The sequence below is a fragment of the Chiloscyllium plagiosum genome, unplaced genomic scaffold (assembly GCF_037043375.1).
Source record: "Chiloscyllium plagiosum isolate Xiang-an unplaced genomic scaffold, Cpla_swu_hap1 HiC_scaffold_19, whole genome shotgun sequence".
Classification (NCBI taxonomy): Eukaryota; Metazoa; Chordata; class Chondrichthyes; order Orectolobiformes; family Hemiscylliidae; genus Chiloscyllium; species Chiloscyllium plagiosum.
The window spans coordinates 64,120,131-64,264,309 of NW_028270157.1; the positions used below are offsets into that span (position 1 = coordinate 64,120,131).

The 144,179-nt window shown below is 41.8% G+C and overlaps 1 protein-coding gene, 1 long non-coding RNA gene and 2 pseudogenes across 6 annotated transcripts; 2 read left to right on the top strand and 2 right to left on the bottom strand.

The window, feature by feature from the left end:
* Positions 1-7,668: 7,668 nt before the first annotated feature.
* LOC148146798 (uncharacterized) lies at positions 7,669-13,386 on the bottom strand. Of its 2 annotated transcripts, XR_015760351.1 has the most exons (4): positions 13,246-13,386; positions 13,018-13,105; positions 12,267-12,341; positions 7,669-7,802 (listed from the first exon to the last, which is right to left on the bottom strand). It is a non-coding gene; the product is annotated as an uncharacterized LOC148146798 (long non-coding RNA). The 2 variants fall into 2 exon arrangements; XR_015760350.1 differs by lacking the exon at positions 13,246-13,386 and having other exon boundaries at positions 13,018-13,225.
* Positions 13,387-17,736: 4,350 nt separating this feature from the next.
* pnpla8 (patatin-like phospholipase domain containing 8) lies at positions 17,737-92,309 on the bottom strand. Of its 3 annotated transcripts, none has more exons than XM_043709010.2 (10): positions 92,199-92,308; positions 84,101-85,291; positions 78,760-78,909; positions 72,880-73,031; positions 68,438-68,532; positions 62,368-62,539; positions 59,118-59,175; positions 47,051-47,245; positions 22,077-22,272; positions 17,737-18,708 (listed from the first exon to the last, which is right to left on the bottom strand). In XM_043709010.2, exons 2-10 carry the CDS (start codon positions 84,929-84,931, stop codon positions 18,434-18,436), a joined length of 2,124 nt encoding a protein of 707 aa, XP_043564945.2. In that variant the 5' UTR covers positions 84,932-85,291; positions 92,199-92,308; the 3' UTR covers positions 17,737-18,433. The 3 variants fall into 3 exon arrangements, with proteins under 3 accessions (XP_043564945.2, XP_087853610.1, XP_087853611.1); XM_087997484.1 differs by having other exon boundaries at positions 92,203-92,270; XM_087997485.1 differs by lacking the exon at positions 47,051-47,245 and having other exon boundaries at positions 92,199-92,309.
* Positions 92,310-100,259: 7,950 nt separating this feature from the next.
* LOC148146799 (uncharacterized) lies at positions 100,260-100,978 on the top strand (annotated as a pseudogene).
* A 13,049-nt stretch (positions 100,979-114,027) lies between these two features.
* On the top strand, positions 114,028-118,020 carry LOC122559418 (oxytocin receptor A pseudogene; annotated as a pseudogene). The gene is made up of 2 exons (XR_015760359.1): positions 114,028-114,931; positions 117,500-118,020. The product of XR_015760359.1 is annotated as an oxytocin receptor A pseudogene (transcript).
* Positions 118,021-144,179: the final 26,159 nt, after the last annotated feature.

A 144,179-nucleotide genomic window follows, 5' to 3' on the forward strand; every position in this document is an offset into this window, starting at 1 on the left:
AAATTTATCCTGATTCTTTATTTCATGTCTATTACACAAATTATCTATCCGTGCTAATATATCATCTCCAGCTTCATGAACCTTTATCTTGTCTGCTAACATTTTGTGTGGCAATTTATCAAATGTTTTCTGAAAATTCCAGCGTACTACCTTTTACTGCTAAGGTCCCATGATGCAGTGGATTATATCCCTGCCTCCAAGCCAGGAGCTCTGGGTTATAGTCCCTTTCCAAGACTTGATGATTATGGTGGGGATATTCATAGTACAGCCAGTAGAACTGAGTGCCAACCCTACAAGTCCTTCCAATACATAACAATGCCAGAGGCAAAGAGCGGAAGAGGTTCAGAGTTAAGCATGTGATGATGCTGTTCCTTTAAAAAGCTTATGGTGCCCTTGGCCCTTTTTTTCCAGAGGGGTCATAAAAGACACAGATTCTGAAAAGTTTAAAGGGTTTTAGAGCCAATTTTTTTATAGCTAACAGATACTGCCTCAGGAAAAAAGCATTCAAGTTTTAAAAAACCACTTGTAGAATGCAAGGGGAGTGGCCAGTTCTCCCAGCTCAGTTTTTCTCTGGTTTGATTTGGTTTTTGGCACTCTGGCTATTCACTGAGAGCAGTCAGGCGGTTGTGAAGATGCTGGACCCAAAGAAGTAGGTCCATGCTGACCCTCCCTCTCTCTGACTTCTCTCCTGCAAGACCCTGTGTTTGGTTTTAACTTTTGAGCCAAGGGGTGTTTCTGGGGATTGTTGCAAGTACTTGGAACAGCATCATTAAGTTGGGTTAATCCATTGGGTTTTCAGATCGGTTACGCTATTCGGTATTCTGCTCTCTTTTGTTTGTGTTTCATTTGGTAATATTGCAAATAATTTCTGTTTTGTTTAAAACTAAGTGGTTGGGCCAGCTGCCTCACTGCTGGAATATCCATTTTACACCTGCTCAAAACAACTAGAAAAGTTAAGGTCCGGGCTACTTTCTTGAAATGTTTTGAGAGGTTCTGGCCTAGTCCATAACAAGCAATACAATGAAAAGAAAGAAGAAGCCTACGCCATCAGTATCCAAAACTCCAGACAACACCAAACAAGAGTATGGTTCTGCAGCAAGTCAGAATCAATGAACTGTCACACACTGCTATACCCTCTACTGGTTCTCCTTTATCAACTCTACAAGGTACATTGCCAAAAAATGCCGAAAGATTTGTCAAAACACTGTTTATCAAAGATCTCTTTGCAGATCTCTTAGGGCGGCACAGTGGCTTAGTAGTTAGCACTGTTGCCTCACAATGCCAGGGACCAGGTTCGATTCCAACCTCATGCGACTACCTGTGTGGAGTTTGCACATTCTCCCCCTGTCTGCGTGGGTTTCCTCTGGGTGCTCCGGATTCCTCCCACATCCAAAGATGTACAAGTTAGGTGAATTGGCCAAGCTAAATTGTCCCATAGTGTCAGGGATGTGAATGAGTCAGGGGAATGGGTTTGGTGGGATACTCTTCGGAGAGGTGGTGTGGACTTGTTGGGCCAAAGGGGCCTGTTTCCACACTGTAGGGAATCTAATTCTAAAACCATGCTGATATTGTCTGATCATACTATGACTTTGTATCGCATTCCTTACTAATGGATGCCAGCACTTTTTCAACAACTGGTGTCAAGCTAATTGGCCTGTGGTTCCCTGTTTATTTCTCTCTCCTTGCTTTCTTAAATAATGGCGCTACATTTGCTCACTTCCAATCAACTTGGTCTGTTCCAGAACCAAAGCAAATTTGGTAATCTTAATCAGTGCACCCATTATCTTTGAAGCTGTCTCTTTGAAACCCCTAAAAAAAATATGGTAGCCATGATGTGGAGATGCTGGTGTTGGACTGGGGTGGACAAAGTCATAAGACACCTGACGAAGGAGCAGCGCTCCGAAACCTTGTGATTTTAAATAAACTTGTTGGACTATAACCTGGTGTTGTGTTACTTCTGACTAAAAACAGTCGTCCATCAAGTCTGGGGATTTGTTGGATTTTATAATCCCTCCAGCTTTTCCCATTGTTTTCTCTACTGATACTAATTACACTAATTTCCTGATTCTTTTTAGGCCCTGGTTTACCCTCTCATGTATTGTATGCATACAGTGAGGATAGACACAGAGCAATTCATCTATATCCCCACCATTTCTTCATTTTCCACAATAATTTCATACCCATTTATACTTCTCAAGGGCCAGCGTTTTTTGTAGCTGAGCACTAATACAATATCCAAGTTACAAACTCCTAGCTTGCAAACCAAAGACAAATGCTAACCACTAAAGATTGAAAAAAAACACAACAGGAGCCTACCTCCTTCCCTCTCTGCACTGAACTTTCACCTTCATCAAAGACTCCTTCACTGTTCAATTAGCTGTCACTTATCCTGCAAGCCTTCAGCAATGGTTCTTCTTTCTGCAAGTTCAATGTTCATCCATTATTTCTCAAATGAATCCAATAATGTGTTAGATTAGTTCACACTTACTTTCTTTCGACATTCTCATTAGATTTATTCTGCCATATTTCCCAGCTACATGGACATAGATTTAGGACATCTTACTTGACTTAGGATATTACTTGATTTCAGAGAGTATCACAGTCTGATCCACTCCTATTCCTCAGCCAACATCCACAAACCTTTCACTGGGGATCAGTGCCTGCCAGCGGGGTGGAGGACGGTTCAATTGAGGCATTCAAAATGAATGAGATGGTCATTTGAAAAGGGACAATGTGCAGCATTTTTGTGGACGAGGTAGAAGAATGCCACTCGGTGAGACAGTCATTTTGAAGGATAGCGCAGACACAATGGGTCGAATGGTCTCCTTCTGCTCTGTAACTGCTGTGTGATCTGGTTAACAGGATCCAAGCCAAATGGTGAAGTTTGAACCAGGATGTAGAGATTCTCCCCACTCCCCCAGACGCTAGGTTTGTTCACAGAATGTGGTCTTACTAGTGAAAGAAAATTGATGAGTCAAAACACTGTTGCAAGAGTCAAATTGTGAAAGGGACCTGAGCAAATTTGAACTACAATGAGGTTTTGGGGCAGTGGCGATGCATTCCAGCCCCTGCAGTGCTGACCAATTGCAGAATGATTTCTGTACCAGCTGACACTGTGGACACCCTCTCCTGGGACATCCAGGCACTGACGTAACCATGGAAGAGAAGTGAGGAGTCAGATCTAATGTTTCCCCTCCATGGTCCACTGTCTCGACTATTAATGACCACTTCGTGGAAACTTGTCACTAGCTCCCCCGAAAAGGGAGTTTGGCTCCATGCCAACTCCTGGACAGTAAAGGGTAGGACTCCCACGTGAAGAGTTTCGCACTGGTGACCCCTGCCACCTTGCAATGGCAGAATGGGTTGTTGGGTCTGGACAGTGGACAAGTACCATATACCGGAAGGTGTGCAACGGCAGCCCCTACAGAGGACTGCTCTGTGCGGGGTTGAATGTCATAGGGGGAATTGCTACAAGGTGGCTCAATTTCTAGGGTTAAGGTTCCTGAGCAAAGTTTTGGGCCCATGGCACAGTGTGGAATTCTGTCTCTACAGGGATCAGCTCACACAAAATGCTCCTACTTTTTAAAAAGCAAATCTCCTAGTTTATAAAATTAGGAGAGGTATAGATAAGAGTTGATGGTCAAAATCTTTTCGCCCAGAATTGAAATGTCCACTACTGGGGGGCATGCACTTAAGGTGAGATGGGGAAAGTTCAAAGGTGACATGACAGGCACGTTATTTTTACACAGAGTAATAGATGCCTAGAATATGCAGCCAAGGGTGATGTTAAAGGCAGATACAAAGAGGGGCGTTTAATGGGCTTTTAGATAAGCAAGGAGTGGAGAGATAGGGGCAATGAGCAGGCAGAAGGGACTAGTTTAATTTGGCATCACGTTCAGCACAACATCATGGCCTGTTCCTGTGCTGTATTGTTCTCTGTTCAAAATCATCAACATCTCCGTGGCCATCACATCCTGAGGTGCAACTTGAAAAACCTGACCTCATGACTCAGAGGTGGGAGCAATACCACTGCATCACATAAGCCCTCCTTCAATTAATCAATCGCTGCCTTCCCCTTAACTTTAACCATACAACTGATGTGACATTAACAAACAGTGGGCCATTTGTTAATGTCACATCAGTGAGCAGCTACTTTGGCTTCACTCATTCTTTGCCCCAGAAACCCTGAAACCAGGGTCAGCGATCAATTATTGCCATCGTTTGGCTTTGGACAACTGACAACAAGCTGGAACTAAACGTGTGGAATCTCCAATAAATGCCAATATTCTTTATTCGAGACAACCTACGGTTTCTTACCTTCCAAAATGCCAACAGACTTAAGTAAAGTTTAATGCAATAACTGTCTTCCAGTCTTTTGCTTCAATGAATTGCAAAATACTTTCCCCAGAGTTTGTCAGGATCCACCCTCATTTCCATCTCTACTCTTTGAGTCTATTTCATTTACACTTACGGTTTAATGAATTTACTAGTCTGCACCTTTTAAAAGGACAGTATTATTAGTTACTTTCATTTTCTTCTTGTGCTTAAATAAATCCCCGAATTGAAATATGGAAAAGCAAAAGTGCTAATGTTTTATTGCATTATACCTTTCCATTATTTATCTTGCTCTACTGCAGCCTGCATTCACCCTGTCAGTTTTATTTAGCACTGACTAATGTATTTGAATCTCATCACAGGAAGAGATTAATATCTCACCACCAACCTTACTCCCCACAAGACCTTTTCTGACATTTAAGAACTAACTGGAATGTTTCACAGATGCACATATAAACTTAGAAAAATAAGAATCAGAGGTTTGCAAGAATGAATATTTAAGAATAAATTTTCTCTGTTGAACAGAAACAGCTAACCTGCATTGATATAATGCATTTCATTGCCCCAGGATGTCACATTGCTCAACAGCCAATTAAATATTTCTGAATGGTACTCACTGTAAGAAACACAGCAGCCAGTTAATGGATAAAAGTGACCCATTAAACTCACTTAATTCAACAGTTTCATGTAGAAATGCTTCAAAAACCAGTGCTTGCCTTTGTGCCAACAACCTTGATCACATCAATCCTATCATTCTGCCTTCCACACAGGTGCCTCCTGCGGATTTTCTCACACGTTTAAAGATCACCATTACTTACCCTCATTGCCACCCTTCTTTTCCAATCATTTATTAACCTGAAGTCCCATTTATGAGGTTCCCATGGGTCTCCTCACCACCTCAAGGGTCACACACAAGTCTCAGTGGGAACAAAGGCTGTTGTGAAGGACCCAGAATCTATTTAGAATCAATGGTACCTCAAAGTTACACGGCTGACAGGAAATCTGTTATTCGCAACTGGAGGCTTTTTAAACAAGACTGGGATAAATCAGCATGCAACACAGCCACCGGTGCTGGTCTTCAAAGTTAGTGCCCATTTATCACAGTCAGTTACTAGATCTGAATGTTGCTCTAAGACCTGCCTATAGCAACTGGAGTGAGTTACGGCTCGGACGGGGAGGAGAAATTAGGCTCCATCATTGGAGCAAACAGAACGACGAGAGCCATAAATTCATCACCGTGCATAGGGTGACCATTCGGGCCATTTAATCGATGGGCTGGATTGTACAGGTGGGGCTGGAGGGTTGGGGAGTGGGAGGTGCAAGGGTCTGGCTCAGGTTTTCAATTCCTCTGCTTCTGAAATGGCAGGTAGCCCCCACCCCCCCATGAAGTATTCCCTTGGAGCCAGAGACAGATTACAGGCTTTTTAGGCAGCCAGAGATTGGGCATCATGGGTAGTAGAGGGGTGGGTTTCAGAGGATGAGAGAGGAGGCACAAAGGCTGGGAAAATACTTGTGGGGGGGAGGGGATGACTCACTCATAAATGTGGTAAAAGCCTTCCACTCACCAGCTTATTACAGCAAAGAGGCAGACAAGGAACAGTAAAGATTGACCATTTCAGGACTTGAATATGCTCAGAGAAGGTGAGCTAGAGGGTTTTGTCGTCTGGGGACTGGCTCGGAATGTGCAGGAAAGCTGACAAACACGTCATTTTGTTACACCAGCGTCTGCTGACACCCGGTGTCACATGCAACCATACAGACTCATCATTCAAGAAATGGTTCATCACCACGTTGATAACTGATAGCACCATACGCCAAGGAACTGCACTTGTGCCAAAGAGAAGCACACAATTGGAATGGAGTCGTGTGTGTGTGCGCGCATGCTGAGGGGATTGGGAGGGGAGTGAATCAGGATGGTCATGGGGGTGGGGTGAGGACACAAGTGAGGGGGGACTGAGGACAGGGGTGGGGGCAAATGGTGAAGAGGAAGTGGGGGGAAAGGTGAGGGGGACTGGGGACAGGGTGATGGGGACTGAGGACAGGGGTGATGGGGACTGAGGACAGGGGTGAGGGGGACTGAGGACAGGAGTGAAGGAGACTGAGGACAAGAGTGAAGGGGACTGAGGACAGGTGTGAGGGGCACTGAGGACAGGAGTGAGGGCAGGGCTGAGGGGTAGGAGTGAGGGCAGGAGTGAGTTTGGGAAGGAGAGTGAGGGGGAGATGAAGATTGGGGAAGCAGTCAGAGGGAGTGAAGATGGGGAAGTAAGAATGGGAATGAAGGGAGGGGGTGAGGGAAGGCGGTTGAACGGTTTGTTGCCTACAAAGATCAATGCCATGAAAACTGTAGGCCCCTCTGTCCCCGTGCATTTTTTAGAAATGTGACCTTACATCTCCTTTGCCTCCCATTATCCTTTCTGCCAAACCTTTTAATATGAAGTTGTATTTGCCACTTTCTGCCCATTCTCCCAACATACCTGTATCCTGCAGTCAACAAGTATCACCCTCCATGCATTAGCCACAGCTTCGGGTTTGTCAAATTCTGAATGGTAGAAAATAAACAGCAATAATGACAGCAAAAGGGGTACAACCTGGCTAAAACATGGGACAGAAACATTCTTACTTTGCAATAAAATATCCTTGATGTTTCCAGAAGTTTTTTAAGAAAGCGTCTCCCATTTCTCCACCATGCTTTATGCCCTCTCCCTGACTCACGTCACCCCTTCCCCAGCCATTGTCTTTCAGATAAACAATGAAGCGTAATTAGATTTGATTCCCTACAGTATGGAAACAGGCTATTCGGCCCAACAAGCCCATACCGGCCCTCCAAAGAGTAACCCACCGGACCCATTCCCCTTCCCTATATTAACCCCTGACTAATGCACCTATCGCTAGGGCAATTTAGCATAGCCAAATCACCTAACCTGCACATCTTTGGATTGTGGGAGGAAACGGGAGCACCTGGAGGAAACCCACGCAGATACAGGGAGAATGTGCAAACTCCACACAGTTGCCCAAGGTAGGTTCCTGGCACTGTGAGGCAGCAGTAAATGTATCAGTAAATGCTATGCCCCTCCACAGTAATGAGGGACCTACCATATATGCAATATATAGGTTTGCATAGGTGTAATATGCACAATGCTAAAGAACCATATTAACTTGGAACACTGGGATGCAACTAATGCTGTGTGAGGTACACACAGTAAACGTGCCTGAATTTAAAAATAGATCATTCAGACACAAAGACATGCATGGCTACAGCAGTGTGTGGAGAGCTAAAGAAGTGAAGAAATTGAAAACTAGCTGAGTGGAAATACTTTGAATTTTATTGCAAAAATAAAGGTCAAGAGAACCAGGCGACTCAACCGTTCTGAAATTCAATCATTGTGTGTCTGGATCACAGTTAATACACTATACTTGGATGATGGCTGACTGATCCTCTTAGACATCGTTCACAGCGAGTCTGGGGTCTGAAAAAAACATTGAAATGTTATTGCTGCAAAGAATGAACAACGTAAAACTGTCCTACCTCTTTAAGACTGCTATTCAGGGGTTTGCTGAGCAGTGAGATGTAGGAATCGATGACAGCGCTAACCAAGCCTGGAGTCATTGCTGACAATTGATTGTTAAATTGATGGGAGCGTGCAAAGTCTATAGCTCCCTTTTCAAGGTCAGAAAGAAATCGCCAATTCCTTTGAAAAAAAAAATACCCATTGTTTCACGGTGTGACAGCCAGTTGCCTGAAATGTACACCAATAGAATTCTGCTGGCATTGCTCAGGGCAAGTTAGAAAACGTAAGAGAACACTTGACTCACTCCACTGGACATCTCAAAACTCACAGAAGACAATGAAGTGTAGTCCCAGCTGTGTTGTAGCAAAACCAATCTGTATACAGCAAGCTCCCACAAACAGCAAATTGAGTGGAAAAGAGAAGAAAACAGGGCAGTTTTAAAGGAGGCTTAGGGACAACACAGTCCATCAGTGGACGGCTGATAAGAGTCACAGCAGTCTAAGAAGGGACACTTGTGACAGTAATCAAGCAGTAAAAAAAACACATAAGAGGCTGCATAATCAGCATGTCTAGAATCATGAGTTGCAAAATGTTGAATATTTATGTATTCTATTTACTACATACGCTTGGCAACTTAACTGTGAAAACACTAGTAAATAATAGTCAGAATAATACAGCTAATATAAATGATTGTTTAAAAACAACAGGAAGCAAAACAAATGCAAAGAGAATCGAAAAAGTAGTGTCACAGAGTACGCTAGAGTACGTCTGATGAGTAAATAGAAAGTAATGTGCTTCTAAATTCGACAAAAGTGATCAACCAAACGTTAAATCAAATCGCCAATGAACGTGGAAATAAACAGACTAGAAAGGCAAGGTGAACTTGGTGTCAGTGCCGTATCATTTGAGATTTTGTGGGCAGTGAGAATGTTGTAGCTCAGATTCCAGCCTCTCCAGATGATGTCTCTGCCTTCAGTTTCCTCAGCTCAGAGTCAACTGAGCTGGCGTGAGAATTAAAGACATAGAGACAAGTCAGGAGTAAGAATTCCTGGCTGAAAACCAAAAATGCTGGAATTCACAGCAGATCAGGCAGCATCTATGGAGAGGGCAAGTTAACATTTCGACTCTAGATGCCTCTTTGAAGAGTCAGCTAGACTCGAAACGCTAGTTTGCTCTCTCTCTCTCCATGGATGCTGTCTGACCCGCAGTGATTTCCGACATTTTTTTGCTTTCAGCACAGAATCCAGCATCTGCAGTCATTCGTTCCTACATTCCTGAACAGTTTTAAAAGCACAAGTTCCAAACATGAAGGATGAGACTGTCTGGGAGCTAGTCAGAGGGAACTTAGCAGAAGTGAGAAGGAAGTCCTGCAAGCACTAGTCCTGTCCAATATATACAAGGTATACTCTAATTACGAAGATAAGCATGGAGATAGCCACAATGCAAAGCAAGACACTATTCGGTTGGCCAAGGTGTGGGTTAGGGGGTAGAAGTGTACAATAAAAATGTGGTAGTGACAGAGATTCTAAGTTCAAATATCTTGAAGGTTGGTTATCGGATGCAAGAGTAAGGATATTTCAGAGTATCAGGAGGGGAAATGTTGTTGTGGAACAAGTAACACAGGTAGCAAAAGGGAGGAGGTCCTTTTGCGTGAATACAGGAAGTTAAGAACTACAATTAAAAAAGCAGAACTTTGACGATAGTAATCTCTGGATTCAGTCTCGAGACAAGTGCAATTGAAACAAAGGGTCTCAGTGAGCTAACATCTGGCTGAAAGGCTAGACTGTTAAAAGGAATTTCTTTTCATTGGTACCAGGGTCATTTACCCAACAGGTTTGGCTTGGCACCTCCAGGAATTGATGATCAAATTGCAAGTATTGCTCAGAGCGACCCACGAGAACATTTTAAAAAGACTGATCACTTTGCCACCTTCTCCGAACATGTCTCTTTACCAGATATAAAAACATTGAGACTGGGGGATAAAACGAATGGTGGCTGATGGTCACGTATCATTCATTTGGGGAGTGTGCCTTTTTGTTTTCTATTTAAGGTGCGAAGGCACAAAGACGAATGCGCTGACTGACCTAACGGCTGGAGCAAGGGAGCAGGTTACGTGATAAACTCACTGGGAATAGAATTGATGACAGTTCACAAGCTGGTGAAACACTGGCAGCAGTGCTGGGATAGCAAGGAGCTGTATCAATGGGATAAGCCCCATCTGAACTGCTTCACACCCCAAAGTCCCAAAGGAGATGGGGAGGAGATTGTCGATTCATTGATGGTGATCTTTCAGGATTCACTAGAGTCAGGGAGGAATGGCAGAGGACTGGAAAATGGCAAAGGTAACACCCCTTTTAAGAAGGGAGGGAGGCAGAAGTCAGCAAACTGTCGACTGGTCAGTCTGACCTCAGTCCTAGGTAAGGTTATTGAGGACGAGATGTGGAGTATGTGAGAGTGCATGGTAAAATAGGGCTGATTCATTTGGCTTTCTAGAAGGCCTTTGATAAGGTGCTGTACAGGAGGCTGCTAGGCAGGGGCAAAGTGCTGGCATGGGGAAGAGGATTGGCTGACTAGCAGAAGGCAGCGGGCAGGGATGAAGTGCTTTTGTTCAGGATGGCCGCTGGACTAGTGGAATTCTGCAGGGATCCGTGTTGGGATGACCACTAATCATCCTATACACTAATGATCTGACAAAGGAACTGAGGGCATTGTTGTTAAGATTGCTGATGACACAAAGATAGGTAGTGTTGAGGAAGTGAGGAAGCTGCAGAAGCACTTGGACAGGCTAGGGAGGGAGCAAAGAAGTGGCAGATGGAATACAACATGGAGAAGTGTGAGATTATATACTTTGGTAGGAATTACAGAGATATGGACATTTCCTAAATGGGGAAAGGCTTTGGAAAGCTAGTGTACAAAAGGACTTTTGTGTTCTAGTTTCAGGATTCTCTTAAGGTTAACCTGTTGGCAGTTAGGAAGGCAAATACAATGTTCGCACTCATTTCAAGAGGGCAAGAGTACAAGAGCAGAGTTATATTACTGAGGCTGTATAAGGCTCTGTCAGACCGCATTTGAATATTGTGAGCAGTTTTGGGTCTGTATCTAAGGAAGGATATGCTGGTGTTGGAAGAAATCCAGTGAAAGTCCATAAGAAGTTTCCCAGGGATGAAGGGCTTGTCATAAGAGGAGTGGTTGAAGTCTGTACTCGATGGAGTTTAGAAGGACGAGATGGAATCTGATTGAAACTTGGAATACTGAGAGGCCTGGAGAGAGTGGACATGGAAAAGGAGACATTTCCACTAGTCAGAGAGACTAGGACCCGAGGGCACAGTTTCAGAGTGAAGGGTCAACCCTTTAGAACTGAGATGAGGAAGGATTTTTTTAACCAGAGGGTGGTGAATCTGTGGGACTCATTGCCACCGAGGGCTGAGGAGGCCAAGTCAATGGGTGTAGTTAAGACAGAAAAATGTAGGTTCTTGATTGGTAGTTATAAGCAGAAGGCAGGAAAATGAGGTTAAGAAATATATAGTTTCATAGTAATAGAAGCAGGAGTAGGCCATTTGGCCCATCGAGCCTTCTCCGCCATTCATGAAGATCATAACTGATCTTCATCTTAGCTCCTCCTACCTGCATTATCCCCATAACCTTTAATTCTCCAACCATGCAAAAACCCATCCAACTGTGTCTTGAATATATTTAATGAAGCTGCCTCTACTGCTTCCTTGGGCAGAGAATTCCATAGATTCACTACTCTCTGGGAAAAACCGTTCCTCCTCATCTCTGTCCTAAATCTATTCCCCCCTAATCTTGAGGCCGTGTCCCCTAGTCCTAGTCTCACCCATCATCAGAAACAACTTGTCTACCTCTATCTTATATATCACTTACATAAATGTATATGTTTCTATAAGATCCCCTCTCATTCATTCTAAATTCTAGCGAGTACAGTCCCAGGCAGCTCAACCTCTCCTCATAGGGTAACACCTTCACTCTGGAATCAACCTGGTGAACTCCACTGCACAGCCTTCGACGCCAGTATATCCTTCCTCAAGTAAGGGGACCAAAACAGCACTGGGAAATATTCAGCACAGCATCCAGAGTGCAGGAAAACTATATTCTGCTAACATACAAGAGCAAACCAAACACAGATGCATCACCCTGGATGAACAACGACAAAGGAATAATTGACGGTGAGGAAAGGGACATATTCTCCTCTACAGTCAATGCACTAAATGGAAGGCAAGAGGGAATATGAAGAGGTAAGTTAAACAAATAATTAGGAAAGCAAAGATAAACAGTTTAATTAAATTGCAAATGACAACAAAACATTCTTTCAAAGCCTAAGTAGAAAAGGGGAATTCAGGAATGGCAATGGGACCACTGAAGGGGAGAGTGGATACAATCATAGACAAGAATACAAGTACTTACTTTGTTTCTGTACATACCAGGGAGACAACCAAGCAAGCATGGAATTGGAAGTTGATTGGAAATGATTTAACCATACTAAAACAAATTAAAGAGGAAGATAAATAATTCATATTCAAAGTGGATAAAAACTTGGCAGGTTACTTCTTTGCATTTTAAAAAGATCAAGATGAAAAGAGAACTGAGACACTAATACACATACTTAATAATTCATATAAAAAAAGCGAAGTGTGTCTAAGGACTGCCAGATGGCTAAGGTTGTATCAATAGGAAAGGTCCAGGAACTACATACTAGTCAGTTTAATGAAGACAGGCCAGGATCGGAATCCCTAAAAAATGGCAAACAGTAAAACATCTAGAAATCAAAAATATTACAAATGAATGTTAAGCACAGATTCCAAAAAGACAAGTCTGATCAACGTTATTGAATTTTACAAGGAACTAACAGAGACAGAGACAAAGAAAATTCAGTATAATTAAGAAATCAGGATATCCGAAAGGTCTTCAATAAGACACCACAAATGACAAATTAACAAAGTCTAATTTTTGGGAGGAGGTGGGGGTGTAGGAGAGACAGAAGCTATTTGGCAGAGTCCAGTATTAAAAGGAGTTGCTGGCAAATTCTTTGAATTACTCTCTTCCTGAATTGTGAGAACAGTGGTTCGGGATAGATCTTTGGTGGGATGGGGACAGAGAGAGGTTACATTCTGACTAAGCAGTTTTGCGGGTGGAAACTTTTGTTAATTTAACTTACCATCCATTGTTAGCTTTCTGCTAGACAGCTGTCGATGACAGTAATCCCTATCGACTTTCAACATCATTGAACTATCCATGTTCAGCGTCTATGATTACATTGGTGAGGGGATGGTACAAACAGGATAATTCGCAGAAGATAAAATTAAAAAGTTTTAATTCAACCTTCCCATCCATGGCAGAGCCATCAAAATTCTGCTCTTGCTGTCTTTTCATCAACTAGATTTACCTTTCAATACTGACAGTCAGAAAACAGCTTTTTTTTTATTCCTAATGAAGGGCTTTTGCCCGAAACGTCGATTTTACTGCTCCTCGGATGCTGCCTGAACTGCTGTGCTCTTCCAGCACCACGAATCCAGAATCTGATTTCCAGCATCTGCAGTCATTGTTTTTACCTAGAAAACAGCTGTTTAGTCTACCTAGCTTGTTCTGCAGAACTGCAATGCATTGCTTATGATAATAAACATCCCCCTCTCATCTGTAAATCATTTGATCAGCTGGAAGAGGCAAAATGCCAGATACAAACTTGGGCCAACTTATTTCAGGACAAAAAAAAAAATCACTGACAAAAACACATTCCATCAAAACTTTTTACCTTGAACTCTTCAGAACATTTCACAAGACAATCAATGGAAACTAACATCTATATTGCATTACAGAACAGTGCTGATCGATTAGCAAGTGGACTCAGTTGGGCTTACACACTTGCATGTACCAGAAGTTATATATATTATTATACAGCACCTTATGGAAGGAGGTCAGCAAGGAAGATTTGTTTACTGAGTCATCATGGGTGGAAGTCAGCAACAGGAAGGGAGTAGTCACGTTATTGGGAATTTTCTATCGACTTTCTAAAAGCAACAGAGACATGGAAGAGCAGATTGGGTGGCAGATTTTGGAAAGGTGAGAGGTAACAGGGTTGTTGTCATGGGTGACTTCAACTTTCCTAATATTGATTGGAATCTCCTTATTTCAAATAGTTTGGATGGAGCACAGTTTGTCAGGTGTGTCCAGGAATGATTCCGGACTCAATATATAGATCAGCTGACTAGAGAGGAGGCCATATTGGATTTGGTGCTTGGCAATGAACCAGGTCAAGTGTCAGATCTCTCGGTGGGAGAGCATTTTAGTGATAGTGATCACAACTCCCTGACCTTTACTAGAGTCATGGAGAGGGGTAAAGGCAGATGATATGAATAAGTATCTAATTGGTGGAGGGGGAATTATAATTGCTATTAGGCAGGAACTGTGGAGCATAAAGTGGGAATAGATATTCTCAGGGAAATGCATGACAGAAATGTGTAGGTTGTTTAGGGAGCATATGCAGCGAGTGCTGGACAGGTTTTTTCCCCACAGAGGCAAGGAATGGATGGTAGAGTGAAGGAACCTTGGATGACAAGAGACGTGGAACATCTTGTCAAGAGGAAGAAGGAAGCAAGGATCAGACAGGGCTCCAGAAAGTCACAAGGCAGCCAGGAAGGAACTGAAGAATGGACTTAGAAAAGGGCATGAAAAAGCCTTGGCGGGTAGGATTAAGGAAAACCCCAAGGTGTTCAACACTTACGTGAGGAACAAGAGGATGACCAGAGTGAAGGAATGGCTGATCAAGGCTAGTGGATGGAAGTTGTGCCTGTAGTCAGAGGTAGGGGAAGTCCTTAATGAATACTTTGCTTCAGTATTCACTAGTAAAATGGACCTTGTCGTTTGTGAGGACAGTGTGAAACAGACCGATACGTTCGAACAGATTGATGTTAAGAAGGAGCATGTGCTGGAAAGTTTAAATATGAGGATACATAAGTCCCCTGGGTCAGACAGAATATACTTAAAGTTACTACAGGAAGCAAGGGAATAGATTGCTGCACCTTTGGTGATGATCTTTGCGCCCTCACAGTGTACTGGAGTACTACCAGATGATTGGATGGTGGCAAATATTATTCGTTTGCTCAAGAAAGGGAATAGGGATAACGCTGGGAACTACAAACCAGTCAGTCTTACATTGGTGGTGGGCAAATTATTGGAGGGGATTTTGAGAGAGAGCATTTATAATTATTTGGAAAAGCAACATTTGATTAGAACTAGTCATCATGGCTTTAAGAGGGTCAGGTCATGCCTCACAATCCTTACTTAATTCTTTGAGGACATGACAAAATATTGATGAAGGTAGAGCAGTGGTTGTGGTGTACATGAATTTTAGCAAGGTGCTTGATAAGGTTCCCCATGGTAGGGTCATTCAGAAAGTAAAGGTGCATGGGAAACAGTGACATTTGGTTGACTGGATACAGAATTGTCCGGCCCATAGATTACAGAAGGTGGTAGTTGATATGAGGTATTCAGCCTGGAGTTCGGTGACCAGTGGCTTTCCATAGGAATCTATTCTGGGACCTCTGTTCTTTGCAATTTTTATAAATGACTTGGATGAGAAAGTGAAAGTTTGGGTTAGTAAATTTGCTGCTGACACAAAGGTTGGTGGACTTATGGGTAGTGTGGAACGCTGTTGAAGATTGCAACTGGACATTGACAGGATGTGAAGTGGCAGATGGAGTTCAACCAGGAAAAGTGTGATATGATTCATTTTGGAAGGTCAAATTTGAATACAGATTCCAGGGTTAAAGGCTGGATTCTTGGCAGTGTGGAGGAACAGAGGGATCTTAGGATTCCTCAAAGTTGCCACTCAAATTGATAGGGTTGTTAAGAAGGCATATCATGTGTTGGCTTTCGTTAACGGGGGATTGAGTTTAAAAGGCATAACATTATGCTGCAGTTCTATAAAGACCTGCTTAGAACATACTTGGAATATTGTGTTCAGTTCTGGGCACCTAATTATAGGAAGGATGTGGAAGCTTTAGAGAAGGTGCAAAGGAGATTTATCAGGATGCTGCCCGGACTGGAGGGCAGATCTTATGAAGAAAAGTTGAGGGAGCAAGGGTTTTCTCATTGGAGTGAAGGAGGATGAGAGGTGACTTTATGGAGGTGTACAAGATGATGAGAGGCATAGAAAGATTGGATAGCCAGAAACTTTTCCCAGGGCGGAAATGGATGTCACAAGGAAGCACAATTTTAAGGTGATTGAATGAAGGTTTACAGGAAATGTCAGAGATAGGTTCTTTACACAGAGTGGTTGGTGCATGGTAGTGGTGGTAATAGAGTCAGATACATTAAGGACATTTTAGCAACACTTTGATAGGCATATGGATGCTAATAAAATGCAGGGTATGTAGGTTGCCTGACCTTAGAATACAAGGACTGAAGGGCCTGTACAATGCTGTACTGTTCTACGTTCTTTCCAACAGAAAGAACATGTACTTACAACTACACCACTTTCAATTCAAAAAAGTTGGTCACAACCATTTGTTAATTCATTTCTCATGGCAAACCCTGACCAATGACAGTCAAGCTATTTTCTAATCAACCTTTACAGAATTTATAATAGACACTTTTGGCGGATGTGGGATTTTAATACAGGCTTTCTGCCTTGGAGGTAAGAATACTATTGCTTTGCCATGTCCACTCTGAGCCAACCGGCAGGGTTTAAAATTTTGAAAAAGCTTGACAGTTAACTGTCAATCAGTTTTAATGGGTGCAGAGTTTATGGGCACAGGACTGTATGTTTCCTGAATCCTTGACAGCTCTCATGTTCCAACTATTTTCTTAGTGCAGGTGCTTGAGACAATTCCTGCCTGACTGTGGATCATGACTCAGTTATACGACTCCATGACGGAGGCAGAACGTAGACCCAACATAGCCCATTCTTTAACCAGAGCTGAGAGACCATGACCCTGTCTTCTAGATTCTAACGTCAAAATAATATTTTCTCAGCACCTATCCTGGTGAGCTCCTTAAGAATTTTATATATTTCAATAAGAATTAATTCCATCCTTCCAGACAATCTTGGCTGACTCGATTTATCCTCTTGGATCAGTGAATGCTCACTTAACAATTTATTTTCAATTTACTCCATATAAAGCAAGCGTGTACTTCAGGTCACTGCAAATGATTTAAACTTAAAAATAATAGAAACCTATATGTAATTGATAAAAAATAATTATGTTAGCCTTCTCGATCAATGTTCTGACCAAAACTGAGAGGTGCAGACCTGGAATATCCCGGCACATGTTTGCTGATGTGTTAGCGGATTTCCATTCTGAATCTAACTGGCTCAAACATTCCAGAAAACAAAGATAGAAACCAACCAGAATTCCAATTCTGAATCGCAATCTGGTGGCCTCTCAACGACAATTAAGAATTGGCAATAAAGATTTTGAATTAATTACAGAAAATGCTGGAGAAACTGAACAGGTCTGCTATCACGTGCAGGTTCTGAAGGAGGATCATGTCAATCCTGAAACATTTACACTGTTTCTCCACAGACTCTTCCAGACCTGCTGAATGTCTCCAGCATTTCATTTTCATTTTGGGTCTCTAGAATCCATATTTTGCTTTCAATAAGATTTCTGATCTTGCCAGCAACTTGCACAAGTCAAGTACAAAATTTAAAAATCACATGGACGACTGCAAAAATGGGTCAAATTCTGATAGCTCCTTCAGTTAAGTATCTGCAGATAAGGTCAAGGCTAACTATTGTGACTAAAGAAAAGGTGGGTGATGTACAGAAGACTGCAGAATCTTTGACAACAGGAAGGCACCAGTATCAGGACAGGCAAACAAAAAAACACTGGGAAGGGTGCAACTACTATCGAAGAAAGAAATAAACATTATGCACTAGTGTTAAACCACAAGGTTTATTGATATACAAGAGAAAATGGAAACGCAGAAGCATGTTACAGTTATCAGGAAATAGGATAAACAGTATATGTAAACAACAGACACATATCTACATTATTCATTGTATAAACATAGCATGTTCAGGTGCCTTTATTAGTATCACTAAGCAGCTTTCAAACAGTCCTGATCTCAGAAATATTTTGAAGTGCTTGAGTGAAAATTACATGGGACGACAAAAGTAATTTATTTGGGGAGGGAGGGCTAAGTTAACTAATTCCATCTTCAACTCGCATGATCACGTAAATGTTTAAAACGATGTTGATATTTTCACATCAATAAAAATCATGTTTTGCACAAAGAAAATCAGATTTTTGGCAAAATAAATAATTCAAACCAAAACTCAGCACAAAACAGACATGTTGTACCCGTGGAAATGTATTTAGCATCACCCGATTTCAGCTGAAGCCAAAAGAAAGCAGCAATTTACAAGCATGATGATATTGGAACTTGAGTACATCTGTAAAATAAGCAGCATTGGTACTTCTTTTAAAAAGAACATTTTTGTGGTTCAAATATTAACTCAAATTTAGTATCGCTTCTCAAATTTTGCAGCAGTTACAGATCAATTCAATCAGCCTGATGAAATTACACAGATATAGTTACCAAGTAGATTCTGAGAAATAGACATTTTCATTTTACAATTTAGAAATAAGAGGGAGGCCATCATACATGTCTATTTTTAACTTACACCAATCAGATATTTTCTGAAACATGCCCTTTTCCTGACCAAGTATCTGAGCAGCCCTTTTAAGTTTCGGTTCATTCCGTTCCAGGTACCGGCTTCCATCCATTTGCAATTGATTCAGCTTCTCCTTCCGGTTTTCATCCAAGACTATATCCTCACTCATGAAAGGATTGAACCTGAAGTAGGTGTCAGGGGGCAGAAGTGCATCAAGCATGGTATGAACTTCTGAAATAAAATGTTTCCAAGAAGAAAAACTGCTTAGGAGAGTTCAAGAATTCTTTAACAAGATACACTAAACCGATGTATAAATGGGAAAACTGAAGGCAGATGTCAACATTGTACAGTCAGTTCTGATATAATGTGACAGTTCCGTTCTCGTGCGATCTTGCGTTGTAAGAAAATCGCGCAATAGCCTCACCATTTAAACTAATGGGGCCGGAATCACATATAGCTAATACAGGTAAGGAATGTTTGAGTGCTATAAATGACAATCTAAATTTTTCAATCGCGTTAAAGCCAATTTGCACTGAAGAAGCACGCATTACAACAGGACCGATTATGTTATTTTTGTGTATTGCCTCCAAGTGTTTGAGTTTTAGATTCAAACTAAGGGATACAACTTGATGATAGAACCTCCATACTGGATGAATGAGTTTGATGAGCAAACTACCTTTTCTGCAGGCTTTATGCAAACATGTTTTACATTGCAAGCATTGTTAGAATAAATGTCTCCCAGGCCATGCCTACCACAACATCAAAGTTTCAACAATACTTTCAACAATATAGTGACCTCAGCATTACAAGCTGTGATAGTTCAGCAATCATATTTCTAACAGTTGTCTTGACATTCAAGTTATACAGCATTTTGAGCTGTGAACCTGCATCCATCATCAACTGGTGTGAAACACTAAATGCTAAGTGCACATAAACCTTTTGCAATTTTCAGGATCTCTTAGTGCCTCAGTCTAGATCAAAGCTTGCAGAGGTAAAAGAGAATTTTAACCCACTGTAGTACCATTTCCTGTTCATATCACTTAAAACATACTGTTAAAATATCTGAATCCATGGGCAAGCAGATGTATTGACTTATTGAATATTGTAATGTCAGCTGATCTAGTCTGCAGGAGTTAAAGGTGAGTGATGCCACAGAGGCAGGTGGATATAGAGAGACACAGCATTTCTAGGCATTGATTATAGCAGATGGGAGGCTGTATTCAATTAAAAATTGATTACACATGTCAAAGTACATGTGAAAGTACTGTTCTTGGTACAGATGCAAAATAATGAAAGCCAATTACTGTCCTAAAGTCCAGAATTTACAAGTAGTTACAATTGTGCCGAGTTATAGCAGCAGATTATCAGCAGTGACATTCACTTCATCTTGGCTTTTTAAAGGTCTGATCTTAAGGCAGTCAGGCCAAGTAAATAGCTCAATTTCTCAACATTACTATAGATACCAAACTAATAATGAGCAATGGAAAACAGATTTGTGAAAATAAATGAAAAATTGTAAGTGTGCCTTAAACCCATTATTAAGGTATATTCAATTCTTATGTCAGAAAAGGAGTTTATATTGCTTATTCATAAGTGTGCCAGATCAATGCAGCACTCAGTCAACAGATGAGCCTCACAGATTTTAATGGACTCATCCCAATTTCAATCATCAGGTGTTAGACGCAAGACTCACATTTTACAATGACCTACAAGTAATCACAGCAATTCTAAATTGTGGAAGATATATTTCTCGATTGTAAAGGATATTTTTTCATCTGAAACATGTTATCAAGAGCAATAGAAGTGATTTAGCACAGGTCATTAGGACTCTGCTTTGATGAGGTATGACTCAATGCATGATCTCAACGAAACTGCATTAGGCTTTTACTAAAGTATATAGGACTAGATTATCTTGTTACAAATGGATGGCGCTACTATAAATGCTGATGCCGGATCACAATTGGAAAGTCAACTGTTGCTGAGGAAACTAGAAACTTCAGTGATCATCAGAGCACCATGAACTGCAGTTAGTAGCACAACCACTAAACTCCTGTCACCCCTGCAAGCAGCTAATATCTCTATCGCTTTAGCACTCAATTATCAATATTGAGTTATTACTTATCAATATTTGTCACATAGGGAGCAATTTATAATATAATCTGTATTTTATTGGAAACTTGAGACAATTGTCTTTAAAATATCACAAATAGCTCTCACTGGACAGGTATTAAAATCAAGCTATGGTTATATTCACCTCCTTTAGTCACTGATTTACAGGAGATCTTTATTCTATAATGTTGTGTTAAATAGAAACTGTGTGTAAACTAACAGCACCAGTTTTAGAATGCTGATCAGATGTAATAGAGGTTTTGTAGAAGATAAAAGTGGTACTCAGGTCTCAAAGTAAAAGTCAAAATAAATGAAGGCAGGTACAAGTATAAGGGAAAGCCAGCAATTAGCTTTCCATGGCTGGACACAAATTTCAGTGATTCAGAATAATGCTCTGTGCAGGTGAGATTGGTGTTTCAATGGAGGTAGACTTATGAACTGCCCGTGGGAATGGAAGGCAATGGCTAACCAGAGGAAAAATAAACTGCCAAGAGAAAATGGTCCAGGATGAAGCATCAACAGACAATGAGTCAAGGAATTCCCTTCAGGTAGGGTGCATGTGACTTTGATTTAAAGTGGAGTATTTAACCTGTTGCATTGTCAAACTGGCCCCTATTTATCCTTACACTTCTCATTGGCTGATTTGCTCTATTTAAATTTTTGCAGACTGCAGGTTTCAAAAGGGCTTTTTTTGCTGCTGCCACCTTATTAGTGGATTAATCCCAAATTAGAACGTTACTGTCAGGATCTTCTGACTTATATAAGTTAACAAGAACAGTGAGTCAATATTTGTGTGCAGCTTTTGATTTATAAAGACAAATACATGAATTACACTTGGTTTATGCTCCATCATATGGTAGTTAAAAATGAATGTCTTTAGAAAATGTGCCTCATACAAAAATGCATACAGGGATCCAAAGTATATTCTCATAAGGAGTAGGTGTACACTGCACTTGAAAGGACTTTTAAAATTTAATTTATTCCATTGAAGACGTCAAGCTTTATTCATGAAAGAAACACTGAACGTAAAAAAGTGTTCAATATTAAATGTCAATTAATGCTAAGTCTTTCATCCCTTCAACAGGGATGGCTGTGTGCATCATTCAACACATCTTTACCACGTTTAGTCAATAATTTTCTCATTAATCATCTCTGGCTGTGTCATGTGTAGAACAGTCCAAGTGAAGTTTGCAGTTCGGAAAGCCACAAGATTGATTTAAATCATGGCAACATGTTCACAGCTAGGGCATTCATTTTAGTATCTTTCAATTTTCAGTTCTTGCCCTGACAACTGCTGAATTCATTATTTTGTTTTTACCAGTTTCAGAACTGATCCCGTTTATTTTTAATTTGATCTTTCGCAGCAATATCCTTAATATTATTTCTAAATCAGGACAGTGTAAATTCAGAATTTGGAAGCTGAATTGAATTCTAAAAACCTGTTGCAGAAATCATAAAAACTTTAAAATGCTCATCTTACAATGACTAACCTTCTGTATCTGTGGCGCTGCTGATAACATTAGTCAATTTTGCTTTGAGGCTTGTGTAGGTCACATTATTTTTCCCTAGTGCTTCATAGCGGCCTGTTCCGAGAGAGATTACGCACTGAAATGGTGTGTTTGGCCACAGACGTTTGCACTCATGTATGGCCAATGCACAAGGGTTGTTAATAAGCAAGCCACCATCCTATAGGAGAGAAAAACAAACAGAACAGTTAATGGTATTGGCAATTTATCAATTTCTCCTATTCTGAAGGCATCAACCACGTAGAGTTAGAATTCCATTGGTATATAGGATCTTGTGCAGTAGTATTATCTCTGCTTCTAGCCTGGGAGGTCAGATTTCAAGTTCAACCTGCCACAAAGGTGTTGGATTAGGCTGAAGAAAACAGGAACTGGTAAGAAGCTTTACAATTGGCTGTTAAATGAGTGGAATTATGCTGAACCATTCAAGTCTGCTCAGATTGCAGAAAATCAGTGACTGCAGTCTCTACCAAATAAGGATGGAACATTCGGGATTGGTTACGTGCAAGGATAATTCCAAATAAGGCATGCACGTGGCACAGAGACTTGAGCATAAAGTCGCCTGAGAAAACCCTTTATTCAGCAAGAACTTTGAAGACTAATGCTGCAGGACATACCCTACATCAAGGGAAGGCACTGAGTAGAGTTCCAAGCTGGCAATCTGCCAACTCTCTGGGGTAACAGCATTTGGGATTAGTTACAGAACCCAGGGTAGCAAAAGACAATGATTGAGAGACAGTGATTTTAAGTGTAGTCCTTAAAAGCACCTGCTATTCATTTAAGTACTTAATAAATTTATTAAGTTTTACAGCACTCCAAGTGTCTCCACTCTATCTTCATCTAGGTACATACTATTGCCTCTCAGAGGCAGGCAGTCGAGGTCTGAATAATTTGGACAAAATAATTGAAAATCTGGTGGTACCAGTTATCCTCTTGTAACTGGCAAAATGGCTACTCTTTTACTTCCCAGTGAGTCTTAGGGCATTGTGACGCAACTTCTAATAACAGAAAATCACCTCACCCGTGTTGCATGGGACCAAGATGAAGAAAAACGTTACATCAGGTAACAATAATGTTAAATTTGGATTCTAAATTACCACCAACGTATGTTACTGGCTGCAGCGTAAAACTTTAATTTGAAACAGGAGTAGTAAAGGGTGTTGATTGAACAGCTTTTTCTCAGAATTGAACACTAGATTAACACAGCTTTCGACTTGTAATCACACAAGACACATTGCTAATTGGCAAAGCACAACACCAGCTTGCATTTACAGAGCGTCTTTAACACAAATAAACAACCAAAGATGGCTCAAAGGAGCAACATCAAACAAAATTTTAAACAAAGTCACACAAGGAGACAGTAGGTCAGCTGAAGTGAGGTACATTTTACAGAGCATTTTAAAAGTGCAAAGAGGGGTTAAAGAGGCTGAGAGACTAAAAGAGGACATTCGAGAGTTGTGGACAGCTGAAAACCAAATTCAATTGAGGTTCACATGAGGCCAGAAGTGGAGCAATGTTGGACTCAAGGAAGTTAGAGATAGACAAGGCCATCGGCAGGGGGGGGTGGGGGGGGGGGGGGGGATCTGTAAACAATTGATGATAATATTAATAGGTGTTGTGGTTCTGTTCGCCGAGCTGGAGGTTTTTGTTGCAAACGTTTCGTCCCCTGGCTAGGCAACATCATCAGTGCTTGGGAGCCTCCTGCGAAGTGCTTCTTTGATGTTTCTTCCGGTGTTTATAGTGGTCTGTCCCTACCGCTTCCGGTTGTCAGTTTCAGCTGTCCGCTGTAGTGGTTGGTATATTGGGTCCAGGTCGATGTGTTTGTTGATGGAGTTTGTGGATGAATGCCATGCCTCTAGGAATTTCCTGGCTGTTCTCTGTCTGGCTTGCCCTATGATAGTAGTGTTGTCCCAGTCGAATTCATGTTGCTTATTGTCTGCGTGTGTGGCTACTAAGGATAGCTGTCGTGTCGTTTCGTGGCGAGTTGATGTTCATGTATGCGGATTGTTAGCTGTCTTCCTGTTTGTCCTATATAGTGTTTTGTGCAGTCCTTGCATTGTATTTTGTACACTACATTAGTTTTGCTCATGTTGGGTATCGGGTCCTTCGTTCTGGTGAGTTGTTGTCTGAGTGTGGCTGTTGCTTTGTGTGCCGTTATGAGTCCTAGGGGTCGCAGTAGTCTGGCTGTCAGTTCCGAGATGCTCCTGATGTATGGTAGTGTGGCTAGTCCTTTTGGTTGTGGTATGTCCTCGTTCCGTGGTCTTTCTCTTAGGCATCTGTTGATGAAGTTGCGCGGGTATCCGTTTTTGGCGAATACCTTGTATAGGTGTTCCTCCTCTTCTTTTTGCAGTTCTGGTGTACTGCAGTGTGTTGTGGCCCTTTTGAATAGTGTCCTGATGCAGCTTCGTTTTTCTGTGTTGGGGAGGTTACTTTCATAGTTTAGGACTTGGTCTGTGTGTGTGGCTTTCCTGTATCCCCTTGTAGTGAATTCTCCGTTCGGTGTTCTCTGTACCATCACGTCTAGGAATGGGAGTTGGCTATCCTTTTCTTCTTCTCTCGTGAATCAGATTCCTGTGAGTGTGGCGTTGATGATCCGGTGTGTTTTTTCTATTTCCGTGTTTTTAATGATTACAAACGTGTCATCGACATATCTGACCCAGAGTTTGGGTTGAATTTGTGGTAGGACTGTTTGTTCTAACCTTTGCATAACTGCCTCTGCTATGAGTCCCGAGATTGGTGATCCCATGGGTGTTCCGTTGATTTGTTCGTATATCTGGTTGTTGAATGTGAAGTGTGTTGTGAGGCACAAGTCCAGTAGTTTAAGTATGCCGTCTTTGTTGATAGGTTCAGCGTCCTGTTTTCTGTTCTGTATGTCCAGTAGGTTGGCTATTGTTTCTCTGGCTAGGGTTTTGTCAATCGAAGTGAACAGTGCCGTCACGTCGAATGATATCATGGTTTCTTCTTTGTCTATGTGTATATTTCTGATGATGTCCAAGAATTCCTGTGTTGATTGTAGAGAGTGTTTGGATCCGCTGACCAGGTGTTTCAGTTTCTGTTGTAGTTCTTTGGCCAGTTTGTATGATGGTGTCCCTGGTAGTGCTACCATGGGTCTGAGTGGGATGTCTGGTTTGTGTACTTTAGGTAATCCATAGAATCTGGGGGTGTTGTTGCTTTCCGGTTTCATTCTTTGTAGGTCAGCTCTGGTTATCTGTCCGTTTTTTTGTAGATTCCTTAGTGTGTTATTTATCCTATTGGTGATTTGTGGTGTGGGGTCAAATTCCTTCCTTTGGTAGGTGTTGATATCTGCAAGTAGTTGTTGTGCTTTCGACTATATAGGACAAACAGGAAGACAGCTAACAATCCGCATACATGAACATCAACTAGCCATGAAACGACACGACCAGCTATCCTTAGTAGCCACACACGCAGACAATAAGCAACATGAATTCGACTGGGACAATACTACTATCATAGGGCAAGCCAGACAGAGAACAGCCAGGAAATTCCTAGAGGCATGGCATTCATCCACAAACTCCATCAACAAACACGTCGACCTGGACCCAATATACCAACCACTACAGCGGACAGCTGAAACTGACAACCGGAAGCGGTAGGGACAGACCACTATAAACACCGGAAGAAACATCAAAGAAGCGCTTCGCAGGAGGCTCCCAAGCACTGATGATGTTGCCTAGCCAGGGGATGAAACGTTTGCAACAAAAACTTCCAGCTCGGCGAACAGAACCACAGCAAGGAGCACCCGAGCTACAAATCTTCGCACAAACTTTGAATATTAATAGGTGTTTCGTGACTGAAGATCAGAGCAAGTCAGTGTACACGGGAGTGACAGGTGAATGGGACCCGGTGCAATTTTAAATAGATTAGATTAGATTAGATTAGATTACTTACAGTGTGGAAACAGGCCCTTCGGCCCAACAAGTCCACACCGCCCCGCCGAAGCGCAACCCACCCATACCCCTACATTTACCCCTTACCTAACACTACGGGCAATTTAGCATGGCCAATTCACCTGACTTGCACATCTTTGGACTGTGGGAGGAAACCGGAGCACCCGGAGGAAACCCACGCAGACACACGTGGCACGGTGGCATAGGAGCAGCAGAAGTTTGAAGAAGTTCAAATTTAAGAAAGGCTGAAAGACTGAGCCCAGTCAGGAAAGTATCAGAGTAGTCAAGTCTAGAAATGATAATGGCAACGAGGAGACCGCAACATGGGAGCTATGGCAATGTTCTGAAAACTGAAGTAGATGAAGGGGTGTCAGAAACTCAAATCAAGATCAAACAAGATGCCAAGGATACACACAGTTTGAGTAAGGTCGCAGTGACCAGTGAAAAGGACGAAGTTGATAGCATGGGAAAGGAACTTATGGCAGGTAACTAAAGACAATATTGTCACTGAATGACCATGTCAGATCCATTTAACTCTATTGAAAAAACATTACACTTTATGTGCCAAAGATAAAACATGGAAATAACCAAGGTATTGGTGTCCAATTTGCCTTTTTCAAATAAAATGAGTAGGAATATTCAATTTTGGAATGGGAGTAGGCACTCTGAACCTAGTTCACCGTTCAATAAGATCATAGCCGACTCAATTACTCCCACCTCTCCCCATAACCCTTCATTCCTGTCCTGTGCCCATCAAGAACTTCTCTCTGATTTAAAAATATTCAAAGGCTCCCTTCCTTGAAAAACAATAGAAGAGTTGCTCACCACCTTCAGAAAAAAAAGTCTCCTCATCAATGTCTTAAATAGTTGCCTTATTTTTAAGCAGCACTCTTGATCTAATATTTTATAAAGGGTAATAAAAGGCACCAATAAAAGGAAATAAAATTAATATTATGAAAATTTACAGAGCATATCACATGAAGAATATGATCACGTTTCTTCATTTTCCACCTGAAATGACCTTCACAAAACACCGTAATTATGATCTCAATGAAACTCATCTTCTTAGTGCACGGTTTTGCAAATACTGATTAACAATTTCAATTCAGAGCTCTCAAAGTCAAACCATTGCTTACAACTGAGCAATGCAGGAGTTACTGCATACAGAAAGTAATCCACTGATTGCAACAAACATAGGATAGTTTACGTTACCCATCAGGCAACTTAAAGTGCTTCACCAAGGATGTAACAAAAAAAATACTTTGTTTCCATTTTAACTTCAAAAGGTTGCAGGTTAAAAAAAACTTTACACCTGAACTGTTCAATGAAATGTTTTTGACTTTTTTTGTTTAAACATAAGCTCTGTTTCCCAAGGAAAAACTAATCTTGCCCTACAACCATATCACAATTTTTACCTCGATTTAAGAACATGCTGAGCAGCATCCGTAAGATACTTCCATCTCCTTTGTTGGCTATTCTTCCAGCAACTTTTATGGAAGTCCATCGAATTGAGGCCAACTGAGAAAAATTATAATTGGTTTTGTCACCAGACTAGATTGAAACTACTTGTTATTGCTATCCTTACTGAGTTAGTGCACTCAAAATCAATCCCTTCTATTCCTGGAGTCACCGTAAAAATTATAAAGACTTCAGCAATATATGCAAAATTTCATAAGTTTGCCTGTCCATTTAGACACAAACAGAAAACACAGACCAAGCTTTCCTGGACTTAGAAGAATTACTATTTATTACAAATAGATAGTTGTTTACCTGTAGCCAGAATGTATAAACTGTTAACATACACTGTATTAGTTAATAAACTCCTTATAAAACTGCTCCTATATATACATACTTACATATACAAAAACAACTGAAGGGTCAGCAGACCAGACTGCTGAGTTTCTCCAACCATTTCTGTTTTTGTTTCAGATTTTAGGCATCCGCAGTGTTTGGTTTTAAAAAAAGAAAAGACATTGGGAGAGGAAGGAAAAAGGCCCCACAGTGGCATCTGTGCACAAGGGTTCACTGAGATGATCCTTTTGCTAAGCAGGCCTTGTTGTTTTTCAATCTCTCTTCCCCAGCTCCTTTTTACTTCCTTGCAGGAGGCATAGAGAATCAGGTTCTGACTTATTGGTTAAGAACAACAGTTACATATACTGGCGAAGGAACAAACTGGCTTTCTTCAGGCGTTTGGTATTCTCTACTGCAGAGAGAAACCTCCCTCTGGAGGTCCAAACACTTCTCGGATAGTTGTTGGCAGCAGATGGTCTTGGTCAACCACAGCTGGCTAGGTAACATCATCAGTGGTGACCTCCAACTGAAACGAAGCTGTTGTCTCCTGCTTTCTATTTATATCTTTCTCCTGGATGGGGTTCCTGGGGTTTGTGGTGATTGTCATTTCCTGTTCATTTTCTGAGGTGTTGATTGATGGCATCTAGATCCATGTGCTTGTTTATGGTGTTGTGGTTGGAGTGCCAGGCTTCCAGGAATTCTCTAGCATATCTTTGCTTAGCCTGTCCCAGGACAGATGTTTGTCCCAGTCGAAATGGTGGTTTTTTCATCCGTGTGTAGGGCTATGAGGGAGAGGGGGTCACGTCTTTTTGTGGCTAGCTGGTGTTCGTGTATCCTGGTGGCTAACTTTCTTCCTGTTTGTCCTACTTAGTGTTTGCGGCAGTCCTTGCATGGAATTTTATAGATGACATTGGTTTTGTCCATGGGTTGTACTGGGCCTTTTAAGTTTGTTAGTTTTTGTTTGAGAGTGTTGGTGGGTTTGTGTGCTACTAGGATTCCGAGGGGTCTTAGTAGTCTGGCTGTCATTTCTGAAACTTCTTTGATGTATGGTAAGGTGGTTAGGGTTTCTGGCTGTGTTTTGTCTGCTTGTCGTGACAACACATCTATCCTGGGACAGTCTAAGCTAAGACATGCCAGAGAATTCCTAGAGGCCTGGCACTCCAACCACAACGCCATAAACAAGCACATAGATCTAGATGCCGTCTATCAACCCCTCAGAAAACGAACAGGAAATGACATCACCACAAACCCCAGGAACCCCAGCCAGGAGAAAGATACAAATAGGAAGCAGGAGACAACAATTTCACTTCACTTGGAGGTCGCCACTAATGAGGTTACCTAGCCAGGTAATGAAACGTCTGGATATCAAACCTACAGCTCAGCGAGCAAACCTACACCTTGTTGTCATATATGTAAATGCAAAACTGGGGTCAGTCAAGGGATTTGATCAAATGTCCTTTATTCATAGGCATTCTTGCACCTGGTCATTTCAGGTACAGAAGATCAGATAAGCCAAATAATACAGAATTAGTTATACCACCTTCAGCATTTCTGTTGCTGACCCTCACTTGAAGCAGCACCAAATTTTAGGGCCCAATAAGTACAATCATATTTTGGCCTACTTCCAATTGTTAGGCTTACTTGTTCATTGAGGAGAAAGTGAGGTCTGCAGATGCTGGAGATCAGAGATGGAAATGTGTTGCTGGAAAAGCGCAGCAGGTCAGGCAGCATCTAGGGAACAGGAGAATCGACGTTTCGGGCATTAGCCCTTCTTCAGGAGACGTCAATTCTCCTGTTCCCTAGATGCTGCCTGACCTGCTGCGCTTTTCCAGCAACACATTTCCATCTCTGATCTCCAGCATCTGCAGACCTCACTTTCTCCTCAAAGATTTCAACCTACTGCGAATCCTCTTACAAGGATGCCTTCCTTGAAGAAGCTCTCTTTCTCCCTCTACAGATTCCTGAAGAAGGGCTAATGCCCGAAACGTCGATTCTCCTGTTCCCTAGATGCTGCCTGACTGTGGTGTAAAATTCCAAGCAGTGGAATGTGGTGAAACGGTTAAAAATTATGTCCCAATACATGTGTGAATCTAACCGGAATGGAGGTGTTGCTTAGTCCCGTGTGAATCTTCTTATCTGTATGTAACCAGAATGGAATGTGTTTTTTAGCCTTGCTCTGCTGTTCACATGCATGTTTATATCTGGACAAGAGTATATCAGCTGGAAAAGTCTCCAGTTCGGTGAGTCTGCTCCGGGGTTACGTTTAACCGCCGAGCGTGGGTTGTTGGCAACCGCTCTACGAGAACTGACGGCTCCCAGTTTTTGTAACATGTAGAGTGAGTATAAGCCAGACCCGTTGTGCGACGCTGCGGGGAATAAAATGCCCATATTCTAGCAGTCTCGCCTCTTGGTCGTTTGTTCTGTGTCAGACTACTCTCCTACGAACCTGACCTTGAGAATTTTTTAAAACATTTGGCGTAGTCGAGCAGGGTCAATCGCAATTGAGGAGAGATTTTGATACAGAACAATGTTTTGGAAAACGACTAAGAAACCAGAAGAACAAGCTGTGGAGGTCCCGACCGTCCCGGGATGGCATGGATGTGGGCATGTACGTGGCAGTTTGTTTGAGAAAGGATCCCAGTCCTGCCGAAGAACCCCTTGCCTGGGGTACAGCGGAGGATGTGGGCATGTCCAAAAGGCTGAAGCGGAGTTAACAGAATTGAATGGGATTGAACTGAACTGAACTGAGTGGAACTGAAGTGAATCAAATTGAACGGAACAAAATGGAACTGAGCTAAATTGAATTGAAATGGACGGAACTGAATTGAACACAATTGAATTGAACTGAACAGACCTGAACTGAGCTGAATTGAATTACACTGAATTGACTGAACTGAAATTAACTGAAACGAATTGAACTGAATTAAGCATAATGTAACACATGTATTGGGCCAAGCAGTGGAATGTGGTGTAAAATTATGTCCCAATACATGTGTGAATCATAATGTAACACATGTATTGGGCCAAGCAGTGGAATGTGGTGTAAAATTCCAAGCAGTGGAATGTGGTGAAACGGTTAAAAATTATGTCCCAATACATGTGTGAATCTAACCGGAATGGAGGTGTTGCTTAGTCCCGTGTGAATCTTCTTATCTGTATGTAACCAGAATGGAATGTGTTTTTTAGCCTTGCTCTGCTGTTCACATGCATGTTTATATCTGGACAAGAGTATATCAGCTGGAAAAGTCTCCAGTTCGGTGAGTCTGCTCCGGGGTTACGTTTAACCGCCGAGCGTGGGTTGTTGGCAACCGCTCTACGAGAACTGACGGCTCCCAGTTTTTGTAACATGTAGAGTGAGTATAAGCCAGACCCGTTGTGCGACGCTGCGGGGAATAAAATGCCCATATTCTAGCAGTCTCGCCTCTTGGTCGTTTGTTCTGTGTCAGACTACTCTCCTACGAACCTGACCTTGAGAATTTTTTAAAACACTGACCTGCTGCGCTTTTCCAGCAACACATTTCCATTACTTGTTCATTGGCATATCAAGATTGTTTTCTACTGATGAAGGGATGTCCTGAATCTGATATTTGTTAAGACAGCCTGTAAGGGAGGAAAGGACTACTGTAGGGTTGAAAGTCGCTGATTGGAGGTTAGAATGGGTTGACGTGAAGAGAAAGTAAGCTCTGCAGATCTCTAGTGCCCACTCTCTTCACATGCTGTGGCTAATTACTTTTGCAGCATTGCATTGTGGGCATTGCCTTCTTAGCTGTTCAACAGCTGTTCCAATGGAGTAGAGTTGCACATCCTGGTTAGAGCCATTAGAAGGTTGCTCATGGGATACTCTGACCATGTAACATTGGATCGCATGATGTAATTTGCGACTTGATAGCATCTCTGGTTAAAAATGCAGTTTGTACCTATCCAAGCATGAGTATTCCAAGTAGTTAATAGGTTTTAAATAAAGTGAAATTTTATCACAAAAGCATTCTGAATGACTTGTGTCTTTGACCATAAGGAGGTACCTTACAATACATAAAAAAGCCTGATGAACGATTAATTTATCCTTTCTTTGCTGAATTAATTTTGTAGATTGTGTTTATAATAGCTCTGAGGTACTTATGCATCTTTATATTTATGGTTTACTTGCCAAGTGTCACCTAAAACTAATTAAGGTACATAGAACGAGAAGGTCAAAAAAACGTCATAAAGATGACTACAGGACTTCATTTAAATGTAACGCGGATTATAAAGTCCTCACGAGTCTAGCAAATGAACTGTAACATGGACTGATTAATGACTCCGAAGAACGAATTTCGTGCTCATGACACCATGCATACAACTCATAAAAGAGAAAATGAATGATCTATTCTTATAAACAAAATGCCACTTGTGACAAATTACAAAAGGAAAAGCCAAAATGATTTTCTATCACGTCGAAAGCAACACTACACACAGAATAGAAACCACTGTACCATAATAAACCCATTTTTTAAACATATCTTTTACCTACAGGACAAATATCGAACCAACACACCTTAATAATATCTTCTGTATATGCACATAAATATATATATAATATTTATAGAGAGATAAATATTGCCATAACACACTGTTTCGAGTGCATATATTCTAATTCTCATCTAACTAAGCTATAAATAAACTTGTAGTGTGCACAGCAAGGTCATGAATCTAAAGACTTCTTACATAAACAGCATTTTAATGTCTTATCTTTCATACATTCTCAGATACAAAAAAATTGTTTATTCTGCAATATTAAACCTGATATCAAAACCACCAATTCCCTTTGTGAGCAAGCATTTTAAATCAATTGGAAGTGCACTTCAGATAAAATCCAGGAAACCTGACAAGAAGTGAGAAACGGTCTCTATATTTGGAAAGACAGGATGAACTTAAGTCTAAAAAAACCTCTAGACATCTGATATCACTACCCCGCCCAAACATTATTTTGTTGTAACATTTTAGATGCTGTCAATTCCACTGTACAATGAGAGTATGTTCTGTTTTTATTGCTAAAAACTGCTTTTCCAGTGCATAGTTTTACTGAGCCTATAGTTTTCTATTTACTGAATGCTTGGAATAGCAATCTATCCAAGTCAGAACAGAATCATGCCTTTGTAACACAAATGGTTATTTTTGCTTTGATGCTGCAAGCTCTGACTTCTTGAGTGTGCTTATTAATTGAACTTGCCAACTGTGGGAGAATTTATTGCATGTTTCTGGATTAAATTATTCAAAAGATTAATCATTCCATGTCAGTTAATCTTTCAAAAAAATTGAGCTGCTTTACAGTAATGCTCATTTCTAAGGATGGAATAAAGTCAGTATAATTTGTGGACAACTTCCAAATGGTACTCAAATAGGGATCATTCAGTAGCATAATTCAGTTAGAAATCACACAACACCAACTTATGGTCCAACAGGTTTAACTGGAAGCACTAGCTTTCGGAATGCCGTTCCTCCATCAGGCATCTCCAAATCATAAACCAGTTAGAGTTTTATTATTTAAATTTCAGCATCTACTTCTCCTTTAAGGCTTAGATCCTCAATTATGCCAAACAGCTCAACCTCAACAGCCGTCTGCGAGAAAGAATTCCACAGATTCACTATCCTCAGAAGAAATTCCTCATTATCTGTCTTCAACAGGAAATCTCTTATTCTGAAATTATATCCTCAGGCCCTAGATTCTCCTACAAGGTGAAACATTTTCATACCTACCCTGTCAGCACGGTCGCTCAGTGGTTAGTACTGTTGCCTCACAGTGCCAGGGACCCAAGGTTTGATTCCAACTTCGGGCAACTGACTGTGTGGAGTTTGCACATTCTCCCCATGTCTGTGTGGGTTTCCTCCAGGTGCTCTGGTTTCCTCCCATAATCCAAAGATGTGCAGGTTAGGTGAGTCGGCCATGCTAAATTGCATTAATCAGGGGTAAATATAGGGTAGGAAAATGGGACTGGGTGATTACTCTTCGGAGGATCAGTGTGGACTTGTTGGGCCGAAGGGCCTGTTTCCATACTGTAGGGAATCTAACCTAATCTAATCTGTCAAGTCCACCAAAAATTAATTTTGTGTTTCAATGAGGTTGCCTCTTATTCTTCTAAATACCAATCAGTACAGGCCCAACCTACTCAACTTTTGCTCATAAGACAGTCCCTACACACCCTGGATCAGCCGAGTGAACCTTCTCAGCACTAACCCCAATGCCAGTGGTTAGCACTGCTGCCTCACAGCGCCAGAGACCCGGGTTCAATTCCCACCTCAGGCGACTCTCAGTGTGGAGTTTGCACATTCTCCCAGTATCTGCATGGGTTTCCTCAGGGTGCTCTGGTTCCTCCCACAGTCCATAAATGTGCAGGTTAGGTGAACTGGCCATTCTAAATTGCCCGTAGTGTTAGATGAAGAGGTAAATGTAGAGGAATGGGTCTGGGTGGGTTGTGCTTCGGTGGGTTGGTGTGGACATGTTGGGCCGAAGGGCCTGTTTCCACACTGTAAGTAAGTAATCTAATCTTTTCCTTAGCTAAGGGACTCAAAATTATGCACAGCAGTTCCGGTGTGGTCAGAGTAGGGTCTTCCATAGTTTTTGCAAAACCTCTCTATTTTGATGCTCAATGGTGTTTGAAATAAAGGTCAACATTCCAGTTACTTATTACCAGCTGAACTTGTATGCTAACTTTTTGTAATTCATGCATGAGAACTCCCAAACTCCTGAGCTGTTGCTTTCTCCAGTCCTTCCCAATTTAAATATTCAGCACTTATTCTTCCTGCTAACATGCACAACCTCATTTTCCCACATCATTGCATTGTTTTGGAACTTTGGGAAAAGATGATCAGAACAAACACACTTTTAAAAAAATTAAGGGAGACAAAGGCAGTGACCACATCATGGGAAGTGAGTCAACAGAGAAAGAAACCTACACTGCTGCCAGGCCCAGCAGTCAACCTTCACAGCTACTGCCTCTGACGTTTGCTTTGAAGTACCTCTGGACATTGGAATTCACCTAAGAAAAATAAACAAACAGTGGAATTCACAGCTGACCTTGGAGAAACCTGTGTGGGGAGATCACAAGGGGAGCAGCTAAGTGACTAGCTTTTTTTTGGTACATCTACAATAGTGAGTATAGTGGGTTCTTTTTTATTATAAGCTTTTGTTGAGATCTTTTGTTTGCTTAAACTTTAAAAATATAAAACATAGGTACTAGTTTAGCCTGGAGCAGTATTTTTAGAGCAACAAGGGTTCTTTTTTATTATAATGATTTGGAGATGCTGGTGTTGGACTGGGGTGTACAAAGTTAAAAATCACAACACCAGGTTATAGTCCAACAGGTTTAATTGGAAGCACACTTTAGCTAGTGTGCTTCCAATTAAACCTGTTGGACTATAGCCTGGTGTTGTGTGATTTTTAACTTTTTTATTATAGGTTGTTATTGAGATTGTTGTTTAAACATAGATACTAAGCCAGCCTGGAGCAATGTTTGTAGGGCAGTAAGACTGTGCTATTTTCTTGGTCTGTAGATCGTTAAGGTACAAAGATAGCCTCTAGTTGAGTGATGTGCTCTTCCTGTTGGATATGGAATATTTGGGTGAGTTTTCACGTTACTGATGATTATGTCTGCAGGAAGTGTGTTTGGTTGCAAATCCTATCGGATCGCATAGATCGGTTGGAGCAGCAGTTAGAGGCAATGAGGAATTTACAGGAGTAAGGGTGTGATGGATGGCAGTTGCAGGGAGGGGGATAAACCAAATAAAGAGTCCAGTAGATGGGTGACCTCCAGCAAAGGTAGGAGAGGGAGGCAGGTAGTGTAGGAGTCACCTGTAGCTATCCCTATCCCTATCACGCATGCTGTTTTGGAACATGCAGGGGTGATGTACTCTCAGGGAAATTTAGCACTGACAGCCAAGTTTCTTGTACTGGCTCTAAGGTAACAAGGGATATGCCAAGTTCCAAGTGATTGAGATAGGGGATTCCCTAGTTAGAGGCACAGATGGATGTTTCTGCAGGCAACAGCAAGACATCAGAATGGTATGTTTCCTCTGTGGTGTCAGGATCACTGAGAGGGTGCAGAATATTCTCAAACACAAGAGGGACCAGCAAGAGGGTTGTGTACACTTTGAAACCATTGACATAAGAGGCAAGGACAAGACTCTGTGGAGAGAATATAGGAAGTTAGGCAGGAATTTAAAAAGGAGGTCCTCAAGGGTAGTAACATCTGGATTACTCTCAGTGCCACAAGCTAGTGTGGGTAGGAATTGGAGGATAAAGCAGATAAATGAGTGACTGAGGAACTGGTGCAGGGGAGAAGAATTCACATTTTGAATATTAGAATCACTTCTGAGATAGAAGTGACCTGTATAAGGAGGACAGATTGCACCAGAATTGGAATGGTAGTATATACTGGCGGGGAGATTTGCTTGAGGGGCTCAGGAGGATTTAAACTAGTAGGGGGAGGGAGGACCCAGGGAGATAGTGACACAGAAAAGGTTGGAAAAAGGTGTAAGTCCAACAGTCAGGGCAGACAGGTACAAAGCAGAAAACAAGCGAAAAACTTCTCCCTTAAACTTTCTCCCTCTCACCATGAACCTATGCACCCTTGTAATTTAAATTTGACCCTGGGAAAAAAATCCTCTGACTATCCACCCTATCTATGCCTCTCATAATTTAGTGGACCTCTCTCAGGTCTCCTCTCAGCTGCCATTTTTCCAGTGAAAACAATCCTAGTCTTTTTAATCTTGCCTCAGTTTAATATAGATAACTGTGAGGATTGATTTTCCAAAATGCAAGACAAGACAGGAGTTTCATGGTGAATGGTAGGGCCTTGAGGATTTTAGTGGAACAGAGAGATCTTGGAATTCAGGTGCATGGTTCTCTGAAGTTGGAGTCACAGATAGACAGGGCAATGAGGGCAGCTTTTGGCACACTGGCCTTCATCAGTCAGAGCTGAGAGTATAGAAGCTGGGAAGTTATGCTGCAGCTATACAGTATGTTGGTGAGACTGCACTTGAAGCATTGTGTTCAGTTTTGGTCACCTTGCTATAGGAAGGACGTTATTAAACTTCAAAGAGTGCAGAAGAAAGTTACAAGGATGTTGTGGTTATAAGTTTGCTCACTGAGCTAGAAGGTTCATTTTCATATGTTTCACCACCATACTACGTATCATCATTGAGCCTCTGGTGAAGCACTGGTGTTATGACCTGAATTCTATTTATGTTTCCATTTCCTTGGATTGGAGATGTCATTTCCAATGGTGACATCATTTCCTGTTCTTTTTCTCAAGGGTGAAAGATGGAGTCGAAGTCGATGTGTTTGTTGATAGAGTTCCAGTTGGAATGCCATGCCTCTAGGAATTCTCATGCATGTCTCTGTTTGGCTTGTCTAGGATGGATGTGATGTCCGAATCAAAGTGGTGTCCTTCCTCATCTGTACGTAAGGATACTAGTGAGAGTGGGTCATGTCTTTTTGTGGCTGGTTGATGTTCATGTATCCTGGTGGCTAGTTTTCTGCCTGTTTGTCCAATGTAATGTTTGTTCAGTTCTTGCAAGGTATTTTGTAAATGACGTTTGTTTTGCTTGTTGTCTGCATAGGGTCTTTCAAGTTCATTAGCTGCTGTTTTAGTGTGTTAGTGGGTTTGCGGGCTATCATGATACCAAGAGGTCCGAGTAGTCTGGCAGTCATTTCTGAGATGCTTTTGATGCAGGGGAGAGTGGCTAGGGTTTCTGGATGTGTTTTATCTGCTTGTTTGGGTTTGTTGCTGAGAAATTAGTGGACTGTGTTCATTGGGTACTCGTTCTTTTTGAATGCGCTGTATAGTTGATTTTCCTCTGCTCTTCGTAGTTCCTCTTTGCTGCATTGTGTGGTGCCTTGTTGAAATAATGTTCTAATGTAGCTTCATTTGTAGGCTTTGGGATGATTGCTTCTGTAGTTCAGTATTTGGTCTGTATTTATTGTTTTCCTGTAGGCACTGGTTTGAAGTTCCCCACTGGCTGTTCACTTTACTGTGACATCTGGGAATGACAATTTGTTGTTGTTTTCCTCCTCTTTAGTGAATTTTATGCCATTAAGGATATTATTGGTGATCCTGAAGGTTTCCTCTAATTTGTTTTGTTTCGTGATGCCATAAGTGTCTTTTCAGTGAGCGAACGTACATCCAGAACCTCAAACTGAGCTACAAATCTTCTCAAAATTCGCTCACAAGGATGTTCTCAGGACTCAACTGTCCGAGTTATAGGGAGAGGTTGGACAAGCTAGGATCTTTTTCTTTAGTTTGTAGGAGACGGAGGGCGAATCTTATAGAAGTCAATAAGATCATGAGAGGCATGGATAGGGTGAATGCACTGTCTTTTTCCCAGGTTTGGGGAATCGAGGACTGGACAACATCAGTTTAAGGTGAGAAAGGAAGGACAACATTTAAAAGGCATTTGAACAAATACATGGATAGGAAAGATTTAGAAGAATATGGGCCAAGTGCAGGGAAATGGGGTTAGCATGGACCAGGTAGGGCCAAAGGATCTGTCTCGATGCTGTACGATTCTATGGTTCTATGAAGGTAGAAGACAGAGGGTGGTGGTGGAAGGTTGCTTTTCAGACTGGAGGATTGTGACCAGTGGTGTGCCACAAGGATCGCTGCTGGGTCCACACTTCTTGTCATTTATAGAAATTAGTTGGATATGAATGTAGGAGCTTTGATTACTAAGTTTGCAGATGACACTAAAATTGGGAGGTGTAGTAACAGCAAAGAAGGTTACCTCAGAGTACAAAGGATTTTGATCAATTGAGCAGTGTCAGATTGAGTTTAATTTTGATAAATGGGAAGTGCTGCATTTTGGAAAGGCAAATCAGGTTAGGATTTAGACACATAATAGTAAGGTCCTAAGGAGTGCTGCTGAACAAAGAGACCTTGGAGTGCAGGTGCATAGGTCCTTGAAAGTGGAGTCTCAGGTAAATAGGATAGAGAAGCAGGCGTTTGGTATGCTTTCCTTTATTGATCAGAGCATTGAGTACAGGAGTTGGGAGGTCATATTGCAGCTGTACAGTACATTGGTTTGGCCACTTTTGGAGTACGGTGTGCAATTCTAGTCTCCTTCCTACAGGAATGATGTTGTGAAATTTGAAAGGGTTCAAAAAAGATTTACAAGGATGTTGCCAGGGTTGGAGGGTTTCAGCTATAGAGAGAGGCTGAATATGCTGGGGTTATTTTCCCTGGAGCATCGGAGGCTGAGGGGTGATCTCAGAGATTTATAAAATCATGAGGAGCATGGCTAGGGTAAATAGACAAGGTCTTTTCCACGGGGTGGGGGAGTCCAGAACTAGAGGGCATAGGTTTAGGGTGAGAGAGGAAAGATAAAAAAAAAGAGACCGAAGGGCAACTTTTTCATGCAGAGGCTGGTGCGTGTGTTGAATGGGCTGCCAGTAGTAGTTTTGGAGGCTGCTACAATTGCAACATTTAAAAGGCATCTGGATGGGTACATAAACAGAACGGTTTAGAGGGATATGGGCCAAATGGTCTTGTTTTATATAGGATACCTGGTAAGTATGGATGAGGTGTACTGAAGGGTCTATTTTCATGCTGTATATCTCTATGACTCTATCTCATCAGCTAATTTTTGTCTGTACCCCAAACCTATGTATATCCCTCTGCAAATTGTTTGTTATCCTCACCACTTGCCTTCCCATCTACTTTTGTGAGATCCACAAATTTTGGTTTATGCAATCACCTGCCTAACCTAAGTAATTAATACAGATTGGAAAATAAGTATACCCCCAGCATTGTAGCAGTTACAAGTTCCAATCCTAAAAACATCCTTCTTGTATCACTTCTACCTGGTTAGTTAGCTAATCATCTGGTTAACATCTTCCCCACATTAATATACTATCTGAAACACCATGAGCTCCTATGAAGTAACCTCATATGTGGTAGCTTATCAAAAGCCTGAAAATCCAAATCTATTACATTCATTGCTTCCCCTTTAACTATTCTGCTTAGACCACAAGAAACAGGAACAGGATTAGGCCATTCGGCCCCTTGAGCCTGCTCAGTCATTCAAAAGAATCATGGCTAGTCTGACATTCCTCACATACACTCTCTTGCCCTTTCCCCATAACCCTCAAATAATCAGTTTTATCAAAATGACATCCCTTACTTTATATTGTTAAAGTTGTCCCAGTCCCAAAGACCTATAGGACTGCTGTCCCATTAGACAAGAGACAGAGACAGCCAACTAGTAGTGAGTTTAATCCAAGGGGATGAGGGGAAAGGTTGAAAAGGCAGAACCTTCATGGTAACCTCAGCTTGTATGGGAATTAAGCCCGTGCTGCAGGTATCCCTCTGAATTTATTGCCTTTCTTGTTCAGTATGCACTGTCCTGTTACACTTACACTGTTGCTCCATTCTTACTCTCAGTATGCTTTGCACAAGCAGTTGGGAGAAGGAAAATTAAATGTGAGCTACAACCCGAGTGAATGCAGGATACTGGAAATTTAGTGCACTGTGGCAATTGAGTGTACAGGGAAGTGGATATTTTCATTTTCTTTTGTTCATGATCTACAAGGTCCTGTTTCAGGGTTTACAGTTTCTAAGGCTATATTCTTTAGCTGCAACTGAGCACAGAATGGAGTCCTAGTTTAACAATTGCAGCTTCAGGAGTCTGCTGACTGGGAAAACAAATCAAAACAGCAACATCACAAGGAAGTAGTACATTGATTCACTTGTGATTTTAAAAAAAAGTCTACACATTTTAAGTTAACAGTATGCTTACATAAGCATTATTTTAATATTGTTTTTTAAAAAATGTGACTCAGAGGCTTAAAAGAAGTCATGGCAAAATTTGGCACCTGTGATATTCTCCTCCTGTGCTATGTGGCAAATCATGGATGCTTCTGTTGTCCCTGCTGAACATGTGCACAGGAAAGCACTGTAATTTAGAAGAATGAGGGGGGAATCTTACAGAAACTAAATTGTGATGGGAAGACATAAGATAGGAGCAGGGAGGTTGTTTCCACTGGTGGGTGAAACTAGAACTTGGAGGCATAGCAGCAAAATTAGGGAGAGCAGATTTAGGACTGAGCTGAGGAGGAACTTCTTCACCCAAAGGGTTGTGAATCTGTTGAATTCCCTGCCCAGTGAAGCAGTTGAGGCTACCTCACTGAATGGTTCGAAGGCAAATATAGATGGATTTTTGAACAATAAAGGAACTAAGGGTTATGATGAGCAGGGACGTAAATGGAGCAGAGTCCACGAAAAGCTCAGCTGTGATCTTATTAAATGATGGAGCAGGCTTAACGAGCCAGATGGCCTACTCCTGCTTCTATTTCTTATGTACTGGTGAAACAAATTTCAGAGCTGGTGAATTCATGGTGGAGTGCCTGTGATGCTCAGCAGGTTGTGGATCGCATATTCAGTAAGGTGGTCACACCGCAGATATAGATTGAACAGGCAGAAAAGGCAGGACAACCAGGCAAAGTGGAGGAATGCAGGTATGTGACAATACTGGAGAGGGTACAGAGATTTTCCCGGATGTTGCCTAGGCTAGAGAGCTCCATTTATGAATAGAGATTGGACAGACCAGGGTGGTTTTCCTTAGGGAAGAGGAGAATAAGAGGTGACATAACTGTGGTGCATCAAATTATGAGGGGCATAGATACGGTTGACAGGGAGAAATGTTTCCCCTTGATGGAGGAATAAATGAATAGGGATATAGATTTTAGATACGGGACAGGAGGTTTAGAGGAGATGTCAGGAAAATCCTTTTCACCCAGGTGGTTGTGAGAATCTGGAACTCTCTGCTGGCAAGAGTGGTACATTTTAGTAATATGTAGATGTGCACTTGCATTGCCAAGGCATGCAAGTCCATGACCAAATGCTGGAAATAAGGAAAGAACAGAATCAAGTGGCTGCTTTTGACCAGCAGGGACCTAATGGGCCAAAGGGCCCTTTTTATGCTGCAGATCTCTATGACTCCACTATTCCACTGGTCTCAACACAAAAGAAAAATATTTTTATAGTTACCAAGATGACCAACTAATATACATGATCCCCCAATGGTTCATCTGGAGGCTCACTGATGTTATCGAGTAGGGTGACGAAACATCCAAAACTGAACCTTCTAGCTCAGTGAGCAAACTCACATCCAGAACCTCAACCTGAGCTACAAATCTTCTCAAAACTCACTAATACATGATCTATGTCAGGTTTTAAGCAAAAAGGTCTATCAACATGGTTGCTTAATAAACACAGTAATGGGTTTATTATCAAAACCAAACTTATTCAATAAAGATGCAGCAATTGGTTGACATAACCAGTAATATAGATGCATTAAAAGTATCCACACAGCACAGACAAATGTGCACAATCAAGAAAGCAGCTCTTGAATATAAGGCACTTTTAGAAAATGAATACGATGATCTTGTTTATTTCTTAAAGGTAGGTTAGAAAACAGAACTCTTCATATGATTGTAGACAGTGAAGACTATGAGGCTTTCTTATCTTGGACTGGTCACAATGCTTAGGAAATGACTCCATTGAATCCATAGTAACCATTCTGCAACAACGGTTGTAAGCACACTGGCATTTATCAATGACTGTAAACACTGCGGCAGAGAAGGTTTCAGTTACCTTCAGTAACAGAACAGCTCTGTTTTATTTTGGGTTTTTTTCAGTTCTCTATATGGTAAATTCAAAGGTTTAAAATAGTTGATAAAGACTACTAAAATAATTTTAAATCACTTGTGGATCATTTTGCAGTTTACAGAATATCTCTTTTGAAAACTCAATCTGGACTAGAACTGACAACCTAATTAAGACTTGTTATTTTTACTCTTTCATTTTCAAAAATAGCTCACAAAAATTACAAACAAACTTACTTTGAAAATTCAATGTCTGATTTCCACATTGAAATTGAGAAAAATGTTGTCACTGTATATTGACTGTTATGAATGTAAGGTACAGGATTTAAAATCTACTCAGCTGAAAACCAGATATGTTTCTGTCGCGATATCCGAGTGCTGAACCTAGAACTGAATAAGCGTTGAAACGCAGAGGCCTTTCTCGTGCTGACTCCAGAGGATAGGATCGGGAGAATGTCAGTAGAGTCGAAAGGACAAAGAAAATTACAGCACAGAAACAGGCCCTTCGGCCCTCCACGCCTGCACCGATCCAGATCCTCTCTCTAAACCTGTCGCCTATTTTCTAACGATGTGTATCCCTCTGCTCCCTGTCTATTCATGTCTGTCTAGATATTTCTTAAATGACGCTATCATGCCCACCTCTACCACCACCACTGACAATGCATTCCATATGCCCACCACCCTCTGTGCAAAGAGCTTTCCTTTAAACTTGTCCCCTCGCACCTGGAACTCATGACACCTAGTAATTGAGTACCCTATTCTGGGAAAAAGCCTCTTGCTATCCATCCTGTCTGTATATCTCTCATGACTTTGTAGACCTCAATCAACTTTGTCACTTCCTCAAAGAATTCTATTAAGTTAGTAAGACATGACCTTCCCTGCACAAAATCATGTTGCCTATCACTGATAAGCCCATTTTCTTCCAAATGTAAAAAGATCCTATTCCTCAGCATCTTCTCCAGCAGCTTCCCTACCACTGACGTCAGGCTCACCGGTCTATATTTACCTGGATTATCTCCGCTACCCTTCTTAAACAAGGGGACAATGTTAGCAATCCTCCAGTTCTCCAGGACCTCACCAGTGTTCATGGATGCTGCAAAGATGTTAAGGCCCCAGCTATTTCCTCTCTTGTTTCCCTCAGTAACCTGGGATAGATCCCATCCGGACCTGGGGACTTGTCCACCTTAATGCCTTTTAGAATACTCAATACTTCCTCCCTCCTTATGCTGACTTGACCGAATGTAACAACTGTCTCACACGGGCTTCTATGTTTCTGGACACTGAGCTGCTTGTTGCTAAGAATCGCCATGGATTCTATCCTTAAGGGTTGATAGTCCTGGGGAACTCTCAGTTAAGGCTGTTTTAAACAAACTATGAATGCAACTGATTCCAGTAATTGCTTCTAATCAAAGTTGGGATACTTTGCATGTATTTTCACTAAATCCCAGTGACTGGATCACAGGAATGCAAGAGGTTCTTTTAAGCAGTAATGAACCCATGAGAATTGGTCTCAGTCCTGCAATATGCCTACAAAAAAAAAACATGCTTCCAACTCTCCAACCTAACGATAGTAATCAAAAATCATTTTGGTGTTATGAAAAAAAACAAAGCTATTAGTACAACAGTAGAGATAGTAAGTGGAAATAATCAAGAATTTTGGTTTGTGATATACTACTCTCAATTTTCTGCTCATACTTTATTTTCCATTTCCAGTGCCTATTTATTATTAGAGTGCTGACTTACATTAGTTACATTAACTAAAACTAGTCTTCATTCATGACTCTCAGCAGCAAGTACTGGTAGAATGTAAGCAGTGGGCATCAAGTCATGTCCAACTATGTTGTTGCACAATAATTACTGAAGCTAGCTTCCCACAAGGGATGAGGAGTGTGAAGGCTGACTGATTATCACACACAGAAATTAGGAGTGCTAAAGTGCCTTTTATTGCCCATAACAGCATTACACCACACTCACGTGGCAACATTTTCACACTGAAACAACAACCAGACGAAAAATGTTACTGGGCCGAAGGGTGCAGACGAATAAATGGTTTCCCAAAAAGGTAGATTTTAAACCGTATGTTAAAAGGAGGAAAGGCAGAGAGATTTGTAAAGAGAATTTTAGCTCTAAGGGTCTAGATAACTGAAGCCAATGACTGAACAAAAGGAGGATGATTGGACAAGGTTTGAACACTGAAGGGTCACAGAATTCTCTGAACATTATTGAGCTGATTTTTGAGACATGGAGGCACAAGATTAAATTGTTCCTTACATTTGTTCGAGTGCTTCTGATTTTCCCACCTAATCGCCCTTCCTATTATAGCCACGAAAGAGAATCTCACCTATTTTACAATGCCCTTGCCTAAAACACACGTCATAGAGACCCACAATATCCAGCTGTCATGACTTAAGTGGGAAGATTACATTGATAATCCAAAAGTCCCACTGTTCCACAAGCTGTCAAAAAAATGCTAAAGACTCGACTGAACCTCCAATATGACCAGTTCAGGTGACTTACTGCTATTGAGGATGAAAGAAATTGACACAAATTCTGTCATTAACAGAAAACAAATATGTATTGTAACAAAATGGTTTAAATTATACCCCTTTAAAAAATCCAAGTGTGCACACAGATTCACAATTAAGACAGAGTAAAGACAGCTGGTTTGACACAGATATTAACAGTGGAATAGTAACTGTAGATGGAAAACAAAATTCTGAAGACCAGAAATACAGGTGACAAAAGTGGGTTAAGTGGTCTCACACAGATGACTTTTTGACATCACGGCCACATTTGAATGTGTGGCATTGAGGAGCCCTAACAAATCTGGAGTCAACAGGAATCAGGGGAAAACTCTCTGCTGGTTTGAGTCATACCTGGTACAAAAAATGATGGTTGTGATTGTTAGAGGTCAGTCACCTCAACTCCAGGACATCTCTGCAATAATTCCTCAGGATAGTGTCCTGGGCCGACCACCTTCAACTGCTTCACCAACAGCCTTCATAAAAAGGTCAAAAATGGTGATGCTTGCACAAATGTTCAACACCTTTCACAAGGAACTGAAGTAGTCCATATCCAAATACAAGATGACATAGACACTATCCAGGCTTGGGTTGACAACTGATAAGTAACGCAAAGGTGGATACTACAATTTGCATCCCACAAGTGCCAGGCAATAGCCCTAACTATTGTCCTTTGACATTCAATGCATGAGAACCACCGAAGACACTGCTATTAAATTCCTAGAAGTTAACAACAATCAGAAACTGAGCTGGGACTAACCACATAAGTACTGTAGCTACAAGATCAGGTCAGAAGCTACTGGATAACTGCAATGACTAATTAACCTTCTGACTCCCCAAAGTCTTTACACCATCGACAAAGACACAAGTCAGGGGCGTGATGGAATATTCGCCACTTGCCTGAATGATTGCAACACCAACAAAACTCGAAGTTTGACACTGTTCAGGAGAAAACAGCTGGATAATAGTTTGTGGACGTGGTGCCACTCACTCCTTCCACCATCAACATTGTGCATCTAACTGCAAAACTCATTTTCTACTAACTTTCTTACTCATGATTATCAAAAAGATGGACAGGTACAGCAGATACATAAGAACACAAAAATATGAGAGATCCCCTCCAAGCCACTTACCATTACGACTTGGAAATAATGTCTCTGTTCCTGTTTTGCTGTTTGGTCAAAATCCTCAAATTCTCTCCTAGTGCTATTTGTCGGTGTATCTACAGCAGGTGTACAACAGTTTAAATCAGACAGGTCACCATCCCTCAAAGGCACCTGGGAAGAGGCAATAACTGCTGGCCCAGCTAGCAATGTCCACATCACATTAGCTTTAAGTTTTTTTAAAAAATCACTAGTAACAAACCCATCTGTAAAGTGATAACAGTTCTGCGTTTTGATAGTTGATCAGGTGGGCCTACGTCTCTTCTTGTTAGAACTCTTTTTTTTAAACTTGGTTCTTATCTTTTCATTCACACAGCAGAAGATGGAACGAAAGATATCTTCAATTTGCAAGCTCTAGATGTCTTGCGCCTCCAGACTCATTGCAAACTGTAACTCAACTAATCTGAGGTCCGTTGTCAGGCAGTCTTCCCTGAACTCCTAGCTCTTGGTGCAACTCAGTCTAAAGGTAACAAACTCACTGATTTAAAAAGCAACATTCTCTACAACACCTAAAAATGTGCACTACTTGATTTTACCAAGGTGAAAAATTCTCCAGATATTTTAGCTGCATAGCAGTGTCTGATATCCGTTCTATTGTCCAAAAACAAAAAACATGTAGTCCCTTACAGCCCACTGTTTTTGATGGCAAGCAGAGAGACTCCTATCCTGCCAATATTTTGCCAACTTTAAGACAACAGGTGAACAAATTCTCTGTTAGTGGAACCTTGAGAATGTAAACCGGCTATCACATTTGCTTTCATGGAAGTAATTGTATTTCAAAAGTAATTAACTTTTGTAGATTCCTTTGAAACTTTGAAGGCATGAAAGCGATCTTCCTAAACACAATTTTAATAATTGTCAAAACAAAAATGGTGTACCAATACCAATGCAAGGGGATGTGGGATAATGCAGTTAGCCATACCTGATGAAGGTCATTGCCAATCGCATATTCTTGGAAATAGCCAGGTGCTGCAGAGGATGCTCGAATTGCCTGCCATAGCTTATATTTACAGCCACCCATATAGCGTGATCGTACACTGGGAAGGTGATTGTAGTTCCTGAAGACGAATGCTTTCAGTGGTGTCCCTTTATTTACAATAGTACTTACAGCAGCCACCTGAAAATTAAAGCATTATAAACATTCAACTACACCATTCAAAAGATGAATACTTGTCCCCATTTTATAAGGAACCAGTGTAATAACTTCAGCAATAATTCTGATACATAATGCAGCTCTATTCAAATTGCTTTTACATCATATTCCACCAATAGATCTCCTTCAGCCTTCATATGCAAACTAAAAATTTTCAAACGTCACTTGTTAAAAAAATTCCTATGAACTTGATTTAAATATACAGTAGATTTAGAAAGTGCATTCTGCAATTTTACTTGGTTGAAATAAAATTGAAATGATTTGAGTTACGCAACACATGACTTAGCAACTTGTATTTGGCTGCTCCACTCCACCCATCCCAGTTTCCATCGCTTTCAGCACAAGCCTTATTTGGCCATGTGCCCTCTGCAGTCAGACAGGGAGCTCACTGTCATTACCATATGTCTGCTACTGTTCCTAGGTAATGCAAGGCACGTGCCCTGCTTTAACTCTTGCTTTTCTATAATGTAGTACACAACAAAAAGATAACTATTTGAAACTAGCATCTTCATAGACACCGCACAACAGTCGCCAGGCTGGAGTGTTCCCTCTCAGTCGGGGAACACTTCAGTGGTCAAGGACATTCAGCCTCTGATTTTCAGGAAAGCGTCATTCAAGGAATCTTTCGAGATACACAACAGCGCAGAATCACCAAGCAGAAACTGACAGCTAAGTTCTGTACTTATGAGGACCACCTCAACCATGATCTTAGGCTCATGTCACGCTACATGCAACCCCACCGTACTGTTGTTTGTAAAAGTCTTCCTTACCGTTTTGTTTTGACACCATTACCTTGATTACTTGTGATTTTTGTACAGTTTTTGAATACATTGACTTTGGTTTGACTCCAATACCGACTCATGTTATTCCAGCCATGTGGTTTGTCTCTAGCACCATCTTATTTTTGATTATTTGTAATTATCTCTGTCTTAATTAATTGGTTCATAGGTTATCCCTTCCCTTGTTATTTCAGATGTTGACACTTAACTCTCAGTCTGACACTCTTGATCACCTGCAAAGACTTGTTATTCAGCCTGTCAACACTAAACTCACTATTTGTAACTCTTAATTACCTAGAATTATTTTACCAGTATATCTCTGCCTATATATTCTGTGCCTGTGCCCCTTAATCTGACAAAGGAGCAGCTCTCTGAAAGCTTGTGATTTCTGTGATAAACCTGCTAGACTTTAACCTGATATTGTGTGAATTCTGACTTCACAGATTAAGGCATATAAACACATTCTGCTTACAAATCCTCAAAACACCCTTTGCACCAATAAGTTAAAGTTTTTTTGGAGAGATCTTCATTACAAGTATGTCCTGTGTTGTAGGTATAAACACATCAGACACCGCAACATGGAGGTGGCTCACCTCCACCTTCATACTTGGCTGACAAATGCTAGTCATGTCACAGATATTCACATCCCAAGGAACAGTAAGACATTTTTAAAAAACATTTGGAACAATATACAACATTATATCTTCCACACAGAATTTACACTGTACCAAGGCCAAATGTATTTCTGAGCACTGCAATTTTACAGCAACTTTTGTTTTTGCAAGTTTGTGAACTATGCAACATACTGACTTCAGAGTACTGTGCACAGTGAGCTGGGTTTCATCATGAGGTTTGGGATTCTAATTGCAGTGGAAAAATTAGGTTCTAACACAGCACTGGTCAGCAGCGAAAGCAGATCGGCCATTATGCCAGAAGGTGGCTGCTCACTGGTGCCAGGTGGGACACCACCTCTATACCACAAAATCCAATGTCTTAAATTTAAATTCCACTAACTGTGGTGGGATTTAATCTAGTGTCCCCCAAAAATTAGCTTGGGTTTCTGGATTACGAGCCCACTACCACTATGCCACCAGCTTCTGTAAAAAGGTGGAGGCTTCAACTCTGGAATGGTCCTAAAATAAACTGTTAGTCAACATCTGAAAGCAGTGATCAATTACATCTCAGAGACCAGTCAAAAGTGTATGATAAGCAAGTCCAAGTGTCAGAAAGAAATAACAAAGATGACAGATTTAACAGATTATTTTTCATGCAGAAATTTAATCAAAACAAGCGAAGTGAATCCTGAAACACAGCCAACCTTCAGAGGTTAGGTTAGCACTTTATAAAGCACTTACACTATTATAATTCTGATTATGCTAGGAAAACACAAATTGCTTTAGGGGGATAGGAGAAAGTGGCTCAGCAACCCCAAGTAGAGTTGCAATGACCTTTACAGCTTTAGTTCAATTAAGTCTTGTTGAGTACTGAAAGATACTTTGTTGTGCCAAAGGCTTTATATAAATGCCAGTTATTTCATTATAATCTAGAAGGAAGACCATGAAGCTTTACTGGAGGAATATAAAATATTAAATGGCAAATGCTGGTGAGGCAAACCCAGAACATTATTTCACATTCGGCAGGAAAGTTAAAACGAGGAGAGAAATTTAAATTTGTCAAAAAGTGCACTTAAACATATAGTTAAGGAACACATTAACTGAAAAATGCTAAATGTTGGAATAATGAACTAGTAAAGTAATGAAAGCAAAAATGTTAGACATGTTAATAATATTAGAACTTTAGCTTCATTTACAAATTGGGAATACAAAAAGTCTTCTTTAAGTTATCATGTGTCACAAGGTTTTTACTCAGATATATTTTATGTTCTTATTAGCAGACATACATATGAAATTTGTGACTTTAACAGAATAGCTGTTAGGGACAAACACATAGCTTGGTTTTTCCCTTTTCTAGCTTAGGAGCATCAAGGCCAATGCAACATAAATCCATCATGTAATTTAACAAGATAAACATATTGGCTGGAAATCATTCACACAACCTCTTTCCTTATATGGCACACATCTGAAACTTAAGTGCCAAGGTAACACTGTTAGGAGCCGCAGTGAGTTGTTGAGATGGAACAAGTTAAAAAGTGACTCAGACTGAGTAGGTGGGCAAACTATGGCAAATGGATTTCAGTGTGGGAAAACAGAGATACTTGCTATGGGAGAGTCATCAGGAATTGTGGACAAGCAAAAAAAATGAGGGACACTATAGGTTGGTGCAAAAAAAAAGGGACCGAACTTCAAAGCTCAACAGGTAACAGATGCTGGACTACTGTTTTTCATGTATTCTCCAGCTTCTATAGATTCTTTTTTCTGCTGACCTACATATTTTTTGTTTGTTGTTGCTTTGTAATAAGAAGCTGAATCAGATATTTCCAGGAATGCAAGAATCCTTTGCATTCTTATGCTCTGATCAACGTAATTTAAAATAATCTTCCTTTATCCATTATTAAATTTCAGAAAAATAATAAAACCGGGCTTATATATGTGCCAATTCTAAATAATAATCTATAATAGAATGATTTTACAACATTGCCTAACGCAAATGGATTTTAATCATAGACCATAAGAAAACCGATGTACTTAACAAATATAGTTCTCTTCATACTGTTACATTGTGGAACTATAAATTAGGGTCAGAAACAGAACTAGTAACACAGCAGTGCAACATTAATAAATAATCAAGAAACAGAAGACATAATATATTTGGATTTTCAGAGGTGTTTGATAAGGAAGCACACATTAGGCTAAGAACCACACAGTAGGCTACTTACACACCATGGGCTCTTTTCTTATTAAGATAATGTATTAGCACGGATAGAACATGAGCTAATAAAAGACAGATGGGAGGGGGGTATTTTCAGGATGATGAACTGTAACTACTGGAGTGCCACAGCAATCCATGCTGGGGGCAAATGATTATGGATAATCCAATATGGAGGACAGGAAAATAATGTGGCTGTAAGAGCTTTATTTTGAGGAATTTTCAGTCTTGGAGCTGATTTCCTTGAATTACTGTTTTATAAGCTGTTGCATTGCTTTGGAACTTTAAAAAAAAAATCAAAAAAATAAATGGCTGGTTTAAAAGAAGGAAGACAGATGAATAGCACTGACCACATGGGCAGTAATCCAAATGAAGAAAGAAACCTACACTTTGTCTGGCTAGACAATAACCTGCACAAACTTTGCTGTCTGTTTTCAAGTATCTCTGTACATTGGAGTTGGTTCTAAAGAAAAATAAATGAACAGTGAAATTCAGAGCTAACCTTGGAGATACCTGTGTTAGCTCACAGCAGGGAGCAACTGAGCGGCTTTTTAAAAGTGTAATCTTACTGGCTTTCTTTTGTAAATCCACAACAGTGAGTAGAGTGGGTTCTTTTTTAATTCCAGGCTGCTAGAGATTCTTGATTAAATACAAATACTCAGCTAGTCTGGAGCAATATGTGTAGAGCAGTAAGACTGTGCTAATTTCTGGGTCTGTTGATTGTTCAGGTGCAAAGATGGCCTTTAGTAAGAGTGATGCATTCTTCCTGTTGGATGTGGGAGATTAGGGAGAGTTTCCACGTTACTGATGATTATGTCTGCAGGAAGTATGTTTGGTTGAGAATCCTATCGGATCGCATGGATTGGTTGGAATGGCAGTTAAAGGCAATTAGGAATTTACAGGAGCTAGGGGATGTGATGGATGGATGCAGGGAGGGAGATAAACTGAAAATACAGTCAGGTAGATAAGTGACCTCAGGGAAAGGTAGGAGGGAGGCAGATAGTACAGGAGTCCCATGTGGCTATCCCCATCTCAAACTAGCATGCTGTTCTGGAAAACGCAGGGGGTGATAGACTCGCAAGGGAATGTAGCACTGACAGCCAGATTTCTGGTACTGGTACTGGCTCAAATGTAACAAGGGGTATGCCCAGGTTCCAAACAGTCAATTGTGATCGGAAACTCCCTAGTTAGAGATACAGACAGATGATCCTGCAGCTGACAGCAAGACATCGGAAAGGTGTGTTGCCTCCCTGGAGCTAGGACCAACGATATTTTGGATAGAGTGCAGAATATCTCAGAGTAGCAGGACCAGCCAGCGGTCATTTTACACAGTGGAACCAACAACATGGAAAATTGAGTCTCATGAACTTGATTGATTTTTTGGTGTAACAAAGAGAATTGAGGAGGGCAGAGCGGTGGTTGTGGTCTATATGGACTTCAATAAGGCATTCGACAATGTTCTTCATGGCACACTGATTAGCAACGTTAAATCACACAGAATAGAGGGAGAACTAGCTATTTGGATATAGAACTGGCTTGAAGGTAGAAGACAGAGAGTGGTGGTGGGATATTGCATTTCAGACTAGAGGCCAGTGACCAGTGGTGTGCAACAAGGATCGGTGCTGGATCCACTGCTTTTTGTCATTTATATAAACGATTTGGAGAAAGTCAGAATTGCAGATGCTGGAGATCAGAGTCGAGAGTGTGGTGCTGGAAAAGCACAGCAGGTCAGGTAGCATCTGAGGAACAGGAGAATCGAAGCTTCGGACATAAACCCTTCATCAGTGTTCCTGACGAAGGGCTTACGTCCGAAATGTTGATTTTCCTGCTTCTCGGATGCTGCCTTACTTGCTGTGCTGTTCCAGCACCACACTCTCGATATAAATGATTTGGATGTGAACATAAGTGGTATGATCAGTAAGTTTGCAGATGACATCAAAATTGGAGGTGTAGTGGACAGCGCAGGTGGTTGTCTCAGAGTACAACGAGATCTTGATCAGATGGGCCAATTGGCCAAGGAATGCCACATGGAGTTTAATTTAGATAAATGTGAGGTGCTGCATTTTGGAAAGTCAATCAGAGCAGGTATTATCCATTTAATGGTAAGGTTGTGGGCAGTGTTGCTGAACAAAGAGACCTTAGAGTGCAGGTTCATAGTACCTTGAAAGTGGAGTCACAGGTAGATGGGATAGTGAAGGTGTTTGGTATGCTTTCCTTTGTTGGTCAATGCATTGAGGATAGGATTTGGGAGGTCATACTGCACTATACAGGACATTGTTTAGGCCACTATTGGAATACTTTTTGCAATTTTGGTCTCCTAGGATGTTATGAAACTTGAAAGGGTTCAGAAAAGATTTACAAGGATGTTGCCAGGGTTGGAGGGCTTGAGCTATAGGGAGAGGCGGAGTAGACTGGGGCTGTTTTCCCTGGAGTGTTGGAGACTGTGGAAGGGCCTTATAGAGGTTTATAAAATCATAAGGGGCATGGTTAGGGTAAACAAATAAGGTCTTTTCCCTGGGACGGAGGAATCCAAAACTCAAGGACATAGATTTAAGGTTAGGGGATTAAGATTTAATAGGCACCTAAGGGGAAACCTTTTCCGCAGAGGAAGTGGAGTCGGCTGGTACAATTACAACATTTGAAAGGCATATGGATGGGTTTATGAATAGGCCGGGTTGAGGGATATGTACTAACATATGCTGGCAAATAGGACGAGATTAATTTTGGATATCTGGTCAGCATGGATGAGTTGATCTGAAAAGGTTCCTTCTATTCCTATATGTTACGGCCTTATGAAAGGAATGTTCCTATACTAATTTCCTGAATACATTAAGGGACCCATTTTGAAAGATATATGAAGAAAACTTTCTAAAATGGCACATTAAATGCACTTAAAATAACTTTCATCAATAAAGCCAACCTCAGCATAATAGATTTTTTCCCCCTTCGCATTATTTTATAAAATGTCTTTGATTACATTCACCCATTTATTTTCTACTGGTCAGCACTAATTGTAATTACATTAGCTAGAAAGGAAAAAGACCTATAAACCTATTTAATTTTAAATTTGGACTGTGTATTAAGGTAATCTCAATCGATGACTCTCATGACCTGAAAAACTTATCAAAAGGTTCTAATACATAAATTTTAGTTGGCAGCTTCACATTTTACAGCCTAATTGGTCAAAACAATTCTCTACCCTCACAAAAAAGGCCGAGAAATCTTCAAAAACAGCAAGAAAAACAAAACTTTAAGATAAATACCAATACTTAGGAGGTTACATGGTTCCACTTGTACACTGATCAATGTGGAAAATGTTTTTTTAAATACAAAACTATCAAACCTATCCTGAGGGACAGGAATCACATGTGTTTGGAACAGCAAGGACTGATTAAGGATAGTCAATATGGCTTTGTGCATGGGAAATCATGTCTCACAAACTTGATTGAGTCTTTTGAAGAAGGAAGAAAGAGGACTGATGAGGGCTGGGCGGTAGATGTGAGTTATATGGACTTCAGTAAGACGTTCAACAAGGTTCCCCATGGGAGACTGGTTAGCAAGGTTAGATCTCAAGCAATACAGGGAGAATGAGCCATTTGGACACAGAACTAGCTTGAAGGTAGAAGACAGAGGGTGGGTAGTGGAGGGTTGCTTTTCAGACTGGAGGCCTGTGACCAGTGGAGTGCCATAGGATCGGTGCAGTGTCCACTAATTTTTGTTATATATATATATATATGATTTGGATGGGAGTATAAGAGGTACAGTTAGTAAGTTTGCAGATGGCACCAAAATTGGAGGTGTAGTGGACAGCAAAGAAGGTTACCTCAGAATACAAATGGATCTTTATCAGATGGCTGAGAACTGGCAGATGGAGTTTAATTTAGATAAATGTGAGGTGCTGCATTTTGGAAAGGCAAATCTTAGCAGGACTTATACCCTTAATGGTAAGGTCCTAGGGAGTGTTGCTGAACAAAGAGTGCAGGTTCATAGTTCCTTGAAAGCAGAGTCACAGGCAGACAGGATAGTGAAGGCAGTGTTTGGTATGCTTTCCTTTATTGGTCAGAGTGTAGAGTACAGGAGTTTGAGGTCATGTTGCGGCTGTACAGGTCATTGGTTAGGCCACTGTTGGAATATTGCATGCAATTCCGGTCTCCTTCCTATCAGAAGGATGCTGCGAAATTTGAAAGGATTCAGAAAAGATTTACAAGGGTGTTGCCAGGGTTGGAGGGTTTGGGCTCTCGGGAGAGGCTGAACACGCTGGGGTTGTTTTTCCCTGGAGCATCGAAGGCTGAGAGGTGACCTCAGAGGTTTATAAAATCATGAGGGGCATGGATAGGATAAATAGAAAAAGGTATTTTCCCTGGGTTGGGGGGAGGGAGGGGGGAAAGAAAGAGTGGTTAGCACTACTGCCTAACAGCGCCAGAGACCCGGGTTCAATTCCCGCCTCAAGAAACTGTGTGGAGTTTACACATTCTCCCAGTGTTTGGGTGGGTTTCCTTCGGGTGCTCTGGTTTCCTCCCGCAGTCCAAAAAATGTGCAGGTTGGGTGGGTTGCTCTTCAGAGGGTCGGTGTGGACTTGGTTGGGCCGAAGGGCCTATTTCCACACTGTAAGTAATCTAATCTAAACTAGAGGGCATAGGTTTAAGGTGAGAGGGAAACGATACAAAAGGGATCTAAGAGGCAACTTTTTCATGCAGAGAGAGTGGTGTATGTATGGAATAAGCTGCCAGAGGAAGAAGTAGTGGAGGAGGCAGGTACAATTACAGCATTTAATAGGCATCTGAGTGGGTATATGAATAGGTAGGGTTTAGAGGGATATGGGCCAAGTGCTGGCAAATGGGACTAGATTAGATTAGGACATCCAGTCGGCTTGGATGAGTTGGACCGAAGGGTCTGTTTCTGTGGTGACTCAAATCTCTATAATCCTACTACAATCAGTCCTGCCCAACACCCATTTACAAAACATTTCATTGCTGGCCTCTGGACTTCCTAGTAAGTATAATGCTTAGTGTGATCTGGTTCTGAATTAAATGTTCCAGGGAGCTTCCAATGCCTATGCAGTATTAGTAATTTCAGCAGAGCAACCTTGAATGCCTCCTGGTTCAAGAGGGAAGATTGTCTGTATTACTGACCATAAATCGTCAAATTCTCACAGTCCATGAAGTAAACGAAAGTAGAAATTCGGTCAAGTCAGTGGAATTATCAAGCTGTGGTCACGAGGATTTCTACTCTGCTCGAGCAATAATCTCTGCATTTACTCTGTGATAAAATGGAATAGTGTTTTCCAGCTGCCTTTAACATCAAATCTATGCTTGCCCTCTTATGCTTTGATTAATGCAAACCATTCTGTGATGCCAATTGCCAAGACCAATTGACAAGTTTACAACTGCAATGTTTCCTCTGCATTATACCTATGCAAAAATTTCAAACAAGAACCTGCCCTCAGTGGAAGCCATATACTTTTATGCAGATGGTTTCCACTTGCCATCTTTCTTCTCAAACCTTCCATATGATCCACATGAAGACATTTTTATTTAAATCTCACTGCAAGGACACAAACCTGAAAAACACAACATGAAACCAATGACGTACTATCAATCATTGCACATGTGTGCATTTGTACATGATAAAGATGGCAGCACTTTGGTGGTCCAATTCAGCGTTCTTTTAAAGAACTGGGATGCTGGAAAATTTCAGCAAGTTATATGAACAGGAATGTATTTGACAGCTTCTCAGCAAAATTAAAAATATTTCCAGTTGATTACAGTTTCACCTCATCTACATTCAACTCACTGAGTCATCAGTGAAACTGGCTCAAAGTGAGAAATTATTACATACAATTGCTGTTCATACTCTATTCGTTGCGAGATGTCAAGTCATTCAGAATGGGCACGTGACTAGAATACTAGCAAATTCAAGTTATTTGATGCAATGCAAGTTCAGCCAAACAATCCCTATAAGTTTTGATTATATTGCTATGAACGTTCAGAACTTGATAATTTTAAAAATGTCATTTTGAAAGCACTATGTTTTTGCCACACTACAAAGGCTTTCTTAACGAAGGGAAAACGGATTCAACAGATATTACGTCAACCCTACTATCCTCAGAACCAGACATTTCAAACTTGAAACTCCAGACTCTGATTTCTCAGAGTTTAGTTGCACAAAAGGTATCCCATTTTGATGAGCATTATCAATCCCCATGAAATATCCTTTTCCGCTTTGCCTGTTATACCATCACAATAAGTACATGGTTACAGTAGGCCATCAGGCTTCTAACTTAGTATAATCAGGCCAATTAGATTACTTACTTAGATTAGGTTACTTACAGTGTGGAAACAGGCCCTTCGGCCCAACAAGTCCACACCGACCCTCTGAAGAGCAACACACCCAGACCCATTTCCCTACGTTTACCCCTTCACCTCACACTTTTAGCATGGCCAATTCACCTGACCTGCACATTTTTGGACTGTGGGAGGAAACCGGAGCACCCGGAGGAAACCCACGCAGACACGGGGAGAATGTGCAAACTCCACACAGACAGTTGCCTGAGACGGGAATTGAACACAGGTCTCTGGCGCTGCGAGGCAGCAGTGCTAACCACTGAGCCACTGTGCCGCCCAGTTGACATTAATAGCTTCAAAGTGGATAATCTCACATTTACCATAGTTTTGCTCATTCATTTAATCTACCAATAATGGTTTGTCATTACATTTCTATCTACACTGTTTGCAACACTGCCTGTCTTGGACGTACTTGGATATGTGCCAAGATAGCATCAGAACTTGCAAAGCTGGTGTGGTCAAGGTTTGGGTATTTGAAGTGGATGATGAGAGCTGACTTGAAGGACAGGAAAAATGAAACATTATCAGGAAGCAGAGAACTATTAACAATGTTAAATTACTTGTCAGCCAGGAAGAAAAGTGGGCAGCTTATTGAGAATAGGGTTGAAAGAGTAGGATGAACTTCTAGACATGGAAAAAATATATGTAGAAACAAAGAGAAAGGAACTAGATAAAGATGCAAGTTTGGGTAGAAACAGAATAGAGTGTTTGGTCTGACTGGTGAGGGGTAAAAAGGAAGTGGTACAGCTGATAAGATGAGCTTAAGTTTGGAAGCAAGTGGTCCATGAGTTTCTTGGAGGTAAAACTGAGAGAAAGAAGATAAAGGTATTTAAGAGTAGAATTTGCAGAAGAGGCCAAGGGTTACCTTTTGCCTTTAATTCAAAAGTGCAGAGGTTTTGCTAAAACTTACAAGGCATGAATCAGACCACAGCTGGAATACTGTGAACAGTTTTAGGCCACTGATCAAAAACAGTGTATATTGGCATTAGATGCAGTCCAGAGAAGGTTCTGGATGATCCTGATGAATCTGCATCAACCTTCAAGTAGTAACTGACAGTTTGGATTGTGGATTCCAGATTCCATACTTTGCATGGAAAGTAGTATTTAAATATTACATTAATATCAATGGTACTGTCCCAGAAGAGCACTTACCTCCACAAAATAATAATCATAAAAGTTTAAATTTCAAAACCCTTATTATACAAAGCAAGTAAAAAGGGATTAAAAATGAAACATGAATCTTTAAACACTAATCCTCAACTCTTTAGTCATCCCCCTTTTCCAACCATCCCAAAAATTGAATTAATCAGCCCTGCTCTTGTACCCCTCAGTTAGGACCTCATCCTCTCTGCTTGAACATCGTCATATCAATTCTTCCACATTACAATTTTCATCTAAAGAACTATAGCAAGTATTTAAGCAAGAAAAAAAAAAGACGCTTATTGTTGCTTATATAAATACCTGGATTAACCTTACAAATGTAAGCTTAGTCCTTTTTACAAATTGTGCATTCAGTGTATATTCCTGCTTACTTTCACCTGTCATTGATTTGAAAATGAGCTGTCATTCCATAATTCCACAGTTGCTTCCAAGTTTCTATTATCACAGCCAATTTTCTACCTTAATTTTGGTTAATACTACCCTGAGTAGAATTTTACTTCAGTACAATTGGTGATCAATTTTGCTGGAGAAAATAATCACTGCTGAGGGAAAAAAAAAATTATACTTCAATCTTGTACGGATCAGATTCAGGGCCAAAAGGACTACAAGTGTATTTTTTTTAAATTGAAAAATTGATGGTAATGATTACAAAAGGAGGTAATATATTAAGTCAATACAACAAACACATTATATTATAAACTTTTGTAATAGCAAAGGATAACTCACCTTAGGACTTTTAGGGTTCCTTGCAGTTTGAATTAAAAGTTCTTCACCCATTCTCTCTCTGTAATTAAGAATGTTATTAACCAGCGTTGTAAAAGATTTCAAATGTAATTTAGACCAATAAAACATAATTGTGAGAACTTGAATCATTGATAGTTGCTGCGGGGTTGGTGTGTGTGTGTGTGTGTGTGTGTGTGTGTGTGTGTGTGTGTGTTCTCGTTCAACTTCCTATCACTCACATGATGAGTTTGTTAATTGAGAACTTGCCTGTAAGTGGGGTTGGAATAATACCATTATCATGTAACAACTAAAAGTAGTCTACTTCGACAAATAGTGGCCTTTGTTTGAAAGCAGTGCAGGTCAATGAGTTTCTTAATTTTATTACTTCATTCTTTAGAATGCTGATTGTATTAACAAACAATATTTTTGAATTTAGCTTTAAGATTAATAATATTTACCATTCAGAGTACAAAAGATTTTAAACATGCTCAAGAAAGTTACTAATTTTCATTTTGAAGGCTTTCACACAGTGCACATTTTCTAAAGTCAGCAACATATACTGGGCCTTGTTCAGAACGTTGAAAAAAAAATGAAATTCACACAACATCAGGTGATAGTCTGACAGGTTTCTTTGCAAGTACAAGCATTCGGAACACTGCTCCTTCATCAGGTAGCTAGTGGAGCAGGATCATAGGACACAGAATTTATAGTAAAGAATCAATGTGTCATACAATTGATGCCATGTATTGAACAAACCTAGATTGCTGTTGTCTTTAAAATCACTTAATGTGATTATGGTTGCAGGTTTCAATTCATTCATATGTGAATGCCAGAACTACTTCCAAGTCACATTCCTGAGATAACTTAAGGTTTTATACAAAAAAGGTGACATCTCAGCTCAGAAATGCATGAAAGGTGCGAGGTTAGAGAGTCAGTCTGTATCCCAACATTGAATCAGACTGGTTCAACGTCCAAAGTAGGAATTAATAAAAGGTCACGTGGACTTACTGTCTACAGATTATATGCTTTTTGAACAAAACAGAATGTCACTGAAAATGGAAATTCACCCCACAGACACGTGTGTGTGTGTGTGTGTGTGTGTGTGTGTGTGTGAGAGAGTCTGAGAGAGAGTTCTCTCTGACACACACACACACACCTTCCCACAGTCATATGCTCTGTCACACTCCAGCGCACACTCAATTACTTACACACACACACACATCCCCACTCTCCAACACACAAATATAAGTCCAAGGGGTGAATTTGCATTTGCAGGTACATTTATTTTGTTGAAAAAGCACACAATATGCAAGCAGTCATTCCATGTGACTCTTCTTCAATTCCTACTTTAGGAATAGAACCAGTCTAACTCAAGGTTGGGATACAGACAGACTCTAACCTCACACCTTTAATGCATTTCTGAGCTGAGATGTCACTTTTTTAAAAATAAAACCTTAAGTTATCTCAGGAATGTGACTTGGAAGTAGTTCTGGAATCCTTGTATTAATGAATTGAAACCTGCAACCATAAATCACTTTCTAAGTGATTAAAGACTTAACAGCATTCTAGGTTTGTTTAATACATTGCATCAGTTATTTGACATTGATCTTTTACTCTAAATTCTATGTCCTATGATCCTGCTCCACTAGCTACCTGATGAAGGAGCTCCGAAAGCTAGTACTTCCAAATAAACCCCAGTCCAACACCGGCACCTCCATACTATGGAAAAAAAAACAGGAAATTTTTGATGGCATATTTTGCCTAAAATTCTTGGAAGTCCCTTGCACCTAAAAAAGTATCCACAAATTTCCAGACCAGTAGTTCAATTCTTAAAGTGAAACCCCAATGGCATTTTCATACATGAAAACTTTATAGCTTCACCAATCATTCGATTTTCTTGTGTTGGTAATGCACAAGAACTTGGGAATTTGGGGAAAAGGGAGAGATTGCTGCACTCTAAGTGCCAGCTTATTCCTTCATTCCAAAACTTGCTAAAGGAGATCAGCTCAGGGTAATTATGACAGTTGGAAGCTACAACTTGAACATTGAAAAGGCAATATCAGAATTTTCTTGACCTGCACTTTTCCATGACCTACTGCATGGCTTTGCAACACTGATCAACTGGAGGATTTTTTAAATGTAAAAAAATTAGGCAATAGCAATATCCTTAAAAAACGTTCCCTGTAAATAACTACTCTGCATGGACATTTTAGACAATTGTTAAGGTGAAGGGACAAAGCTCTTGCATTCTAGCCCAAAACATGATGTTGCAAGTCTGGTATGTTTAAATGTCGTGGTAGGATTCTAATCAGGATCTTGTAAAGGACAACCTGACGATCCATTCCAAATCATCTGCGATGGCCATTTTGGTCTGTGCCTGATGCAAAAAAAAAATTAGGTAGCGTTTCTCATTCAACTGCCAAAATATGCTTCAAAATATGTAGCTGGATGCATTTATATTTGGAATGCACACACCATTTCCTCACTGAAAGCTTCTGGACCCCATGGGTCCAGTTTTATCCCACTGCAAACCCATTAACTTACAGGAAGTACAATTGGGCCATCAATGCCCTTTTGAAACTGGCTATCAGCAGTGATTGAACTGCTGGAATAAATTTCTTCTTGTGAACGATGATGCATCCAATGCATGGTGTCCTTCACTATATCACTTTCACTGTGGTATTGAAGTCATTTGTCCAGTGGTCCGCAACACAGGTTTCTTTAAAAATAAATCAAGTGAGGCAGGGTTGAAGGCTTTAGGTTTAAGTTAGCTAGCTGCAAGGTTTAAGTTTTCTGGCTTCAATATAATTGCAACAATGGTGTGTTGGGCAGTACAATTCAAACTGTCATCAAAATCATCATACAAAAGCTCTTCATGAACATTGCTGGAAATAAGATACTCCAAGTTACCAATTTTGATACAAATGTATTGATGTTAAAAGCTAACACTGGACAATAAGCGATCAGCCTGTTTCACCAGGACAGGTCATTTTATTTATATTTACATTTTAGCAATATTTATCCAAACAGTGTAGTTTCAGCCTGGTCTGTCCTTACCATAACTTCATAATTGTAATATGACAAACTAGCAGAAAATCAGCCTACTTTTGAACCACGTTTCTTTCAATGAACTGGCACATGTACTAACACTGGGACATCCCAAAATGCCTGTGCTAATCACAAGTAACGACCAAATCTTCTGAATTTAGGACAGTTTATAATAAGCATCAAAGAAATCTAAAAACAAACTTACTTCAGTATTTTTTCCCAAGGCTCACTTTCATAAAAGGCATGGCTCCAGCCCATTTTCATTGTTCCAACAATTACATTCTGCTTGAATACATCAGTTCCCAGTTTCCGGTACATTTCCTCACAATCATCCAGTGCAATTTGAAAAAATCCCAACATGAATGCCAGTATAGCACCTGGAATAATAACTTTTAAATCAATATAAGTCCATTTACATGACAAAAATTACCTGACTCTACAGACAGGTGTTAACCTACCCACCAAATTAAAGTTGGGCTTTTATCGAATTGTACAACAGTGCAATAACTGGTGGTGGAAGCAATCTGAGTAATCAGGATTAGCACAAGTTCTACATTAGCTTGAGTGCTATGCTTATCACAATGTGCTGGCATCAAGATGCTAAATGAGCTCATTGATAATTTGGCACTCACTATGAGAGTGAAGAAGTACTCTTGCTAAGAATTGGATGAAATAGTTGCTTGCCAATTGTAGGTCAGGTAACACAAGATCCACAGCTGCGCACGTGTTACGACACGGGGTAAACCCTCCTGCTTAATTTTAAACCAGCAACACAAAAGGTTTATCCCATGCAGTAATCTGTAAAAATTCAACTGGCCAAGAACTAAGTAAAAATTAACAACTTTATTTCTTATAAGTTTAACAGAGAGTAATTAACAACTACTTACAATTCCTTTCTCTAACTTATTTATTTTTTTACCTTCCCTTCTAGAACACCAGTCCAATAAAACTCCCCATTAAGATTTACAGAAAAATCCAAATTTTAAAACCAGCCAGCGGTTGAATCTTCTCTTTACCTTCGTCTGTAGATTGGCTTTCCAGGTCATTATTGAGGCTTTTCTCTGGACAAACTCCTTCTCTAGACAAGTACCTCTCAGAGTTCTGACTAGCAGTCTACAACTGTTGGTCTGGTGGCAGCTCTCCTCCCAACTGTTCAATTTTCCCTGGTCTTACACCCTAAAGCATCAGATTGTGCATTGGCTTTTAAGATTGTCAATATACTCAATTCACACTTGATAGGAATTTGGTACTTTTTGGGGGTATAATTTAAACTAACTGGCCAAATTCAAATCTGTTTAGACATTTCCGGGCAACTAGCTACTCCAGTAGCTGGAACACATGTTACATTGTATTTTATTCGGAACACTTGATGCTGTCACTGCTAGCTTTTACTCTCTTAAAGGTACAGTACACCCACATCTTCATAACACATACACATAACACCTGAGGGCATCCAAAAGCAAGGGCCCATAAAGGGCAGTGAGAAAATGACGAGATAATCTGGTTGAACAATGTTGCTCGGGGGATGACTTTTGACTAGAATACTAGACAGTACCTTCTGCACTTATTTAAATCATGGAACCTGCCCTTTTATTGATCATGACTAAAGATGACACATTTGACATTGAACTGTCAGCCTAAATAATGTACTCTGGTCTCTGGAGTCAGACTTAAACTCAGAATCTTTGCTTTAGAGATAAGCACGCTGTCACTGATCCAGCACGGTCAACATTGTATTAGTAGAACGTGGCACTAATGACACTGGCTGAAGTTTGTGAATTGGATAATTGATTGATGAAAATTTACTTGGAATTTCAACAGAAGTTCTTCATGCAATCCTAAGAGGACACTTAAACTTATTGAGCATTTGACAAAAAATAGAAACCTGCAATAACAGAAAGTTTCTTGTAATGGGAATGTGAACTAGTCCATTGTGAATGATCACATTTTTACATGTTTAATGATGCTAAGCTCTACGGTAGACATCGAGGATGAAGCAAAATAGTACATTCTGACTCTTGATTGAGCCAATTATGTGGAAAGCTTGAGATACTTCAGACCATTTCATTGCACAATATTAACTAGTGCATTTGGGGGGAAAATAGCTGTGGATTCATGTTAAACTAAGAAGTCCTATTCTGAGGAGACACTTCTCTTTTATGTGACATGAATTTGGCCTAAGCAGAAGGGCAGAAGGACTGCCTTTAAATCTGTAGAAGGATTCAACCTCAAAATGGTTTTCAGCAGTGTCAACTGATTTGCCAGAACACCTGGTTGATATTCTTAAACTAATTGCAATATTAAAAGAAAGCCTGCATAATTTCTGGAGACAAAAATAAGTATACAGAAACGACAGAAGCAGGAAAACATCTAGTCAGCATGGTGTAGTTATTTCATGAGACAAATCTGGAACACAGAGCTGGTCTTAAACTCATCTGTAAAACTTCACCATTGTATCTGATAAATAGCATCCTTATTTGGATGAGTCTGAGCCCAAGCTTGGAGCATGGAAAACAGATTGGAAAGGATTCAAACACTTATCAGAGAGCCTGCATACTGAAAGAAATAAAGTCATCAAAAGACTTCCACAACAAAATTAATCTTGTTTGGAACATGAATAAGGATAGATGTGATCTAGTTTTCAAAGTAATGCCAGACTCTAAGTTGAAATCAACATTATTTAAGTTGTATTATGCTTGATGAGCATAGGATGAAATTCACTTTGTTACAGAACAGGATAAACTTACTTTGACAAAAAAAAAAATTCCCTCAACTCAACCCAACCCTCAATGATGGATTTGTGAAAAAGATTCTTAGAAATGACAGCTGATGTTGAATCGATTAATATATTTAAAATGGAGTTGAACTAGTAATCATTGGTGAACCAGTGAGGGAATGGCAATTTGTGGGGAATGATAGAGATACTGACAGTCCTGCGTGATTTTTAAATAAACAGAGGAGATAAATGAATAAAATGAATTTCTCTAAATTAACATATACACTGTTGCTCTGAGTAATATTATTATTAAAGAATAATCATTCACAAGTTTATTGTGAGCAGACTCGATAAGCTAAAGCATCCTTTGCTGTCACAGACTTCTTCCCCAGTTATCACTGTAGAAAACAGACCTGTAAACTTGTACTAAAGTATGATTTTTAAAAATTTGAATAAAAAATTACATTATACCCCACAACTAACTGCAAGTATAACTACTACAGGGCGGAGGGCAAATATTCGTTTCATTTATGAACTTTTACATTCCAAAGATCCTAACTGAAGGTTTATCTAGTTTGACAGGCATCAAAATCTTTGGTAATAAAAGATCATTTTCCATAGAGTGTACATCTATCTTCTCTTATGCTTCATTTTACTCAAATAGGGTCTAGAATCATTGCTGCAATTCTACTGCATTAGACCAGTTGGGCATGAATTGTTAACAACCAGTGCCCTCTAGTGTTTATGAAAATCAACTGGTGCACGTATGGTAGAATATAGTTTGCAGATTACCAAACAATTGCAACATGCACTTTTCAGCACCTTTGCATATTAACATGTTCCAAGATACTTCACAGGGACAATATCAAACAAAATATCAAACAAGTTGAACATAGTAGGCAATGAACTAAGTCAAAGAAGAAGTTTTAAAGAATGTCTTCAAAGAGGAAAACGTAGTGAAGAACTAGAGTGAATTTCAGAGCGTAGGGCTTGGCTTCCAGCAGCAGAGCAATTAAAATCAGGGAAATCAGGAAATCAGAATTAAATGACAGCAGAGATCGTAAAACATTGTTGAAAGAGATTACAGAAATAGGGAACAATAAGCTCATGAAGGGCTTGCAAAATTTTTCATTCTTAATTTCAAGTAAAGCACTTCTTGACCAGATAATACGTAATCGGCCAATCTCATTTATTGAGCAAAATGTGTAATGGGTGAACAGGATTGGGTGAGAGTTGAAATTTTCATGCAAAAGCATTGAATTATTTGTAAATAGTTACATTATTTCAAGGGAGACTTATTGGTGAAATATAGTTATCGGCTAGAATTTGCAAGAGATGTAACAACTTGCTGTAAAATCAACCAGCACCAATCAGATTCATTAAGCATTTTCATCCCACGATTCATCTTTTGCAGCATTAACCTCAATTTCTTGAAAGAAGGAATATTCTTCCCTTAAATGGAAAGGGGGGGGGGGCAACACCTTGTTTATTTAAACATTTTGCCAAGATCCATCTCCTATACAACTACATACTAGCTCAGAGCTGAATTACATTTATAGTTTCCACTGCTGTAATAACTTGGAAGATTAGTTAATGCCCCAAATACAAGTTTAAGTGTTAAAAATCACACAATACCAGGTTATAGTCCAACAGGTTTATTTGGAAGCACTAGCTCTCAGAGCACTGTTTCTTCATCAGGTGATTGTGATGCAGAACCATAAAACACAGAATTTATAGCAAAAGATTACAATCTCACACATCTGAAACGATATATTGAATAAACCGATTGTACTAAGTCTTTCATCTTTTAGAAAGAATTTGCTGGTTTCAGTTCATTAATATATAAATCCAATAACTTCTTTTAAAACTTTTATATTTGCAAATACATTCTATTGTGTTCACAAAATGCAGAACCTGCAGACTATGTAATCTATGTAATATTTTGTAAATTCCACTTTGGAAATAGAATCAGTTTGACTCAAGTTTGGGATACAGAGAGGCTCTAGCCTCACACCTTTAAGGCATTGTCATCTTTTGTTATAAAACATTAAGTTATCATGAGAATGTGACTTAAAAGAAATTCTGGGATTTACATATTAAAGAACTGAAACCAGCAAACCCATTCTAAAAGATGAACGACTTACCAATCTAGGTTTGTTCAATATATCATTTCAGCTGCAGGAGATGTAATCCTTTGCTATAAATTCTGTGTCTTATAGTTCTGCATCACAACCACCTGATGAAGAAGCAGTGCTTTAAAAGCTAGTGCTTCCAAATAAACCTGTTGGACCATAACCTGGTATTGTGATTTTTAACTTTGTCCACCTCAGTTCAACACTGGCTCCTCCACATCAAGTTGAACTGTGACACACACAGGTTAGTGGTCTGGCAAGATCAATTTCTCATCTCAGAGACTTGACTCTACAGCAGTGTCACCAATTATTGCAGGCGACAGATCCCCACAGTTGAGCTCCTGGTAAGATTTTTAGGCTAAATTAGAGGCTGGCAGAAAACTTCCCTCGCAAGCAGAGCAGGTTATCCAGAAAATCAGTACAATGATTTGAAGGGAATAGAACTGAAACAGACTCAGGGGGGCTGAATGGCTCTTGTTTCAACTGAAGCCTGTTTAGAGTCTTCCATCCATGGAAAGAAGTGGCAGAAAGCTGCAGCACAGAAGGATTTGGGGGTCCTTGCACATGAACCACAAAGAACTAGTACTGACATTCAGCAGGAAATAGGGAAGGTAAATAGAATGTTGGCCTTTATTTCAAGCTAAAACAAGGCACTAATCAGGTCACAACTGGAAAATTGTGACCAGTTTTGGTCTCCTTATCTAAGGATAGATATACTGGCATTGGAGGCAGTCCAGAAAAAGGTTCACTGGGCTAATACTGGGTATGGAGAGATTTTATTATATGGTTGTGTTGGTTGGGCTTGCACTCATTCAAGTTTAGAAGAATAAGGAAACTTTATTGGAATATATAAATTCTGGGGGGGCTTAACACAGTAGATGTGGAGAGATCTTAAAAATGTGTTGCTGGAAAAGCGCAGCAGGTCAGGCAGCATCAAAAGAGAAGGAGAATCGACGTTTCGGGCATAAGAAACGTCGATCCCCCTGCTCCTGGGATGCTGCCTGACCTGTTGCGCTTTTCCAGCAACACATTTTTAAGCTCTGATCCCCAGCAGTTGCAGTCCTCACTCTCCTAGATGTGGAGAGATCGTTTGCTTTTGCGGAGAAAACCTAGGACCAGAGGGCATAATCTCACAGTAAAGACTTGCCCATTTTAAGACAAAGATGAGGTGTATTATTTTTTTTCTATCAGTGGGTCATAAGGCTATAGAATTCTTTGTCGCAAAGAGTATCAAGATTAGATTGTTAAGTACATTCAAAGTCTAATTTAGTTGATAATCAGAGAATCGAGAGTTATGGGGAAAAGGCAGATAGAGTCAAAGTGAAGAGAATGGTAAGATTACCATGATCTCATCAAATGGCAAAGTGGACTCAATAGACCAAATGATCTACTTCTGTTTCTTTGTCTTATGGTCACACAGCACCTACCTGTGCTAACCCCACAGATGTAGTCAAAGAGTTGATAGACTTGTTTTCCTGTCAGTTCTTCAAGTTTACGAAGGGTCTGAAGAGCAACCAGTCCCCTATAACAAATAAAACACTTCTCTCATTATCTGTGCGAGGTATTTCTATTTGTAAGTTCATGCCTTTTCTGTAAACGCTAGAAATATCTAAACTGGATGGTGCAACAAACGCTATTGTTGCAAACAAAATGTTCCATTCTACTCGCTGCACCATAACCATTACTTTCTAATGCTCACAATGCAAATAACGGACACATTTCTAAAGTTGCCTGCTGCAACAGCAGAATATTTGCCATTTGTGACAATCACATTGAGAATGAAGCATTTAATACAGAATGACTAACCACAAGGTAGTAGGGAAACTATTTTATGTATGTGTTTAAACAGATTTGAATTTGTCACATTTTTGTCTCGGTATTTGTACAAAGTTGATATCAATATTGCGGAAACAAGTGATGCCTCAATGTACAGAGTACCATCAGGAGGTAAAACACCCATGGTAAACTAAGAGCTCCAGTAAAGAGCTGGATGGGTCACAAATGATCAAACTGGCCTTGAATGAGTCTAATACCTCAAGTGGAGAGCCAGAAGTCAGAAATTTATCTGCCAGCTCTCTATGGTTTTTAAAATTCTTTCAGAGGAGGGTTATTGTTGACTAGACCATGATTTATTGAACATCAATAATCAACTTTGATATGAGTGGTGAGCTACTTTCTGAACTGCTGGAGCCAATTTTTTTTTGGTGGGGGTGGGGGGGCATGACCTCTACCAAACTCTGCAGGACCAGCTCCCAGGAAAGTTGACATTCCTGGTAAACTGGAAACAGAAATGACTGAATAAGAAAGTTCTGCACAAATGAATTCAGCCCAGTAATCCTGCTCCATCCAGAATCCCTAGATAATTATTTGATTGCAGTCTTCTTTCCTATATCACCAAGTTGATCACCTATTTAGCATGAAAATAATTTGCAACAGCACACCCTCGACCAGGTTTCTCAACAGGTATTACATATCCAGATGAGAAAAGCCATTTAGGATAGAAAAAGATTCTAAATAAGAGGCCATGGCATTAGGGGAAAGACATTGGCATGGATAGAGAATCAGCTGACTGGTAGAAGGCAGAGAGGGGCAATAAAGCGATCTTTTTCAGGGTGGCAGTAAGTGACTAGTGGTGTTCTGCAGGGTTCAGTGTTCAGACCACAACTATTCATGTTATTGATTAGTGATCTGGACAAAGGAACTGAGGGCACTGTTGCAAAATTTGCAGATAATACAGAGATTGGTGGAGGTACAGGTGGTATTGAGGAAGTGGGGAGATTGCAGAAGAATTTGATAGGCTAGGAGAGTAGGCAAATGGAATACAATGTGGCAAAGTGTAAGGTAATACATTTTGAAGGGATTGAGGCATTCTAGTTCAGGATTCTCTTGACATTAACAAGCAAGTTCAGCTCGCAGTTAGGAAGCCAAATGCAATATTAACATTCATTTCAAGAGGGCTAGAATACAAGGGTAGGGATGCATTGCTGAGGCTGCAAAAGGTTCTGGCTCTATATAAAACTACATTTGGAGTATCATCAGCAGTTTTGTGTTTTGTTTCAAAGGAAGGATGCGCTGGCCTTGGAGATCTTGGGAATAATGTGCTTGTCATGAGGAACAGCTGAGATTCCTGGATCTCTATTCAATGGAATTTCAAAAGATGGGGGAGATGTTTTTTGAAAGTTACAGGACAGTAAGATATCTGGATATAGTGACTGTGGAGCAGAGAGATAAATAGGTTCATGATTAGTAAGGATTCAAGGGTTATGGGGAAAAAGGCAGGAGAATGAGGTTGAGAAGTGTATCAGCCATTGCAGAGCAGACTTAATGACCTAATTTTGCAGCTATATCTTATGGTCTTAATGAGTATATTGGTGACACAAGTTTTATTTCAATTGTAAAATGGTGATGGCTTTGGATTTTGTTCTAAATGAAAGCTACATGCACGTTTATTGCATCTTATCTGTAAGCCCAAATAATCTGTAGGCAATACAAATGATAAACAAATTTACAGTAGGTCCTCTCAATTATTCCTTGGGAGAAAACAAACAGTCTTTGAAAGTCTATGGGAGTGCAGTAACTGCCATGACAATAAAAAATTAAATATGTGCAGACCTGGTTTTGAATACAGGTGGTTGCTTCAAGGAATGGACCACCATTCACACTACATTTTTACTGGATCAAAAATTTATTTCATTAATTTGTCAGAACATAGGGAAAATTCAGAGAGCCACTAACCATAATGGCTATCTTAAGAACATAAGAAAGAAGGACAGGAATAGGACATTCATAGGGGAGACCATGATGTCATGGTGACACCACTGGATTAGTTGACTAGCATTCTGGAGACCTGGTTTCAATCTCCTATAGGCCCTGTGAAATTCTTAAAAATTGATAAAACTTGGAGTTGAAAATCAGTCCCAGGAAGGTGATCATGAAACTGTAATCTATTGTCAATGAAACCCATCTAGGAAAGGAAAACCTACCATCCATAGCTGATTTGGCCTACTTGTGACTCTGTCCCTACAGAAATGTGGGTAACACTTACCAGCTGTCTCAAATGGTGCAATTAGCCACTTAGTTCAAGAGCAATTAAGGATGGGCGACAAATGTTGGTGCCCATATGAAAGAATTACTGATCAGGCTGTGGTCTTAAATATACTTTGTCTACTTTAATGAGCATCAACTCCCTTGGAGATCAAAAATCTGTAATCTTTTCAAGTGGCACAGCATGTGAGGATCCAGAAAGTTCATCCTGGCTACTTTGACAGTGACATCATTCTCTAACATTGGAGCTGCAACTCTGAAGGTTTTCCCTGCTGCTTTCCTGAGCTCAATCACAATTCACCGTTTCAACTTTTAACTTTATTCTTTAGGCAAGGTCATATTGTTTTAATCTGGGAGAAAAAGTGAGGACTGCAGATGCTGGAGATCAGTTGAGAGTGTGGTGCTGGAAAAGCACAGCCGGTCAGGCAGCATCCGAGGAGCAGGAGAATCGACGTTTAGGCAATCAGGAATCAGAAGCCCTGATGAAGGGCTCTTGCCCGAAACGTTGATTCGCCTGCTCCTCGGATGCTGCCTGACCTGTTGTCCTTTTCCAGCACCACACTCTCAACCCCCATATTGTTTTAAATGCAGCCAGCAGCAGGTTTACGCTTCCCTTTTAAGGAGGAATAAATCTCTTCTCTTGTTTGTAAACATTTTGGTTTCCAGTGAACATACAAGTCAGCATCTAGAACTGACATCCCTCACAAAGCATGCCCACTGACTGAAAAGTCCTTCTGCTCTAACAGACCCATAAAATAAAACTAGAGAGTTTCTGTAAACTGTAAAGAAGCATAGGTCCCTCACTGCAAACAGACAATGAACTTTCAGTTATTTTCAAAAGGAATGAAAATATCTATGTGGTGGTTTAAAAAACCTTAGCTTTGTTTTGAACAAATGGGTAATGGTAATTGGTGTATTTTGTTTTGCATCAACTAAAATTCTTCACTTTAGGACTCATTTATACTCCTCACACATAGATTTTCAAAACTTACTCTCTTTTTCAGGAACGGAACTTCAGAACTTGCAAAGTAGCAGTGTGATATTTATACTCTCCCTATCTGCATTAAGACATTCAAGAAAGACTTTGAACACTTAATGACCAACATACACCATCTATTTAAGCAGGATGAGGTTGGGCAGTGTATTGCTGTGCAGCACTCTTAGTGTGAAACCATCATTCCATAGATGTGGAATGAATTTGAATCCAAATGTTAGTAAAAATGCAACACAACTAACAAACGTTCCTTCCCCAATTCATTAACAACATCATTATTGGTTAAAATCAGAGACATATTGCTTTGGATAGACCTTGCAAAACCTAAGCAGTGATTGAGCTCAGTATGCAATAACCAGCCCTCCAACAGGAAAGATCAAGTGAAACATCAAAGCTATATCGAAGCAGCCAGCCAGAAAGCAGCAGAAACCTTGAACAAAAAGCTCAATTTTAGGTCAGTTAAAGTCACCATAGTCCCAGAGGATCACAAGGCTCCTCTCTCATGAGAGAAACACGACTGGTGTTAAGCTTAACCGGAGGATCCCAGTGTCTCAGAGGCAAGGAGTGAGGATGAGAAGGCAGACCTTCAAGGTGACCTTAGTTGGATTGATTAGCTCAGTTGGCTGGATGGCTGATTTGCGATACAGTGTCATTCCAATGATGTGGATTCTGTCCCCGGACCAAGAATCCCAGACCCTCAGGTTAAACTCTCCACTAACCCTATGGTCCTCTGGGACTTGACTATGCTGATTGAAAAAGACAAATGGAAGAGTTACTCTGATGTAATATTACAAGCCTCACTTGAAACATTAAAATCAGAAGTTCAATTACCTCGTCCCTCCTCCATCAATAGTCAGAACTCTAATGCCACGGCCTTTTATTGGGTCTGTATATCCAATCAAAGCCAGTGCCTCCCTGACTGCATTCTGAAGAGTTTCATCATTTGCTTGCCTCAGACGCAGCAAGCAAGGAATTATTTTCTCCTGTTTTAAAAGAATAAGACCATTTTAAAAACTCAGTCTTCATTATAAGAGTTGTAACAAATATTTAACACAATAAAAAAGACAATATGGCTAGCTATTCCTGCTAAAATAGAAATATCCATGAATAAAGTGGCTTGCAGCTACCCACAGAAAGCTCTCTGGGGAACTTATTTAAGTATTCAAATGGGTTTTGGAGAGTATAATGGCAGTATCTAATATACTATAATTAAATTTAGCTTTTTACTGGAATAGACATTTAAAAACTCATTCCAACTTTAACTGGAGGTCTATTTTGAGCAGACTGAGCAGTAATGTCAGCATTTTGACTGCCATGCCTAGTCACTGACAGCCAACCGGACTTGAAATTCCCACTGAGGCCTCCACCACAACTTGCTACTGTTTGAAATTGAAGAATCCAAGATAAATCACTTTTTCTTTAAGTGATGAAATTGTGCATTTCAAACGTCTGTGGACATCATAGTCAGTGAAAATTTGGAGTACTCAGTCTGTTCAAAGAAGGTCATACAAGCTGCCTCTTTCTTCAAAAGTTGGAGTTGTATAATTTGTTGTTCCTTTGTGAACTACCTCAACCACTGAAAATATTACCAGCAAATCAAATCAGTCAGGTGTAAACTGCAACAAGATTAAAACCTCTAATTTCCTTATTTTGTTAGATGTAGCTACCCCTCTGTTTGAAGTCATATTTCTTTTCCAATTTTGCCCATTTATTTAATCTATTATTTAATTATTTAAACAAATCGTACTCAGCAAGGAACTCTAAACAAAATAGTGTGGCATTCCACAGGCAGATAAATGAATGTAAAATCAAGATGTGAACAGGGCCATTGTTAGAAACCACTGTTATAGCAAAATAGCAGAAATATTGAACAAACATTTTCTTTCAGGACGTAAACAGAGTGGTGGTCAACATATATCAGAAATAGTAATTAAAAATTCTATAATTACATTAATATAGCAGAAATATCAAATGAATGACTCAAACTTCCCTACTTCAGACAGATACCCGTATTAATCTATGTTTAATAAACTGGCTGAATGAACAAGAGAATCAAATGCAGTTTGAAGTGGGAGGTATTACATTTTGAGAAATAAGACAATTAAATAACTGGAACCAAAAGAGAAAATGCTGGAAAATCTCAGCAGGTCTGGAAGCATCTGTAAGGAGAGAAAAGAGCTGACGTTGAGTCTAACTGACCCTTTGTCAAAGCTAGTTTTGACAAGTAGCTTTGACAAAAGGTCAGTTAGACTCGAAACATCAGCTCTTTGCTCTCCTTACAGATGCTGCCAGACCTGCTGAGATTTCCCAGCATTTTCTCTTCTGGTTTCAGATTCCAGCATCCGCAGTAATTTGCTTTTAATTAAATAACTGGACCGGACGTGCAAAAGGATTAGAGAATGCAAATGCACAGATTACTGAAACTTTTCATGTAGGTTAATTATGACATAATAAAAGCAATCCAAGTACCAGGGTTTATTTCTAGAACTGAAAGCAAAAAGGCTTCGCTAAATGCATGTCGAATATCTGTACAGTTCCGGTCACTGTATTAAGGGTAAGTAGAGGCAGTGGAAGAGGTGCAAAACAGGACGAACCAAAGGATTTTCCACCTGAGAAAGAAAGGCCAGAAACAGCCAAATTGAAATCTGGAAACTTATGAAAGGTTCCAATACACTGATACAAATGTTGTCCCTCATGGATGGGAAGGAAACTAGAGGCCACTAATATGAGGTAGTCACTAAAAATCAAAATCAAAAGAGCAAGTACTGACTTCACCAAGCAGAGTGGCAAGAATGTGGAACTCACTAACAAAGTTGAGCGAACTAGAACATTTGTATTTTTCAGTCATTGATATTTGTAAGGGAAGTGGGGGAAAGAGATTGTAATCAAGCACATTTGAACATGTGTAGCTTGATTCTAATCTAACAGTCTAGTTTCATCACTACATATTACTCAGATAATTATGTGCACTAGTTACGGATCTTGTAGCCATTAGAACTTCACCCTGCCACTATGAGCTCAAATGTTGATTTGTCAAGACAAAACTCAATTTTTTTTTTAAAGGATAAAAGATATAATTAAGTGTACTGCTGGGCGCGTTCAATTCAACTAAACAGTTGACCCAGCACTCCTCCATTACAGTTTATAGAATCCTAGTGATAGCAATTATAAAGGTGAGAATGCAAGCAGTATTTAGAATATCATCTGCAGTTGTCATTCCATTCAAAAATTCTATATGAACTTTCCCACATTAACTGAACGATGCCTATCTGTTCTATTTTTAATCTGATTTTTCCATGTCTCACACTGGTTTTTGGTCTATCTGCAGTTGCACATCCTGACCACACTGTGGAGCTCTCAAGAGTCTTCAGTTTGGAATCACATAGCCTGAATGCATGTGAACACATAGTGAGCAAACAAGTGACTCGCAATTAAGTTTAAAACTATGCTTCAGATACAGATATTGTCAACTTTGTTTATTTCCCTTCCCTTCCCTCCCTCTAAGAAGCATGCTCACTTCCCTGCCTTGACTTCTTGCACAGCAAGATGTTCATATTCTCATCCCAGCCTGAGATTTTTCACATTAACTGAAACATTAGTTTCAATTCAAATTACATTTTACAAGTATACCTACATAATATTAATATTTTATAATAACTTAGCTACTAACACCCCGAAGCCCGTCCACCATCTCCAAGTTACAAATTTGGAATGTGCTGAAATACTCCCCACTTGCCTGGATGGGTGCAGTTCCAACAACACAAGAAGCTTGACACCATCCAGGATAAAGCAGCCTACTTGTTTGACATGACATCCACAAGCATCCGCTACTAATGTACAGTAGCAGCAGTGTGTACCATCTACAAGATGCACTGCAGAAATTCACCAAAGATCCTCAGTCAGCACCTTCCATACCCAGAATCACTTCCATCTGGAAGGACAAGAGCAGCAGATCCATGGGAACACCACTACACGCAAGTTCCCTCCAAGCTACTCATCTTCCTGACTTGGTACATATCACCACTCCTTCACTGTCACTGGGTCAAACTCCTGGAATTCCCTCCCTGGTGGAATTGCAAGTGGACTGGAGTGGTTCAAGAAGGCAGCTCACCACCAACTTCGCAAAGGCAACTAAGGATGGGCAATAAATGCTGACCCAGCCAGTGATGTCCACATCCAACAAATGAGTTTAAAAAAAGGTTTTAAATGGATACTTTACATCTGCAATCAATGTAGAGAAGGACAACATAGGTACAGAAATCAGGAAGAGAAACTGTGATTTATTTGAATGATAGCAATGAGAAGGAGGAGGTATTAGCTGTTTTAGCATGCTTGAAAGTAACTAAATCCCTAGGCCCAGGTGAAGGAGACAAGGGAGAGATTGTGAGGGCAAGGACATTAATTTTCAAATCCTCTTTGGCTGCAGGAGGGATGTCAGAGGATTGAAGTCAGTTCACGCTGCACCAAGATTCAAGAAGGTAGTAATAAACCAGGAAACTACAGGCAGAGAGTCTAACATCTGTGGTAAGGAATCCATTTCAAAAAACTGACGTGGTGGCATGATAGCTCAGTGGTTAGCACTACTGCCTCACAGTGCCAGAGACTTGGATTCGATTCCAACCTTGGACAATTATCTGTGTGGTAATTGCACATTCTCCCAGTGTCTGTGTGGGCTTCCTCTAGGTGGTCCAGTCTCCTCTCGCAGTCCAAAGGCGTGCAGGTTAGGTGGATTAGCCATGGGGAATGCAGTGCTGCAGGAATAGGGTATGGGAGTGGGACTGGGTGGGATGTGTTTCGGAAAGTCAGTGTGGACCTGAAGGGCCAAACAGCCTGCTTCAATATTGTGGGGATTCTATGATTTTTTTCTGAGATAAGGAACTCAAAGTTACTCATCCCGGTGTCATCTTACTAGTGTTTTGCATAGTTTTATTAAAACTTCCCTATTTTTGTGCTCTATTCCCTTTGAAATAAAGACCAACATTCTATTTACTTCCCTATTATCAACTGAACTTTTTCAGAGTCATGCATGAGGACTGAGGAGTGGCAGATGGAGTTTAATTTAGAGGAATGCAAGATGCTGCATTTTGGAAAGAAAAATCAGAGCGCAGGCTTATACACTTAATGGTGAGGTCCTGGGGAGTGTTGCTGGGCAAAGAGACCTTGGAGTACAGGTTCATAGTTTCTTGAAAGTAGAGTGGTAGGTAGAAAGAATAGTGAAGGCAGCGTTTGGTATACTTTGAACAGAGCATTGAGCATACGAGTTGGGAGGTCATGTTGCAGCTGTGCAGGACATTGGTTAGACCGCTTTTGGAATAGTGTGCGCAATTCTAGTCTCCCTCCTATCAGAAAGATGTTGTGAAACTTGAAAGGGTTCCGAAAAGATTTACAAGGATGTTGCCAGGGTTGGAAGATTTGAGCTACAGGGGAGAGGCTGAATAGGCTGGGACTGTTTTCCCTGGAGCATCGGAGGCAGAAGGGTGCCCTTATAGAGGTTTATAAAATCATGAGGGGCATGGATCGGGTAAATAGACAAGGTCATTTCCCTGGGGTGGGAGTGTTCAGAATTAGAGGATATAGATTTAGGGTGAGGGGGAAAGATTTAAAAGGGACCTAAGGGGTAACATTTTCACACAGAGGGTGGTAAGTGAATGGAATGAGCTGCAAGTAGTGGTGGAGGCTAGTACAATTACAACATTTAAAAGGCATCTGGATGGGTATATGAATAGGAAGGGTTTAGAGGGATATGGGCCAAGTGCTGGCAAATGAGACTAGATTAGGTTGGGATATCTGGTCAGCGTGGACGAATAGGACAGAGGAGTCTGTTTCCATGCTGTACATCTTTATGACTCCCAAAATTCTGAGCTGCAGCTTGTTGCTTTCTTTCCCAATTTAAATAATATTCATCTTCTCTTCTGGTCAATGTGCATAATCTCACATTTGACAACTTCCCAGATGGGAAATATTGTCCACCTACTTAACTTGTTTATAAGCCTCTGCTGACACTCATCACCGCTCACCTTTCCACCTATTTTTGTGTCATCTATGGAATGTAGTACAGGACATTAACTTTGCTCATCTAAGTCATCAACATATGCTGCAAATAATTGTATCTTCCGCACTGATCTCTATGGCAGACCACTCATTACAGGCTTCCATCCTGAAAACGCATCCTTTTTCCCAACTCCCTGTCTTCTATTAGTTCACCAATCCTCCAACCATGCTCACACCCAGCTAGAATTCAACACTGTAGTGTCTTTTGAACCTTATGTGCAATGCCATGGGAGGTCATTTCGTGCAGATGTGACACCTACGGGAAATGGCTTCGTGTTCAATTTCACTCCGGTGTGTGGTGGAACAAAGGAACAAGTTTGGGGAGAGCTGGTTACAGAGTTTTTTTGTGTTGGACTTCAAAAGAGTCATACTGTGCAAATTTCAACCAGTTCATTTGAATAAAACAAAGAAGTGTCGCACTGGAAAAAGCACAACAGGTCAGGCAGCAACTGAGGAGCAAGAGAGTGAACGTTTCGGGCATAATCCTTCATCAGTCCTGATGAAGGGTTAGGCCCAAAAAAAATCAACTCTCTTGCTCCTCAGATGCTGCTTGACCTGCTGTGCTTTTTCCAGCGCCACAGTTTATTGACTTTGACTTCTCTAGCATCTGCAGAGTTCACTATCTCCTAATAAAATAAAGAATGGTAGCCTCTCATTTACTTTGACAGCCACAGCCCGGGTTTCAGGGAATTCCAGGAGGTGATAACTCAGCTCTTCGACTCGATTAACATAAACTCTGACATCAGAGGCTCTGTGTAACGCTTGCACCAAAGCTCTTGTCCGGTTATCAACACTGAACTTAGCGATGATCTAGAGGGGAAGAAAAGTGATAATGCAATGACCAAAGAGATAAAAACACGTCACAGTAATTTCCCTAGATTTGAGGGGTCTTGGTCATGTAAATTTTCTTACATATTATTACCCAAATTAAAATATTGGAAAATCAAGCCATAATCTAAAGTAGGATAAGTAAGCAAGCAAATTGAGCAAGGTCATAGACATTGCATTGTAAGCTGTTCCTGTGGTTTGGTAAACAGGATCCTTTAAAACAAGTTAAGTGAATGCATCATCTAATAGCAATAGAGCTGACTACAGAAAAAAAAACTGTACATTAAATAGAAAAACGTAGCCGTGTGCATCAAAATACTTGTCAGTGAAATACTGATATCACTAAACATGTACATTTTAGGCACATTGTTAGCTACAAAAATTAAATTGTGCACTGGACCAAAAGTGCACCATGCACAAGAAAGTCAAAGCCACAGACTACCACTGTGGTTATGGCCTAGTAATCACAAAGCATTTTGAAACATCAACAGGTGAAGGGCTCGTTTTTCTAAATTCCCCATTGTATTTCTTTGCGACTATCTTACAGTGATGTTCTCGAGCGCTTTGCTCCAGCCACAAGGGAATCGAAGAACTGCTAATCTCAACAGAGTTGAATGCGGAGGACGACTGGCAGCCACTGCAGCATAGTGCAGGTGCTAGGGAGTTGGCTTACACTGGAACACAAAACTTACCATTTACCACTCCTTGTGAATCCACACAGATACTTCAGCTGAGGACCATAACTGTTTTCCCAGTACTAACAGCAGATATTTTTCATAGACTCATTTGGAGATGCTCCTGGTTTGCACAAATCCTGCTCCAGGAGCATTGCCTCTTAAATTAGACTGTCACCCCAGCATCGCTGGCACCAACCTCCACCTCCTCTTCCCCCACCACCCTTCCAACCCTCACCTCGGTGTCCACTTTACTTAGTCTTGTAATACAGTAGTAATGGCCATACCTCTGCACCAGGTGTGTCATAAATGTCTGAACAGAATAGAATTATTCAGATTAGAATAATTACCCTCTCAAGCCGATTCCTGGATTTCTTCACTAATACAGTGCTTAATGTACCTTCATTTTTCTCTTCAATTGATTAACAAGAGCACAACCTGCAACCTTAAAATTCAGACAATGCAACCCACTGAAATGAGCTCAGAATATTTATTAATCAATTCAAACAACAATTATTCAGAAGTCCAATATAAAGCAGAAGGTGGAACCCAAGGACTGAAATCGTGTTACAGATGAACTTCTTTGGTAATCAAATAAAATTTAAATTGGCCTTGGCTCTGGTCAAGTGGATGTATGCTGAAAATGCGTTGCTGGAAAAGCGCAGCAGGTCAGGCAGCATCCAAGGAACAGGAGAATCGACGTTTCGGGCATAAGCCCTTCTTCAGGAATGAGGAAAGTGTGTCCAGCAGGCTAAGATAAAAGGTAGGGAGGAGGGACTTGGGGGAGGGGCTTTGGAAATGTGATAGGTGGAGGGAGGTCAAGGTGAGGGTGATAGGCCGGAGTGGGGTGGGGCGGAGAGGTCAGGAAGATGATTGCAGGTTAGGAAGGCGGTGCTGAGTTCGAGGGATTTGACTGAGACAAGGTGGGGGGAGGGGAAATGAGGAAACTGGAGAAATCTGAGTTCATCCCTTGTGGTTGGAGAGTTCCCAGGCAGAAGAGGAGGTGCTCTTCCTCCAACTGTCGTGTTGCCATGGTCTGGCGATGGAGGAGTCCAGGGACCTGCATGTCCTTGGTGGAGTGGGAGGGGGAGTTAAAGTGTTGGGCTACGGGGTGGTTGGGTTGGTTGGTCCGGGTGTTCCAGAGGTGTTCTCTGAAGCGTTCCGCAAGTAGGCGGCCTGTCTCCCCAATATAGAGGAGGCCACATCGGGTGCAGCGGATGCAATAGATGATGTGTGTGGAGGTGCAGGTGAATTTGTGGTGGATATGGAAGTGTCCCTTGGGGCCTTGGAGGGAAGTAAGGGGGGGGAGGTGTGGGCACAAGTTTTGCATTTCTTGCGGTTGCAGGGGAAGGTGTCGGGAGTAGAGGTTGGGTTGGTGGGGGGTGTGGATCTGACGAGGGAGTCACGGAGGGAGTGGTCTTTTCGGAACGCTGATAGGGGAGGGGAGGGAAATATATCACTGGTGGTGGGGTCCGTTTGGAGGTGACGGAAATGACGGCGGATGATACGTTGTACATGGAGGTTGGTGGGGTGGTAGGTGAGGACCAGTGGGGTTCTGTCCTGGTGGCGGTTGAAGGGGCGGGGCTCAAGGGCGGAGGAGCAGGAAGTGGAAGAGATACAGTGGAGGGCATCGTCGACTACGTCTGGCGGGAAATTGCGGTCCTTGAAGGAGGCCATCTGGGTTGTACGGTTTTGGAATTGGTCCTCCTGGGAGCAGATGCGGCAGAGACGAAGGAATTGGGAATATGGGAAGTCGTTTTTACAGGGGGCAGGGTGGGAGGAGGCGTGGTTTAGTTAGCTGTGGGAGTCGGTCGGTTTATAGTAAATGTCCGTGTCGATTTGGTCACCCGAGATAGAAATGGAAAGGTCTAGGAAGGGGAGGGAGGAGTCTGAGACAGTCCAGGTGAATTTGAGGTCGGGGTGGAAGGTTTGGTAAAGTGGATGAACTGTTCAACCTCCTCGTGGGAGCACGAGGCAGTGCCGATACAGTCATCGATGTAGTGGAGGAAAAGGTGTGGGGTGGTGCCAGTGTAGCTGCGGAAGATGGACTGTTCCACATATCCTACGAAGAGGCAGGCATAGCTGGGGCCCATGCGGGTGCCCATGGCTACTCCTTTGGTTTGGAGGAAGTGGGAGGATTGGAAAGAGAAGTTGTTCAGGGTGAGGACCAGTTCAGTCAGTCGAAGGAGGGTGTCAGTAGAAGGGTACTGGTTGGTACGGCGGGAAAGGAAGAAGCGGAGGGCTTTGAGTCCTTCGTGATGGGGGATGGAGGTGTACAGGGACTGGATGTCCATGGTGAAGATAAGGCGTTGGGGACCGGGGAAGCGAAAATCATGGAGGAGGTGGAGTGCGTGGGTGGTGTCCCGAACGTAGGTGGGGAGTTCTTGGACTAAGGGGGACAGGACCCTGTCGAGATATGCAGAGATGAGTTCAGTGGGGCAGGAGCAGGCTGAGACAATGGGTCGGCCGGGGCAGTCAGGTTTGTGGATTTTGGGCAGGAGGTAGAAACGGGCGGTGCGGGGTTGTGGGACTATGAGGTTGGAGGCGGTGGATGGGAGATCCCCTGAGGTGATGAGGTTCTGGATGGTCTGGGTTCGAGGGATTTGACTGAGACAAGGTGGGGGGGGGGGGGGGGGGGAAATGAGGAAACTGGAGAAATCTGAGTTCATCCCTTGTGGTTGGATGTATGGTACTACGATAAAAGCAATTGGATTTATCTGACAGTAGAATTTAGTTATTTAAAACATTTACTGGTGCAAATACAGATTTCATATATTTCATTCATTAGCGTAACTAAGCAAAATCTTCTCTCTCTCTCTCGAGTAACCACAGGAGCAGTAACATTCATGAGATGAGATTTAAAATCTGATGTGAAATAACAGTTATTAAATTATTTTTACAGTGAATGCAGCACTGAAATAAATGCTGCCGTAATAACTTCTTTGACACAATGATCATTGGTGCCACAGAAGTGTATAATTGCCAGAATGGACTACTTGCCGTTACTTTGCAAAGAATAAAGTTAATGCAAGATTGATCAAAATAATGGATTTAAAAATTGACAAAGTGCGGCACAGTGGCAAGCACTGCTGCCCCACAGCACCAGCGACCTGGACCCGATTCCAACCTTGGGCGATCTTCTGTTGTGGTTGCACATTCTCCCTGCGTCTGCAAGGATTTCCACCCAGTGCTCCAGTTTCCTTCCATAGTCCAAAGATATGCAGACTGGGTACACTGGCCATGCTAAATTGCCCACAGTGTCTAGGGATGCGTAGGTTGAGTGGATTAGCTATGAAAAATGCAGGGTTACAGAGAGAGGGTGGGGGAATGCTCTTCAGAGGGTCAGCGTGGACTCAGCAGACCAAATGCCCTTCTTTCACACGGTCAGCTTTTCACAAAAAGAAAACTTTCAAAATGCTGAACTAGACACAGATTGACTCACCCAGATAATTTTTCAAAATCAAGAGCCTTGAATCCTCCATGCAATCATCGAACTTTGGGTGCAAAAACTGACATTATATCAGACTTTCAGAGCGTGGTTAAATTTTATGGGGTGGGGTTACCAAGAGGGTGTAGTGGTAGGAAATTATGTTCTTTCTACACAGTGATTACAGAATAATACATCTGGCATCCCAAGTTGAGAAGTAAGTGAAACTGTACGGTAAGTAGATGGGCACCTGTCCATCAGAGCAAGAATGATGACTAAACAGCCAACGCAGCCCTTATTTGCTTCTGGCAGCATGCGTCTCAGAGCTCATGAGTATTAGATAAATTGATTATGTTCATGCAAACTGAAAGGGTGGATACCACTGTAAGACAAGCAGAAACTGCACCTGTTTCTATATTCCAACTGTTTGCCTCAGAGAATCATGTTTTTTTTGTGGCAATTATGTTACAGCAACAGAGCCCATCTGATTTATGTGACAACTGTATTTAGCTATTCAAAACGTTTAATCTGCAAATAGAGATTGACTGAGGAAAAAAAAAAATCAGTGATTCAGTGAACAAGTCTTTACATTTCAAAGTTTGTGCGAAGATTTGTAGCTCGGTGCTCGTTGTTGTGGTTCTGTTCGTGTGTGTCATGGTGCTCTTTCTGTTGTGTGTTAGTTTGGCCATTTTTTCTTTTAGTGCCGTTTTTTTGCAGCGTGTGGTCCTGTTCTGTCCTATGGTCCAGGTTCATTTGTGATTGTGGTTTTTGAAATTAACGATTTTTGGTGCACAATTTCTTGTCCGCATTGGTGTAGTCTGTTGCGTGCGTCTGTAATCATTACCTTTACATTTCAGTTCACAAATCATGATAAAATAATGAGAGTAGGATAACAAATTCAATTTTCATGCTAAAATTGCTGAAGATTAAAAAGTATAGCAAGAAAAATGGAAATCAAAAAAACTGGAATTCAAAATAACAGGAAAGTGACAGTAAAGAGAGGACAACCTTTACTCTTCATTATTAGTTTACCCAAGATAAAGAAATCATTGAAGCAACTTCAGAGCTTTACCTTTTCTCGCTGAAGATTCAGGTGCTTGGCTTTATCATCCACTGGCTTGGTTTCTTTCTCATTAGTTTGCTCCACATCTTTACCTGCACTTACATCCTTCTGCTTTTTATTCTTGACTTCAGAATTCTCCTTCATTTCAACACGCAGCTTGGGGGCAAAACTGCCAAAGCACGTATCCACAAATGCTTGGACACTGTTTGTTGGGTATGAAAGTAAGTTAGCAAAACTCTTTTTTGCAGATGGAGTTGGAGATTCGCCAAGCACATCGGTATGAACACAGCATGTATTTGAATGATCAATCTTTTGCTTGACTGAGTTTTCGACTTTTGATTTAAAAGATGCTGTCCATGTCAGATCTGTCCCAATCCCAGAGTCACATGAAGGAGGTTTATCTTGCTTGTCTGTATCTACTTGCCTTGTGTTCCCAAAATAATTGTTGATATGGTTTGCCAAAAAGCTATATGTTTCTCCAAAATTTGTAGCAATATAGCTGATGTGGAAAAGACCTGATCGTCCATCATTCTCTTTATCAATCACACAGTTACTGGATGGGTCCTTTGAATTATCTTCAGGTTCCAGGCTAATAGGTGTGGAAACTGAGTGGACGGTATTCTCTATTAGCCGGTTCAGATCCGAAGCATCCTCAACTTTACCAGGCTTAGAAGTAGTTTCTTTCCTTGAACTTTCACATGGCACCCCTATCTGAGTTTCTGAAACTTTCTCTGAGATATTTAGAGTTGGTTTCAATCGTACAAGTTTTCCAATTAGCTCAGTGTGCGTGCTACTGACGGCTTTCGACACAGAGTCTAAAGTGCTCTTGATTCGCGACATGCGATGCCTCAGGGTGCTATACCCTTTGGAGGAGAGGTACTCTGTTGTGCAGTGCAGGAAAATAAATGAAGTCTGTGCTTTTAAACTAGTTGCCTATTAAGTGCTATGCCGCTTTCTTTCATTTTCAGTGAATGTGCACGAGAATTGGGCCCTTTTTATTTGTGTAGTTTCTATTTCGATGAAATGGTCCAAATGTGTGAATTACCTATCAAGTGCACTATTGACTTAGTTTTTGCACTGTAAGAATTATACAGATAGGTTTTTCAAGATTCAAACTCAGGCATAACTGGGAGGCTGCAGGACTTCATAGACTCCACAATGATCCTGGGTTTGTACGTCACCTGGTCTTGTGCTCGGTTTCTGAAAAATAAAACAAAGATCAGTTGTGGATGCTGACAATTTTTTTAGAAACGAGAATGATCTCTACAAAACAGCTTTAATGAAACTGCAAATTCTCTTTGTATTTAAAACAAACTGTAATTACAGAAAAATAGTCACATGGATCACTGCTTTCAGGTTGTGTTGTAAGAGGGATTACAATGTGCGAGCTAACATTCAGCACTATAACTGGAGTAACTTAGTGTGCTGGCACCAATAAGGGAAAAAGAATAAGATCTCAAGTCAGAGTCATAGAGATGTACATCATCAGTCCAACCCGTCCACGCCGACCAGGTATCCCAACCCAATCTAATCTCACCTGCCAGCACCCGGCCCATATCCCTCCAAATCCTTCCTATTCATATACCCATCCAAATGCCCCTTAAATGTTGCAATTGTACCAACCTCCACCACATTCTCTGGTAGCTCATTCCATACACGGACCACCCTCTGTGTGAAAAAGTTTCCCCTTAGGTCTCTTTTATATCTTTCCCATCTCACCCTAAACCTATGCCCTCTAGTTCTGGACTCCCCAACCCCAGGGAAAAGACTTTGCCTATTTACCCTATCCATGCCCCTCAATTTTGTAAACTGCTATAAGGTCACCCCTCAGCCTCTGACGCTCCTGGAAAAACAGCCCCAGCCTGTTTAGCCTCTCCCTATAGCTCAAATCCTCCAACCCTGGCAACATCCTTGTGAATCTTTTCTGAACCCTTTCAAGTCAATACATACCCAGGTTTCAAAAAAAAATACTCAAAATGCTCTCACCACTGGGTAAAGTCCAAATGAAGACACATTTGAAATTTGTGCCATTGAGCTGAAATTAGCTATAATTGTAATGTCTGATCTCACTCACACTGGCACAAGAATTACATACACTGCTTCACTGAAATTGCAGAGGCAATGCAGGGGTTTCCCCTCCTGAAAGACACTGGTCATCACTACCCTTCGCATCATTGGTGAACTCAACTCTCACGACACAGTATTAAGTAATTTCAGTCTTCGGCAGAGGACTGCTGATGTCCTTCTTGTGCAAGGACATTTTGTAACTCTGTGACAATCCTCAAGAACAAAACATTAGTTGATGATTGGTCACTGAAGAAACCAGAGAGAGTTGAACTGCTGTTAATGATGGCGTGTACCACTTGTTCGATGATAAATTAAGGAATGCATTTTTTGTTTTTAAAAAGTGGCCATTACAAATCAGCTCGTTTGAACTATGCTAACATTCTTACGTGCAATACATATTTTTCTTTGGCGGAGTTATATTTCTCACTGGTTGAGAGCTAGGACACTTTGTTTTTACAGCTTCAGTTACTCAACAAAAATAATTTCAACTGGGCTCTTGAATATTATTCGTTAACATCAGAAACTTCCAAAATTAGTGCTGAAAAACAGCCTCAGCTGGATTTCCATTTTCAAAGTCCAAACCTGGCTCGTCAGGGACTGGGTGGATTACTCCTCGGAGGGTCGGTGTGAACTTGTTGGGCCGAAGGGCCTGTTTCCACACTGTAGGGAATCTAATCTCGTACCATAGTAGAGGTTCAGAATGCATATAATCAGCACTGCCAATAACATCTCCACTAGCATGTGCTTGACATACAAAGTTCTTTTCCTGCACCTTTTCTTGAGCTGTGAAACCAATCTTGTAACTGGTTTGTTGAGAGAGCACTTTGAACAGTCCTTACTCTATGAAGGACACATTGAATGATCTTTGCACTGATACAGATGGTCATGAGAAGGTTGTTAAATGATTACTTCAACTAACTGGTTAGCACAGTTGGCTGGAGGGCTGATTTACAATTCAGAGTGATGCCAAAAGCAAGGGCTCAATTCCTGTAACGGTTGAGACCGAAGACTCTCCTTCTCCAACTCTCCCCTCACCTGAGTTTAAACCACCACGAGTCATCTCCCTCTCAAATGACAGCATGCCTCTGGGATGATGGCAACCTTGCTTTTACTTCTACAAAAGCACTAAAACTTAATGAAACCAATCTGAGGCTCTGGTCTGCATTGAGGTGATGTGCTCTGCTCCCCATATTCCTACTGCTGAACAGAACAACAAATATACAAGCATGGGTCCGAAGCTAAGCTATAAATAATAGAGTACTGAATGCAATAACAGAAAATGCTTGCAATTCAGAACAGGTCACTGAACAGAACAACTTGAAACTCTGAATGACGACCACCCCAAAGGGAAACCATGGTTCATCTTTTCAGACCATTTCCAACATGTTTAGTTCATGTTTCAGAACACACATCTCATGCTCCTCAAACAAGGGAAATAGCACAGTGACTTCAATGACGTTGAATGTTAAACAGGAATTCTGGAGGGAACAGGTCTGCAGTAATACTTGCAAAGTAATACATGTTTGGGATAACTTTTTTTAAAAATTCCCTCACTTTAAACCTTGTCCCTTTCAATTGCTGGAAGCTATCAATCCAAGAGCATGAATCATTCTCAGAAAGTTCTGCCAGGGTGTGACCTATCCCTTCGTGAGTCACTGTACATCTTGAGTGATCACCACAAGAGGTAGCAGAATCAAGTATCATTTTCATTTTCTTGGGTTCTCACTGCCTGACAACAGATCCAACTACAATTCTGCATCCCCATGACAGGCGAGGTCCCAATCCATCCCAGCCAGAAAACTGATCAAAAACCTGCTTATGCTGGCAGCAATCTAATCCATACCGGCTGTTCCAGTGAACTTCACCCTCTTGAGATCAAAGGGAAACTGAAATCAATTGTGCCTCAACTGCTGTCCCCTGATTCAGGCAAACATTAACTGCTAAGTCAATCTGTAACCTTGAACCGGATGGTGGATTATTCCACTAAATGAAAAACTACTCACCAGGCTATCTCAAGACCTATGAACAATTTAAACCTGTTTCATTGAATGCTAGTACTTGAACAAGTGATGCTATAATAACAAAAGGAAAAAAAATTGGGGATGCTGAAGACCTGAAACGAACTAAAACAGAAATCACTGGAGAAACCCATCATGTCTGGCAGCATCTGTGGAAAGATAACAGAGTTAACATTTCCAGTTCAAAGACATCTAGTTCTGATGGGTCTCTGGACTGGAAACATTAACTCTGTTTTCTCTCCACAGCTGCTGCCAGACCTGTTGAGTTTCTCCAGCAATTTCTGTTTTTGTTTGATGCGGTCATATAATTGCATTCAGTGAAATATAGAACAAAGTTCCACTGTTTATAAAGGCCAACCAACATCCTACCTGTTCAAGAGATTAATCTTGAATCCAGTCAAATTGTCAATAAAATTTAAATTGTAAGTCATCTGACATAGTTCAGAGATTTATAATTCATATTATCTTTTTTGTGAATATGGAGATAAACATTCAATGTAGCATATGCTTGATTGTACTGTAGTACACCAAGTTCTATGAAATCTGACTGTAGGAGGCAAAACAAATTCAGAATACAGGTGCACTCACTTATCAACAGATTGTAGTCAAAGCATTTCCTTAACATCACGTTCAGAATCATTCCAGGATCCATCCTTCACTTCTATGCGTCTCGTCCAAACCAACATCCACAGACATTAGCTTTGATATTTTCCAGTAACAGCCTAGTCCATTTTTCCACCATGGCTTCTGAAATTTTTAAGCTACTTTGCTGACATCTAGTCTTAAATAATTTTTGCCTGTTAAACATTGGGATGAGCAAGGCTATCATCTTCACCTGCCACAGATTCAGTACTCTTCAATAAGGGGCCACTTCTGATATAATAGGGTAATATGATAAAAACTCCATATCTTTATTATACTGTGCATGCCCAAAGTTATCACATGAGTAAACATGTCAAATATATAGTACATTCATATGAAGGCTATAAGTATTCTTGTTGTTAATTGATTTTCCAATAATATTTATGATACACCTTTGAAACATGATCCCAAAAACAGAAGTAATTTTCAAAAACTTACAAAAAGCAAAAGCACAGTTCCCTTAATTTGTTGTTTGGCTGAACCAGACTAACAATTGTAATAGTTAGGACATAGGATGGTTCTTAACACCCCTCCCAAACCAAAGGAGGATGTGGGTGGTTGGTTGGTGGGTGGGGTACGGGGCTGATTGGTGTTTTAGGAACAGCAGGGTGTCATGGAGGTATGGAAACCACCAAGGTTAATTTCCGAGGCCTACATGTATGGAAGGCCAAATGAGATCTTACCTGGCCTCATCAGTTGTCAAATGCTGCAAAGCAAAGAAAATGATAAGTTGTGACAATGTATGAGTCACAGAAGATATCATGTGTGACTTTAATCAAAGTCACTTCTATGCTGTGGCCAGGCAAAAGTCTGAATACCAAGAATTAAAGTTTGTTTTCATTTCCAAATAGATTTCCAAGAGGCATTTGAATAAACACATCGAGGCTATCTGATGAGATAAGAGCCTCTGGTTATAGGAGTTGTATATTAGCATGGTTGGAGGATTGGCTAACTAATCAAAGACAGAGTTGATATCGGCAGGCACGTTCAAGATGGCAACACGCAAGGAGTAGGGTATTGCGGGGTTTGGTGCTAGCGCAAACGTTATTTATGATATATAAATGATTTGGATGAGGAAACTGAATACACTATAGCTAAGTTTATAGATGACGCAAAAAAGGTTGGAAGTCAAGTGGTGAGGATGACATACAAAGTCTGCAGGGGGGTATGGACAGATTAAGTGATTTGGCAAAAACCTGACAGTTGGAATATGTGGGAAAATATGAGATTATTATTTTGGCAGGAAGAACAGATGAGCTGAATATTACTTAAGTGCAAGAAGACCTCAGAAAGTTGCAGCACAGAGGGATGATAGAATCATACGGCATGGAAACAGACCTTTCTATCCAACTCTTCCCAACTTTCCCAAACTAGTCCTACTTGTCTGCATTTAGCCCATATCCTTCCTGTTCATGAACCTGTCCAAATGTCTTGCACATATTCTAAATGTAGCTGCACCTACCACTTTCTCTGGCAACTCATTCCATATACGCATCACCCTCTCTGAAAACATTTCTGCTCTGGTCCCTTTTAAATCTTTCTCCTCTCATTTTAAAATTATGTCCCCTAGTTTTCAACTCCCCCACCTTAGGGAAAAGATCTTTGTTATTGACCTTATCTATGTCCCTCAAGATTTTATAAACCTCTACGGTCAGCCCTCAATATCCAGCACTCCAGTGAAAAACATCACAGCCTATCCAGCCTCTCTCTAGAACTTAAACCTTCCAGTCCCAGCAAAATCCCAGTAAATCTTTTTAGAACCCTCTTCAATTTAACAATACCCTTCCTATAGCAGGGTGACCAGAACTGTGCACAGTACTTTCACAAAAAGTTGGCATGAGTTCAGTGGGTCATAGGGAAGGCAAATGAAATGTTGCTCTTTATTTCAAAGGGAACAGAGCATAAGAAGAGGGAGATCTTGCTAAAGCTATATAAGACACTTATCAGATTGCACCTGGGATACTATGAACAGTTTTGGTCCCTTAATCAATGTCAGGCTATACAGAATCTGGACACAGACAAGACAAGATTCACTCAAATACCTCAGCTAGGGAATGATTCTCTTATGAGGAGAGTTTGAATTCGCCTGTACCCACTGGAGTTTAGAAGAGTGGTTAGAAGGTGTGACTAGATTGGGTTGGGATATCAGGTCAGCATGGACGGTTTGGACCGAAGGGTCTATTTCCATGCTGTACATCTCTATGACTCTATATGGTTTATCCAATGACCATTTAAAATGCCCTTAAAGTTGGCAAGTCTACTACTATTACAGGCAGTGTGTTCCATGCCCCTACTACTGAGTAAAGAAACTACACTGACATCTGTCCTATATCTTACACTCCTCAATTTAACTCCTGCTAGCCATCACCATCTGAGGAAAAAGACTCTCACTATCCACTCCTGACTATTTTGTGTGTCTCAATTAAGTCACCTCTCAACCTTCTTCTCTCTAACAAAAACAGCCTCAAGTCCTTCAGCCTTTCCTCATAAGACCTTCCCTCCATACCAGGCAACATCCTGGTAAGTTCCTCTGAACCCTTTCTAATGCTTCCACATTGTACCTACAATGCACCGTACAGAACTGTACACAATACTCCAAGTGCAGCCACACCAGAGTTTTTGTAGAGCTGCAACATGACCTCATGGCTCCAAACCTCAATCCCTCTACCAATAAAAGCTAACACATCATACAATTTCTTAACAACCCTAATCAACCTGAGTGGCAAGTATAAGGGATCTATGCACTGAGATCTCTGCTCATTTACACGACCAAGAATCTTACCAATAACCCAGTTGTCTTTATTCCTGTTGCTCCTTCCAAAGTGAATCACCTCACACTTTTTCCACATTAAACTCCATTTGCCACCTCTCAGCCCAGCTCTGCAGTTTATCTACGTCCCTCGGTAACCTGCAACATCCTTCGGCACGGTGCTGTGCTTTTCCAGCACCACTAATCCAGAAACTGTCCACAACTTTACCCACCTTAGTGTCAACTTTTCCACGGCAGAGGGTGGTGAGTGTATGGAATGAGCTGCCGGAGGAAGTGGTGGAGACATGTGCGGTTACAACATTTAAAAGGCACCTGGATGGGTATATGAACAGGAAAGGTTCAGAGGGATACGGGCCAAGTGCCGCCAAATGGGACTAGATTAATTTGGGTCGGCGTGGACCGAAGTGGCTCGGGGACGCTGCAGAGCTGACGGAGTCTCTGATGTGGTCCAACCAGCCAGCCACCCAGAAGGAGGAGGAGGATGGTGACAATCCCAGCCGAGTCCCTTTGTACAGGGAACAGGAGAGGGCGAGGCGCAGCAAGTCCCCACCCCTGCCTGCTCGGGCCTGCGGACTAACCCTCCGGGAAAGGCCGGAGAGAACAGGCTTACCTGCCTGGCAATGCCGCATCCGACATCATGGCGGCCGCCGCCACCGGACGGCCTTTCGCAGCTTCTCTTCTCCTCTCCTCTCCTCTCCCCTGCCCTGCCCTGCGGGATCCGCGGCCTCCTCGCACGAATCAGACCCAAGGCAGCGAACTCCTGCCGCTGGAGACAGCCAGAGTTCCACGGCCTGGGCCTGCAGCCGCCCTGTCAATCACACTCCAGCGCGCCCGCCTATTGGCCCGAAGCCACCGGCCTCCGCCAATCACACGGAGGAGGGGCGGGCTTAAGGCCGGCCGTGCCCAGCAGCTGGCTGTGACGTCATCTCTGAAGGATGAAGGTAGTCAGTCTCCATGGTAACCAGGTGGAAGGTGTGGGAGAGTCAGTCTCCAAGGTAACCAGGTGGAAAGTGTGGGAGAGTCAGTCTCCAAGGTAACAAGGAGAAGACTGTGGGAGAGTCAGTCTCCAAGGTAACCAGGTGAAGAGTGTAAGAGAATCAGTTTCCAAGGTAACCAGGTGGAAGATGTGGGAGAGTCAGTCTCCATGGTAGCCAGGTGAAGAGTGTGGGAGAGTCAGTCTCCAAGGAACCAGCTGAAGAGTGTGGGAGAGTCAGTCTCCATGGTAACCAGGTGAAGAGTGAGGGAGAGTCAGTCTCCAAGGTGACCAGGTGGAAGGTGTGGGACAGTCAGTCTCCATGGTAGCCAGGTGAAGAGTGTGGGAGAGTCAGTCTCCAAGGTGACCAGGTGGAAGGTGTGGGAGAGTCAGTCTCCACGGTAACCAGGTGGAAGGTGTGGGAGAGTCAATCTCCAAGGTAACAAGGAGAAGACTGTGGGAGAGTCAGTCTCCAAGGTAACCAGGTGAAGAGTGTGGGAGAGTCAGTGTCCAAAGTAACCAGGTGAAGAGTGTAGGAGAGTCAGTTTCCAAGGTAACCAGGTGGAACGTGTGGGAGAGTCAGTCTCCAAGGTGACCAGATGAAGACTGTGGGAGAGTCAGTCTCCAAGGTGACCAGGTGGAAGGTGTCGGACAGTCAGTCTCCAAGGTAACCAGGTGAAGAGTGTGGGAGAGTGAGTCTCCAAGGTAACCAGGTGGAAGGTGTGGGAGAGTGGGTCACCATGGTGATTGGTTGGAGGAGACAGATGGGACCAGTTTATTTTGGGATTATGTTTGGCATGCAGTGTTTGGATCGAAGCACCTGTTTTCATGTTGTATGCCTCTATGTGGGACAGTCAGTCTATATGGTAACCAGGTGGAGGATTTGTTCTCCAGAATTGAAAATAACTGCACAGAGACCGATATCCATCACCAAGTCACCTTCTATTTACATATGAACAGTCCTTGACTTTAGTACTGCCTCATTCAGAGTCATGTAAGAGTGTTCATATCTCTGATACATTAGTGAGGCCACTTCTAAAATATTGTGTACAATTCTGGTCACCGTTCTATCGGAAGAATGTTGTTAAACCCGAGAGGGTACAGAAAAGATTTACAAGGGTGTTGCCAGGAATGGACATTTTGCATTATAGGGAAAAGCTGAATAGACTGGGGCATTTGTCCCTGCAGTGTCGAAGACTGAAGGGTGACCTTATAAAGCTTTATAAAATTATGAAGGGATAGGGTAAATAAGCAAGGTCTTTTTTCTAGGATAGGGAGTCCAAAAGTAGAGGGCATAGGTTTCATATGTAAACTGAAATTATGTATTGAAAAATTGTTAAAGTTCACTTGAGAATCTAACTTTTAAAAATTTCTGCAATTTACATATGAAAGAACTGAAACCAATATGTTCATTCTAAAAGATGAGAGACTTAACAAACAATCCAAGTCTTTTTCAATATATAATTTCAGTTACATCACACTGAAAACTTTTGTTATAAATTCTGTCTTACGATCTTTAACTCCTCAACCATCTGATGAAGGAGCAACACTTCGAAAACTAGTGCTTCCAAATAAACCTGTTGCACTATAACCTGGTGTTGTGTGATTCTTAACTTGGTAAAGAAGGTGTTTGCATGCTTGCCTTGATTACTTACACCACTGAGTACTAGAGTTGAGACGATATCTTAAAGTTGTACTGAACATTGATGAAGCCACTTTTGGAGTACTGTGTCAAGTCCTGGATCCCTGGTATAGGAAGGATATTATAAAACTTGAGAGTGTTCAGTAAAGATTTACCAGGAGTGAACAGTTTGAGTTTAGATTAGATTCCCCACCCAAGCCCATTTCCCTCTGATTAATGCACCTAACACTATGGGCAATTTAGTGCAGCCAATCGACCTGACCTGCACATCTTTGGATTGTGGGACAAAACTGGAGCGCCTGGAGGAAACCCACAGACACAGAGAGGATGTGCATACTCCACACAGACAGTCGCCCGAGGCTGGAATCGAACCTGGGTCCCTGGTGCTGTGAGGTAGCAGTGCTAATCACTGTGCCACCATGTGACATAAAATAAATATGAGTTATAAAAATAGGCCAGATAAGCTGGGATTTCTATACTGGAGCATAGAAGGGCTGTATAGAGCTTTATAAAATCATGAGGGGCATAGATATTGGGAATCGCAAAGGTCTTTTCTCTAGGATAGGGAAGTTCAAAACTAGGGGGCATATTTTTAAGGTGAGAGGAGAAAGATTTAAAAGGGATTGAGAGGCAACTGTTTTACACAGAGGGAGTTCATATGTGGAATGAAAGGCCAGAGGAAGAATTACAGGTAGAATTACATTTAAAAGACATTTGGACAGGTACATGAACAGAAATGTTTTAGTGAGATAAGGGCCAAATGCTGGCAAATTGGACTAATTTAGTTTGGGAAATTTGGTCGGCATGGATGAGTTGGATGGAAGAGTCTGTTTCTGCTCTATATAACTCAATGAATCAGTCCCAAGGATGACTGGATTTAGGAGCCTCAGATCTGTTTTAGAGAGTGGAAGGCAGCACAAAGATTGGTTGAACAAGGCATAGTTGGATGATGGATGTTACTGAACAGTTGCAATTGAGCTACAATGGATGTGCAATGCCGATGGCAGATAAGTGTGACCTTACATGATTTGGAGGTGCCGGTATTGGACTGGGATGTACAAAATTAAAAATCGTACAACACCAGGTTATTGTCCAATATGTTTATTTGGAAGCACTAACTTTCAGAGCACTGCTCCTTAATCAGGTGAAGGAGCAGCACTCCGAAAGCTAGTGCTTCCAAATAAACCTGTTAGATTATAACCTGATGCTGTGTGATTTTTAACCTTGTGACATTACGTAACAGCAAATCTCCTGACAGGAGCAGCTACCATCTGCAGCAGCAATGGTGAGGAAAAAATAAATGCTGTCAGTGTATGTAAAAAATATCTCACGTTTCAGCATATGACCCTGGTCTTAATTCATTTGCCATTTAAAAATTTAGCTATATCAAATTTTCACTGGTATCTGCTCTGATCTTATTTAATGTATAAAATTTTAAGTTTGAGCATTTGATTCATTAGCCCTAACCTCAATCAGCATGTATTACATAAGTGTCAATTATTTCAAGTCACCATATGTGTTTCTGTGTCAACTCGGGTTCAGTGCTTGAAATCTTACCTCTCAGCCAAAAGTGTTGCACTGTTGGAGTATATTCTGATTGACACATTAATAGAGGTCCTAACTGCCCTCTCTGGCAAATGTAAGAGATCTATAATATTCTTTTGGAGATGTGAGGGAGTATTCTCCCTTACAAGCTGGTCCAATATTTAATCAAAGATTAATTTTTGGTACAACAATTGCTGAAGTTACTAAGTGACAATTGTGATTGAGTTATTAGATAAAATTCATAGACAATGTTTAAATTTAGGGTCAGAGAAAAGAAAATTATATACATAAAAGTCTTGATAGGGACAGATAAATGTTATTTATAAAGTAAAAAACATTTCAGTCCATTAACTTAGCAGTTCTGTTACTTGCTTGAAGATTTACTTTCGTACTTGAAGCATTTAAAAGCTTGAAGTCAGAATCCAAAGGTCCAATAGCTTCTATCAATGAATATTTAGAAATGGTTTGCACAGGTAAAGGTGGCAAGAATCCAGACTTGGACAGGAAAATTTTTGTTCCCTATTAGTTCTGGGGTAATAGCACTAGCAGGATTAGAGTGATGCTGGAAATACACAGCAGGTCAGGCAGCATCCGAGGAGCAGGAAAGTCGACGTTTCGGGCAAAAGCCCTTCATGATTCCTGCTCCTCGGATGCTGCCTGACCTGCTGTGCATTTCCAGCATCACTCTAATCTTGGCTCTGATCTCCAGCATCTGCAGTCCTCACTTTCTGCAGTCCAAATAGCACTAGCAGACTGCTTGGACTTTTTTTTTGAAAAACGGTGGTTGATGTTTGCTACAAATCTTTCTCTTTACTTGAGAACTCTCTGCTGTCAGGGTATTGTCTCAGGCCTTCTTGGGGAGATGTGGTTTTAAGAATTTGGGTCATAGCCTTATAAAGTTAAATCTTAAGATTTCAGCGACTTTACCTTTCTCTGAATTTTTGTCCCTCAAAGAAAAGTTATTTATGGTGACCTGCTAGTCTTTTGGCTACACATTCCTCACCATACAAAAATTCTTTCAGCGCAATAATGTCTTCTATCCCATGTCATGCCCAAGCCAACAAAATCAACTCTGTTTGCTGAGTGCTAACAAACATGGGATTTGAGAGGATGAGCACTTTTATGATTTTTTTCTTGCCTGGATACACCATAATGTGATGCAAACAGCAAAGATAGAAACCGCTGGGTTTCTTTTATTGATGGCTGTAAGTCATTCATTTTTCACAGTCATACGCAAGGCAGTGAAACATATTACTCACCAAATATATTCTTCCACCAACATACTTCTCAGCAAATATATCCACCTCCAAATCCAACCCACCCGACGTCTGGAGGAAGAACACCTCATCTTCCGCCTTGGGACACTCCAACCACACGGCATCAATGTCAATTTCACCAGATTCTTCATCCCCCCCAGCTCATTCCAGATCAAACCCTCCAAATCAGCACTGCTCTCTTGAACTGTCCTACCTGTCCATCTCTCTTCCCATCTATCTGCTCCACCCTCCCCTCTGACCTATCACCATCACCTCCCACCTGTACCTACCTATTGCCTTCGCAGCTACCTTCCCCTCAGTCCTACCCCACCCTCCTATTTATCTCTCAGCTCCCCTCCCACATTCCTGATGTACACCTTCTGTCCGAATCATCGATTCTTCTGCTTCTTGGATACTGTCTAACCTACTGTGCTTTTCAAGCGCCACACTTTTTGAGTCTGACTCTCCAGCATCTGTAGTCTTCACTTTCTCATGCTCTTCAGAGGCCTGTCTGAGCAAAAAAAAATGAATTTAATTTGTAATATAAAATAATCTCAATGTACATTTACAGTGCAATAAAAGGATGACAGAGACAGCAGGTCAGCTGTTCGGTCTCCTGGCCCATCCACTCTTTTTCAGCTGCTCTTTTCACGTTTTCTTCTTTCTGCAGCTGATGTGCAGCAGTTTTGGCGGGCCCTGTCCTTGGCAGTTTCAGCAGGGCCCTAGTCCTCGACAGTTTCGAGAGTCCCACAGTCCTCAGCAGTTATGACAGCTCCCCAGTCCTCAGCTGTTTGGCAGACCCCAGTCTTCGGCAGTGGTCGATTTGTAAAAGCAAGAGGCCACATATTTTCAAAAATACAGGTAACAATAAACTTCTATCTATCTGCCTTTCTATCCATCTATCTAATTGTTATAAAATGGATAAACACAGCAGTAATTTTGCACCAACATGATCCAACAGACAACAATGAAGGAATGGCAGCTTAACCCTTTTCATAGTAAAATAGATTGACAGAGGAATGTTGTTCAGAACAGCCAGCCCTTCTTTGAATCAAATAATTGAATCTTTGAGATTAATCTGAAAAGTGGAGAGTAATGGCAGAAAGGATTAAAATTAAATGAGAAAGAAACAAGACCTGGAAATGCTTTGACACCTATCCGCCACAAATTGCCATGTTATCTTTTGTGTTGACTTCATTTGGGCACTGAGGATGTCACTATTCTGATCTGCATTGGTGCAGAACACCACAGGGTCAGTATATCCAAACTATAAGGCTGTTTTTCATTTAACAGTCTGACCAGCAAAAAAGAGGCTGCACACATCAAAATCTGTACATATACAATCTTCCAATTTATAAACAAATTTGAATTAAATATATTTATTGATTTTGAGTCAGTCATACAGTTTATTCTAAGTAATTGTAAGTCAATTAGTTTAATTTAATTCACTTTTTCCCATATAACGAGCCCTCAATGCCATTTTTAATAAATCGTTTCATTCAAAGTATTAGATAATTTAATTTATTTTCCAAAAACAAGCATTTTTACATCAACACAGCAATGCAGATTGACTACTTGACAAACAGGTCTTGGACACATGTTATTAGATGTTTGCACAGAAGAAAGCATGCAGAATGCTTAGTTTTAATGCTCACTGAAAATGTAAACGGAAGCATTAACTACTTGATCTACCAGAGAGTAAAGTAGAGAGTTAACAGTCAAAAAACTGAAGCATCCATATCTGTGTGCAGCAAGACTGAGACAACGTTCAGTCTTGGGTTGATAAGTGGTTAGTAACATTCACAACACATAAATACCAATGTTCTTTCAACAGCAGTTTCCAAACACATGACCTTGACTACCGAGAAGAACGTTAGCAGCAGAGACACGGGGGCATTAGTACATACCTGTACACCATTGTCAAGCCAAGCCATCAACCTGACTGGAATGATATTGAAGTGACTCCACAGAGGTTGGTATCCTGTCACTAAGTCACCATTTATTTACCCGTGGAGTGTCATTGACACTGATCCAGCTTTCTCAGAGCTAGCTCTCTGAGTGGACAGAACTCCTGACTCTTGTCAGCTAGATGTCCCTGATTGGACCAGCTTAACAGCCCCAATGAGGGAACGTTCTGCCAGACTACGGATGATGGATAATATGGAGCTGTCCTTATATGACAAATACTAATAGATTTTAGGAAATACTCAAATTCCCTGCTGGTAGACAATGGCCTGTTACCTGAGACCAACACTTCTGGGATTCTGTGTATTGCAAAAGATGCATATAGTTTTTCTATCGTCATCCCATGTTTGACAGATGAACTCTTTGAATGGGTGTCCACAATAACTAAGAACATTAAGCCTCTGAATGGACCTGCATGGTTGATGTGAAACTGAGTTCAGGATTTACCTGACCATTCCCAAGAATGTGGGGAGCTGCTGAAGGTAATTTCTGTCCTTGTTGGCATTCTGGGCACTGCCTCAATCAACGCAGCTCAGACTGCATCCAAACCAGAAATAACTGCTCGCCAGCATCTTCATCTGAATCCATCAACTCTTGAGAGTTTTTGCATTTGGTGCCTCAGGGAAAGTTAGGCTCCTAACAACTAAAAAGGATGCAGGTGCACAAGCTGTTAAGAGAATTACTCATTGCTTTTCATCTGCCCAAATGTAATTTGCCCAGAAAAAAACAAAGCATTCTTTCTATATCCTGGGCCCTGGTTTTTGATGGCAGGATCAAACGTGTCAAGCTTCCCAAAAAATGGCATGATGATAGAAATGCTTATCACAACTCAAAGGCAACTGGTGCGAGTGAATTTCTTCAGGGCGTGCTTTACTCTCGTCGCCACTGATATAACACTACAAACCAATATCCCATCACCAAGTCACCCTTTATTTACGTGTGGACAGTGCTTGATGCTGGTCCAACTTTCTCAAAGCCAAATCTCAGAGTGAGCAGGATGTCAGACACTCCTGTTTTTATTGTCAGCCAATTCTCCACGATTGGACCAGATTATCAGCCCCACTCAGGGAACACATGTTCTATAAGATCCACTTGGCTGGTCTCATTAAATTCACTCCATGGGGATCCAAGATGGCGACGACCCAGCAAGTCTGAGTCTATAATGTTCTTCCCAAGACTTGGGTAAAGTGGGTCACCCACCCCCACCACACTCACCAAATCATTCATAATAGCTGTTTAATTTAATTAGTTGCTTAGTATTACATTTAAACAGTCTAATATTTAGTAAAAATGACCAAAGGGAAGGGACCCCGCAGCTCTCAGCAAGCAGGAACCCCTCCCCCACCCTCTCCAGCTGCAGCAGAGGCACCCACAGCCGCCCCTGGGGACTTACCTACAGTGACAAGCCTTGTGGAAATGATCTCCAAGCTGGATGCGAAAATCGATGCTTTTATCGAGGAGTCCCGAAGTCGATGGGACTCACTCTTGGCCGCGCTGCAGAAGCACGACCGAGACATTAAGGAGATCGAGCGCCGAGTCGGAGGGGCGGAGCTAAAGGCCGCGACCTCTGAAACTACAGCACAATTGACCGTGGATCAGGTCCGGACTCTCGAACAGCGAGTCCGGACCTTAGAGAATCGTATTGACGACCTCGATAATCGAGGTCGTCAAAAAAATATTCGTTTGCTGGGCCTTCCCGAACGGGAAGAGGAAGGCCAGCTTACAGCATTCCTCAAACAGTGGCTGCCACAGCTTTTAAATCTGGAAGCTGGATCAGGCCAGGTAAGGGTGGAATGGGCTTATCGGGTCGCAATACGCGGGCCCGGCTCGAACCAGCGCCCATGCCCGGTCCTGTTCTGGCTGCAGAGCTATCGGGAAAGGCAGATAATCCTAGAAGCTTCTAGAAATGTTGGAAAAGACCCCCAAGCTATGACCTATAAAGGATCCAAGATCATGTTATTTCAGGACTTTTCCCCAGCTCTGGTCCGAAAGAGGAAGGCATTCGATGAGGCGAAGAAGCGTTTAAGGGACTTAAATATTCAATACTCCTTACGCTACCCAGCGATGCTACGCTTTAACCATGAAGGATCCGTGCATAACTTCGGATTGCCAGAAAAGGCTAAGGAATTCTTCGACTCTCTTAGATAAATTGTAAGAGATAATGGACGTTGGTTTGCCTTTCCCCCGCTTTGGTTTATATCCCCCCTTTTTTTTCTTTTTTCTTACCTTACTGTTTAATACTATCATGGGGGGTGGAGAGAGGGATTTGATTTTCTCCCCCCCTTGGGGTTGGGGTTTTTTAAAATTATTTTATGTATATATGTGAGTATGTATATATATGTGTGTATATATATATATGTGTGTATATGAATGTATGTATGTATGTATATGTGTGTATTATATATATATAAGCCGGGGGGTTTGGTTAGTATTGGTGGGGAGAGGTGGTTACCTTATTCTATTTTACCTCTGTCTTTAGGAGCGGGGTTGTTTTCCCCTTGTTATTTTGTATTATTATATTTAATTATTATTTGTTGAGGTGGTAATTTTATAGTTATATGTTTATATATGGTATTAACATTACCAAATATATCCAGGTGTTGGTATGGGTGGGGGTAGGGTGCTCACTGTTAATTCTAGCTTTGTATTATATTTGAATTCTCCTCATTTTATTGAGGAGCACCTGGGTCAACGGTGGGGCATTGGTTGGGAGAGGATATGATGGACTTTTGGAAAGAAAGTGACACCCCCTGGGAACAAGGGGGAAAATCTCCACTTAAATATGTTTTTTTAAATTATTTAGAAATAGTTTTTTATTATACTGTTGTGAGTGTATTAGAGAGCCTTTATTTTTGTAAATTTTATATGCTCTATGCTCAGGATGTTCTGGATAGGGTTCCCCCTCCCGAGGGATCTCGGATTTGCCCGGGTGATTATGGTTGATCAGTCGGTTAAGTGGTGCACCTGGAATGTCAAGGGGAGTAATTCGCCAGTCAAAAGGAAAAAAATATTATCAAATCTTAAGAAGGAAAGAGTTGATATAGCTCTCCTACAGGAGACACACCTGTCGGATAAAGAACACTTGAAATTACGACAGGGTGGATTTGATCAGGCCTTTTTTTCTTCTTTTAGCTCAAAAGCAGGGGAGTTGTTATTCTTGTTCGGAAGAATTTCCCTTTCAAAATCCTAAATCAGATAAAAGATGAATCTGGACGATATATTTTGATTAAAGCCCTTATAAATGGAGAGGAATATGGGATTTTAAATTTGTACTGCCCCCCAGCACACCCCTTTAAATTTATAATGGAAACCTTTTCAAAATTGATGGCTTTTGGTGCCCGTCATACAATTATAGGGGGAGACTTTAATTGTATTATGGATCCAGAAATAGATAGGATTCCCAAGAGTACTACGGGAGAATCTCCCAGATCTAGACAATTGGTGGATCTGAACAAAGAATTAGGATTAGTAGATGTATGGAGATGTCTTCATCCACAGGGCAGAGATTTTTCTTTCTACTCCAATCCACATAAATGTCATACCAGAATTGATATGTTTTTGCCCCCTCGATTTTTTAAAATTCCGTATCATCCTGTAAAATAGGTAGTATAGCAATTTCCGACCACGCTGTTGTATATATGGAAACTAAGGCGAGGAACAATGGGACATCCCCTCGGCATTGGCGTATGGACCCCTTCCTAATGAAAGATAGTAAATTTGTAAAGTACTTCTCTCAAGAATTTAAAACTTTTTTAGAAATTAATTCAGATACGGCTAGCAACGCATCAATGATGTGGGAGACCATCAAAGCTTACACGCGAGGCTTAATCATCTCCTACTCAGCGAGCCAGAAAAAATTGAAGGGAGAACAACAGCGTCTGCTTGAAGCTCGCTTAAAAGCAGCTGAAACAGCATACACTGATAGACCTTCGATGATCAAATTGCAAAGGATTACGGCTCTTAGGACAGCTCTAAACACTACGCTTACCCAAACGGCTAAGAGGGAAATATTATTTGCAAAACAAAGGTTATATGAATATGGCGACAAACCGGGTAGATACTTAGCATTTCTTGCAAAGATAAAAAAGGCCCCTCAGACTATTAGTCTATCAAGGAAAGTACGGGTATTTTGACTCATGATCATAAAAAGATTAATGCGATCTTTAGAGAATTTTATTCTGAGTTATATAAATCGCAGGTTTGTGAAGACAGGACTAGGAGGATGCAGTCATTTTTTAAAAATTTGACCTTTCCGGGCCTAACTCCGGAACAGGTATTGGTCCTAAATGCTCCTCTAACAGTCCAAGAAATACTTGATGCAATTAGGCAACTTCAGAGTGGTAAGGCACCGGGCCCAGATGGTTTTCAAGCTGAATTCTATAAAGAATTCACAGAAATATTGGCTGGTCCACTCATGGACATGTATAACTATGCATATAGTCAGGGCTGTCTCCCGCCTTCGCTGAAAGAGGCAAATATTTCTCTTATCCTTAAAAAAGGAAAGGATCCAGAAGATTGTGTGTCATACAGACCAATATCCTTGCTAAATGTAGATTTTTAAATCCTTTCTAAAACGTTAGCATTGAGATTAGAAAGGGTACTGCCACATATTATAAAGGAGGATCAGATGGGTTTATTAAGGGCCGTAGATCATCCAATAATATTAGAAGGGTTTTGAATATGATTCAAGCCTGTCATCAGGGAAAGATACCAGGAGTAGTAGTTTCATTAGACGCGGAAAAGGCATTTGATAGGGTTGAATGGTCATATTTGTCTTACACTTTGGAAAGGTTTGGCGTTGGACAGGTGTTTACCAAAAGGGTCTCAACATTGTATAGTGATCCCAAAGCAGTTGTGGTTACCAATGGATTAGGTTCAGATAGCTTCAATGTGGGTAGGGGCTGCCGTCAGGGATGTCCTCTCTCGCCATTGTTATTTACGCTAATAATTGAACCACTAGCAGAAGATATACGAGCTGATCCTAATATAACAGCCCCGAGGATTTGTACAGGTAAACATAAAATTACCCTCTATGCAGATGATGTTCTTCTATTCCTCAGTAATCCTCTGATGTCCGTACCTCACCTAATCCAAGTTATTACTACATTTAGCGCATTCTCAGGCTATAAAATTAATTTTTCAAAATCGGAGGCTATGCCAATGGGTGGCCTTGCTATGATACCCCACTTAGTGGATGGATCCCTTTTTCCCTTTCGTTGGTCCCTGGAGGGCTTCTTATATTTAGGCATTTTTATTACCCCAGTATTTGGTCAGTTGTATAAGGCTAATTTTGTGCATTTACTGGAAAGGATAAGGCAGGACCTCCAGCGATGGGGAGACCTTCCAATTTCCTGGTTGGATAGAATAGCACTAATTAAAATGAATGTCCTGCCCCGTCTCCTATATCCTATGAGAATGCTTCCGGTGATGCTGCCGAGGCTGGCTGGGTTCCTTTATCTGGAATCATAGACGGCCCCTCATTAAGCTGAAGAAGCTACAGCTTCCACAGGCAAGGGGAGGATTGGACTTCCCAGATTTTAGGAAATATCAGTTAAGTTCCCTATTAAGTTACATAGTTGGTTGGGTCTTGTCTGATCCACAATCAATCTGGTTGGACATCGAGGCCTCTCAAGTAAAATACCCACTTCTTAACCTTTTATTTTCAAACAAGAGGAAAATCATTACAGATCACTGCAAAAACCCTATAATACTAAACACAATTAAGGCTTGGAATATAATGCGGCAAAATAAGGGTAATTCACATAAAACATCCCCCTATGCACCGATAGTGGGAGCATGGGGATTCCAACAGGGGTTTACAGATGCCACTTTTAAACTCTGGAGATCCAGGGGTATCTCATGTCTAGGGGACCTATTTAAAGATGGAGTCCTGATGTCTTTTGAACAGCTGCATCAGAAATTCGGATTACCTAATGGAGACCTCTTTCAATACTTCCAAATTTGAGACAGAAGAAGACTACGTTATTAGATAGTCTTTATAAACCAGATAGAGAATGTAGTGTCCTCCAACCAATGGGGGTATCTTCCGTCAGTACTATTTATCATTTACTACATGATGAAGTATCGGGAGATATGGATAATCTGCTTAAAACATGGGATCAGGATTTGGGACTAGAAATCTCTATAGAAACGTGGAATGATATTTGGGAAAACGCTAGAAGAATTACTATCTGTAACAGAACCCAGGCTATCCAGCTGAAGATACTTCATAGGGCCCATATAGCACCGGTTCGATTGGCAAAATTTAAGGTAGGAGTATCTCCAATGTGTCCCAAATGTAAAATAGACGTGGGCATTCTTGTACATTGCCTATGGACCTGTCATAAGATCCATAGATATTGGATTAAAGTAGCAAGTGCCCTGACAGAAATTTTAGGAACGGAAATTAAAGTGGACCCGGTATCTCTCCTTTTGGGTTTTTCGAACTTTCTCTCCCTGGACACGTACGGGAAGAGACTATTTTCTATTCTCTCTTTCTGTGCAAGGAAAAATATTTTGGTGAACTGGGTGGCTGAGGGCCCCCCTGGACTTTCAAATTGGCACAGATTAATTATGGAATGTATTCCCCTTGACTTCCTTACAAATATGGTGCACCGAAAGACCGAATTATTTTATAAAATATGGATGCCCTTCTTGAATTACATAAATACAGATATTTCGGCTATCCTAACAAGGGTTTTATTTAATTGAGATTACAAACCTGGCTGGTCCGGGGCCCCTTGGGAGAGGAATCCCCGCGAATACGGGTTTTATTACATTTGATGTTAACACATTCCGAGCATGTAAGAGACTTAAATATACACTCTGGTTAGTTGTAGGTTAGATTAGTAGATAGTTGAGTTTTGTTTTTTTTTCCTTTTTTCGGTATTTTTTCTTTTGTTAAATTTTGGCTATTGTATATTTGATTTAATTGTATATCAATGTTTGTATTTGAGAGTTTTGTTTATTTTTGTAAACTTGTAAAAATGTTAAATCTCTAATAAAAATATCTATATAAAAAAAAATTCACTCCATATGTCACTAGTCTCTTCCTGTCGTTGAATCAAATGCCTCGAACTCCTTTCCTAATAGCACTATGGGTGTACCCACACAACATAGACTGCAGCGGCTCAAGAAGGCAGCACATCATTACCTTCTCAAGGGCAATTAGAGCCGGGCAATAAATGCTGGCACAATCAGCAATGCCCATTTCCTGTTAAAGAATTAAAAGACATGTTGACAATGTTCTCAGGTAGCTCAGTGATGGTCTGGAAGTTTTTAAATCATTTTAAAAAGCTGCACATATGTTCGAAGGTAAGATTATAAGAGATTGAATGGTCCAATTGGCTTTTTAAGTCTGCTCTCGTATTCAATACAATTATGGCTAATCTGCTGCAGGCCTCAACTCCTCTTTCCCCATCACCAGTTCCCCATCACCCTCAACTCTCCAATATTTCAAGAGTCTAACTGACTCCTCTGTAAGTACTTTTAATTAACTTTCCTCCACAATTCTCTGAAGTAGAGAATTCCAGACATTCACTATCCTTTCGGAGGAGAAATTCCTTCACATCTCAGTTTTAAACGACTGTCCCGTTATTCTGTAATGATGCTTTTTACTCTGAAATTCAACCATTAGTGGAAACATCTCAACATTCAGTGCATTCAGTATAAGATGGTGGTATAGTGGTGATTAACCAGTTTGAATTCAATTAACTCAAAGCTAATCTTGGCATGGTGCTCTTAAACAATCATTTTAACTTCGACTGAGTCTGTGCATTTGTTGTCTAGCGGTTTTTAGGTCTTCATTTTTTTTTCCGCGGTAGTGCTTATTTTTTCCCCAGCACCCATGGTGTGTGTGTGTGCAGGTGTGAGACACAGTGAAAGACACAAAGTGCATAAATCTTTATTCAAATTCCACCACCAGGAAGATAGGAAAACATAGATCTTTATTTTGTGCAAACCTAATTTAGCCTAATTTAGTTTGTAGTTAGTTGTTGGCTTTAAAGTGAAATCTGGAGTTAAAATTTGGTAAATTGCAAGATTTGAGTAGGTTTATTTTCAAGCATTCCATTGGTGGAGGAGCCTAATTTAGAACCTGATTAAACTCGATCCTCATTAACTGACTCAGATAGGCCCTTTTTCTTGGGTGCATATTTAAGTAGATACTTAAGTATCTAGGTATATTTGAAGTACATATGTAAGGAGACCCCTAGGTGGACAGAGAAAGTGCTCCAACATGCAGCAGCTGCAACACCACATCTGACCTGATATCTCTATCGTATCTGGTGAAATCACTGGTGAAATGCAGCATTCCCACAGATACCTGGGAATCACTGGCCCAAGAATGTCAAAGTACCCAGGAAGGTGTCGAGCTCCTTGGGACTTTCCATGAGGAAAAACTGGAAGGCAGGCAAAAACAGCAAAAGGAGCATACTGCCGCACCAATGCCCCACCCACCACTTCCCACAACCATTTCCTGCCCCGCTGTGACACAGCATGTGGAAGCCGCATCAGTCTGTACAGCCAACTGCAGATTCACCCTGAGAATGGAAGAGAGTCATGCACATCTCCAATGGACCACCGATGATGATATATAATTTAACATTTGAGAGTGTGGCTGACAATATAGCACTGATGCTGAGCAACTCAAAGAGTTTCACAGAGGAAGGAGAGAGGTATTAGGTTGCTTTTGCTGAAACAAAGTAGCTGACCGGTGAGTAGGATTGGTGAGTATTTATAGTCTTTTAAGTTTAAATAATGTCTTCAGTTTGTGTTCAGTTCTCATGTTTTTTCTGTCTTGTTCTTATAAATCACTTGTTAAAAATAAAATTGATACTTGATCACAAAAACTAACAATAAATTGCAAAAAGAGCAAATTCTTAAAACATAAAGAGCTGGATACCAGAGTCATTAATTAATAATTTAAATAAAATATGATAGAGATATCAGGTCAGATGTGGTGTTGCAGCTACTGCATGTTGGAGCTGCTGGGTACCAAAGTGATCCACAGTGTATATTTCTACAGTAAGTGTTTGCAGCTTGAGCAACTTTTGACCCAAGTTGAGGAGCTGGAGACTAAGTGTAGACATTGCCCCATATCATGGAGGTGAATGTTACCTGGATATGTTGCTCCAGGATGTGGTCATACCCTTTAGATGAGGAAATTCAAACATAGTTGCTGATCAAGGACCGGATGGTATTATTGCAGGTGACGCAGGTGTGAGCACCCAAGGGCAACTGTCAAGGCACCTGAGTCCCTGCAAATGTCCAATAGTTACAATGCTTTTGTAAACTGTGTGGATGAGAGTAGGAACTGCAAGGAAGTTGAGCAAACTAGTCATAACACTGTGGTACTGGGAGCTATTCTAGTAGAAATGCAGTAGTATTAGGGAGTGGTATAATTATGGGGATAGATTCTGTTCTGTGCAAAATGTGAGCATGAGTCCCAAAGGCAGTGTTGTCTGCCAGGCACCAGGGTTTAGGACATTTCCTTAGGGTTGGAACGAAGTTGAAATGGGAGGGGACAAGAATGATCTAGTTGTCATTGTCCAGATTGGTATGAGTGTTATTGATTAGGAGATATCGCTAAAAGATTTTGAAAAGTTAGAAGCTAAACTATGAAACAGTAACTTCAAAGTAACAATCTCAAGTTTACTGCCCGTGACAAATGAAAATAGGCATAGAATGAATAAAATTGAGGAGTTAAACGCATAGGTCAAAGATTTGTGTGGGTGGAACAGGGTTTCAGTTCATGGGGCCCTGAAACCAGTACTGGCTATGTGAGCCGTTCTGTTGGCCCAAGCTTCACTTTAACCAAGCTGGGATCAGGGTGCTCGTAAATTTAAAAAAACTAAAATTATAGAGAGGATTCTAAACTAAACAAAGGGGAGGAAACATTTTGGGAAAAGGGAAATGTGGGTTTACAAAGCAATTAGATATGACAGCACTGCAAGACAGTTATTTACATAGGTGCTCTGAATGGGACAGGAAGGAACACAGTGTATAGGCATATTGAAAGAGCAGCAAATAGGGTCAAAGGGGAATAAGTGGTAAACATGTAATATTACAGGCTCTTAAGTGTCCAAAGTATTTGGAACAATGTAAGTGAATTAGCAAACAGAGGTTAATTATATAATTTGATAGCTATTGTTTACATATGGTTACAAGAAGATCATAGTGGGAACTGAATATTCAGAAGTTTGTGAATTTTTGGAAGGACAAAATGGTAGTTGTCTTTTCCCGAGGATGGGGGATTTCAAGACTAGGAGACACATTCTTAAGGTAAGAGGAGAGAGATTTAAAAATGACCTAACAGGCAATTTTCTTTTTACACAGAGGGTAGTTCACATGTGGAATGAACTTCCTGAGCAAGTGGAGGATGTGGATACAATTACAAAGTTTAAAAGACATTTGGATAAGTACATGAAGAGGAAAGGTCTGGAAGGATATGGGCCAGGAGCAGGCAGGTCCTAATCATATCTAATTTAGTTCAGGATTATGTTCGGTATGGACTGGTTGGACCAAAGGGTCTGTTTCTGTGCTATATGACTCTATGACAGGCAGAAAAGAAAGGGCTTAGTTAGTGTGGAATGGACCACATACAAAACTAAGAAATGATCTTAGAAATGTATAATATAATCAAGCAGAGTCGGCATGACATCATGAACAAGAAGTCATGCCTGGCAATTTATTAATATTATTTGAGTAAGTAGCAAGCAGGATAGACAAAGAGAAGCCTGCAGATGTAGATTTGGAGTTTCTTAAGAACAGCCTGTGATGTTGGGATTAGCATGTTAGCACAGATATTATTTAATAGAACACAATAGGCAACTGGATTGTTGACCTTTATTTAAAAGAGTATGAAAAAATAGGGAAGCCTGACTAAAACTATACAAGGTATTAGTCCAACCACAGCTAGGATAGTGTGAACAGTTCTGTTCTCGTTATCAAAGGAAAAATAATCTGGCATTGGAGACACTCCAAATAAGTTTCCTTGATTTCTTATGAGGAGAGGTTGAGTAGGTTGGGGTTACAAACTATGTAATTCAGTAGAATGAGAGGAGACCTTATTGAAATATATAACATTATTAGATTTGTAGACACTGGTGTTGGACTGGGATTATCCATCTTGGCCTCCTCTAGCTGGTACTTTGTGTGGTGAGAATGTTACTCACCACTAGTCAGCACAAGCCTTGGTATTAGATGTGGACTGCTTCAGTATGAAGAGTTACAAATGGTACTGAAGATTATGTAATCATCAGTAACAATCTGACTTTATGATGGAGAAAAAGTAAATAATGAACCAGACGAAGATGTCCTTGAGCTGAGATGACTTATCTTCAACCAACACAATCAGCTTCCTATATGCTAGGTGTGACTCCAACTACAGGAGAGATGCCGATCTTCAGCCAATTCTATTCACACCACATGATATCAAGAAACAATTGAAAGGCGATGGGCTCTGACAAAATTCTGGCAAAAGTCCTAAAGACTTGTGTTCCAAACTTCCAGCATCTCTAGTTCAGCTGTTCCAATATAGCTACAATGTTGGCATCGATCTAATATTGTAGAAAATTGCCCAGGTATGCCCTGCACACAAAAAAGGAACAAATCCAACCTGGCCAATTACTGCCCCATCAGTCTACTCTTGTTCATTAGTGAAGTGATGGAAATTGTCATCAAGCAGCACGTGCTGAGCAACAATTTGCTAACTGACACTTGATTTGAGTTCCTGACCGAAATACAGCCTTGATCTAAACATAGATTAAAGAGATGAATTCCAGAGATGAGTGGGAGAGACAGTCTTTTACATCCAGGAGCTCCAGCACAACTAGAGTCAATCAGGGAAAACTCTCCGGTAGTTGGAGTCACACCTAGGATATAGGAAGCTGATTGTGTTGGTTAAAGATCAGTCATCTCAGCTCAAGGACATCTTCGTCTGGTTCATTATTTACTTTCTCTTCATCATAAAGTCAGATTTTTACTGATGATTACATAATCTTCAGTACAATTTGTAACTCTTCATACTGAAGCAGTCTACATCTAATACCAAGGCTTGTGCTGACTAGTGGTGACTAATATTTTCACCAAAGTACCAGGCAATACCCTTCTCCAACAAGAGAGAATCTAACTATCACCTCTTTACACAATGGCATCACCATCAATGATGTTAAGAAGGCATGTAGAATGTCAACTTTTATTGGTAGAGGGATTGAGTTTCAGAGCCACGAAGTCATGCTGCAGGTGAACAAAATTCTGGTGTGACTGCTCTTGGAATATTACGTACAGTTCTGGTCACCACATTACAGGAGGGACGTGGAAGCTTTGGAAAGGGGTGCAGAGGAGATTTACAAGGATGTTGCCTGGTATGGAGGGAAGATCTTATGAGGAAAGGCTGATGGACTTGTGGCTGTTTTTGTTAGAGAGAAGAAGGTTGAGAGGTGACTTAATTGAGACATAATCAGAGAAGTAGACAGGGTGGACAGTGAGAGCCTTTTTCCTCAGATGGTGATGGCTCGCCTGAGTAGTTAAATTGAAGAGTGATAGACATAGGACTGATGTCAGAGGTAGTTTCTTACTCAGAGAGTAGTAGGGGGTGTGGAACACACTGCCTGAAACAGGAGACTTGCCAACATTAAGGGCATTTAAATGGTCATTGGATAAACATATGGATGACAATGGAATAGTGTAGGATAGATAGGCTTCAGATTGGTTCCACAGGTTGGCTCAACAACAAGGGCCGAAGGGCCTGTTCTGCACTGTAATGTTCTATATTTTATGAATCTCCCTCTATCAACATTCTGGGGGTTAATATTGACCAGAAACTGAACTGGAGTAGTCATATAATTGCTGTGGCTACAAGAACAGGACAGAGGCTTGGAATCCTGCAGTGAGTAACTCGCCTCTTGACTTCTGACAAGGCACAAGTCAGGAGTGTGATGGAATACTCTCCATTTGCCTGGATGTGTGCAGCTTCAACAACACTCAAGATGTTTGATACCATCCTGGATAAAGTGGCACCACACCCACAAACATTCACTCCCTCCATCACCACGGTGCATTCTCCATGGCCACATCTAGATCTTCCCAGCTCACATGTTAACTGTCACAAACAGTATAAAATGTCATTCCTCTTTAAAGTGATATTCTCGTGCATTGTTCTGATCAATACAAGACAAAGATGTTTGTTAAAATATGTCCTTTCTTTCAGTAACAGTCAAGTTCTGCTCTACTGAACGGCCTTTTAAAACATGTATTATTTAATGAGATGTGACTGTTGCTGGTAAGGCCAGCATTTGTTGCCCTTACCTCATTGCTCTTGAACTGAATGGCCTCCTAGTATCATTTCACAGGGCAGTAAAGAGTTAACCATATTGTTGTTGTGGTGCAGTCATTCCTCGGCCAGCCCAGGCAATGATAGCAGATTTCCTTCCCTGAAGGACATGAGTGGACCAGATGGGATTTTGTGACAGTCTATGATTGGTTTCTGGGGGAAGCTTTATACCAGGATGCTGCCTGGACTGGAGGGAATGCGTTATAAAGAAAGGTTGAGGGAGCTAGGGCTTTTCTCATTGGAGTGAAGAAGGATGAGAGGTGACTTGATAGAGGTGTACAAGATGATGAGAGGCGCAGATGAAGTGGATAGCCAGAGATTTTTTTCCCAATGGAATTGGCTATCAAGGGGAACATAATTTTAAGGTGATTGGAGGAAGGGGGAATTTCTCAGTTTCTCGCTTTAAAACTAAAAACGATGAGTCCCGCCCGCCAAGCTGTCAGACCCTCCGCTGGTCAAAGAGGAAACAAATTATTTTCATCAAAAATACGCGGAACGTCATCGATTAAAGAGACCCACCGTTTGCTTTTTGCTGGGTTGCTGCAGACAAGAACAGAATTGAAGGAAAACGACCAAGGATTAAATGTAATAACGTTACAAGCAATCCTTCCAAACGTGCCCACTGACTGACACCAGCCTGTCTTAATTGGAATCAAATCCCCTGTAAATTCTGTCTGACCTGCCTGCTCATGCAACTAACCTGTCCGCCGTTCCCGTTTTATTCTGCACTTGCTGGGTTTTAGTTTTGCAAATTGGTTCCTCGGCAATACTTGAGCCGCCTTTCATTTGCCCATTATACTCACTCGTCTTGGTTGAGCCCGTTGTCCCTGGAATAATAGCTGGTTGTCCAGAAGCTTGATATTAACCCCAAAAAGCTTTAGGTGGGAAGGAAATCCTTGCATTAGTGAAGCGTAAAACTGAGGAAGGCAAAAAGATTATTCGCGCGCACAGTTAATATTTTACTTTGATTTCCAAAATTTGACAGAAGCAGGGAAGCGATCACACTCATCGACAATGACATACAAGTTTCATTATATGGGACGCTTTAACAGAAAACGTTTGCGGCGAAGGTCTAGACCAGTAGGACCCCGTTTCTGGAGGAGTGCAAATGTTAATGAGTCAGAGTGAGGACATTTGTCATCACTGCGGCCGCTTTGGGCTGCACTTGAAGGGAACCCCGCGGCTGACAAAGTCGGTGCCATGGACTGCGAGCAAGCCCGAAATTAGTCAGCAATGGAATGAGATCGAAGTTGACAGTCCATTCAAGAGTCAAATAAAGAATTTCGTTTTCCCCTCTGTCATCTGCGATACCGCCGCCACCTCCCACACTCCCAAGCCCCCACCGAGGTTAAAATGACCTGTTCGTTCTGCGCGCCGATTGGTACATCTGGCTCTGAATTTCCACTCCATCTCCCGAGCGGTGCCTATAAAACCGCTTCGAGGTCGCAGGAGAAGAGACTCCAGGTGGAGGGGATGGGGAGGGGGGGGGGGGGGGGGGCTAGGGCCATTGAAGCGATTGGGTCCTCAGAGCTGCCCTGCCCCCTGGGGGGGTGAGGGGAAGGGGACGCAGAGAGCTGCCCAGCGCTGTAACATCACCGATGGTTAGGGGGGGACTGCACCATCACATTGTTGGATATTGGGCAGTCGAGCTGAGGAGGAAAGGATTGCCAACACACACAGACACACGCACCACACAGTTAGAGGAGTAAGTTGTTCCGAGAAGCTATGAAGAACCTGTCCATGGTGCTGAATGAGGCGCAGATGCACGGCGGATGGCGCATCTCCCCGAATGCCACCGTGCTCTCGGAGACCTTGGGCACCCCGAAGAGGGACGAGCAGCTGGCCCAAGCGGAGGTTGCGGTGCTGGGCATCATCTTCGTGGCGGCCACGGTGGGTAACAGCGTGCTGGTCCGGTTTCTGTGGAACAGGAGGAGGAGAATGAGCCGCATGTACGTCTTCCTCATGCACCTCAGCATTGCCGACCTGGTGGTGGCCGTCTTCCAGGTGCTGCCGCAGCTCATCTGGGACAGCACCGAGGTCTTCCTGGGGCCAGATGTGTTGTGCAGGGCGATGGCTTACCTGCAGCTGGTCGGCATGTTCGCCTCCACCTACGTTACGGTGGCGATGACGGTGGACCGCTTCCAGGCCGTCTGCTTCCCCATGGTGACCTTCCAGAAGAGGAGGGCGTTTTGCAATCCGGCCATCGGAGTTAGCTGGCTCCTCTCCCTGGCCCTGAGCGTCCCTCAACTCTTCATCTTCTCCCGGACCGAGGTGGCCCCAGGGGTGCTGCAGTGCTGGGCCGAGTTCATCCAGCCCTGGGGACTCAAGGCTTACGTGACCTGGATCTTCGTGGCCATCTTCTTCGTCCCCACTCTTGTCCTCACCATATGTCAGGTCAAGATCTACAGGGTGATTCGACTGAACATTTACATCAAGACTCACCAGGGCCCAGAGCAGACCGAGAGCCAGGGAGTGCACTCTAGAGCCAGCAATGTCAACTGCATCTCAAAGGCGATGAAGAAGACGGTGAAAATGACTGTGGTCATCGTACTCGCCTATGTGCTGTGTTGGGCTCCCTACTTCACAGTGCAGCTTTGCACCGCCTGGTATCCCAGTGATCTCAACGAGGGTGAGTCCTGCCATTCATTTTCTCAAATAGCCAACCCCTTCCCCCCTTCCCCCACCCCTGGAAAATTTCGATTAGCGTGCATTCGGTCCATTTTCCCTTCCAAACCTTCCCAGACTCCCCACCACTCAGCTCCAACCCACCCCCAACCCAACTCTCCCAATAAGCCAACGCCAACGCGGGCTCAGCTTTCCCACCTCAGCACGCGTTAGTGGGAATGTCATGTGTGAGTGTGGGGGGAATGTCGTGTGTGTGTGTGAGAGAGAGAGAATGTCATGTGTGCGTATGTGCGTGTTGGGGGAATGTCATGTGTGCGTGTGTGGGAATGTCGTGTGTGTGTATGACTTTTCCATTGGAAACCCTCAGGTTAGCGACCATCGCCCGTGCTGGGCAACTGAAGCAGACCCGTGCAGATTCCCTCGGTCTGTGCCGTTAGACGGATGGTTGCAGGGAGGAAAGGGTTTGTATTGATACATAACGCCTTTCGCATTGCCAGTCCCACAGAAGCCAACACATCACTTTTAAAGTGTAGTGATGCCGGAAGCGGAGTAGGGAATTGGCGCTCACCAAGATCCCAGCACTGCCATAATTTAGGGCAGATTATCATTTCGCTTGATCGAGGGTTAAGGATTGGAAGGTGGAGCCGATTAGTCCACAGGATTTCCCCTCCCATATATCCGCAACAGAGCGTTTGGGGGGAAACACCACTGCAGTTACATACTTTCTGTACTAATTTGACCGCATTGTAAAAATGTAATTATTTACTTAGACCATAAGGTAAAGCAGCAGAATTGTGCCATTCGGCCCAAAGATGCTGCTGCACCATTGGATCATGACTGATTTTTTTCATCTACGCATTCCCGCCTTTTCCCTTTAACCTTGACCCCTTTACTAACCAAGAACCTAGCCATCTCTGTCTTAGACAGAAGTACAAATGAAACCACTCAGTAGGTGGTTCTGGATTGTCAGAGGATATCCATTCAGCACTTCAGCAATGAATTGGGCAGACAGAACACTTGGAAATGTCCCTGGAAAAATTGGACAAGTCTCCCGTTGAGACTTTGCACTTTAATCTATTATAGCTATTCAAAATTACTAACATAATCTAATTAGCAATTAGTAGCAAACCTTTGAATTTACTGTGCAGACACTGGGGTTTGAGTGCAGAAGACACAGCAATGTGTACATAACATCTCTGTAGATTTGTGGAAAAGAATTGCTTGCTGTGTCTCCAATTATTAACATGAGAGAGGTAGCAACTACATTCCTTCTGTTTACATGCATGAGTTTTTACAATATTAATTTTGGGATTATGGATATTACTGGTGAGGCCATCATTTATTGCACTTTCCCATATGCCTGTGAGAAGATGATGGTTAATTTTCCTCTTGGACTGCTGTGGTGTGTGTGATTTCCAGGAGTTTTGACCCAATGACAATGAAGGAAATTATTCCGATAAATGTGGAAGTCAGGTTGGTATCTGGCTAGAGGGTTCAATTCTTTAAACTCCTTTTTTATAATCTTTCTGAAGAGAAAAATATAGGAAACTTTCCTATGATGTAACCAAATAGAGATCTCATAAATTCTTGCCCCCAGTGTGGTTAATTCAAATTGCATCTCATCTCAATTGAAAATTTTGTATTTAAGGTATAATTGTCTGAAAGCACACTGTGCTTTTCAGACTACAGAAACTTGTTGAAATAGGACACAAAGATAAAGAATGCTCCTTTCAAAGGTTCTGGTTGCATAAAGAAGAATTGTTTACTCCCATGGTGGCCAATGATGGCATAGAACCACCTTAGTGTGAACATTGCATTTCTTCATTGCCAGTTTATGGAAAACATAGCAGAAAGATAAATTCACCGCCAAAGCATTATTATTAGCCTGGATTCACAGTGTAGAAGAAAAATCCGCGTATTTGTATGACTGAAAGATGTTAGCTGCAGTTGCAATACCCGAGTGGTCTGAAATTGATATTTCGGGAAGTTAGACAGTCAGAGTTAAATTGCTATCTATTGATTACTACCACACACTTCCAGGTCAGCACCAACAAAACTCAACAGAGCTGTGGGGAGTTGCATCACTGAAGAGTTCCTTTGTCATGATAGAAAGGACAGAAATGAATTTTTTTGTTTCCAAATATCAAAAAGTTGCAACATTTAAATTTCCAAAACGCAATTTGCATTTGACAAATGAAGAAATTGCATTCAGAAGAGAGGCCACAACTGGTAAAGCTTTGCATACCTATCAACTAATACCTGTTAAGGAAGCAAACTACTTGGTCTGTAGGTGACTCAAGACCACAGCAGTGAGGTTGACTCTTAACTGCTCTCTGGGCAACTAAGGGTGGGCGTTAAATGCTGTAGACACTGAGACACTGACATCCTGTGAATGAATGAAAATAAAATTGTTGTGCTCAAAATTCAGACATTGTTCTGAATCAGATGGACATACTTCTGTCCATGCAATCTGAAACTATTAGCTAATGTCACCAGAGTGGCAACAGAGCTTCACCCTGAGATGTTCCTTTATGACAGCTACCATCATTTAATTTCTCTTCTTTGTTCACAGGTGCTGTTTTCACCATCCTCATGCTCTTGGGGAATTTAAACAGTTGTACAAATCCCTGGATTTATATGTATTTCTGTGGAAAAACCCCTTCTTGTACTAAACACCAATCACGCTGCCCAGTTCAAAAAGAGTCAGCCGTCACAACTTGTGTCAATCTGATTGACAAGGATGCTGCAGATGTCTTTACCGCAGTTGTCTTTACCGCAGTTTAATAAGGCAGAAACTCCGATCCCAATCAGTAAAACAAGCAGAATTAAGAAACATTGAAAAAGAGTTAAGACAATCCTGTTTTATTCTTAAATATTTTCCAATGATGCATTTTCTTTTTCATTGATAAGAACCTGATTTTAACCTCATATAATTGAATGGGTTCATGGTTGGGTTAACATCTGGCCCTGAAGAACATGTTTTCTATTTCCAGAAATTTCTATTTCAATTCATAAAGTTCAAATTTGGTCAGCAATTTTAACAACAATTTGCATTTAATACCGATACAGTACATTCATCATGTTTTTTGGCAGGTTTAATATTCTTTTCACCATAACCCATCAATTACAAATAATAGAATTCAACAAAATTTTATCCTAATAGAAATATGAATCACTCCTAAATTAGATGAGATGAGATAGTCCTTATGTTGCAACAGGTCCAATAAATACACCCTTGATTTGCCTTCAGCAGAGAAACACTTGCTGAGATAAACATTTTCTTGGTCTCTGATTTCTACATAATGAAAGTCATAGTTGTCTACATTCTGAATTAGGGAATGTAAAATGCTTGCAGGGTTATCCAATATTATTGCTCTAAACACTGGTTTACAAATACTCAATTATGCTGCCACTGAAAAAGCATGATTTCTGGATTTGCCAAAATTTATGTCCAAATAATTCAGCACTTCCGGGATAGTTTATAAGTTGAGTGACATTTTGAGAGTTTGCATGTAAGCGTGACCATTTTAATTTATCTGTACTAAATTTGAACTTAAAATGTTGACAAAGAAATTGGTCTTCCTAAAACCACACACAAACCTCATGCATGAGAAACCACACAGTTTAATCAATATTTGCAATAACCAAAAATTAGTCATTTGATACTACAGACCTTGAATGTTGCTGAAAAAAAAACACTTTGTCAAAGCCTTTCAGCTTCAACTTATCTGACCAATTCACAAGAATTACCAAAATAAACAGAAAACACCATATATACTGAATGCAACAATACTACTGATTGCATGAGAAGTTGATTCAGATTGGCAGAGGGGTTGCTGTAGCAAACACACAAGTTACTGATGACTGACATTTAACTGCCAATTTGCAAAGACAAAATGTGACTTTTCCAGAAAATCTGAAAAATGTTCATTCTTTTCTAAAGCTTGTTTCACCCTTATAGAGGTGGGGGTCATAAACCCAAAGAATTGAGCACTTTACTTCACACACTCACAGGTTAGAGATAGAACAGTACAAAAACTCTGAATTGTTCAAACAGTGTGCACTATTATCCATAGGGTTGCTCTCTCATTAGGGTGGCATCACTCCTCAGGCTAGGAGAAAAGGTGAGAAGGAGAGTCCTTCATTGTAACCTCAGTCAGTGTGGGAATTAAACCCATGTTTGCACCACAAACCAGCTAACTGACTAATCTCACAGTACTGTCCCCCAAATTCTGATATTCACAGCTATATAAAAACTGGGCTCAAATTTACTGCCAAATTAGCAGTGAGGTTAATGGTGCACACTAATTAAACTACATGGATCCTATAGCAATTATTACAGACGACAGGTGGGTTGTTAATAAGCCAAAGATTGCTGCCTGAGCAAGGCTGCTCTATTGTTATCTTTGGGAAAATAGTGTTTTGCTGATTGATTCTGAATTCTAATGCATTGAAGAGTGTCTGGATTGTCAGTCTTACTTAGATAAATGAGATTGCTTTGGAGTTGGGTGTAAATAAGGAGTTTCAAGGGGTAAGTGGTAATTAAACTTAATTTCAGGGCTGATCTTCAATCTAAATTAATACTTTAATCTAGTAATTAAAAGCAGCTCTGTTTTATTGGGTGTAGTTTTAGTCACATTTCTGAAATAGGAGTCAGCTGAGTTGCTCTCAGGTGAAGTTGGTTAAGTGAACAATTGTATTGATCCAGGTCAGAAACATTGCTTTTGGAGTATGGCAGTGAAATGAGAGTGGTTTGCAGTTGGATCAGAATGGGAAATTATGTGAAACAGGGAATAGGTGAAGCTGGAAGGCTGAGTGCTGTGCTCAGTCTTAGTCCAGGCAGTTCAGAAAGTAGCATCATTGCAACAGAAACATCCAACTGGTAAATGATACTTATAGAGTATTTTCTTACTGTTTTTCAAGCATAATATATCAGCTTAAATAAAGGTCAGGACTTTTGCTTATATAGGAATATAAAGGAATAAGTGGGCAATAATAGTTGGAGACTTTTAACTATCCCAATATCAATTGGGTTTCAAAAAATTAAAGGGGCATTGAGGGTGAAAAATTAATGTACTGTGTCCAGGAAATTTTTTAAACAATGTGATAATCCCAAGGAGAGGAGATGCAGTTGTAGATTTAGTTCTGGGAAATGAAGATGAGCAACTGGGTGTGGTGACATAGGTGAAATTGTAGTGACCACAATTTGATCAGACTTAGTATTGATATGGAAGAGGATAGATAAATCAGGAGTAAAAGTTTTTACTCAGGATAAATCTTTCAAAACCGAGAAATGATTTGGCTGAGGTGGACTGAATAGCACTGCTGAAGGATAAATCAGTGGGAAACCAGAGGGGGGCACTAAAATGTGAGATCCTTAGGGCACAAAGCAGACATATCCCCCTCCCAAAAATCAGAATGGTAATTTCAAATCTAGACCTGTATGGCTGTCTAGAAAAGTACAGGGTAAGATTAAACAGTAAAAGAAAGCTTATGGTAATCACAACAATATCAACACTGCAGATAGCCTAGAGGATCATGTAAAGTATAGGGATCATGTAAACAAGAAGAAATAAGTAAATCAAAGAGGGCAAGCAAGATAAAAGAAAACCCAAAGGATATTTTCCCTATATATAAAGAGAAAGTGAATAGTTATGGAAAAAGTTATCAGAAATGAAGATGGGAACTTACATGAAGAAGCAGAGGATGTGGGAAGAATTTTAAATGAATATTTTATTTCCATATTCAAAAGGACAGGGATGATGTAGATACAGTAATACAAGAGGGGCAGTATGGAATAATGATCAAAATAATCATAATGAGAGAAAGTGTTAGAGGATTTGGAATTCTTAAAACTTGATAAGTTGCCAGGGCTGAATTGGTTGTTCCCTTGGATGTTGAAGGAGGTGAGGAAGGAAATAGCAGATGTTCTGAGAATTATTTGTCAATTTTCACTTGACACAGGTGAGGTGCTGGAGGAATGCAAACATGATTCCATTGCTTAGAAAGTGTACAAAGGAAATATCAAACAATTATAGGCCAGTTAGTCTTACTTTGGTGGGCAAATTGTTACAATCAATACTGAGAGATCGTATGAACCATCACTTAGCAAGGCATGGACTAGACAGGAGTGGTCAACATGACTTTGTTATGGGAAGGTCCTGCCTTATGAATTTAACTGAATTCTTTCAGGAAGTGTCAAGCAGGATCAATGATGATTGTGCAGTGGTCTGCATGGATATTAGTTAAATCTGCATGGCAGACTGGTCAAAAAAAAGCTCATAGACTATAGGATAATGTGTTGAATTGGATCCAAAATTGGTTTAGTAACAGGAAACAAAGGGTAATGCCCTTGTGAATGGAAAGCTGTTTCAAGTGTTGTTCCACAGGGCTTGGAGTTGGGACCATTGCTGCTTGTTTTACACAATAATGATTTGGACTTGAATGTTTGGGCACAATTAGAAAATTTGCAAATGGCATAATAATTGGCCATGTAGTTGATAGTGTAGAGAATAGCTGTAAGCTCAGATGCTACAGGTAGGTTAGTGGAGTGGGCAGGGAAGGGATAGATAGAGTTTGATGCTGATAAGTGTGAGGTAAGGCATTTTGCAAGCTCAAATATTAAAAGGGAATACACAATAAATAGGAAGATACTGAGAGAGAAAGATGAAGTGAGAGATTTTGGCATGCAAGTTTACCTATCCCAAAAGGTAACAGGACAGATAGATAAGGTTCTGAAGAAAGCATATGGAAAGCTCTCCTTCACTGGCAGTATAGAATACAAAAATGTGGATTTAATGATGAAACTGTCTTAGACACTGGTGAGGCCACAACTGGAGTATTGAATGTGGTTCTGGTCGTCACATTACAGGAAGGACATAATTGCTCTGGAGAGAGTGCAAAGAGGATTAACTAGAATGTTGCCAGAGCTGGAGAATTGTAGTTACAAGGAGAGATTGGAGAGGTTGTGGTTGCTTTCCTTGGAACAGAGAAGGCTGAGGAATGACATGATTGAGATCTACAATATTGTGAGGGCCACAGACAGTGGACAGGAGCAACCTGTTTCACTTGGCAGAGAGTTCAAAAAGTAGGGGTCATGGATTCAAACGAAGTGGCTGAAAGATTGGAGAGACATGAAGAAAAATTATTTTTACACAGAGGGTGATGGGTGTCTGTACTTCACTGCCTGAGTTGGTGGTGGAGGCAGAGACCCTAAAGTCTTTTAAAAAGGACTTTTAAGTGCTCTAAGCTGCAGGGCTATGGGCCGTGTGCAGGAAAATACAATTAAAAAAGGTCATCTGGGTGTCTTTGGGTTAGCATAGACAAGATGGAGCAAACTGCCCCCCTCAGTGCTGCATTATTCCATGTTCCATGCATGAAGTTTCTGTATTTTTAAGATGGATACAAACTAAACTTAAAAGAACTAAAGTTTGAGCTTGTCCATTTCAGTCGAACATCTCTTTTTAAGAGCTTGATTACCTTAGTTATTGCTAAACAAATTGTCTGGCACTGAAAATTGAATTAACTCTGTGATTCTATCACTTCCACATAAATAAAGGTGAAACAAGTTTTAAAAAATGCAACAATTTTGACTTTATCCTGAAAAAAGATGCTGAAGATTAAATTTTACAAGTGTTACTTTGCATTAATTCAACTTCTAATTTTTGGACACTTAAACATTTTTATCTAAGTCTGTCTTAATCCAATATTACTTTCTTGCTTATTTATACTTTCTACACCTTGTTTGAATAATTCACTCTTCCAATTTATAATTCTTGATTCTGACTCTATGATTTTTATAAATTTAATAATTATTTTATAATTTCATCATGATTGGTGATGGATATAGACAATTGCATGAACTATTCTCACAGATCCCTAATGCCTAGTATAGGCTGATCTATCATTTTTTATTGAACATGAACGGCAACTTCCAATGCAATATATTATGTAATTTAAGTGGGAAAGGCACCATTTTTCACCAGCTACATACATTCTGGCATACTATCTGCATTTGGCATACTAAAAGTAGCATGTCAGCACATACAATGATCATAATGTAAACATAATCCTTTGTGAAGTAACTATAAATGAACTTTAAAATATGAATGTTTCTTAGCTGCAACCTGAATTGGTGAGAACATTCCAACTATCAATGGATCTATCAATTAAACATTAATAGTGTTAATTTATAGCTTCCGCCCTCAATCACAGGCCAGCCTAAATATGGCCCAAATTAACAGCAGAGTAACACATTGTGTGTTTGTTAGTATAACACTCTTGACAATATAGGACAGAGTTTCATCTGTTTTACCATGAAGAGACTGGGGAGATTAATTACCTTAACTTCGTAATTAGAGAACTGTCAGAAATATTGGGAAAATTGCAATACATTACATGATTTTAATACATATTATTCTATTTGCCAGGTTTCTGTATGGTGTACAATATATGTGAAATTGTCACATCACCTGTTATTTTCATTGTTTCTAAATAATCGATACTGCGTATCTTCAGAATTAAACTTAGCTTGATACAAGAATAAGAGACAAACTAAAGCTGATTGCTTTCATTGCATGTAAATATTGGATGAGTTTTATTATCTTGTTTTTGTGAGGATAACTATGCTTGTGCTCCCCAGCTATCCAGAAGATTATAATGTGAATCTTAGGTTTGTAAACAAGAACTTATAGTCCCCATCTTGTCACAGTGTTTCAGTTGCTAGAGTTAACAAGGAACAGCATGCACTTTGCTGCTATACTTTTGAAGTATTTAGTCTGTGATAGCTTATGCCTCCCCCCCCATTAAGTGTTCTTATATTTTCAGCTGGGCCACAATTTCTATAAGCACACGATTACGAAACTATTATGGTGCAGAAGGGGCCATATAGCCCATCTGCACCAGCTTTCTAAGCATTTTGACTTTTATCTGCCTCCACCATCCCCCCACCCTCGGAACTCAACACAATGTTTCCATTGTAATATTTATCTTATGTCCTGTTCCATGCCTCAAATTGACTTACTACCACCACACTTCCAGGGAGTGTATTCCGTTCATTAACTATTTGCTGAGTAAAGGGTCCTGTCCCGAAACGTCGACTTTCCTGTTCCTCCGATGCTGTCTGACATGCTGTGCATTTCCAGCTACACATTTTATCGACTCTGACTTCCAGCATCTGCAGTCCTTACTATCTCCAGAAATTACACACAACTGATTAGAGCCAGGACAGCAAAAATAATTCTAATTATTTTCAACTGGTACTTTGAAAACCATAAGACGGAGGAGCAGAAGGAGTCCCTTCAGCCCATCAAGTCTGTTTCACCATTGGGTGAGGTCATGAGTGAACTGATGATCCTCAACTCCACTTTCCTGCCTTTTCCCCATTCCTTTGCACTTATAAAAACTGTCTATCTCAGTCTTGAATGTACGTAATGACCCATCCTTTACAACCTTCTGTGGTAAAGAAGTCCTTGCTCTTACTACTGTATGAAAAAAGAAATTCCTCCTCCTCTCTGTCTGAAATTGGTGACCCCTTTACTCTAAAATATGCCCTCTGATCCTAGATTTTCTCACAAGGGGAGACAAACTCTGCATTCATTGTGTCAAGTCCCATTAGAATCTTATGTATTTGAACACTATCTCCAATTATAAACATGCATTGTTTTTAATAAAGTTGCCTCTATTTTCATACTGAAGCTGGGTTATTTGATAATACAAATCTACAGGAGGGCCTATTAATTATAAGGAATTAGTTTCCTTTGTAGAAACAGCCTCTCTTTAACATTGCCTGTTAAGGAAAAGCCTCGAATCAGTGATCCATTCAGATTTAAATTTTTCTGACATTTGACAACAGATAAAATTACTTTTCATTCAGACTGCAGTCACCAAGTTGAATTTGCAAAGCTGTCAAAGAGGGCAAACTAATTTCAACATTCAATCCTATTGTTGATGCAAACAGTAATCAAATCATTTAGGACAGCCTTTCTCATTGTAATGTTTGACAAAGTAATTGCAATGCAGCCAACCATATGTGTTGGTTACGTAAGTATCTGAAAATAAAAGAACTGTCACCAATACATCTCAAAGACGCAGCTAGCTGGAAGCCTCATATAAGACTGAACATTATTATCTATTTTTGTGACCGAGAAGTCCTCAAGGAAAAGTTAATATTTGCAGTCTGCCCAAACCACAGTAAATATGAAAAAAAATCAATGTGTCACAGAGGGTGAGCAGATATTAACTTTCAGTATTTTCAAAACAGACTCTCACTGCAGTATGTAAACATTACAATTATTGGTTTCAAAATCCATTTCAATCTTTATATCTGCCTTTTGTGAATAATTTTAAAGATCTGCATGTACTTTGAAATAAAAGCCTTTGACAACACTTTGCAGGATTGGCTCAATATTTCAGTTTGAAAGCTCCGAGCTTGTAAATATTTATTCCAACTGTGTTGTGTTGTAAATACTACAAAATGTAAGTGATGAAATGTATGTGCTACATTGGTTTGTAAATAGGGGCATGGGGCCTCAATACATTTCAGTGTTTTGAATTAGTGCTGTACTGTGTGCTATGAGAACCAAGTCTTGATAATTCAGCCTTCTATTGTTTCACCATATTTGTTCACTTACCAATATGTTTGCTGTACGCTAATGACAGAAATAAATCTTTTTCTGTAATGATTACAATTTCCTTTGAAGGATGCTGTTGTTTGGTGATGACTGAAGTCCTCCGGAGTAAGTCAACATTTCCAGTTTGAGTCCCAAAGTTAAATGTTTGAAATTCAAGAATCGGAAGTCCTACAAATATCTTGTTTCTGTAAAATGTAAGGACATTTTTACTAAACGTTTGGAGAAGTCATCTTCCTTTGCATCACTAAATAGTGCAGATAGATTACTTCACTGGTTCAGAGTTGAACCAACAAACCCAAATTTCCAGCAGAGTTGATATTCATGCTGTCAGCCAAAAGGCAAACAGAGGCTGCACAGATAATGGATAACTTAAACCAAACAAAGATGTGCCTTTGGATCACACCATTTACGATCTCAGAATGTTTCAGAAGTTCTTTGCAGCCAAAGCCAATACTTGTTAAGATTAGTTGCAAAGAGAATTCTAATTGTCCATTATTCATCATGTCTATTTGGTGTTTTTTTTTTAAATTTGTGTGTGACTGTCATGTAAGAGACTATAACATTTTACTTTTTTTGGACTATGGACTGATCAGGAGAGAAAGTACCAGTAGTGATTTGCCAGTCCAGAGGGATTATTGCTTGCGAAATGGTTTATTAATGGCTGAACTTGTCTTATTAATATTCCCAACTTTGCAAAAGCACCAAACAAAGGCAGAGGTCAAAAAATCTGAACATGAAGTCAGAGTGGGTACCTTGCGATCTCAGCTCACTGCTTGTTTTGAGTGACCTCCATGTTGCTCAGGACCAAACACCATCTCAGGGTATGATCCACAGACACCAGCCCCACAGGCCCTTCCTCCATGAATATTGGCATCCAGCATTTGCCAGCCCATCAGGATCATCATTGCACTTCTCCAATACACTTGTAGGACAATTAGGAAGCAGAGACCAACAATGCAGGTCCCCCACTAACTAACATTGAAAGGCTGCAGCAGGCACACTTTAAGCACAGGGACTAGGACCCAGCTGAATGTCATTGCACCTTCGGGCTGCTTGAAGGCTCTCTCAGCATTCTCTCACTTAGAACTGGCTTCCCTGCTCACACCACCCTTGCCTTGTTTTGCAGTGCCACTTAACACGGTCACACAATCAGACAGCTTGCCTTACTAGTGAGCTGTCCTTAGTCATGGGGCACGCATCTTGCTGTACGGCAGCGTGCCATATCAATCTCACATCTACCCCACGTGCCAACAGTTTAGGTGGCAGACACACTGCAAGCAAGCAGCTATGCCTCAAAGCCTTAGGAGAGTAGTCCTCAGCGAAGTCCATGGGGACACTGTCAATCAGGCAGTCCCAGCTCAATCCGGGGAATAGGCCACAATCAGGAGTCTGGTCATCAGTACTAGGGGCTGCAGGCTGGAGGGAAGTGGGCATGATCATTGTAAAGGGGGCAATGTTATCTGAAAGATAGCAATATGGTAAAGCATGGATGGGAAAGGAATCATGTGGCGGGGGCTTCATCCTTTGTCAGGAATATCATGGCTTCCAAGGCAGTGCAGGAAGGGGGTCAGTATATTATCACACCTGGCATGGACACATTATATGCCAGGGGCTGTGGGGTGGGGTGCAGGATCTTGTAGACAAGTTGAGTGGGCACTTGGGAGGTGAGGGCTACCAGGAAGGGGATTTTGATATGTGGGAGCTCACTGGCACATAGACGTGGAGGCTCCAAGCCCCTGGCCAAAGATTGCTCACTGTCACCTTCCACCTTCCTGTGCTGAAATTTTACAGTGTGCACTGGAGAATAAAATGGCTGCTGTTACAAGTGGAATAAGTGATGACCTGCGAAGGAAGAGGCTGCAGGCTGTAAAGACTTGTGATAAGAAAAAAAGACATTGCTATAAGACACATACACAGTACAGGACACAGATCTTTGGTGTTCTAATCTCTGGCCATCTTAAGCCATTGATCCCCTCCCTGCCTCAGACATTGGTGAGCAACTCATTCACAACAACATTTTTGGACAGCGAGGCCAGGAAAGAATAGGGGTGTTACAGGATGAGGAGCAATGGTGTTAGCAGGTCTCATTGTCCTCTGCACAGCTTCTTCCCCTTGCTTCCAGATACTGCAGCTGACTGTCAACACAGGCATCGTCTCATGGTACATCCTGTATGGCCATGGAGTTGTACCTCACATTGGCCCAGTTACACCTGAGGCTACACAGAAAAGCGAACAGATCTAAGGTCAAAACTGCAAGTGTCAAATCATGTAGAGTGCAATTCCACCAAAGTGCCCCCAATAAGTTTGCTTCTTCGTTCTCCTCCCACCACATCTACCTGGTTTCACAGCTGTGGAGCCCAGTGGTCCGGGAGTATAATTATGATGACCCTTCGAGCATTTGTCTCTCCCATCAGGCTAAACATGCCTACGATCTTCTTGTCAGGAGCAGAACCTTCTTTAGCATCGACTTTCAAGTGTGGGGGAGGTGGGGGGGGAGGGGAGTAGTGGGTGTGGGGAATGTAGATGCAGAGCCCAGCTACATCTGGAATGTACTAAGTGGAGAGTTGAGGGGGTGGATGTGATTCCTCCTCTGATTGGGTCCCTCATGGCACAACCCTGTTCTTTTGTGGCCATCCTTCTGAAAGAAGATAAATGGTCACTCCCTTTTCTAATCAGAACCCATGGTTAAGACCAGAGGTTCCAACAGCCTGGTGTAATGGCTGATGATTAGGAGCTTGGTTTGATTTTTTTGTTGTCACACGTACCTAAGTTCAGTGGAAAACTTTGTTTTGCATGCAGTGCCTGCAGAATATAACATAAGACCAAAGGTTGAAAAGAGCAAGGCACACAAACTTAACATTGCACAGGAGGCATACAAGGGAATGGGTACAATCAAAAATTGCTAGTACACAAAAGTATAGATTAGATTACCTACAGTGTAGAAACAGGCCCTTCGGCCCAACAAGTCCACACCGACCCTCTGAAGAGTAACCCCACCCAGTCCCATTTCCCCAGCACTATAGGCAATTTAGCATGGCCAATTCACCTGCCCTGCACAGCTTTGGACTGTGGGAGGAAACTGGAGCAAACCCACACAGAGAATGTGTAAATTCCCCACAGACACTCGCCTGAGGCTGAGAATTGAACCTGGAACCCAGGTGCTGTGAGGCAGCCGTGCTAACCGCTGAGCCACCATGCTGCCCCAAGCAGAGTATACAAGAGCAGATCCATTAAACTAATTTGTTTTTTTTTTCTATCAGCCCTATACATTCAGAAGGAAAGAGGATGGGTCAGTTAAAGGAAGGCAAATATCCAGGGTAAAGAAAAGTCAGCTGGGAATCACCTCCACAAATCAAAAAGAAATGTGCTGAGGCTGGAGGTGAAAATTGAGGGCTGATGTGATTTCACTGGAATAAAGTGAGTCACCTTCATTCTGTTATAAAGGCAGACCTTGGAACTTATTGGGATTTGTAAGAGAGAGTCTGGCAAAGAAACTCAATAGGAAAATAACATGGACCAAACTGCAGCTTTAACCACAACTAGGAAAGCAGAGGGAAATACTGTCACGAGTGCAGGAGAGATGAATAGGTTAGACGAGAAACACAAGGGGCTTTTGTCAAAAGAGATGATAACTGTTTTATTGATGCTTTTAAACCTCTAACTATGTGAAGGGACACAGGACACAAAATACTCAAACTATTTTGGTGAAGGAGTTCATGGCTTTTCCTCCAGACAGTGAAATGAAATCCAAATGGTAGTAATCTGGATTACTAGATAGTATATCACAATTTTATTGTGTAAAGTAAAATTAAAATATGACTTGTTAACCTGGACAGTGACTGTGGGAATTGTTGAGCAATTACCCATGGACAGAGTTGACTTAATACAGGATAGTTATTTGGCAAAGGGTAAAGATCATTGATACACACATAATCGCGGAAAGTGTGACTGAGTTTAAAGAGATGCACCAGTGGCAGGAGTGACTTCCACGTATTTTTCCATCATGTAGTGACCAGAGAAATGATGAAACAAAATCCAACAGCAGAGGTCAAAGTCATACCACAAATAGACACTAGAGTGACTGGAACTCAATTTGAAGATAATGCAGATGGAGCATTTGGAATGTCGTCATGAATTGAAGGCCAGCAAGCAGATCTCGGGTTAAATAAGGTAGTACTGGCAGTTCGTACAGAAGATAAGGCTGAAAGAGTTCCAGACTATTAATGCAGTTAAAATGGAGTTCTGATCAAGCACTGATTAGCAGGTATTTTAGATGAAGGACTTTTGCCCGAAACATCGATTTTTCCCGCTCCTCGGATGCTGCCTGACTGGCTGTGTTTTTCCAGCACCACACTCTTGACTCTAATCTCCAGCATCTGCAGTCCTCACTTTCACCTAGGTATTTTAGATGGTCAAAGCTTCAACAGGGCATAGTGCAGATCAGTATAACATGCCATACATGTCAAGTAGCAGGGAAAACTCAACATATCATCAAACTGACACTTTTGATACTGATCCCAGTGTTTTGTAGAATCACTCAGTCGAGCGTTACTAGAATGTGTAGGATCATTGCCAAAAACAACAGCAGGACATCAAATTATTCTCATAATTATGGATATGACAACCTGATTTCCAGAAGCTATTCCTTTGAAGACAATTGTTCAAGGAGAACTATAATACAAAATTAAGTAAGGATCCCTGGAAAGAAATCTTGGTTGATGCAGAGGTGGTCTAAGTCAATTCAGGGGAAAGCTCTTGCTGTGATAAAGAAATTGGCTATTGGCTATGCTAAATTGCCCATAGTATTAGCTGGATCAGTGGTGCTGGAAGAGCACAGCAATTCAGGCAGCATCCGACGAGCAGCAAAATCGATGTTTCGGGCAAAAGCCCTTCATCAGGAATAAAGGCAGAGAGCCTGAAGTGTGGAGAGATAAGCTAGAGGAGGGTGGGGGTGGGGAGAAATTAGCATAGAGTACAATAGGTGAGTGGGGGAGGAGATGAAGGTGATAGGTCAGGGAGGAGAGGGTGGAGTGGATAGGTGGAAAAGGAGCTAGGCAGGTCGGACAAGTCCGGACAGGTCAAGGGGACAGTGCGGGCTGGAAGTTTGAAACTAGGATGAGGTGGGGGAAGGGGAAATGAGGAAGCCCCTTCCCCCACCTCATCCTAGTTTCAAACTTCCAGCCCGCACTGTCCCCTTGACCTGTCCGGACTTGTCCGACCTGCCTAGCTCCTTTTCCACCTATCCACTCCACTCTCTCCTCCCTGACCTATCACCTTCATCTCCTCCCCCACTCACCTATTGTACTCTATGCTACTTTCTCCCCACCCCCACCCTCCTCTAGCTTATCTCTCCACACTTCAGGCTCTCTGCCTTTATTCCTGATGAAGGGCTTTTGCCCGAAACGTCGGTTTTGCTGCTCGTCGGATGCTGCCTGAATTGCTGTGCTCTTCCAGCACCACTGATCCAGAAACTGGTTTCCAGCATCTGCAGTCATTGTTTTTACCCCATAGTATCAGCTGCTTTAGTCAGGGGTAAATATAGGGCAGGGGAATGGGTCTGGATTGGTTACTCTTCGGAGGGTCAGTGTGAATTTGTTGGGCTGAAGGGCCTGTTTCCACACTGTATGGAATCTAATTCTAATTCCAAACCAAGAATCTTGATCTATGAGTCCAGGCTGACTCTATATAATCTAAGAAACTGACACAGAGAAATTCTGTCTGGCATCAAATGAAACTGATCTTCTTGTTTCAAGTGAAGATTTAGATACAGATCTTGAGTGTCCTTCCTTACAAGTGCTGTGCCAGGAGGCACCCAGACAGGGGGAGAGCTGCACACAGTTCCCTCAGAATGCTGCAGTCAGGATGCTCCTGAGTTGGCCAAGTTTGCCACCTTTGACCTCCTCCCTCACCTCCCGCTTTAAGTCAGAAGTTTATGCTCTGAGAGGCCGCTTGCTTCTGGCAAGGAGACATTAGCATGTCTGGCCCATTCAGAAACAAGTGCGCCTGGGGTGTTCCCACTGATCCTCCAGGAGCAAAAGGCTCCATTACTGAGCAGAATCCCTTGTCCCAGCCCTGGAACCGGCGAACACACTAAGATGTAGTGGGAGGGAGGGGAAGAAGAAAACTTGTTGAGGGCACTCTTGGTGGCAGGGATGACAATACACAACAATCTTTGGTCCATGGCACTGCTTTCACCTTACATCTGGTTATTGGCTCCCAGACTGCCCACAGGACTGACCATGACCCACTCCTCAAACTACCATCAAATGGAGCCCTTGCCTGAGAATACTCCGACCGGATGCCTGACCACGGCTAATCTCTGGAATGGCATGGCGGCAAGCTATCTTTGGCTTACTACATCATGATCCCCTGACTGACAGGTGCATTCATGGAACTCGCTGTGGACCAGTCCCCTAAGACATATGGATTTCGCAGTCTGCTTGTTGCACTCGCTGCAGAAGCTGCTGGCGCATGGTGCATGTGATATTGACGTGGCACTGTATAAGAGGTATGCTCCCTTGACTGTGGGCTGCTGGCCAGCCAGGCAAGCTTCCTGGGGGTGTGAATGTACTGTACTATCTGGCACCACAGGACAAGGAAAAGCATGATGGTGCGAGCAGGGCAGGCAAAAATGAGGAGGCAGGTGTAGAATGAGCAAGCACTAAGAGAGCAAGTGAGAAATGCTGAGATGCAGTCTAGTCTAATCCTTCAGCTGCATCCCTGTCCTTGCATGGGTAGTGCCGCTCTTGCAGCATTTCAACACAGATTGCTCACGCACCCTTCAATGCAAGTCTGCTCCCAAAGCACCCTGCCAGTATATCGGAGAGGTGCCAATGATGGCTGTCGGGGGTCGGCAGATGCTAGACTGTGCATACAGCTAGTGGCTGTGCATTGTGCCCGGAAGTGGTGTTTAGTCTTAAGTAACATGGAGGACTTATGTAGCAAGTGGCGACCTGAAATCACCAAGTACCTACTCTCATTTCCAAGTCGATTTTGCTCCAGGTCTAGCTTGTTTGGAGTGTTTGGTAAGACGTTAAGCTGAACATTAATGAAGTGGGTTAGACTGTTGAGAAGGGACTTGACAAGCAATAAAACCCAGTGAATTAACAATTTACTGCTGCCTGCCAAAAGCACAAAAGTTGGAAGAAGATGCTCCTGATGTCGAGATCCATCTCACAGCATTTCTCATCTGATGCTGCCACAAATCTCACCCTAGCCCATGTGGATTAGACCTTTATAAGTTTCAGCCCCACAGCCCTAATTTTTTATTCAAACCGTGAGCTGACATTGAGAAAAATGAACAGTGTTTTAAAAATGAGAATGTACAAGGAGCCACATACAGCTTCGAGAAAAACAGAGGAAACTAACTGTATCATACAAAACTTAACCAGATCATACTTTTTGGAACATAGAACATAGAACAGTACAGGTCCTTCAGCCCTCGCTGTTGTGCCGGTCTTTTATCCTACTCTTATATCAGAATAACCTACATACCCTTCATTGTACTAACTTCCATGTGCTTATCCAAGAGTTGCTTAAATGTCCCTAATGTCTCTGACTCTACTATCACTGCTGGCAGTGCATTCCATGCACCTACCACTCTCTGGGTAAAGAACCTACCTCTGACATCTCCCCTAAACCTTCCTCCAACTACCTTAAAATTATGCTCCCTCATTTTAGACATTTAGATTAGATTAGATTAGATTACATTACAGTGTGGAAACAGGCCCTTTGGCCCAACAAGTCCACACCGCCCCGCCGAAGCGCAACCCACCCATACCCCTACATTTTCCTCTTACCTAACACTACGGGCAATTTAGCATGGCCAATTCACCTGACCTGCACATCTTTGGACTGTGGGAGGAAACCGGAGCACCCAGAGGAAACCCACGCAGACACGGGGAGAACGTGCAAACTCCACAGTCAGTCGCTTGAGTCGGGAATTGAACGCGGGTCTCAGGCGCTGTGAGGCAGCAGTACTAACCACTGTGCCACCGTGCCCTGGGGAAATGTCTCTGGCTATTTGCTCTATCTATTCCTCTCAGCATCTTGTACACCTCTATGAAGTCACCTCTCATTCTTCTTTGCTCCAATGAGAAAAGCCCTAGCCCTAACCTTTTGGGGGGATATTCAGTCCAGACAAAGTATTACTGTTTGTTATGGGTTCATGAGAGCTGAGCATAGTGACAAACCTCTAGTTGGTCAGGTTGCAGTTTAACACAGACTCTGTGAGGAGAGTGAAATGAATGCAAGGAATTAAGGAGATCCCCTGATGCTTGCTATATTCATCATTACTCCCTCTCCCCTTTCTCTGTAAAGTTGATATCTCTAATTTTCTGTCAAGAGACTAGGGAAAATACGTTCAGAAGCTCTGAGAAATAATTCTAAAACACAAAGATTGACCCAATGTTCTACCAACAACGAGTGCATTAAAAACTGATCATCATTCTACAGATAGTATCAATGTATCATTGAAGAAAGGAAATTAATTGTGGAACCAACTCAGCTCGTTTTGCGATTTTGGACTGGTGATACAAAACTGCATTCCTCTGACTACTTTTTATTCTTCATTCATTATATCTGTTTTGCCTGGTTTACTTTGTGTGCGTGTGAATTTTAAAAAGGGCAAAGTTTAGACTCAAATTAGGAATCCAGCTCTTGTTAAAATTGAGTGCTACAATAAATAGAGTTTGTTTTGCTTGTTACTGAAGGACCTGGTGTGGTTTTTTTTTTAGGAGGAGAAAGTAAGGTCTGCAGATGCTGGAGATCAAAGTTGAAACTTTATTGCTGGAACAGCACAGCAGGTCAGGCAGCATCCAGGGAACAGGAGATTCGACGTTTCGGGCACAGCCCTTCTTCAGGAATGAGCAGAGAGTGTTCAGCAGGAGAAGATAAAAGGTAGGGAGGAGGGACTTGGAGGAGGGGAGTTGGAAATGTGATAGGTGGAAAGAGGTCAAGGTGAGGGTGATAGGTCGGAGTAGGGTGGAGGCAGAGAGGTCAAGAAGAAGACTGCAGGTCAGGAAGGCGGTGCCGGGCTGGAAGGATCCGGCTGAGACAAGGTGGGGGGAGGGGGGATGAAGAAACTGGTGAAGTCCAAGTTCATCCCCTGCGGTTGGAGGGTTCCCAGTCGGAAGATAAGACGCTCCTCCTCCGACCGTCGGGTTGTTGTGGTTTGGCGGTGGATGAGTCCAATGACCTGCATATCCTCGGTGGAGTGGGAGGGGGAGTTGAAATGCTGTGCCACAGGTTGGTTGGGTTGGTTCGTCCGGGTGGCCCAGAGGTGCTCCCTGAATCGCTCCGCAAGTAGGCGGCCTGTCTCCCCAATATAGAGGAGGCCACACCGGCTGCAGCGGATGCAGTAGATGATGTGGGTGGAGGTGCAGGTGAATCTGTGGCGGATATGGAAGTTTCCCCTGGGGCCTTGGAGAGAAGTGAGGGGGGAGGTGTGGGCGCAAGTGTTGCACCTCCTGCGGTTGCAAGGGAAGGTGCCGGGAGTGGTGGTTGGGTCGGTGGGGGGTGTGGATCTGACAAGGGAGTCGCGGAGGGAGTGGTCTCTACGGAAAGCTGATAGGGGAGGGGAGGGAAATATATCCTTGGTGCTGGGGTCTGTTTGGAGGTGGCGGAAGTGACGGCGGATGATGCGCTGTACATGGAGATTGGTGGGGTGGTAGGTGAGGACCAGTGGGGTTCTGTCCTGGTGGCGGTTGGAGGGGCGGGGCTCAAGGGCGGAGGAGCGGGAAGTGGAGGAGATGCGGTGGAGGGCACCGTCGACCACGTCGGGGGGGAAATTGCGGTCCTTGAAGAAGGAGGCCATCTGTGTTGTACGTATTTTGAACTGGTCCTCCTGGGAGCAGATGCGGCGGAGACGAAGGAATTGGGAGAATGGGATGGCGTTTTTACAGGGGGCAGGATGGGAGGAGGTGTAGTCCAGGTAGCTGTGGGAGTCGGTAGGTTTGTAGTAGAAACCTCCTGCCCAAAATCCACAAACCTGACTGCCCCGGACGACCCATCGTCTCAGCCTGCTCCTGCCCAACCGAACTCATCTCGGCATACCTCGACACGGTCCTGTCCCCATTAGTCCAAGAACTCCCCACCTACGTTCGTGACACCACCCACGCCCTCCACCTCCTCCAGGATTTCCGCTTCCCCGGTCCCCAACGCCTCATCTTCACCATGGACATCCAGTCCCTATACACCTCCATCCCCCATCACGTAGGACTCAAAGCACTCCGCTTCTTCCTTTCCCGCCGTACCACCCAGTACCCTTCCACCGACACCCTCCTTCGACTGACCGAACTGGTCCTCACCCTGAACAACTTTTCTTTCCAATCCTCCCACTTTCTCCAAACAAAAGGAGTAGCCATGGGCACCCGCATGGGCCCCAGCTATGCCTGCCTCTTCGTAGGGTATGTGGAACAATCCATCTTCCGCAACTACACTGGCCCCACCCCCCATCTTTTTCTTCGCTACATTGATGACTGTATCGGCGCTACCTCGTGCTCCCACGAGGAGGTTGAACAGTTCATCCACTACACCAACACCTTCCACCCCGACCTCAAATTCACCTGGACAGTCTCGGACTCCTCCCTCCCCTTCCTAGACCTTTCTGTTTCTATCTCAGGCGACCGAATCAACACGGACATCTACTACAAACCTACCGACTCCCACAGCTACCTGGACTACACCTCCTCCCATCCTGCCCCCTGTAAAAACGCCATCCCATTCTCCCAATTCCTTCGTCTCCGCCGCATCTGCTCCCAGGAGGACCAGTTCAAAATACGTACAACACAGATGGCCTCCTTCTTCAAGGACCGCAATTTCCCCCCCGACGTGGTCGACGGTGCCCTCCACCGCATCTCCTCCACTTCCCGCTCCTCCGCCCTTGAGCCCCGCCCCTCCAACCGCCACCAGGACAGAACCCCACTGGTCCTCACCTACCACCCCACCAATCTCCATGTACAGCGCATCATCCGCCGTCACTTCCGCCACCTCCAAACAGACCCCAGCACCAAGGATATATTTCCCTCCCCTCCCCTATCAGCTTTCCGTAGAGACCACTCCCTCCGCGACTCCCTTGTCAGATCCACACCCCCCACCGACCCAACCACCACTCCCGGCACCTTCCCTTGCAACCGCAGGAGGTGCAACACTTGCGCCCACACCTCCCCCCTCACTTCTCTCCAAGGCCCCAGGGGAAACTTCCATATCCGCCACAGATTCACCTGCACCTCCACCCACATCATCTACTGCATCCGCTGCAGCCGGTGTGGCCTCCTCTATATTGGGGAGACAGGCCGCCTACTTGCGGAGCGATTCAGGGAGCACCTCTGGGCCACCCGGACGAACCAACCCAACCAACCTGTGGCACAGCATTTCAACTCCCCCTCCCACTCCACCGAGGATATGCAGGTCATTGGACTCATCCACCGCCAAACCACAACAACCCGACGGTCGGAGGAGGAGCGTCTTATCTTCCGACTGGGAACCCTCCAACCGCAGGGGATGAACTTGGACTTCACCAGTTTCTTCATCCCCCCTCCCCCCACCTTGTCTCAGCCGGATCCTTCCAGCCCGGCACCGCCTTCCTGACCTGCAGTCTTCTTCTTGACCTCTCTGCCTCCACCCTACTCCGACCTATCACCCTCACCTTGACCTCTTTCCACCTATCACATTTCCAACTCCCCTCCTCCAAGTCCCTCCTCCCTACCTTTTATCTTCTCCTGCTGAACACTCTCTGCTCATTCCTGAAGAAGGGCCTGTGCCCGAAACGTCGAATCTCCTGTTCCCTGGATGCTGCCTGACCTGCTGTGCTGTTCCAGCAATAAAGTTTCAACTTTTTTTTTTATCCTAGCTAACAGTACAAATTGGGATTCGCAGAGCTATCATTAAATCTTCACATTTACCATGGCTCTGGTAATAGTTCGGCTTGACTTCCAGCATATTACCACACTGGGTTGTGACAGACAGCACTCGATCAGTGTTTCAGAAATTTCAATAGCGCAAGTTGGAAACTGTTTTGACTTTTCACGCGCAAACATATTGAACACTTTCTCAAAGCTGTCCTTTGCACTGATATCAATCAAAGCACCATTCAGTATCAAATTACCCACCACTCTTAAGAACTTTGATTTTCAAATTAAACATGGATTAAAGTTGTGGCAGTGAAATAACTGCCCAGAGGCCAGTGTTCCATCACCAGATGGCACAGTGGCTCAGTGGTTAGCACTACTGCCTCACAGTGCCAGGAACCCAGGTTTGATGCTAGCCTCGGGTGACTGTCTGTGTTGAGTTTGCACATTCTCCCCGTGTCTGTGTGGGTTTCCTCCACGTGCTCTGGTTTCTTCCCACAGTCCAAAGATGTGCAGGTTAGGTGAATTGGCCTTGCTAAATTGCCCATAGTGTTCAGGGGTGGAGAAATAGGGTGGGTAACTCTTCTGTGGGTTGGTATGAATTTGTTGGGCCGAAGGGCCCGTTACCGCACTATAGGGATTCCATATACGTCACCCTTTATTTACTTGTGCACAGTACATTGACTGTGGCCAGCCAGCTCAGAATCAGTCCCCTGAACTGAAGAGATTCTAAATCTCCTGGGTTATAAATATATTTTCTTTATTTTTAAATTTCATTCAACATTCAATCACCAGGAAAAACACCCATGTGGCCAGGGAACCAATAACAAGCAAAGCTCGGTTGGAGCAATGTTTACGTGAAAGGAAATGTGAAAATTTTGACATGCATTTTTAGTTCTTAAACTGTTGGATGAATAAGAAATAGTTAAGGACAAAAAAAAGAGTGGGATAAAGCATGGACAGTTTTTCTCGAATGCTGTCTGTAGGAATTGAACCAAAATATTGTTGGAGGTGGAAATAAAGCACTTTACCTGGCGCGGTGCCCATCTCTCCCTAAAGACATCGAGACCGCTGGTGAACGCTATGTGCTCCCTCCCCAAGGACACCCAGGCTCGAACATAACCGCGGAAGAGGGGCAGGCAGTCAGCCAAAACGACTCGCTCCACGGCCTGCTGCCTGCATCTGATTACACCCAGCCTGGCCAGGCCCATGAGCAGACCCATGATGTGATCCTCCAATCAGTCCACTCTCCTCTGCCCTGTGTGCTCAAAGACCAGGAGCTGAAGTGCAATCAAAGGCAGAGGGGAAGGTCTTTTCAGTAACTAGAAAGGGGCTGTGAATGCCCATACCCAATGTACACATGGTCCACAGACTTCACAAAGCAAGCAGTTGGGCTGCGAGTCTGCGAACCACAACAATCTGCTGTGGCAGCACCCTTCAATCCCCCGGTTAGATTTTTTTAAAAATTCATTTGTGGGACTTGGGCGTTGCTGGTGGCCAGCATTGATAGCCCATCCCTATTTGCCCTTGAGGGGCTGGTACTGAGTTGCCTTCTTGAATTGCTGCAGTCTACCTGTCAGGGGTAGTGGCTTGTTGGGCCATTTCAGAGGGCAGTTAAGAGTCAACCATATTGCTGTGGCTCTGGAGTCACATGTAGGCCAGACCAGGTAACAATGGCAGATTTCCTTCCCCTAAAGGGCATTAGTGAACCAGATGGGTTTTTCCAACAATTGACATTTAAAAATCAATGCTTAATCCCAGATTTTTTTTTAATGAATTCAGTTTCCATCATCTACAGTGGTAGGATTTGAATCCAGGTCCCCAGAGCGTTATTTTTTTTTTTTTTTTTTTGCAGCTGGTCTAGGGATAGTTCCCCTTCTCCTTCACTTTTTTTTTTTGACAGTGCTGTGTGACTTTCCTGGATATATTTCTTTTTTTTTTTTTTAACCCCCACACTACCACCTAAGTGCAGTAGTGCTTATTTTTTGCCCCAGCACCCATGGTGTGTGTGTGCAGGTGTGAGACACAGTGAAACCCAGAGCGTTATTATGGGTTTCTAGATTAATAGTCAAGTGCTAACACCACTAGGCCATCACCTCCCTCCCCTACTTAGATTGGTCAGCCAGGACTTCCTGATTGGCTAAGGTTAACAACTCAAGTCTTGTAGTCAACAAGAGGCACCTAATTCCAATCACTACAGGCAGTAAGAGCAAGTGAGAGTGTAAGGGTCCCTTTTAACCATATGATAATTATTCAAACAATCAGTCTCTCTAGTTAGAAAGGGAACAATTAGCAGTAGACATCCAGTTTGTGGCTACTGCCATGCGACACCTTAAAACAGCAGTGCTTGGATCCGACATAGTGCACCAGTTGGAGGATGCTCAGGTGTGCGGTGGAATCCCATTGCATTCATCCCTGCCTGGACGGAATTTCACATTGGCCCCAAGATCCCGTACTACCCCAGGAACCAGTGTCCCACAATCAGAGCCAGCTCCGGAGTTTTAGTTTTGCCCCTTTTAGGGACATAAAATGGCAAGTCCTGTATCGACTGCTGCTGCACACCGTCCACCTCTTCTCCCTCATCCACTGCCTTGGCGTGTCCATCTGCCATGGGCGCGGTGGGGAACCACATTGGAGTCCTCCTCCGCTCTCTCTCTCTCTCGAGGATCTGGGAGGGTGCTGCACACAGCGGTCCCCTGCAACCGCAGCTTGCGGTGGTTCACGGACTCCCAGCTCAACTGCTTGTTCTGTGGTGCTGTGGAGCCTATGGACCATGTATATATTGGGTGTGGGCGCTTGGATTCCATTTTTGATTTTCTTAAAAACCTTCTTCTCTGTTTCTGGTTGCACTTCAGTGTCACACTCCTGATCTTTGGGCACCCAGTGCGGAGGGGGGAGGGTAGATCAGAGGACCTCCTCGTGGGTCTGCTCCTGGGCCTGGCCAAACTGGCCTTAAACAGGTTCAGGCAGCGGGCCGTGGAGGGGGTCGTTAGGGCCGACTGCCTGCCCCTCTTCTGTGGATATGTCAGAGCCCGGGTGTCCCTGGAGAAGAAGCACAGTGTCCACCAACACCCTTGAGATTTTCAGGGAGAGGTGGGCACCGCAGGGACTGGAGTGTATTATTTCCCCCTCCAACTCTATTTTGATTTAATCCCTGCCCCCCCCCCCCTTCACTGTTTCATCATGCAGCTTTGCCCAGTGAAGGGCACTGCTTGTCACTGGCCCCTTGGGTGTTTCCTTTCTTCCTGGTGGTAGAATAGAACAAAGAACATAGAAAAGTACAGCACAGAACAGGCCCTTTGGCCCACGATGTTGTGCTGAGGATTAATCCTAAGTAAATAACTTAACCTATGCACCCCTCAATTTACTACTGTCCACGTGCATGTCCAGCAGTTGCTTAAATGTCCCTAATGACTCTGCTTCCACCAACACCGCTGGAAACGCATTCCATGCATTCATAATTCTCTGCGTAAAGAACTTTCCTCTGACGTCCCCTCTATACCTTTCTCCTAATATCTTAAAATTATGACCCCTTGTGCCAGTCAATCCTGCCCTGGGCAAAAGTGTCTGCCTATTGACTCTATCCATGCCTCTCATTATCTTGTATACCTCGATCCAGTCACTTCTCTTCCTCCTTCTCTCCAGAGAGAAAAGTCCTCTCTTCAGGAGGCAAGCCCTCCAGTCCAGACAGCATCCTGGTAAACCTTATTTGCACCTTCTCCAAAGCTTCTGTATCTTTCCTATGGTAGGGAGACCAGAACTGGACACAATATTCCAAATGTCATCTCACCAGGACTTGTAGAGCTGTAGCAAAATCTCGCGGCTCTTAAACTCGATTCCCCTGTTAATGAAAGCCAAAACACCATATGCTTTCTTAACAACCCTATCCACTTGGGTGGCAACTTTGAGGGATCTATGTACTTGAACACCAAGATCTCTCTGTTCCTCCACACTGTCAAGAATTCTGTCTTTAATCCTATATTCAGCATTTGAGTTCAACCTTCCAAAATGCATCACTTTGCATTTATCCAGGTTGAACTCCATTTGCCATTTCTCAGCCCAGCTCTGCATCCTGTCAATGTTGCGCTGCAGCCTGCAATAGCCCTCAATACTATCAACGGCACCTCCAAACTTTGTGTCATCTGCAAATTTACTAACCCGCCCCTCAATCTCCTCATCCAAGTGATTTATAAAAATTACAAAGAGCAGAGACCCAAAAACAGAGACCTGCGGGATCCTACTCAACACTGACCTCCACTGACTTTCCATCTACAATCACTCTCTGCCTTCTGTCAGCCAGCCAGTTCTGAATCCAGATAGCCAAATCTCCCTGTATCCCATACTACCTAACTTTAAGAATGAGCCTATCATGGGGAACCCTATCAAATGCCTTGCCGAAGTCCATATACACCATATCCACTGCTCGATCTTCATCGACCTGTATTGTCACCTCCTCAAAGAACTCAATAAGATTTGTGAGGCATGACCTGCCCCTCACAAAGCCATGCTGACTGCCTTTAATCACGCTATGCTTTTCCAAATAGTCATAAATCCTATCCCTCAGAATTCTTTCCAAAACGTTGCTGACCACAGATGTAAGACTGACTGGTCTGTAATTGCCAGGGATTTCCCTATTACTCTTCTTGAAAAATGGAACAACATTCGCCTCCTTCCAATCCTCTGTTATGACTCCAGTGGAGAGTGAGGAGGCAAAGATCATCGCCGGCAGCTTAGCAACCTCCTTTCTTGCTTCCCGGAGCAGCGTAGGATAAATCTGGTCTGGCCCTGGGGATTTATCAATCTTAATGTTTGCCAAAATTTCCAGCACATCAACTTCATCAATCTTGCTCTGGTTAAGCCTGTATCCCAGCTCCTCAAAGTTCTCATTCACAACAAGGTCCCTTTCCTTAGTGAAAAATGAAGCAAAAAATGCATTTAGGGCTTCCCCCATCTGCTCAGACTCCACACACAAGTTCCTTACGCTATCCCTGATCGGCCCTGATTTCTCTCTGATCATTCTCTTATTCCTCACGTATGAGTAAAATGCTTTTGGGCTCTCCCTAATCCTTCCTGCCAAGACTTTCTCGTGCCCCCTCCTGGCTCTCCTCAGTCCATTTCTGAGCTCCTTTCTAGCAAGCCTGTAATCCTCTAAAGCTGTGCTAGATCCTTGCTTCCTCCGCCTTACGTAAGCTGCCTTCTTCCTTTTGACAAGGAGCTCCTCTGTTCTCGTCATTTAAGGTTCCTTAATCTTAGCCCTGAAGAAGGGCTCAGCCCGAAACATCGATTCTCCTGCTCCTTGGATGCTGCCTGACCTGCTGCGCTTTTCCAGCAACACATTTTCAGCTCCTTAATCTTACCCCTTTTCACCTGTCTCAGAGGAACAAATTCGTGTATCACTCGCAACAACTGCTCCATAAACAAGTCTCCACATATCTGCTGTGCCCTTTCTGTGGAACAGTTGCTCCCAGTCTGTACTTCCCAACTCCTGTCTAATAGCGTCATAATTTCCTTTCCCTCAACTATATATCTTCCCTCGGTAACTGCTCCTTTCCCTCTCCAAGGGTATGGTAAATGTGAGGCAGTTGTGACCACTGTCACCAAAGTGTTCTTCCACCGCGAGATCTGACACTTGTCCTGGCTCATTGCCAAGCACCAAATCCAAAATGACCTCTCCCCTCGTCCGTCTGTCTACGTACTGAGTAAGGAAACCCTTCTGAATACACCTGACAAAAATGGCTCCATCCAAACCATCTGCACTAAGGAGATTCCAGTCAATATTGGGAAAGTTGAAATCACCCATAACAACAACCCTGCTACATCTGCATTTTTCCAAAATCTGCCCACCTATGAGTTCTTCAGTCTCTCTACTGCTATTAGGGGCTCTGTAGAAAACCCCCAATGCATTGGCTGTTCCCTTGCTGTTCCTAACTTCCACCCATACTGACTCAGTAGACAAACCTTCCTCAACAACCTTCGTTTCTGTAGCTGTGATGCACTCTCTGATTAGCAATGCTATAACCTCTCCTCTTTTTCCACCCTCCTTGTTCTTTTTAAATGTTCTAAAACCTGAAACATCAAGCAACCATTCCTGCCCCTGAGAAACCCATGTCTCCGTTATGGCCACAATATCATCGCCCCAAATACTGATCCATGCTTAAGTTCATCACTCTTATTTCTGACACACTAATAAAAAATGAAAGGGAAGAATTTAAACCATTGAGTCTCAATTTTGAATGTGGGAACTTAATAAGAGAGCTATTAAAACTAAAAATTGAAAAAAACCTTTTTCTTTTTGATCTTTTTGATTTTAATTCCTCTTTCTTTCTCTTCTTATTTCTCTTTCTGCATAAAGTTGGTGGAGTGGTGGACAGTGTGGAAGAATGTTACAGGTTGCAGGGAGACTTAGATAAACTGCAGAATTGGGTTGAAAGGTGGCAAATGGAGTTCAATGCAGACAAATGTGAGGTGATTCACTTTGGGAAGAATAACAGGAAGGCAGAATACTGGGTCAATGGAAAGCTTCTTGGTAGTATGGATATGCAAAGGGATCTTGGTGTCCATGTATATAGATTCCTGAAAGTTGCCACCCAGGTCGATAGTGCTGTTAAGAAGGCATACAGTGTGTTAGATTTTCTTGGTAGAGGGATTGAGATCCGGAGCCTCAATGTCATGCTGCAGCTGTACAAAACGCTAGTGCGGCCGTACTTGGAGCATTGTCTGCAGTTCTGGTTGCCCCATTACAGGAAGGATGCAGAAACATTGGAAAATGTGC

Coding starts and splice junctions, on each gene's coding strand:
- pnpla8 (XM_043709010.2), bottom strand. CDS start 84,931: ATGTCGCGAATCAAGAGCACTTTAGACTCTGTGTCGAAAGCCGTCAGT. Junction 78,910..84,100: donor TGAATCTTCAGCGAGAAAAG/GTAAAGCTCTGA, acceptor CTTCCCCTCTAG/ATCATCGCTAAGTTCAGTGT. Junction 47,246..59,117: donor GGAACCCTAAAAGTCCTAAG/GTGAGTTATCCT, acceptor TTTAATTTTCAG/GTGGCTGCTGTAAGTACTAT.